The 144,179-nt window shown below is 42.5% G+C and overlaps 1 protein-coding gene and 1 non-coding gene across 2 annotated transcripts; both read left to right on the forward strand.

Moving 5' to 3' along the window:
- The first annotated feature begins 6,388 nt into the window (after positions 1–6,388).
- On the forward strand, positions 6,389–6,526 carry LOC114809343. The gene has a single exon (XR_003757130.1). It is a non-coding gene; the product is annotated as a small nucleolar RNA SNORA7 (small nucleolar RNA).
- A 14,347-nt stretch (positions 6,527–20,873) lies between these two features.
- EPM2A (EPM2A glucan phosphatase, laforin) lies at positions 20,874–103,045 on the forward strand. The gene is made up of 4 exons (XM_029058650.2): positions 20,874–21,237; positions 62,119–62,293; positions 95,001–95,242; positions 100,872–103,045. The coding sequence occupies exons 1-4, from the start codon at positions 20,892–20,894 to the stop codon at positions 101,147–101,149; spliced, it is 1,041 nt and encodes a 346-aa protein (XP_028914483.1). The 5' UTR covers positions 20,874–20,891; the 3' UTR covers positions 101,150–103,045.
- The last annotated feature ends 41,134 nt before the right edge of the window (positions 103,046–144,179 follow it).

Below are 144,179 nucleotides of genomic sequence, written 5' to 3' on the forward strand. Positions count from 1 at the left end.
GGGCCCTGGGGAGCTAATGTTATTCTTGGAGATGACCCTTGGAAGGTTACATGGTCTTTTCCCAGACCAAACAAGAAGTCAGCCCTGGAGTTGAACTGAGCTGGACACACGGATGAGGACTTCTACTGCAGTACCCTCTCTGCATTCACATAGCACTGAAACTGTATACATTTCTCTAGGACCTTGGCATGCCTGCTATTTTGTTTCAAGCATTAAATTCCTATTATCACTCCACCTCATTCCTTCTGCTCTTCTAGCAGTTCATTCATTCATTCAATTCTATTTATTGAGCACTTACTATGTGCAGAGCACTGTACTAAGGGTTTGGAAAGTACAATTTGGCAACAGATAGAGACAATCCCTACACAACAACGGGCTCACAGTGCTCTTCTGGCTCTTCCGTCTGCTGCTCCTTGCTGCTCTGCATCTCTGGAAGAGATCCTCTCTCTTCACAGGGACTGACAATCACTCTTCAAAACTACGGTTGAATAGCATGAAACCATTCCTTTTTTTTTAAGTTTGGAAGACTACTCTCAACTAGAGTGCTTTTCCTTCATTAATTTTAAAAGCTAGACCTTGTCAATCAATTAAAGAAGCTAATTTTGGGCAGGGAACATGTGTACCAGCTCCGCTGTACTCTGAAAAGCACTTAGTACAGTGCTCTCCATACAGTAAGTGCTCAGTAACTACCACTGATGATGATGAGGATGATGATTAGTGGCATTTGTTTAAACCTCAGGACTCTAGACCTCATTAAGGCCAAGCTGCCAATCTCCGACTTGATTTTCTAGTAAGCTAACAAAATCTTAGTCACCAGGAGTTTCTTGAAGTTATGTACCCTCACTTCTAACACCAGGAGTTGTGGGAGTCGTTTTCCTTTATCAGCTATATTTTGCAGAAGTCAAGCATACTACTGTAGCAGTTTCCTTTAAAAGTCAAATGAGATTCCCAAATGTTCAGTATCTGAATTTTTTGAGTCAATGCCAGTGAATATCACCCAGGGTTATTATAAATGTATATTTTTCTTCATTTAAATCCTTCTCTCTGCTGGCTGTAAAACAACTCTACAGTATATCTAGGCAGTGAGGAGGAAAGGGCATCTAGAAAATTTTAAATCTTCCTTTGAATGACTAAAGTGATGCCCAGGAAGATATGCATAAAATGAGTCTGAATAGCCATAATTCATTTTTTTGACACCAATGTAATGCATTCCTAGTCTCAGAAAGAGTGAAGTCACCATCAATGCCTGGCTTAAAGAAAGTCTTTCTTCCATAGCCAATTTTAATGCATTTCTAATTTTAAAACCTTGCCTTTTAATTTCAGTTTCAAAGGCCTTAATGCAATCTAATAAACCCAAATGTATTCCCCTAAATTGTTGTAAATGCAAATGTATGATTGCCTTACAGTTTCTAAGGCTTTCAGGATACTCTAATGGCTTCAAATTATTTTTTCAAAGTAGCTTCAGGAACAAACGGGAAAGGGACTGAGTCCAACCTGATTAACTAGTAACTACTCCAGGGCTTAGAACAGTGCTTGGAGCATAGTAAGCACTTAACACGTACCATAATAAATCAATAAAATAATAAATAACAAATGCAAAAAATGAAATCTTGCAAGATGATTATGACATTTATCCACCAAACCCCAAAACCCAAATCTAGAAGTGCCAATATCCAAGCTTTCAGGTTTGCTTGACAGTTGGATTTTGAAATTCACTAGAGCGTTATCTATCTGGTTTTAAATTCCATCAAATGTAGTTTTTTTCCTAATGGCCTGGAAAGATAAAGTGAAGATGTTTGGTAAAACTCTAGATAATTCTTGCCAAAGACATATATATTTTCTTGAAACTCCCTGTACGGGTAACCTTGGCACCATGAGCTTGTTGTGGGCAGGGAATGTGTCAATCAGTTTTTATATTGCACTTTCCCAAATGCTTAGTGTGGTGCTTTGCACACAGTAAGGACTTAATAAATATGATTGAATGAATGAATGAATACTTGCCCCATGGTCGGGCATTTGGAAAATTGCCAGTTACTTCTCACATCCTACATTGAATTTGTTGATTTAATTTGATATCTATTCAACATAAACACTTTTCTGCAAAGTAAAAAGCGGAGTTCAACTCTCAAAACCTCTTGAGGAAACTGAAGAATAATAATAATAAAATGGTATTTGTTAAGTGCTTACTGTGTGCCAGGTACTGTTCTAAGCGCTGGGGAAGATACAAACTAATCTGGTTGGACACAGTCCACGTTTCACGTGAGGCTCAGTCTTAATCCCCATTTTACAGATGAGGTAGCCAAGGCAAAGAGAAGCGAACTCACTTGCCCAAAGTCATACAGCAGACAAGTGGCAGAGCTAAGATTAGAACCCAGGTCCTCTGACTCCCAGGCCCGTGTTCTTCCCACTAGGTCCTGTTGCTTTGAGTTCCAAATCTTGGAAGCAGCAGTCATGTTCAGAGGGACCTGGGAAGAGAAAGTGATGATCCGGAGCAAGGGCAAGGTCAGAAATGGCCCTGGAGAAATATCTGAGGTCTGTAATTACTCGGTATACATTGGCAAAATGGTACATAGGATATTAGCACATTAGAATGCCCGACAGAGGAACATATGTGTCATCATGTGTGTCTCTGTATCTGGTAAATTTGTTGTGGGCAGGAAATGTTTCTGTTTATTGTTAATTAATTAATTAATGATGGTATTTGTTAAGCACTTACTATGTGTCAAGCACTGTTCTAAGCGCTGGTTAATCTGGTTGGATACAGTCCCTGTCCCCATGGGGCTCACAGTTTCAATCCTCATTTTACAGATGAGGGAACTGAAGCCCAGAGAAGTGAAGCAACTTGTCCAAAGGTCACACAGCTGACCAGGGGTGGAGCCGGGATTAGAACCCATGATCTTTTTACTCCCAGGCCTTGCTCTATCGACTACACTACACTGCAATCTCCCAGGCACTTATTACGATGCTCTGCACATAGTAAGCACTTAATAAATACAATTGAATAATTGAAAAATTTCAAAAACTGTGGCCACTCAGGCTCAGTGTGGGCAGTTTGCATCAGTTTCTAAGATTCTTGTAGTCTTGTGGAAAGTAGGGTTGCCAAATGGAAAGAGCACTGACCTGGGAGTCAGACGACCTGGGTTCTAATCCCAGCTCCACTATATTCCTCCTGTGTGACCTTGGGCAAGTCACTTAACCTTTTCGCATCTCAGTTCCCTTATCTTCAAGATGGGGATTCAATACCTGTTCTCCCTCCTACGTAGACTGTGAGTCCCAAGAGGAACCTGGTTATCTTGTATCTACCCGAGTACTTAGTAAAGTGCTTGGCACTGTAAGCACTTAACAAATGTTATTCTTACTATTATTGTTACTATTTTACTACAGTGCACAGGAATGGGAGCCAGAAGACTTAGGGCCTAATTTCAGCTCCGCCACTTGCCTGCTGTGGGACCTTGAGCAAAATACTCAACTTTTCTGTGCCTCAATTTCCTCATCTGTAAAATGGGAATAAAATATCTGTGGGACAGCTACTACGTCTGATCTGATGATCTTGTATTGACGCCAGTGTTTAGAACAATGTTGGACACACAGTAAGTGCTTAATAAATGCCACAATTATTTCAGTGTGTCTGTCTGTTTAAAGCCACCATTTTGACCCTCCCAGAAACATGTTTATATTAATGAGGAGATATTTAATAGACGGGCATGGAAGAGAGACTGCCAGTCCACCGTTAAAAGCAGCTTTTAAGCACACTGATGACATTTGATGAGAAAATAATTCATGCTTTAAATTTTACAAGAACTTGATATGTCTCCAGTGAAAGTATCGGGATATTCATATTTAACAGAACATGATGATATCAATATGATAGTGATAGATGGAATGAAAGCAGATGCACTTCTTCCCGTTTCACATTCTTCCCCTAGTTGCTTAGCAACTAAGGATTTCCTTCTTCTCTACACATTATAAATGACCATTTTGGATTCTGGATGGTTTCTAAAGTCAAAATCAGGAATACAGCCAACTAGATATTCAAGGACATGAACCAAGCATTGCCAATAAGAATTTAAGGAGGGTCATTTGTACATTCATTCATTCAATCATATTTATTGAGTGCTTACTGTGTGCAAAGCACTCTACTAAGTGCTTGGCAGAGTACAGTAGAACAATAAACAGACACATTCCCATCTCGCATGGTGCCTGGAGCAGTTACATAAAGTGCTGCTGGTGCTACCCAGGGTGCCAGCTATACCCAGAAGCCCCCCAGAAAGGTTGGTAATAGGGCAGGCAACAACAGAAGAAGAGAAAATAGAAACCACAAGAATATTCTCAGCATTAGTCAGATCTGGTAACCATAGATTGATTGATTGATCGATCATTTGGGAAAAAGCAGCTGGAAGAAAGGCCTATAGAAAGTGGAGTCAATTATTCAAATAAGTAACAAATAAATACCTAAAATTCATTCATTCAATAGTATTTATTTATTAGTGCCCTGTGAGTACATTCCAATGTACAATTTGGCAACAGATAGAGAAAATCCCTGCCCAATAACGGGCTCACAGTCTAAATGGGGGAGACAGACAGCCAAGCAAAACAGAATAAAGCAAAACAACATCATCAAGATAAATAGAATCATAGAGATATACACATCATTAACAAAATAAATAGGGTAATAAATAATATATACAAATATGCACAGTGCTGAGGGGAGGGGAAAGGAAAAGAGCAGAGGGCAGGAGTAGGGGGAATGGGGAGAGGAGGAGGAGCAGAGGGAAAGGAGGGCTCAGCCTGGGAAGGCCTCCTGGAGGAGGTGAGCGCTCAGTAGGGCTTTGATGAGGGGACGAGAGTTAGTTTGGTGGAGGTGAGGAGGGAGGGCATTCCAGGACAGTGGTGGGACATGGGCCAGGAGTTGACAGCGGGATAGGCGTGAATGTGGGACCGTGAGGAGGTGAGTGGCAGAGTGTACAGGGTGGGCAGTAGAAAGAGAGAAGGGAGGTGAAGTAGGAAGGGGCAAGGTGATGGAGAGCCTTGAAGCCAAGAGTGAGGAGTTTTTATTTCATGCGAATGTTGACAGGAAACCACTGGAGGTTTTTGAGGAGGGGAGTGACATGCCCAGAGCCTTTCTGCAGGAAGATGATCTGGGCAGTGGAATGAAGAATAGACTGGAGTGGGGAGAGACAGGAGGAAGGGAGATCAGAGAGAAGGCTGACACAATAATCCAGTTGGGATATTATGAGAGCTTGTACCAGCATGGTACAAAATGATACCTAAAATGATACTAAAGTGTTGAGGTGACTGTAGAGATGGTGGCTCAGTGGAAAGAGCCTGGGCTTCAGAGTCAGAGGTCATGGGTTTGACCCCCAGCTCTGCCACTTGTCAGCTGTGTGACTGTGGGCAAGTCACTTAACTTCTCTGTGCCTCAGTTACCTCATCTGTAAAATGGGGATTAACTGTGAGCCTCATTTGGGACAACCTGATTCCCCTGTATCTCCCCCAGCGCTTAGAACAGTGCTTGGCACATAGTAAGTGCTTAACTAATACCAAAATTATTATTAATAGATTAATCAGGGACTGCTTCACAGAGGAGGTGGCGTTTAGGCATAGATGGAACATGTTCTGCAAAACCAAAGGGAAGGTGGAAAGGCAAGGGCAGTTGGTTGGCAGTAGAAGAATTGGGTATTAGGAAAATTTAGGATATTTTCTAAGAAGGAGCAGAGCCCATGAACCAGAATGTAGTGGAAGAAAAAGTCAATTAAGTATGGAAGAAAAAGCCAATTAAGTATGAGGGAGTCAGATAATACAGTTTTGAAACTCATGGGAAGCAGCATGGCTTAGGGAAAAGAGCACAGGCCTGGGTGTCAGAATCAAATTCTGGCTCCACCATTTGCCTTCTGTGTGACCTTGGGCAAGTCGTTTAACTTCTCTGTAGTGCATTTTCCCTATCTGTAAAATGGGAATTAAATACCCATTTTCTTGCCCCCTTATACTTTGAGCCCTATGAGGGCTAGGGACTGCATCTGACCAGATTACCTTGTATCTACCACAGTGCTTGGCATAAAGTAAATCCTTAACAAATGTCACAATTATTTAATTAATTAATTGATCAATGGTCAGGAGTTTGTATATGCAGGAAGGAGTGAGAACTCATTGAAGGTTTTAAGGAGGAGAGTGATAGGTTCCATTCACAGGAAGAAATGGTGTCAGGGTCCCTATGGGTGTGGGAGAAGATAACATGGGTTCAGCAGGGCAGGGGGAGGCAATGTAGGAACTATGGAATGGAAAGGGTCAGAGGGAAGTGGCTTATAGGTGGCGAGAATTTGTATATGCTCAGAGCCTCTAGGGTTGACTATAGTAGCAATTCATCTTTCAGTTAAAGTAAGCTCATTGTCCTCTCTCAGGATCGCATCTGGTGAGTTTCCAGTACTCTACCAGTCTTGGCTTCAGGAGGGAGAGTTAAGCAGAAGCACAGTCATTCCATTCCTAGCTTGGCCAGTGGCTAGCGAATGGAAGGCAATCCGCTGTACATCAAAACTCACCTGTGCTGTGTAGCAGAGGCATGGAAGAGAGTCGAGGGAGGAGATTGAAGTTTACTGCGTGTAAGAAGGTAATGGTAAACCACTTCCTTATTTTTACCAAGAAAACTCTATGGATCCACTACCAGAACGACTGCAGATGGAAGTGGGGCATCCTGGAGAGATATATCCATGGATTCTCTATGGATCAGACAACTCAGCAGCATCAGACAAGACAAGACAAGCTCACTGTGGGTGGAGAACATGCTTACCAACTATTATAGTGTACTCTCCCAAGTGCTTAGTTCAGTGCACAGCACACAATAAGTATTCAATAAATATGATTGATTGAACTAAGAATGCTCTGAATATCTGGGAAGTGTCTGTCTCCAGTCAACCCCAACGAGGTTACTGGGATAATAATAATAATGATAGAATTCGTAAAATGTTTATTATGTGTCAAGTACTGTACTAAGTACTAGGGTGGTTTCAAGCAAATTTGGTTGGACACAGCCTCTGCCCTACATGGGGCTCCAGTCTCAATCCCCATTTTACAGATGAGGTAACTGAGGCACAGAGAAGAGAAGTGACTTGCCCAAAGTCACACAGTAGATGAGGTTGAGCCAGAATTGGAACCCAGGACCTTCTGACTCCCAGGCCCATGCCCTCCAAGCGACCATAACAGAGGATGAGTTGCTTGGTGATGTGGCCTTCGCATGAAGCAAAAACTCTTCACTCTTGGCTTCAGAGCTCTTCATCACCTTGCCCCCACCCACCTCACCTCTCTTCTTCCTTTCTAAGACCCACCCCATATATTCTGCTCCTCTGCCGCTAACCTCCTCACTGTGCCTTGTTCTCGCCTGTCCCACCGTCAACCCCTGGCCCAAGTCCTATCTCTGGCATGGAATGCCCTCCCTCCTCATATCCTCCAAACTAGCTCTGTTCCCCTCTTCTAAGCCCTATTTGAGAACTCACGTCCTCCAGGAGGCCTTCCCAGACTGAGCCCACCCCCCCTTTCCTCTGCTCCTCCTCCCCTCCACATCACCCCTATTCAATCTGTTGCTGAATTGTACTTTTCAAGTGAAATATTTCACTGATGTTTCCCCACTTCAGAATCCCTGGTTTAGGAATGTAAATAGATATAAGCCCTTTTGAAATGCTATCAATTCTTCCTATTTTTTAAATTTGGTAGAGTTAGAGGTATGTAGCCACAAACTAACTGGACTAACTGGTGTTAAAAATGAATAATCCCATTAAATGTTTTCATTCATTCTTTGAAATAATTATTGAATGAAATTATCTGTTCAATTATATTTCTCTTTTGCATATCACTATTTTTCTGGTTATTTAGTCTGGCAGGGCTTATATCAGAACTGACATATAAAAGGAGTGAATTCAATGTTTTGCTTGAAATAATAAATTACATCTCAATAAAAAGCATGTTCTTGCATAGAAAGCACCCATATTGAAAGCTTTATTTACAAAAAACAACCACATGATTAGTTAACTTTATATAATCCAAGTATCTGAAAGCCAAATTAATTACTAAAATGCCCAACAGGGGTTCCTGCTAGACCACTAGAATAGAACAGTGATGAGCAATTAGAGGAGCTTTTAGGGCTTGCGTTAATGTTCCTAGGAAACATCACATACAAATTCTTGCCAGGACTGCAAATGTTACCATCTCCTTGGTGCAAACTGGTACAACCTAATGAACAAAAACTCCTCACTCTTGGCTTCAAAGCTCTCCATCACCTTGCCCCCCTCCTACCTCACCTCTCTTCTCTCTTTCTACTGCCCTCCCCCTACACTCCACTCCTCTGCCGCTCACCTCCTCACGGTCCCCCGTTCGCACCTGTCCCGCTGTCGACCCCTGGCCCACATCCTACCACTGTCCTGGAATGCCCTCCCTCCTCACCTCCACCAAACTAACTCTCTTCCCCTCTTCAAAGCCCTACTGAGAGCTTACCTCCTCCAGGAGGCCTTCCCAGGCTGAGCCCCCCCCTTTCCCTCTGCTCCTCCTCCTCCTCTCCCCATTCCCCTACTCCCGCCCTCTGCTTTTCCCTTTCCCCTCCCCTCAGCACTGTGCATATTTGTATATATTATTTATTACCCTATTTATTTTGTTAATGATGTGTATATCTCTATGATTCTATTTGTCTTGATGATGTTGTTTTGTTTTGTTTTGTTTTGCTTCACTGTCTGTCTCCCCGGTTTAGACTGTGAGCCCGTTATTGGGCAGGGATTGTCTCTATCTGTTGCCGAATTGTATATTCCAAGCACTTAGTACAGTGCTCTGCACAGAGTAAGTGCTCAATAAATACTACTGAATGAATGAAAGAATCCCTCCCTGTGAGCCCCAAATGGAACAGATACTGTGCCTGTTCTGATTATCTTTGCTCAGGTTTGGCCCATCCACTCTTCCCTACATCCCTCCCCAGCCTTCTCATCTCAACCTCCAAAGGAGATAATAAATAATAATTGTGATATTAGTTAAGTGCTTACCATGTGCCATGGCAGGTATAGGATAATCAGATCATACACAATCTCTGACTCACAGTCTAAGGGAGAGGGAGAATATGTATTGAATCCCCATTTAACAGTTGAGGAAACTGAAGGAGAGAGAACTGAAGTAACTAGCCTAAGGTCAGGCATCAGGCAAGTGGTGAGGCACAGATTAGAACTCAGATCTCCTGATTCCCAGTTCTTTGCCCTATCCATTAGACCACATGCTTTCTTCAACAGTCTTAAGTGGTGCTGGCTGCTGATGCAGACACAACCCTAACTATGGAAGAGGACAGAGGAATATTTCTGTTTTGAATTATTAGATGATGCATTTTTTGGAAGATGGAGGTAGAGAAGACTTGTAACATCTTCTCCAAGAGGGCTTCCCCAATTACACCATTCCCCAATCACACTCACTCTCCCTACTGCATCATCTAGTCCTTGGCACATAGTAAGCACTTAACAAATACCATATTATTATTCTTATTATCTATGCACTTCAATCCGAGACCTTTGGACACTTGATATTCATCCCACCCCCTGCCCCACAGCACTTTAAATAATTATAATAATAATTATGATTTTTTTAAGCATTTACTATGTGCCAAGCACTGCTCTAAGTGCCGGGGTAGATACAAGGTAATCAGGTTGTCCCACATGGGGCTCACAGTCTTAATCCCCATTTTACAGATGAGGTAAATGAGGCATAGTGAAGTTAAGTGGCTTGCCCAAAGTCACACAGCAGACAAGTGGCAGAGCCGGGATTAGAACTCATGATCTCTGACCCCCAAACTAGTGCTCTTTCCAGTAAGCCACACTGTTCATAGAGAAGCTGCATGGTTTAGTGGACAAAGCTTGGGAGTCAGAAGGTCATGGGTCCTAATCCTGGCTCCTCCACTTGTCTGCTGTGTGACCTTGGGCAAGTCACTTAACTTCTCTGAACCTCAGTTACCTCATCTGTAAAATGGAGATTAAGACGGTGAACCCTATGTGGGACAGGGAGTGTATCCACTCTGATTAACATTGCTTGGCATATAGTAAGTGCTTAACAAGCACCATAATTATTATATTGTTAAATTATGTATTATAAATTACTTATTCATATTAATGTAAATCTCTCCTTCTAGACTTTAAGCTCATTATGGGCAGAGAAAGTGTCTGTTAATTATATTGTATTGTACTCTCCCAAGCACTTAGTACCATGCTCTGCACATAGTAAGTGCTCAGTAAATATAACTGATTGATCGAATTGCAATCTAGTTAGATGAGGCAGAAGAGATACTATGAGAAAATGTGAAAGTACAGCTTTATAGTAGTAGTAATAGTATTCATTCATTCTTTCAATTGTATTTATTGAGGGCTTTCTTTGTGCAGAGCATTGTACTAAGTGCTTGGGAAAGTTCACTACAAAAATAAACAGAAACATCCCCAGCCCACAACGAGTTTACAGTCTAGAGGAGGGGAGACAGATATTAATATAAATAAATACATTACAGATATGTACAGAAGTACTGTAGGGCTGGGCAGGGGGAAGAACAAAGGGAGTAAGTCAGGATGAGCAGAAGAGACTGGGAACAGAGGAAAGAGAGGCTTAGTCTGGTAAGGCCTCTTGGAGGAAATGTGCCTTCAATATGGCTTTGAAGGAGGGGAGAGTAATTGTTGGATTTGAGGAGGGAGGGTTTTCCAGGCCAGAGGCGTGACATGCATGAGGGGGTGGAGGCGAGATGGATGAGACAGAGGCACAGTGAGAAGGTTAGCATTAGAGGACCAAAGTGTGCGGACTGGGTTGTAGTCGGCAGTAGTGAAGTGAAGCAGGAGGGGGCAAAGTGACTGAGTGTTTTAAAGCCAATGGCGAGGAGTTTTTGTTTGATGCGGAGGCGGATGGGCAACGACTGGAGTTTCTTGAGGAGTGGGGAAACATGGTCTGAACGTTTTTGTAGAAAAATGAATAAGGCATCAGAGTGAAGTATGGACTGGAGTGGGGAGAGACAAGAGGCTGGGTGGTCAGCAAGGAGGCTGATGCAGTAATCCAGGCAGGATAGGATGAGTGACTGTATTAGCATGGTAGCAGTTTGGATGTAAAGGTCAGATTTTAGAGTCGTTGTGAAGGTGGGACTGACTGGATTTAGTGATGGATTGAATATGTGGGTTGAATGAGAGAGAGGACTAAAGGATAATGCCAAGGTTATGGGATTGTGAGACAGGTAGTGCCATCTACAGTGATGGGAAAGTCAGGAGGAGGACAGGGTTTAAGTGGGAAGATAAGGAGCTCTATTTTGGACATGTTAAGCTTTAGGTGATGGGAGGACATCCAAGTAGAGATGTCCTGCATTTCAAGAGAAAATGCGAGACTGGAGAGGCAAAGAGAGATCAGGGCTGGAGATGTAGATTTGTGTGTCATCCACATAGAGTTGGTAGTTAAAGCCATGGACCGAATAAGTTGTCCAAGGGAGTGGATGTATGGAGAAAAGAAGGGGACCCAGAACTGAATCTTGATCCCCACAGTTAGGGGGTGGGAGGCAGATTTGGAGCCCACAAAATAGACTGAGAATGAACATCCAGAAAGATAAGAGGAGAATCAGGAGGGGACAGAGTCAGTGAAGCCAAGGTTGGATAATGTTTCCAGGAGGAGGGGTTGGTACGCAGTGTCGAAGGCAGCTGAGAGGTCGAGGAGCATTTAGATGGAGTAGAGGCCGTTAGATTTGGCAAGACGGAGGTCATGGGTGACCTTTGAGAGGGCCGTTTCTGTGGAGTGAAGGGGATGGAAGCCAGATTGGAGGGAGTCAAGGAAAGAACTGGAGAAGAGAAATGTGAGACAGTGGGTGTAGACAACTCACTCTAGCAGTTTGAAGAGAAATGGTAGGAGGGAGATGCGGCAATATCTGGAGGGAATCGTGGGGTCAAGGGAGGGTCATGATCATACAGATAAATGTCTCTGAACACACACCCGGGGACATGCATTTTTATCAGATATATTTGAGTGCATGAACAGCATCAGGGTGAAATAAATAGGACTTTATGCACTAGTAGAGACATAAAACAGATCAAGACGCCATCAACCCATCTGGTTGGTGATTAGTAAATCAGTGTAATAAATTTAGCCATCAAATGGTGGTGCTCAATGAAGACTTTCATGGTTGCTAAGCGAAAGGGCAAACAGCAAGAAGAATTCAAGAGTAATACGGAGTAAACACAGTAGCAAAGCAAAGAGGAGATAATAAGCAGTGCGATCATGGGAAAGAGTTAGGTATGGCATTCATATATGGTCCTAAATATGTCTATTAAGAGTTTATAGAAGACAGGTGGTAGATAACCACTCAGTGAACCTAATAATTGCTTTTCTGAGGTGCCCTTCAGAAGTTTACAGTTTTCCATATTTTCCGCGGGTTTAGAATATTTAAGTTTACAAGCTTTTTAAAAAATTAGACCTTGACCACATTGTGGAAAAATTTGCTTAAGCAGACAAGGAAAAATTTGCCATGTCCAAAATTTGAGAAGGTCTTTGTGAATCCTTAAAATAGGATTGAATTTGGGTGGCTGAGATAGTTGGCAGAAGTCCTCTTTATTTTGACTAAAGTTCTGCAATATTTGACTTTATGGCTTGAATTTAATATACCATGGATATGATAGCAGTGTTGTGCTTACAAGTTAAATTTGTTTCCAAAATTGTACACCAAATATTGGACAAATTATTTCAAATTTTCTCAGGGCTTTGTTGACCCTGATAACCTATGATCTGTTGTATAAAAGTCACTGGTTTAATCTATTTTTTTTAGTGAGGCATAAATTGAGTCTTGTTCACAATATACTATTCAAAATAAATTTTAAAATTGCTAGTATATTTTATTCATGATAAACTCGTAATAATTGGTAGGCAACATTCAAAATACTACCTGCATCTTCAATGAGCCAACCCACAGACCCCAGGGCATCTTAAGGTGAGAAAAAGGAAATCTTGTTTTCTGCATGCTCCTACATGCTCCATATAGCGAAAAATCATAAAACAAATTAGTCTGATACTGGTATTAGCAATATCAGACTTCTTAGCCAGTAAATGTTAGGGAGAACTGTTTCCAATTTTGTTAGTATTTTTTTTTTTGTGGTGTTTGTTAAGTGCTTGCTATGTGCCAGGACACTGTTCTGAGTGCTGCGGTAAAGAGGCCAGATTCAATCCCTGTAATAATAATGTTGGTATTTGTATTTGTTAAGCGCTTACTATGTGCAGAGCACTGTTCTAAGCGCTGGGGTAGACACAGGGAAATCAGGTTGTCCCACATGGGGCTCACAGTCTTCATCCCCATTTTACAGATGAGGGAACTGAGGCACAGAGAAGTTAAGTGACTTGCCCACAGTCACACAGCTGACAAGTGGCAGAGCCGGGATTCGAACTCATGACCTCTGACTCCAAAGCCCGTGCTCTTTCCACTGAGCCACGCTGCTGTATGAAATGGGATTCTCAATCAAGTAGGAGGGACACCAGGTATTAAATCTCTATGTTGGAATTGAGGAGATTGAAGCACGGAGAATAGTAATAATAATAATTTTTATATAATTTTATCTAATTGTTATTATTATGGTACTTAAGCGCTTATTATGTGGCCAGCACTGTACAAAGCACTGGGATAGAGATGAGATAATCAGACTGGATATTGATGCTGTCCCTCTAAGTAGGAGGGAGGACAGGTATTTATTCTTTGAGCAAACAGGCCCAGAGAAGTTAAGGACTGGCTCAAAGTCACACAGCAGGGAAAAGGCAGAACCAGGCAGAGACAGAACCTAGGTCCTCTGACTCCCAGATCCATACTCTTTCCACTAACAATCAATCAATCAACTGTATGCAATGAGAGCTTACTGTGTGCAGAGCAGTGTACTAAGGGCTTGGGAGAGTATAATATAATAGAGCTGGTAGATACAAATAAATCTGTGACTCCTGCCCACAACGACCTTAGTGTTAGAGGGGGAGACAGACATTAATATAAATACATAAATTATGAATATGTACATAAGTTCTGTGGGGCTGAGGAAAGGGTGAATAAAGGGTGCAAATCCAAGTTCAAGGGTGATGGAGAAGGGAGTGGGAGCAGGGGACTTGAGGGCTTAATAAGGGAAGGCCTCTTGGAGGAGATGTGCTTTAAATAAGGGTTTGAAGGAGGGAAGAGTGTTCCAGGCCATAGGCAAGATAATAATAATAATAATGTTGGTATTTGTTAAGCGCTTACTATGTGCAGAGCACTGTTCTAAGTTCTGGGGTAGATACAGGGTAATCAGGTTGTCCCACAAGAGGCTCACAGTTAATCGCCATTTTACAGATGACGTAACTGAGGCACAGAGAAGCTAAGTGACTAGCCCACAGTCACACAGCTGCCAAGTGGCAGAGCCGGAATTCGAACCCATGACCTCTGACTCCCAAGCCTGGGCTCTTTCCACTGAGCCATGTTGCAGACAGGAGGTTGGTGCTGTGACAGACAAGATGGAGGTACAGTGAGTAAGTTAGCATTAGAGGAGTGAAGTGTGCAAGCTGGACTGTAGTAGACTGTAAGCTTGTAATGGGCAGGGATTGTGTAATAATTCTAATTCTGTAATAATGCATCAATAAGCATGGTGCAGTGGATGGACCACGGGCCTGGGGGTCAGAAGGTCATGGGTTCTAATCCCAGATCCACCACTTGTTTGCTGTGTGCGCTTGGTAAGTCAGTTCACTTCTCTTTGCCTCATCTGTAAAATGGGGATCGAGACTGTGAGCCCCACGTGGGACAGGGACTGTGTCCAACCTGATCTGCTTGTAGCCATCTTAGTGCTTAGGACTGTACCTGGAACATAATAAGTACTTAACAAATAGCACAATTATTATTATTAATCAACCAATCGATCAGTGGCATTTATTGAGTGCTGACTATGTGCACAGCACTGTTCTAAGTGCTTTGGAGAGTACACTACCAGAGAAGTCACCCCCATATTTCCTGGATCCACTGGAGTTCTGTTCTGCGAGGTTGAAGGTGACTCAGGGCTACTAGAACTGAATCAGAGGTTCCTTTATCTTCCCTCTTCCCAATCTGTAGGGGGTTTCAATTCGCAGAGAAGGAGCAACAAAAGACTGGGATTGCTCCGAACATGCATAAAATGCCTTGAATGTGAGAGCAGAATGTCTGAGCAAAGGGCCCCAAGATGCTTTTACTCGCAGTGAGAAGAAGCATGGCTGAGTGGATGGAGTACAAAGCCGGGAGTCAGAAGAGCTTGGCCACTTGTTTGCTGTGTGAACTTGGGCAAGTCACTTAGCTTCTCTGTGCCTCAGTTACCTCATCTGTAAAATGGGGATTAAGACTGTGAGCCTCATGTGGGACTAAATCCAACCTGATTATCTTGCATCTAACCTAGTGCTTAAAACAGTGGTTGGCACATAGTAAGTGCTTAATAAATACTATAAAAAAAGAGGCATGCCTGTCTGACCTCTGCCCTCCTGATGAGTCTGATTACTGCTATGCCTACGTCCATTCCTGTAGAGGAGCAGAGTGGCTGAGTGGAAAGAGTCCAGGCTTGAGAGCCAGAGATCATGGGTTCGAATCCAGGCTCTGCCACATGTTAGCTGTGTGACTGTGGGCAAGTCACTTAACTTCTCTGTGCCTCAATTACCTCATCTGTAAAATGGGGATTAACTGTGAGCCTCATGTGGGACAACCTGATGACCATGTATCTCCCCCAGTGCTTAGAACAGTGCTCTGCACATAGTAAGTGTTTAAGAAAACCAACATTATTATTAGAGGTTCTGGAGTAGGCAAGCCACTCACTTCAACTCAGCTTTAATGGACTACCCACATAGGGAAGATGGAGAATTACAGACTACTGAAGAAATTGCAATCTAATTAGATGAGGAATTCATTTCATTGCTCCTTATGTGTCAGTCTCCAGTCCTCCCACTACCTTCTATATTCATAGACTGAGACCCTTCCAGGGACAGGGTCCGTGTAATTCCCACCTGTATACTCTTTTGCAGTGCTTGGTACAGGGCTCTGCACAAAATGAGTGCTTAATAAATACTATTATGACTCAAGACAGTAAGCTTACTGTGGTTAGAACACATGTTTATGAAATCTGTTGTATTGTACTCTCCCAAGTGCTTTGTACAGCGCTCTGCACACAGTAAGCACTCAATCAATACTGTAGATTGATTGATTATTCATTCATTCATCCAATCTTATTTATTGAGCCCTTAATGTGTGCAGAGCAGTGTACTAAGCACTTGGAAAGTACAATTTGGCAACAATTACTACGACTACAATTACAACAGATTACTACAATCCTTGACTCCTCTCTGTCATTCAACTCATATATCCAATCCATCATCAAATCCTGTCAGTCCCACCTTCACAACATCGCTAAAATCCTCCCTTTCGTCTCCATCCAAAATGCCACCTCGTTAGTACAATCCTTCATCCTATCCCGCCTAGATTACTGCATCAACCTCCCTTCTGACCTCCCAACCTCCTTCCTCTCTCCACTCCAGTCTATACTTCACTCCTCTGCCCGGATTATCTTTCTACAGATATGTTCTGGGCAAGTCATCCCCCTCCTCAAAAATCTCCAGAGGTCACCTATCAACCTCCATATCAAACAAAAACTCCTCACTATTGACTTCAAAGCTCTCCATCTCCTTCTACAACCCAGCCTGCACACTCCCCTCCTAGGGTGCTAGCCTTCTCACTGGGCCTTGTTCTTGCCTGTCCAGCCACCAACCCATGGCCCATGTCCTGCTTCTGGCCTGGAATGCCCTCCCTCCTCAAATCTACCACACCATCACTCTCCTGCCCTACAAAGCCTTATTGAAGGCACGTCTCCTCCAAGAGGCCTTCCCTGACTAAGCCCCATTTTTCCTCGTCTTCCACTCCCTTCTGCATCACCCTGATTTGCTCCCTTTGCTTCTTCCCCTCCTCCCAGCCCCACTGCACTTGTGTACATATCTGTCATTTTATTCATTTGTACTGTTGTCTTTCTCCCCCTGGCTAGACTGTAAGCTCATTTTGGGCAGGGAATGTCACTATTTATTATTGTATTGTAATAATGATGATAATATGGTATTTGTTAAATTAATTAATTAATTAATTAATTAATAATGGTATTTGTTAAGTGCTTATTGTGTGCAAAGCACTGTTCTAATTTGTGGAGCGCTATGTGCCAAGCACTAGGGGTAAATATAAGGTCATCACGTTGTCCCACCTGGGGCTCACAGTCTTAATCCCCATTTTATAGATGAGGCAACTGAAGCACAGAGAAGTGAAGTGACTTGGCCAAAGTCACACAGCTGACAAGTGGAGGAGGCGGAATTAGAAACCACGATCTCCGACTTCCAAGCCCGTGCTCTATCCACAAAGCCACACTACTCTCCCAAGCACTTAGTAGAGTGCTCTGCACAGACTCAGTGCTCAATAAATACGAATGAATGAAATTAAAGAATAAATCCTGATGAGTGCTGGTAAAAATAGGAGTAATTTCATTTGGGGGGAGGGGAGAGTGGGAGTAAAAATATTTTATTGCCTCGGTAAATAGGAGCCCCCGTGTAAGGTTAAGTTTTTTAAAAAAATATTTGGGGGCAACTTTGCAATGAAGTGGAGGATCAGCCCTCTCAAAGGAGAAGAGGAATGTGAAGTTCTGCGTTGCAGTCTTGGGGTGACGGCTCGGAGGGTCCGCTCGGCTGGCCCGGGCCCGGTCGGGGGCAGGGAAGCACCCAAGGGCAGCGTGGCACAGTGGAAAGAGCCCGAGCTTGGGAGTCAGAGGTCATGGGTTCTAATCCAGACTCCGCCTCTTGTCAGCTGTGTGACTTTGGGCAAGTCACTCAACTTCTCTGTGCCTCAGTTCCCTCATCTGGAAAATGGGAATTAAGACTGTGAGCCTCACGTGGGACAACCTGATTACCCTGTATTTACCCCAGCGCTTAAAACAGTGCTGTGCACATAGTAAGCGCTTACAAATACTAACATTATTACTATTATTATAAGGGAAGCAGCGTGGCTCAGTGGAAAAAGCCCGGGCTTGGGAGTCAGAGGTCATGGGTTCCAATTCCAACTCCGCCGCTTGTCAGCTATATGACCTTGGGCAAGTCACTTCACTTCTCTGCGCCTCAGTGACCTCATCTGGAAAATGGGGATGAAGACTGTGAGCCTTGGATCGCCCCCAGCGCTTAGAACGGAGCTTCGCACATAGTAAGCGCTTAACAAATGCCATCATTGTCATTATTATAAGGGGGTGGGGGTCGGGGGGAGCAGGGGCCGAGGATGGGGGCTGGGGGTCGGGGGTCGGGGTCCGAGAATAATAACAATAATAATGTTGGTATTTTTTAAACGCTTATTATGTGCAGAGCACTGTTCTGAGCGCTGGGGGAGATACAGGGTCATCAGGTTGTCCCTCGTGAGGTTCACAGTTCATCCTCATTTTACAGATGAGGTAACTGAGGTCCAGAGAAGTGAAGTGACTCGCCCACTGTCACCCAGCTGACAAGGGGCAGAGCCGGGATTCGCACCCATGACCTCTGACTCCCAAGCTCGTGCTCTTTCGGCGGGCCCTGGGTCCGGGAGCCGAGGATAATAATAATAATAATAATAATAATAATGATGTTGGTATTTGTTAAGAGCTTACTAGGTGCAAAACACTGTCCTAAGCGCTGGGGGAGATACAGGGTCATCAGGTTGTCCCACGTGAGGCTCACGGTTAATCCCCATTTCACAGAGGAGGTCACTGAGGCCCAGAGAAGTGACTTGCCAGTCACCCAGCTGACAGAGGGCGGGGATTCGAACCCGTGACCTCTGACTCCCAAGCCCGGGCTCTTTCCACTGAGCCACGCTGCCCTTGGGAGGGAGGGACAAGGGGGCACCCGGGGTCTGGGCGAGGAGGGCAGTGAGGAGGTGCGGGGCGGTGCGGGGGCTGTGCGGGGGGCTGTGCCCACCCAGGCCGGGGAAGGACGGCCCTCGGCCAGACCCACCCCTGCCGCGCCTCCGGCCTGTCCCGGACACTCATCTAAGGCCGCGGGGTCCCCCCCCACCCGGGCCGGTCAGCTCTGGGCCCGGGGGTCCCGTCCCGACCGGTGAGGTCAGATCGCGGGGGTCCGGTCGGGTCAGGTCTGGTCCCGGGGGTCCGGTCCGGGTCGGTCCTAGGGGTCCGGTCAGGTCTAGTCCCGGGGGTCCGGTCAAGTCAGATCCCGGGGGTCCGGTCAGGTCTGGTCCTGGGGGTCCGACCAGGCCCGGTCGTGGGGGTCCGGTCAAGTCAGATCCCGGGAGTCCGGTCAGGTCTGGTCCTGGTGGTCCGGCCAGGCCCGGTCCTGGGGGTACGTTCAGGTCTGGTCCTGGTATTCCGGTCAGGCCCGGTCCCGGGAGTCCGGTCAGCTCTGGTCCCTTAAGTCCGATCAGGCCCGGTCCCGGAGGTCCGACCAGGCCCGGTCCTGGGGGTCCGGTCAGGTCTGGTCCCGGGGGTCCGGTCAGGTCAGATCCCGGGAGTCCGGTCAGGTCTGGTCCTGGGGGTCCGACCAGGCCCGGTCCTGGGGGTCCGGTCAGGTCAGATCCCGGGGGTCCGGTCAGGTCCTGGGGGTCCGGCCCGGTCACTGAGGTCCGACCAGGCCCGGTCCTGGGGGTCCGGTCAGGTCTGGTCCCGGTGGTCCGGCCCGATCCCGGTGGTCCGGTCAAGTCAGATCCCAGGGGTCCGGTCAGGTCTGGTCCTGGTGGTCCGGCCCGGCCCAGTCCGGAGGTCCGACCAGGCCCGGTCTTGGGGGTTCGGTCTGGTCTGGTCCTGGTGGTCCGACCAGGCCCGGTCCTGGGGGTCCGGTCAAGTCAGATCCCGGGGGTCCGGTCAGGTCTGGTCCTGGGGGTCCGGCCAGGCCCGGTCCTGGGGGTACGTTCAGGTCTGGTCCTGGTGTTCCGGTCAGGCCCGGTCCCGGGAGTCCGGTCAGCTCTGGTCCCTTAAGTCCGATCAGGCCCGGTCCCGGAGGTCCGACCAGGCCCGATCCAGTCCGTTTAGGTCTCAGGTCTGGTCCCGAGTGTCCGGTCCAGTCCGGCCCGGTCCTGGGGGTCCGCTCAAGTCAGATCCCGGGGGTCCGGTCAGGTCTGGTCCTGGTGGTCCGGCCCGGTCCCGGAGGTCCGGCCAGGCCCGGTCCTGGGGGTACGGTCAGGTCTGGTCCCTGAGGTCCCATCAGGCCCGGTCCAGTCCGGTTAGGTCTCAGGTCAGGTCCCGGGGGTCCGGTCCAGTCCGGCCCGGTCCTGGTGGTCCGGTCAGGTCTGGTCCCGGGGGTCCGGTCAGGTCTGGTCCTGGTGGTCTGGCCCGGCCGGGTCCCGGAGGTCCGACCAGGCCCGGCCCAGCCCGGTTAGGTCTCAGGTCCGGTCCCGGGGGTCCGGTCCAGTCCGGTTAGGTCTCAGGTCCGGTCCCGGGGGTCCGGTCCAGTCCGGTTAGGTCTCAGGTCAGGTCCCGGGGGTCCGGACAGGTCCGGTCCTGGTGGTCCAGTCAGGTCCGGTCCCGGGGGTCCGGTCCAGTCCGGTTAGGTCCATGTCAGGTCCCGGGGGTCCGGACAGGTCCGGTCCTGGTGCTCCAGTCAGGTCCGGTCCCGGGGGTCCGGTCCAGTCCGGTTAGGTCTCAGGTCAGGTCCCGGGGGTCCGGACAGGTCCGGTCCTGGTGGTCCAGTCAGGTCCGGTCCCGGGGGTCCGGTCCAGTCCGGTTAGGTCTCAGGTCAGGTCCTGGTGGTCCAGTCAGGTCCGGTCCCGGGGGTCCGGTCCAGTCCGGTTAGGTCTCAGGTCAGGTCCCGGGGGTCCGGACAGGTCCGGTCCTGGTGCTCCAGTCAGGCCCGGTCCCGGGGATCGGGACAGGTCAGGTCCCGGGGGTCCGGTCCGGTCCGTGGTGGGGATGCTGTTTCGGTTCGGGGTGGTGGTGTTGAGCCCGCGGTGCCGGGGCTGGCCGGAGCTGTGGGTGGTGGGGTCCCGGCCGGAGCTGGGCAGCTGGGAGCCGAGCGGGGCCGTGGCCCTGGAGCGGGCCGGGCCCGGGGCTGGGGCCGGGACGGGGGCCGGGCCCGGCCTGTGGCTCGGCGAGGTGCGGCTGGCCGCCGGACCCGATGACCCAGACCCCCTCCAGGACCGGGACCCGCAGCAGCAACAGCAGCAACAGCAGCAGCAGCAGCAGCAGCAGCAGGTGCACGACACTTTCTGGTACAAGTTCCTGAAACGCGAGCCCGGCGGAGACCTTACCTGGGAGGGTAATAACAACAGCAATTACATTCATTCATTCAATAGTATTTATTGAGCGCTTACTATGTGCAGAGCACTGTACTAAGCGCTTGGGATGAACAAGTCGGCAACAGATAGAGACAGTCCCTGCCGTTTGACCGGCTTACAGTCTAATCGAACAACGATCGTGGTGTTTCTTAAGCGCCTAATGTGTCAGCACCAAACGAAGGGTGGGGGGAGAGGCAAGCTAGTCGGGTTGGACCACATGGGGGTCCGGCTCCGCCACTTGCCAGCTGTGTGACCTTGGGCTAGTCACTTAACTTCTCTGGGCCTCAGTGGCCTCATCTGTAAAATGGGGATGAAGACTGTGCGCCTCCCGTGGGACGACCTGATTACCTGGTATGTACCCCAGCGCTTAGAACAGTGCTCAGCACATAGTAAGTGCTTAACATATGGAGAAGCAGCGTGGCTCAGTAGAAAGAGCACGGGCTTTGGAGTCAGGGCTCATGAGTTCGAATCCCAGCTCTGCCACTTGTCGGCTGTGTGACTGTGGGCAAGTCACTTAACTTCTCTGGGCCTCAGTTCCCTCATCTGTAAAATGGGGATTAAGACTGTGAGCCCCACTTGGGACAACCTGATTCCCCTATGTCTACCCCAGCGCTTAGAACAGTGCTCGGCACATAGTAAGCGCTTAACAAATACCAACTTTATTAACATATACCAACATTCTTCTTCTTCTTCTTCTTATTCTCTGGGCCTCAGTGACTTCATCTGTAAAATGGGGATGAAGACTGCGAGCCCCACGTGGGACAACCTAATTTCCTTATATCTACCCCAGCGGTTAGAACAGTGCTTGGCACATAGTGAGCACTTAAATGCCTACATGATTATTATTATTATTCTTATCCCCATTTTACAGATGGGGTAATTGAGGCACTGAAAAGGGAAGTGATTTGCCCAAGGTCACACAGGAGACAAGAGGCAGAGCCGGGACCTGTATTCAGGTCCTTCTGACTATAAGGTTCCTGCTATACCCACTAAGGCCCCCTAGACCGTGAACTCGTGGGCAGGGAAAGAGGTTGTGGGTTCTGATTCCGCTCTGCCACTTGTCAGCTGTGTGACCTTGGGCAAATCACTTAACTTCTCTGTGCCTCAGTTACCTCATCTATTAAATGGGATGAAGACTGTGAGCCCCACGTGGGACAACCTGATGACCCCGTATCTACCCCAGTACTTAGAACAGTACTTGGCACATAGTAAGCGCTTAATAAATACCAACATTATTATTATTATCATCCTTGTTGCCATATTGTACCTTCCCATGTGCTTAGAACAGTGTTCTGCACACAGTAAGCGCTCAGTAAATACGATTAAATTAACAAATGAATGATAGAAGAGGGGAACATCCCCTTGCAGAATGCTGTACCCCATGTTGGTCGGGACCCTCGGCTCTTTCCAAAGTTGCCCCCACTTCCAGGGTCTCCCACACACAGTTGTCCCTTACACAGCCCATTCCAAATGCTTGGGTCCATCGCTTGGTTGCTGCATCCCAGATGGCACTTTCCACCCAAAGATCCTTTCAGCTGTGTGACTGTGGGCAAGTCACTTCACTTCTCTGTGCCTCAGTTACCTCATCTGTAAAATGGGGATTAACTGTGAGCCTCATGTGGGACAACCTGATTACCCTGTATCTCCCCCAGCGCTTAGAACAGTGCTCTGCACACAGTAAGTGCTTAACAAATACCAACATTATTATTATTATCCTTCTGTTGCAGCCACAGTCCCCACCCATGCCTCACCCTCAAATACTTTCTGTACCCTAAAACTTCCTGCATGGTCTTCCTCCCCCCTCTGCCCCCGCCACCAGTTTTTTCATTCTGCACGTACCAGAGCCTTCCTTAAATCCCCTTTTCTCTGTGATTCAGTCTGTCCTTTGTCGGCCCCATCACAACAATAGCCAACTTGTGGGAGAAGCAGCGTGGCTCAGTGGAAAGAGCATGGGCTTTGGAGTCAGGGCTCATGAGTTCGAATCCCAGCTCGGCCACTTGTCGGCTGTGTGACTGTGGGCAAGTCACTTAACTTCTCTGTGCCTCAGTTCCCTCATCTGTAAAATGGGGATGAAGACTGTGAGCCCCACGTGGGACAACCTGATTCCCCTATGTCTACCCCAGCGCTTAGAACAGTGCTCGGCACATAGTAAGCGCTTAACAAATACCAACATTATTATTATTAACTTTGTACCTGTCACTCTGGTTTTCAGCTGGTCACTCCCCGCATATAGAACTGAAAGAGAACTGGACGATTCTATATGCAGTTTTGTTGTTTTGGCTCCAAACAGTCCTCTGCTCCACCACACAGACTCTAGAGCAAGTGGAAGGTTCAGGAGCAACAGAGCAGGAAGCAAGAGACCCACAGGATGGGATTGCACAAAATCCACATATTGTCCAGAGCGGCTTCTGTGACATCCTGTTATATCATGGGACTGTCCTAACCCTGTTGCCTCCTTGTCTGGAATTCTAAGGGCTTCTCCCACTTCTCCCTACCCTTTCCTCATCCACCTTCATCAGCTTGCCCTTCTTTTCAACAAGTCATTTAACTTCTCAGTGCCTCAGTTTCTTCATCTGTAAAATGGGGATTAAGACTGTGAAACCTACGTGGGACAGGGACTGCATCCAATCTGATTAATTCCTATCTATCCCAGCACTTAGTACAGTGTCTGGCACGTAGTAAGCACTTATCAAATACAATTAAAAACAAAACAGGTTGCTCTGTTTCTCAGCTTCACCTGACTGTCCCCATTCAATTATATGAACTGCTTAGAGAGCATAATCTGTATTTTTGCCTGGAGTACCATTCCATTAATCAGTGGTACATACTGAGCGCTTACTATGTGGAAGAAAAGTCCAGTGTCATACAGGCGGTAGACCCGATCCCTGGCCACAAGGTGCTTGTAGCACACAGGAGGAAACATTAAAATAAATTTCAGGAAGTGGAGATAGTAGAATCTCCAATCAACAACAACCAACCAATCTCCAAATACCAACATTATTATTATTATTATTATTAATAATCTTAGATGTTTATAAGTCCTGTGGGGCTGGGGTGAGTAACAAAATGCTAAAGGGGTACCCGACCAAGTGCTGAGGTGATGCAGAGGGGAGAGTGTGTAGGGGAAATGAGGGCTTAGTGAGGGAAGGCTCCTGGAGGAAATGGGATTTTAGGAGGGTTGTGAAGGTGGGGAGAGTGGTGGGTTGTCAGATATGAAGAGGGAGGGAGTTCCAGGCCAGAGAGAAGACATGGGCAAGGGATTAATTGGTGGTATTTGTTAAGCGCTTACTATGTGCAAAGCACTAGCTGCAGGAGAGATGAGATTGAGGTACAGAAAGTAGGTTGGCATTAGATAATTGAAGAGTGGCTTGTAATTCTCTTGTACTTTCCCAAGTGGTTAGTTCTCTGTACACAGTAAGTGCTCAATAAATATGACTGATTGGTTGCTCAGTATGGTGAGGTAGGAGGAAGAGAACTGATTGAGTGCTCATGGTAAAGCATGTTTGATGAGATGGGGAAACAGTAGAGGCTTTTGAGGAATGGAAAGCTTTGGACAGATTTATTTTTCAGAAAAAAAATGATTCAGGCAATAGGATGAAGTATGGACTGAAGTGGGCAGAGACAGGAGGTAGGGAGGTCTGAGGAGGTGAATGCTATAATCAGTCAATGATTTGCATTAAGCACTTACTGTGATCAGAGCACCATACCAAGTGCTTGGGAAAGTCAAAGGGGAGGGATAACAAGAGTTATCACATCTGCCCCCGAGGAGCTTACAGTCTACCCAGGAAGTGCTTGGGAGAGTACAATATAAGAATAAACAGACACATTCCCTGCCCATCTGTGTCCCAGGCACAGGTGGCTGCCATAAAATGTACACTAATAACTTTCACTGGTGGATTGAACTTAGGTTGAAAAGTTTCTGTCTTGTTCACAATTCCCCTCTCAGCAGAGAAAGTCACTAGAAGCACTCACTCGGGTAGTCACGGATGCCAATATTGGGAACCTTAACATGGATGATTAGCATCTTTTTATCAGAGTCTCAATTTGGCACTTTGGACAAATGAACCATCTTAGCACAAATTCTTAGAAAATAGAATAGTTTCCTTTACCTTAAGTATCGATTTTGCCTTAAGCAGTAGTCTGCTCTAAGAACTAAACTATGAGATGTTCATCTGACTTATTCAAGACTGTTCTTAGTCCAGTGACACAAAAAGGGTCCTGTTCATTCTGATGTCCGGACCTAATCATAATGCTAGTGATAGAGTGAGTTTTCTAGCACTAGATCTATTCTGAGGAAACTTTTCCTCAATCCTTGCCAGGTTAAACCTGGGAACAATCAGCTGCTGAGTTCTAGCTCAATACTGACTCTGTCTGACTTCTTTTTCCCCTTAAGATCAGATATTCCATCAGGTCTCTTTGTAGCTGAAGAAAAATTGTGGCAAAGCCTCCAACTGGCATATATTAAAAACTGCAATCTGCCACTGTAGACCCAGGGAATAGCAAAGAGATATAGAGAGCTTTTAGTGTGTTTGTAGCCAGATCTCCATAACACAGGGCCATCCTTAGCTTCCCAAATCTCAAAAGTAATTCCGTATGTCCCTGGACTATTCTAGCACAGGAAATGAAGTAGCAACTTATCTTGAGACCAACTACAGTCCGCCTTCTCTGCCCCCTCCGACTTCTATTGAGAGCATTCTCATGTTTTTCTATTCAAATTTTTTTTAATTTTAAACATTAATTTTTATACTCATTCGTTCTTCTAGGTTAACCTTTATTTGTTACCAAAAGCCTGTGCACCTCCTCTTAAATAATAAGTAGATACAAGATTACAGAATGTTATCAGTCAATTGTATTTACTGATCTTCTACCGTGTACAGAGCACCATACTAAGCTCTTGGGAGAGTACAATATAAGGATATATTCCCTATCCACAACGAGTAGAAGATAAACAATGATGAATGATTAAATCAAATTACATTATTTGATTTGTTAGTAATGATAAAAAGCAAGAAAAAAGCTTGGAGAGTGGTTTCTAAGTAATATATTCTTTAGGGCATGCCTTTGGGCGGGAACAGCTTTTGAGTTTATAATGTAACTTGACTGCAAGGAGTTCCTGATCTGTGGAATTGAAAATAAAGTCTATTTTGAGCCTAAAATAAACTTTACAATGTTCAGAAGCAAGTTTGTTGTAAAGATGCTAATAAATGCACTAAATTAAAAATAACCAATTAATCATAACATACCAAGTGGCCAAGTTGCTTTTTCCCAGGAGCCCTTACAGTGTAGTAGATAACCATAAGCCAGCTATTCTTGGTGCCATTCTTGGTTTCACTAATGATTCACTGGGATAGTCATAAAAATAGCGTACAGTGCTCTGCATATAGTAAGTGCTCAATAAATACTATTGAATCAATGAATGAAAAATAATAGTGGTCTCTGCTAAGCATTTACTATGAATGAGGCATTTTATTTTTGTAGAATCACTTAGTTACTTTTCTCAGTAGCTCAATTTATTCATGCCAAAACAGATGTGGTAATTTCTACATCATTCCTGACAAGGCATTGTGAGGATCAGTGTCTTACTTTCTAAAGTTTTTGACTTTCTCTACAGAAAGGTACTATGTGTATTCAAAGCTTTATTAGGCTATTCCCTAGAAATATTTGCAACTACCCTGTGTCAGTACTGAATCGAAGCTTTTTTTAAAAATGGTCAAGAATGAAGATTACAGAGCTTCTTCCCATTGTTATGCAGCATGTCTTCAACTCTGAATTCATGGGTCAGTCAATTCGATAACTATTTTATCAAACAGCAGTATTTACTGAGTACTTACTTTGGGCAGAGAGCTACACTACACGCCTAGGACTAGTACTGAGCTCCTTGCTCTGAAGGAACTTTGTTCTGCATTAGGACACATCCAACAAATATGGGCAATAGTTATGGGCAGAGGTTTTCCAAAGCTTGGCCCTCAGAAGCAGTTTGGGCTAGTGGGAAGAGCATGGGCCTGGGAATCAGAGGACCTGGGTTCTAATTCCCACTCCACCCCTTGTCTGCTATGGGACCTTAGGCAAGTCACGTAACTTCTCTGGGCCTCAGTTAAGTCATCTGTAAAATGGGGATTAAAACTGTAAGCTCTATGTGGGAGAGGGACTGAGTCCAACCTGATTATCTTTGATCTACCTCAGTGCTTAATACAGTGCCTGGCACATAGTAAGCATTTAACAAATACCATTAAAAATGCTTATCTAAAAAGATATCCATCAATCAATTGCAGTTATTGAGCACTTACTGCATGCAGAGCACTGTACTAAGCACTTGGGAGAGTACAGTATAACAAAGTTGGTAGACACATTTCCTGCCCACAAAGGGTTTACAGGTCTAGTTTCATGATCTTGGGAACAACTCATTAAATCTGAGAATGGAAGTGTTTTTGTTTTTGTCAGGATCTCTCTACTTCTTCAGATAGTTTGAAGAAATTCTGTTTCTGTCAGAGAGATCAAATATCCAGAAATAAATATAGTTAGTTTCAAAATTGTAATTTAAATGTACATTATTAAGAATATGACTGTTTCCCAAGAAAACTTTTTAAAAAAATAATTTAAAAGAATGATACGATTTATTCCAAGTGGTGATATGAAGTTGGGTTGTCTAGAAAACTCTCAAGTCCTGAAATTTTGGAATCAAAAGTTATTATCCTGTGTTTCACCACTCAAGTGCAATTGCTTTTAACTTGAGGAGAAAGAACTTGAGAAGAAGTCTTTTGAAAGTATGGAGAGTAATCTGCTAGAAGAGAAGAGATAGGATTTTGAGATGAGCATGAAATGAAGAATGTGATTATGGGGATTAGAAGATGTGAAGAGGAAGTTGTATAAGGGAAAGGTGGAGATCAGAGTGTTCAGTGAGAGGAGTGAACTTGACTAGTCCAGGAGATAGAAGATAAAGTGGGCATAAATAGAGAGAGATTGCTAAAGAGAGGCTTTTGACATTAAGTGGGAAAAGACTTCGTGACAAAATCAGAAAAGTGAACAAACATGGTTATTTCCCAATACCGCTCTGCTGTGTGACCTTGGGTAAACCACTTCACTTCTTTGTGCCTCATTTCCCTCATCTGTAAAATGGGGATTAATTCTGTGAGACCCATGTGGGATAACCTGGTTTCCTTGTAACTACCCCAGTGCTTAGAACAGTGCTTGGCACTTAGCACTTAACAAATACCATCATCATCATTATTATTATCACTGTTATTATTATTTCAACAATCTCATGATCAGCCCTGACCTCTTGGATTGACTACAGAAATATGATAAATTTTACTCCTTTGGGAGCAGCTGATGTCAATTTAGCATCTTCCAAAGGGCAATCAAATGTTATTTTATCTTCTCTCCTTTCCAGGCATCATAAATGGAAAAAAATGGTTTTTTCCTCCTCTCTCACTCCATAATAATAATGTTAGTATTTGTTAAGCGTGTACTATGTGCAGAGCACTGTTCTAAGTGCTGGGGTAGGTACGGGGTAAACATTGTCCCCCGTGAGGCTCACAGTCTTAATTCCCATTTTACAGATGAGGTCACTGAGGCACAGAGAAGTTAAGTGACTTGCCCACAGTCACACAGCTCTGCATTGTCCCCTGTGGTAAGTGTGAGCTCTGCTCTTCCCACAAATTCCCAAAGTCTTATGCCAGATTCAAAAATTTTAGGAACAAGCTTTGAAGCCCCTTGATTGGAGAAAAGGCAAACTTTGTGGAACCTGGGCCTGGCTCTGGCTGGTCTCCCCAAGGGCTGAAATTGACCAGATCTTTTTTATTAATGGTATTTATTAAGTGTTTACTATGCGCCAGGCACTATACTAAGAGCTGTGGTAGATACAGTCTAAGCAGGTTGGACACAGTCCCCCTCCCTCACAGTCTTAATCCCCATTTTATAGATGAGGTAACTGAGGCACAGATTAGTTAAGTGACTGGCCCAAGGTCACGCAGCAGACAAGTGGCTCATCTGGGATTAGAACCCAGGTCCTTTTGACTCCCAGACTGTGCTCTATCCTTTAGGCCAGGCTACTTCTTAGAAGGAGAGTTGGGATAAGCACTAACTACCCTTGGAGCTGTATGGGTCCACGGGTTCTAATCCCAGCTCTGCCGCTTGTCAGCTATGTGACTTTGGGCAAGTCACTTCGCTTCTCTAGTCACTTCACTAGTCTCCCCCGATTAGACTGTAAGCCCGTCAAAGGGCAGGGACTGTCTCTATCTGTTGCCGGATTGTTCATTCCAAGTGCTTAGTACAGTGCTCTGCACATAGTAAGCGCTCAATAAATACTATTGAATGAATGAATGAATTCTCTGAGCCTCAGTTCCCTCATCTGTAAAATGGGGATGAAGACTGTGAGCCCCAAATGGGACAACCTGCTCACCTTGTATCCCCCCCAGCACTTAGAACAGTGCTTGGCACATAGTAAGTGCTTAACAAATGCCATTATTATTATTATTACTGGGAAATGTGGTGATGGATTCTCCCATCTAGTGGCAGATTAATTAGGTGGGGTCTGGACCTTTTAAGTGGTAAACTCCCAGAAGATCTTGACATCATCCAGGAGAAAGCTTTGTGGTCAAATGGAAGGATAGTGTGGCCCTGAGAGTTAGGTGGCCTGGGTTCTAACCCGGCTCTGCCACTCTCCTCTCTGATCACAGTCAAATCACATTACTTCTCTGCGCCTCATTTTCCTCTTCTCTATAATTGGGATTCAGTAACTGTTATCCCTCTCCTTTAGACCGTGAGCCCCACGTAAGACAGAGACTATGTCCAATCTGATTAACTAGCGCTTAGTACAGTGCTTACCACGTAGTAAGTGCTTAACAAATATCATTCTTATCATCAATCCCAGGCAATAGGGCACACTGAATACATACTTTATTTGCTTGTGTATACCGTATGCCTATGTTACTATCTGTGAGGGAAGAAGGGAGTTGCATGAGTTGCCTACTGAGGGAAGATTTTGGTGGGGGCAGGTAGATTGAGGATGATTTCAAATCATCCTTTGTTTAAAGTTGTTGGAGAGGTAGGATAGCTCTGTTTAAATGAGGTAAAGGAAAGAACTTGATGGGTCTGAACAGAAACATTCAATCCATGTATCCCCACTCATTCATTCATTCATTCATTCATTCAATAGTATTTATTGAGTGTTTACTGTGTGCAGAGCACTGTACTAAGCGCTTGGAAAGTACAATTCAGCAATAGAGGCAATCCCTGCCCATAATAGGCTTACAGTCTAGAAGGGGGGAGACAGACATCAAAACAAGTAAACAGGCATCAATAGCATCAATATAAATAAATAGAATGATAGATATATACACATCAAAACAAGTAAGCAGGCATTTATATAAATAAAATTATAGATATGTACATAGCATCAATATAAATAGCATCAATATAAATAAATAGAATTATAGATATATACACATCAAAACAAGTAAGCAGGCATTTATATAAATAAAATTATAGATATGTACATATATACAAAAGTGATGTGGGGCGGGGGTAAAACAAAGGGAGCAAGTCAGGGTGATGGGGAGGGGAGAGGGAGCTGAGGGGCTTAGTCTGGGAAGGCCTCTTGAAGGAGGTGAACCTTCAGTAAGGCTTTGAAGGGGGGAAATGTGATTGTTTGGCAGATGTGAGGAGGGAGGGCATTCCAAACCAAGGGTAGGATGGGGGCCAGAGGTCGACAGCAGGACAGGCGAGAACGAAGCGCAGTGAGGAGGTTAGCACCAGAGGTGAGGTAGAAGGGGGCAAGGGGATGAAGAGCTTTGAAGCCAGTAGTGAGGAGTTTTTGCTTTATACAGAGGTTGACAGGCAACCACTGGAGATTTTTGAGGAGGTGGTGTGACATGCCCAGGGCGTTTTTGTAGAAAGATAGTCTGGGCAGCAGAGTGAAGTATAGTCTGAAGTGGGGAGAGAAAGAAGGTTGGAAGGTCAGAAGGGATGCTGATGCCCAGGACGTTTTTGTAGAAAGATAGTCTGGGCAGCAGAGTGAAGTATAGTCCGAAGTGGGGAGAGAAAGAAGGTTGGGAGGTCAGAAGGGATGCTGATGCAGTAATCCAGTCGGGATAGGATAAGTGATTGTACTAACGAGGTAGCGGTTTGGATGGAGAGGAAAGGGTGGATCTTGGCGATGGTGTGAAGGGGAGACCGGCAGGTTTTGGTGACAGATTGGATATATGGGGTGAATGAGAGAGCGGTGTCAAGGATGACACCAAGATTGCGGGCTTGTGAAACCGGAAGGATGATAATGCCGTCCACAGTCACCGGGAGGTCAGGGAGAGGACAGGGTTTGGGAGGGAAGATAAGGATCTCTGTCTTAGATATGTTGAGTTTTAGGTGGTGGGAGGAAATCCAAGTAGAGATGTCCTGAAGACGAGGAGGAAATGCGAGCCTGGAGGGAGGGAGAGAGAACAGGAAAGGAAATAGAGATCGGGGTATCTTCCATGTAGACATGATAGTTGAAGCTGTGGGAGCGAATGAGTTCACCAAGGAAATGAGTGTAGATGTAGAATAGAAGGGGATCAAGAACTGACCCTTGAGGAACCCCTAAAGTTAGGGGATGGGAAGCAGAAGAGGAGCCTGGAAAGGAGACTGAGAATGAATGGCCAGAGTTAAGAGGAGAGGATGGAGTCAGTGACTTCTGCCTCAAACAGAAGCTCCTTACCATTGGCTTTAAAGCACTCAATTCCCTTCTCCCTTCCTACCTTACCTCTCTGCTCTCCTATTACAACACAGACCGCACACTTTACTCCTCTAATGCTAACCTCCTCACTGTACCTTGATCTCCTCTATCTCACCACTGACCTCTCTCCCATATCCTGCCACTGTACTGGAATGCCATCTGACTTCATATCTGACAGACAATTACTCTCCCCACCTTCAAAACCTTATTGGAACGTATCACTCAATCAATAGTATTTATTGACCGCTTCCTATGTGCACTGTACTAAGCATTTGGGAAAGTACAGTACAGCAGAATTAGCAAACAAGTTCCCTGTCCATAATAAGCTTACAGTGTAGAGGGGAAGACAGATATTATGAACAAATAATTAATTTATAATATATAATTTAAAGATATGTACATAAGTGCTGTGAAGTTGGGGATGGGGCAAATATCAAATTTCCAAAGGTCACAGATCCAGTGCGTAGATGATGTAGAAAGAGAGCGAGCTGAAGAAAAGAGTGCTTAACTGGGGAAGGCCTCTTGGAGGAGATGTGACCTTAATAATGCTTTGAAGGTGGATAGAGTGGTGATCTGGCATATATGGAGTGGAGTGAGTTCCAGGCTAGGGGGAAGATGTGAGAAAGGTGTCAGTTGTGTGATTAATGAAATAGGGGCGCTGTGAGTAAGCTGGAACTAGAGGAGTGGAGTGTGCGGGCTGGGCTGTAGTAGGAGATCAGTGAGATGAGGTAGGATGGCACAAGCTGATTGAGTACTTGAGTGCTAAAGCCAATGGTAAGGAGTTTCTGTTTGATGTGGAGGTTGATGGGCAGCCATTGGAGGTTCCTAAGAAGTGGGGGGAGTTGGACTGAATGTTTTTTGTTGATAAATGATCCGTGCAGCAGAGTGAAGTATGGAATGGAGTGGGAAGAGACAGGAGGCAGGGAGGTCAGCAAGGAGGCAGGTGCAGTAATCAAGGTGGAAAAGAATAAGTGCTTAGATCAGGATGGTAGTAGCTTGGGTGGAGAGGAAAGGGCGGATATTAGCAATATCGTGAAGGTAAAACCGAAGGATTTGGTGACAGATTGAAGATCAAAATATTCTTTAAGAGCCTTTCCTATTACCTCATTTCCTCTTCTCCCACTCTCTTCTGTGTTACCCTTGAACTTGGATTTGCCCCCTTTTTTCACCCCTCTCTCAGCCCCACAGCAGCACTCATGTACATAGCCTTAATTTATTTTGTTTCCCCCTTTAGACTGTAAGTTCATTTTGGGCAGACTACGTGTCTATCAACTTTGTTGTATTGTGCTCTCCCAAGCACTTAGTGTAATGCTCTGCACACAGTAAGCGCTCAATAAATATGATTGATCGATTAGGCCACTATGGGGAGAGAGTATGCTAGGAGAAGCCTACAGGGTGAGAGATTCTGAGTCTTCATACTATTTTGGCTAGGTTCTGCTTCAATGAGCTGTTCCTATGTTCATTTGGAAAGGCTTATTTAAATGAGTAGTTCTATATTCAAGATAAGTTGGGTCTCCTCCAACTGATAATTGTCTCAATTTTCTACGCTGGCCAGGGAGGCTTGGCTATAAAGTTTCAGATCACTGGGTGCCCTGCACATCAGAAATATATGTATTAGAAGTATAATATATGTATTAGGTAAGAAGCTTAGCAGTTTGAATTTCCTGATTTATGTGTTCACAATATTCAATTGTAATGTCACATAATTGTGTATTTTTTTCTCTAAGCTTTTGCTCATTTAAAATTTAGGGGATTGAAGGGATTATTATGACAGGATTTACAATGTTAGGCAGCAAAAATTATGGTTAAACTTCCAAAATTTTTTATGGCATTTATTCAGTGCTTAATATGTACCAGGCACTGTATTAAGCACTGGGGTAGATACAAACTAATTCATTTATTCATTCAGTCGTATTTATTGAGCTCTTACTGTGTGCAGAGCGCGGTACTAAGCACTCAGAAGAGTGCAATAAAACAATAAACAGACACATTCCCTGCCCACAGTGAGCTTACAATATAATCAGGTTGGAGAACAGTGCTTTACAGGTAGTAAGCACTTAACAAATGCCATCATTATGATACAGTCCCTGTCTCCCACGGGTCTCACAGTCATAATCCTCATTTTACAGGTGAGGTAATTGAGGCAGAGAGAAGTTAAGTGACTTGCCCAAGGTCATATAACAGACAACTGGTGGGGTTAGGATTAGAACTCAGATCCTTCTGGCTCCCAGACCCGTGAACTATCCACTAGGTCACACTGCTTCTCTGTACTGTCATGTTGTACCCTGGCACTGCTATAGAGATCTAGGAAATACTACTTGCTCCTTTTGGTGGTTTTTTTACGTATTCAAAAATAGGTTCTTTTGACATTAAGATTTCTGTTTCAGGGTTGCATTTAAGCTAGTAGAATATGTAATCTTTTTCCCATTTACTAGCAAGACTGACATACCTCTCCACTCTGTTTAGTCTAGTCCAGTGTCTCACAACTATAGTGCTTGCATCGAGATTTGAGCAGGCTGCATTTGAAGGCTACACCATTATCTGCTTTTGAAAGTCACTGAATTCCATTCACCACTTTTAACAACCGAAAACTTCACATATTGGTCTCTGTTAATTTGACTTTGTTCGTTACCAGGGGACTTTTCTCTGGCTTAGATGAAATCTCTCCGCCTAGTTTTTCTCAGCATTTCAAGATCAGTTAATGCCTTATGGCGGAATTTGGGGGGAATTCATTTTAGAAAGCATTTCTTGCAAACGCCCAGGGAAGGCAGTGGAATTGAATCGCAGTCTTTCATGCGAAAAACTGCTTTTTGAATAGGCTGAAGCAGGGTGTTTATTGTTTAATCAATTTTCTGAATGGTGGAGTTAGGTTTTATTAGTGAAGTGATCCAGTTAGTGGAGAAAATTAGTAGTGGCAAACTACAATATTTTCTTTTAAAAAAAGCAGTTGTTTTGAATATATTAGTACTAAAAACAGATGTTTTGAATATATCAGTACTCTGCCTAGAACAAAGAGGCTTACTAATGCTTTTGAGAATTTTGTCATTAGGATGTTGTCAGACTTTCAACTCAAAGAATAAATTGAACATGTTTTGAAAAAATTAATTCATTTCAATAGTAGCCAACTAGTGACAATTTTTAAATTGGAAAGCAAATCAACTTTGGTGGAACAACTTTCTCTTGGGTCAAAGGGCAGGGCGTTCTTATATGGGAACTCCCACATTTAGGAGAAGGTCAGAAAAGGCCCTTAAGGCCTGGAGCTTTTGAACAGGGAATGTGTCTGTTTATCGTTATATTGTACTCACCCAAGCGCTTAGTACAGTGCTCTGAATGCAATTAAGTGCTCAATAAAAATGAATGACTGGGTGGAGGATGCTGAGAATTGAAACTTCAAGGTGGTCGAGAGCTGGCACACTGGCACCTCCCCCACCCCCCCCACCCCCAGTTAGATTGTTTTTTCTGGAGTAGGGAGTAGTTACAGTTAATATGAGAGAGAGGCTGAGGAGGATGAGGATAAGGTAGAATCAGCAAGGAGCAAGTCACTGGTGACCTTTGGGGAGAGAGAGTCATCTCAGTTGAATGATGGGGGCAGAAACTGGATTGCAGAAGGTCAAGAAGGGAGTTGGAGAAGAGGATGTAGGGGCAGCCGGTGTTTACAACCCTTTTGAGGGGTTTGGCCAGGGGCATGAAGAAGCAAGTTGGGGCAGTAGCTGGTAGGCACAGAGGAATCTTCGGGCTTTTTTTTAGAATAAGATGTATGTTTGAAGGTAGAAGGAAAGAGCTCATCAGAAGGTGAGTGATTGAAGATGGCAACCAGGGAGGAAGGCATTTGGGCCCATTTGTCTTGTAGAAGGAGAGAAGGGTTGGAATGAAGGCACAGGTTTCAAAAGCAGGTGCTTGAGAGCAGATGATGGTGGTGATGTGGGGGGTATTGGAGAACGTGGAGGAGCTCATGCCTGGTGGTTTTTATTGCATCAAAGTAGTGGCAAGGCCATCAGGGGCAAAAGAGGGTGAAGGTAGGGACCTTAAAGACTTCAGAAGGAAGTTAAGGATCTGTAATCGATCAGAAAGAGGTGAAGTAATGTTGCCAAGTGGAAGAGAAAGTGGGTTCAAATACCACCGATGATGATGGTGATGATGATAATAATTCTGTATCATCTGGAAGTGAGCCAGATTTTAGTGATGGGAGGAGGAGGAGGAGTGACTGGGCCAGGAAGAATTTGAAGTGACCAAAGTCTACCTAGTTGCAAGGTTTTCGCCACCAACATTCCACAACAGGAGAACAGGAGCAGAGGAAGCATGTGCTGGTGGTGATGTAGAGCTGAAGGTTGGTGGTGAGAGAAGGAGAGAGGGATGGGGGATGAAGGAATTGAGTTTCTTGGAGAGGGTGGAGTCGAAGGCATGGATTCATGCACCCAGAGAGGAGGATACCTAGTTTGTCCAAGTGGCAGGTAGGTATGGTCAAGAAATCAGTGGTCTCTGTGTGGGAGAGAGAAGGGTTTGGCACAGAGGGGAGATATGGGGAAAAGGCAGGTTAGGAGGTTGTGGTCAGAGAATGAGATTTCAATGTTGATATGGTTAGAAGTGGTACTGTGACTAGTGATGAGAGTCAATGGGTATCTTTGTTCTTGGATTTGTGCACTTGGCTAAGTCTTTGCAATTGGATCTGTGACCTTTGGGGCATTTGATTTTTGCCCCACAGCACTTATGTACAAATCTATAAATAATGTAATATAAATTATTTATTTATATTAATGTCTGCCTCCTCCTGTAGACTGGAAGCTCAGTGTGGGCAGGGAATGTGCCTACCAACTCTGTTGTATTGAACTCTCCCAAGCACTTAGTACAGTGCTCCGCACATAGTACTCCATAAATACCACTGATGATGATGGTGATGATGATGATGATGCTTCTGGCAGGGAGCCAGATTTTGGGAGATGATGATGATGATGATGATAGGAGAAGGAGGAGGAGTGACTGGGACAGGAAGAGGTCTCCCATGATGGAGGGGGATTCTTCAGACACATCTTGACACAAGGGGTGATGGCAGAGGATGGGTTGGATGGACGGCAGCTGATTAGGTGGGTTGCTAGGGATGGATGGTTTGGGACAGCAGCAAGAGAGGATCGTGGGGATGTGATGAGACATAGGGTGGGGTGTTGGGGATCATAGTGAAATCTCAAGTCCTGAGTGACCATAGTTTCTAGTCCCTGTACCCAGTGACCATGGCTTCTGGCCTTTGGCCCCAGGAGGCTCTGGATCCCCAGCTTTTTAAAGTTTGAAGGCATGTGCATTGGAGACAGTGATCAAGCAACCAATTGTATTTACTGAGTATTTACTGTGTGCAGAGCACTGTACTAAGGGTTTGGGAGAGTACCATAGCATAAACAGACAAAATCCCTCCTCTCAAGGAACTTCAATCTAATAGGGGAGCTGTCACCCAAATACATTATAGGTAGGGGGAAGCAATAGAGTTTAAAGATGTGTGCCAAAGTGCCATGGGGGTGAGGTGAGTAAGTGCTGAGGGAGTTTGGACTCAAGTACATAGGTGAGGCAGCGAGGAGAGAAATAGGGTAAGGAGTTGAGAGGTTAGTCAAGGAAGATTTCCTGGAGGGGATGCGATTTTAGTAGGGCTTTGAAGATGGGGAGAGTGATGATGGTCTGTCGGTTATGAAGCGGAAGGCGTTTCAGGCAGGAGGGAGGACATAAGCAAGGTGTAGATGGAGAGAGGGAGGCACGGTGAGTGGGCTGGAATTAGAAGAGCAAAGCATGTAGGCAGGATTGTAGTTGGGGAAGAAGCAGGAGAGGTAAGGGGAAGAGAGCTGATGGAGGGCCTTAAAGCTGTTGGTCAGGAGTTTCTTCTTGAGACAGAGGTGGATGGGAAACCAATAGAGGTCTTTGAGGAGTGGGGAGATGTGCGCAGAGCATGGGGAGAGGATGTCCTTTGAGGCCTCAGGGTGTCTGCAGCCTGCTGTCTGAGATGGGCGAGAAAGCAGAGAAAGGAGGTCCCTGAAGGCAAGTGCAGGGAGGAGCCCCTCCACAAGACTTTCAGGGCCTCAACAGCTGCAGATCCGGCGATGAAGGAGAAAATGCCAGGTTGGGTTCATGTGCCACACCACTTCAGGACTGGCATTCTAGCAAATTTAACCAGCCAAGCAAAGGATGATTCCTGCAACTGGTTGCTTTGGAAACAGTAGCTTGGGATTCCATCAGTTCAAATTATAGGTTTGTTATGGTCAGGGACTGTGTCCACTATTCTGTTGCATTGTACTCTCCCAAGTGCTTGTACGATACTCTGCACATAATAAGCACACAATAAATATCATTGATGATGATGCCCTAAAGTTTGTAAGCTCACTGTGGGTGGGGAATGTGTCTGCTATTTCTGTTGTACTCTTTCAAGTGCTCAGTACAGTACTCTGCACATAGTAAGCACTCAATAAATACTATTGATTGATTGACTGATTAATTGATTCAAAAGTGAATGGCTCTAGACCTCTGGAAAATCAAGACAACTGGACATCTTAACCTCTGGTGCACAAAACAAAAACAAAACAAAAACAAAACAAAAACAAACTCCCCATGCAGGAGAAGCCACAGCTAATCCTTTAATGATGCTTTCTTTCTTGACTGCACTTGAAAACAATGACGAGGCACTTAAACTTCAGGGGTGCTTCATTCATTAATCGTTTAAATGAAGGTTTCATTGTTACATATTGATTTGCAAGTGCTTTCACTTTTGAAGCCTGTGTCTTTGACAGATTCAAGAGTTTCAAAAAGGAGATGTTGATTCAGGAGGGGGCTCTTTTTGAAGTTTTTAGAAATAAAACTTCACAAACTATTTCACAGTTTCACAAACCCAGAAATCCCTCAGATCATCAATTTTTAACTTTTGGTATAAAGTCATATTTTTTAGAGTTGGGGTTTTCAAAATGACATCGATGGGTTACCGGGGAAATAAGGACTTTTATCACCTGGCTGGGAGTGGAACACTGTAAATGCCAAAATCCATTTATTTTGTAAATCATTTATTTTGTAAATTATTTATTCATCCATTGCCCAAGAGTGGCTAAGTTTCTCAGGTAATTGAAATTTTAAAGACCAACTGAGTCAAGGAGCTAGTTTGACTCTAATAGTTCTTATGGTCTTGGTTTTGTTTTTTTTTTCCCCCAAGTGGAAATTTCCCCCTAAACAGGAAAATGAGTACGGCTGTTACTTTCTATTTTAATAAGTAGATTTTTGGTAAAATAAAAAAAGAGATCTAAAATATTTTTACCTCTTAGATTTTAAAACTGGAATTTTGTAGTCTTACTGGATTGTGCAAGTTGTACTTTTTCAGTTTTGCTATTCTGACATTATATTTCCACAGGATGGCACTATTTCCTTTGATATGTTTTTTTTTAAAAAAAAAACCCAAACTACCCCCGAGGGATTTATTCACCATTTTAGGTGAAAGCATCTTTTGTAAAACAATTTTGGAAACCATAAACTTTTTTTCTTCCTGTTTTCAAAGTATTAGTAATGTGAGATCAGGAATCAATACTTGCCAATAACCAAAAAAACCCATTCATGGCAATTTATTATTCAACCATGTCTTCCTTGGAGAGAAGGGAACAAGGTAAATAGCTTTAAGCTTCCCGATGTTGGAAGGAAATGGTGTTGACAAACATAAATCAGAAACAGTTTGAAATCACACTTTCAACCCTACTCCTTGCCCTTCGCTAATGCATCAAAATGCAGTGATCCCCCTATACTTTTTTTGTTTCATAATATTGGTATGGCAGCATTTTATCTCCCCTATGCAGAGAGTCAGTTCTTAGCTCTCTTTATGCCATATTTGAGAACCAATTTATCACGGCTTTATATCAGTTTATTATATGACAGAATCGCAAAGAGGCTTTAACTCCACGGTGGGAGATAAATGAGGAAAAGTACATTTGTAAAGCTTGATGGATGATAGCTTCCTAAATATTATGTTGATAATGCAATTTTAATATAGCTGGTGCCTAGGTGTACTACAGACTCTTTGCCCTGAAGCATGGACAAGAACAGTGTCTTTAGGAGAACAGGGTTTTGCAGTATTTTATGTGTAAAACAATTATAAAATGTAGGGCTCTAACCATTCTGTTAATACAAATGAGAAAACAATTATTTTATTTTTTAAAATCTTAAATAAGAAGTGATGTGATTAATTGGGCAGCTAACAACCACGAGCTAAAGCTTGATGTGAAAGAGATATAACTTATTATGGAAATTGCTTGGATGTGGAAGATTTTCATTGCTGCCTGAAATCATTTTGTTAATTTTGGAAAAATAGACTGATTTTTAAATTAGTTAAAAAAGGGAGATTAAAGAAGAAGCCTTAGTGGGAGTCTTAGATCTTTCTTCTCCTGTGCTCCATCTGTCATATTTATTTCAACACCAATCCATTGATTGATCACCAAACTGCAATTTCCACTTGTAATGCAAAAAACCCCGCTCTATAATTATATGCTTCCAAGGAGCTTCTCCAAATTGCAATTCTTAATTAGTAGGAGTTTGGTGGACTCTGTGCAAACAGAAGACAACCATCCTTTTCATATTTTCATTTGGATAAACTCAGAGTAAGAGATGGAGTTTGGAGCTCAGTTTAACTTAGCCTTAAGGGACTCCACAGTTAGAGTGGGAGGCAGAGGAGGAGCCCGTGAAGGAGATTGAGAATGAGAGATCTTGAGAGATAGGAGGAGAACCAGGAGAGGACAGTGTCAGAGAAGATAATGTTTCGAGGAGAAGGGGGTAGTCCACAGTGTCAAAGGCAGCTGAGAGGTCAATGAGGATTAGGATGGAGGGTGTCTTCCTGTGTTAAAATATCTGACACTGTGTACTTCTAGAGTTCAGTACATTTTAAGAAAGATCAGTCATATTAATCAAGCATTTAGTTTGTGGTGAGCACTCTGCTTAGCACTTGAAAGCATACAGTAGAACTAGTAGACATGGTCCTTGCTCTCAAGAACCTTTTACAATATAATGGGGGCATCACATAAAAAATGATTTAGAGATAGGAGGAAGGAGATACTGGAAAGATGGAGCTTACAGTCTAGCTTATAATAATAATAATGATGATGGTATTTGTTAAGTACTTACTATGTGCCAGGCACTCTATTAAGCACTGGGATAGATACAAGCAAATCGAGCGGGATACAGTCCCTGTCCCATGTGGGACTCACAGTCTCAATCCCATTTTACAGATGAGGTCACTGAGGCCTAGAGAAGTAAAGCGACTTGCCCAAGGTCACACAGCAGACAAGTGGTGGATTTGGGATTAGAACGCATGACCTTTTGACTCCCAGGCCAAGGCTCTAACCACTATGCATGCTTCTCTTATATTTGATGAGGAGTGGGTGATTGGAGATCCTGTAGTGGGATTGAAGAGGACAGAAACTAGATTGTATGGGACCAAGAAGGGAATTGAGAGGACAAGAAGTGGAGATATCTACTGTATTTTTAGTCCCCAATAAATGTTGTTGTCACAATACCACTGGTCTAGCAGACGATTGTTTCCACTCATAAAACTAAGTTAAGGTTTTAGAACATGTTATGAAAGTATCAGGAGCACCGTTTGAACATGATATTCTTCTTGACAGAGAATTATCTCTAATTGGTATTTATAAATGTCCTTCAGGTTTGAAGATGAGATATTCTACTGGTGTGACTGAAAAGACATAGCTGTGAACGATAATCCCTAGGGAATCAAGTGTGCTTGAAGATTTCTCCTGAGTAATGAATTGTTGCAAGTGTTCCAATGTGTGCTGCTATTTTTGTTGCTCTCTCAGTTAGCAGTCATACTAAAAGCCCTCCTCCAAGAGACTCTCCATTTTTGATTGTAGCACAGTAGATTGTTTAGTTTTATGGTCTTCCAATTGTCTGTTGCTATATCACATAATTGAGATTTTTGTTTCATTGTGTCTTTAAGGGGTTTCTTTTGTCCACTCTTTATGGTTACACCATTTCAACTCACCATAATGCAATTGATAAAGCTCACAGATCTAATGGCACACCTGCCAAAATCCACAAACAAGGAGGGGTGTTCTGCTTAGATGCCCGCACAGGCTCGTTCTCAATGTGGAGATATAATGCATAATGATAAAAATGCCACAAGATTAAAAATAACATAATAATTCACCCCATTGCCTAACTCGCCCTAATTCTCTTCCCCTCTTCAAAGCCCTACTGAGAGCTCACCTCCTCCAAGAGGCCTTCCCAGACTGAACTTCCCCTTTTCCCTCTGCTCCCTCTGCTGCCTCTCTACCCCCCCACCTCTCCTCAGCTAAGCCGTCTCCCCCCCCACCCTTTCCCTCTGCTCCTCCCCCGTCCCTTTCCCTCCCCTCAGCACTGTGCTCATTTGTTCATTTGTATATATTTTTATTACCCTATTTATTTTGTTAATGAGATGTACATCACCTTGATTCTATTTATTGCTATTGTTTTAATGAGATGTATATCCCCTTGATTCCATTTATTGCTATTGTTTTTGTCTGTCTGTCTCCCCCAATTAGACTGTAAGCCCATCAGTGGGCAGGGACTGTCTCTCTCTGTTGCCAATTTGTACATTCCAAGCGCTTAGTGCAGTGCTCTGCACATAGTAAGTGCTCAATAAATACTATTGAATGAATGAATGAATGAATGAATGAATCTTGGCTCTGACAACTACTGCAAAGGTTTGGCTAACTTGAAAGCATCCCAAATAATGTACTGTAGTTCCTATTACAGAAATTTACTTAGCCACGCGCTATTACTATCTTAATCACTTATTGTGTACCAAGGATTGCATATAGTGTTTTGGGAATGAAAGGCATAATCTTCACACCCTAAGGGGGTTTGTAGTTTAATGGGGGAAACTGATTATATTTCCATTTATTTTTCTATTTCCTGCTGTTGTGTATAGAGTTAGCAGCATTTACCATTTCTGAAGGAGTTTTTTTTTCAATTAATGTTACCTTTAGGAGGGACCCAGGCCCTTGTGGGTAGGGAACATGTCTGCTAATTCTGTTTCATTGTTCTGCCCATGGTCAGCACTCAGTCAATGTGATTGATTAGGTAAAAAAATAAATAAAATCAGTATTTTTTACAACTTGACCATTGTCAATTGTTACTCACCATTGATTAGCAGACATTCTTACAATATTAAATAGAAATGATGACAAAGTGCTTTGAAACCTAAAGAGAAGTGCAATATGATAATATGATAACTGGTGTTTGCAAATTGTACATATTTTTTTATGATCAAGAAGCTAGTGAACCCCCACCTGCTAACTGCTTCATTGTTCTAGTCTGGTTCCCATCTTTTTTCATGTTACACTCATTCCCTTGGGAAGCTCATTCACTCCTGTGGTTTCAATTACCACTTCCAAGTGCGTGACTCTCTCTCTCTTTCCAGCCCCAATCTCCCTCCTTCTCTTTAATCTCAAATTTCCTCTTGCTTTCATGACTTTTCTACATGCAGATGTCACTGGCACCTCCAGCTTAGTGTGTCAAAACCTGAACTTCTCCTCTTGACTTTCAAACTCTCTCTTCTATGATATCAATTGACAATGTCATCATCCTCCCTGTTTCCCAAGACCTTAATCTTGACTTAATCCTTGACTCCTCTGTCTTTTTTTAAGTCCCAAATTCAGTCTGTGGCAAAATCCTGTCATTTTTATTTCATTTCCACTCAAACTGCTATCCCGCTCATCCTGGCACTTGTCATATCCTGGCCTGACTATTGCATCGCCCTCTTCACTAGTGTCTCCCATTTCCAGGCAATATTCTGCTGCACACATCTTCCCATTCCTCAAAAATTCTGAATGTTTTCTCATTCCTCTTGGTGTCAAGCAGACACATGACCATTCACTTTAAGACAGTCCACCATCTCTCTATCTCCCACCTATCCACTCTCCTTTCCACTACACCTCAGCTCACACTCTTTGTTCCTCTCAAGCTAACTTACCTCTTTATCCCATTTCTCCTGCCTGGAAACTCTCTAGTTCTTCAAATTTCACAAACAGCTCTCCTCATCTTTTAAAGTCTTTCTGAAATTACATCTTCTTTGAATGCCTTCCCAAATTAATCTCTACTCTTCCCAGGTTACTCCCTTAACTGTCACATCAGGATTTCTGTGTCACCTAAGGATTAGCGTTCTCTCAGTCCTTAGCACCCATACGTATGTTCCATCCCCTTTACTTAAGGTCTAACAAATGTACATATGCCTTGTTCTTTTTTTCCTCCTCCCTGTAAACAGTTTTAGTGTCTCTCCTAATTGTAGTATTTGTTCATTCAACCATTCATTCATTAAATCATATTTATTGAGCATTTACTGTGTGCAGAGCACTGCACTAAGCACTTGGGAGAGTACAACAATAGACACATTCCTTGCCCACAACAAGCTTACAGTCTAGAAGCACTTACTATTTCTCAAACACTGTACTAAGTGCTGGGGTGGATGTAAGATTATCAGGTCCCATATGGGGCTCACAGTCTAAACAGGAGAAAGAACAAGTAAGGGAACTGAGACACAGAGAAGTGAAGTGACTAGCTCAAGGTTGTGCAGCAAACAGATAGCAGAGTTGGGATTAGGACCCAGGTCTTCTGATTCCCAGACCCGTGCTCTTTCCACTAGGCCATGCTGCTTCAAGATTGTAAACTCCTCGTGGTCAGTGATCTTGTCTGTTCACTCCATTGTACTCTCCCAAGTGCTTAGTAGAGTACTCTTAACACAGTAAGTGCTCAATATGTACCGTTGTTTGATGAGCTGAGTCTTGCCTAGATGAAATGTGGACAGCCCATTTAATCACTGAAAGAAAACAAGACATTTTATTTTGAAATTGCCAGAAAGCATGTCACAGTGATAGCAGGGAGGTCATTATTAGTAGGCATTATAGGTCTGAGAGCTACATTTATTGAGCAGGTGAAGAGAATTACTCAAATGCGAGAGAACCATTTTCATTTTAATAATACTATATTCAGTTTCAACACTCCCTCTTGTCTCCTTCCTTATCCTCTCAGAGGTTGCAAATATGCTTGGCAGTAAAGAGCTGAGTCTCTAATGTGGGTCTTGGCAGAATCAGCAGCCAAAATTTTGCTGCATCTAAATTCCGATGAGGAATGTTCTCCTCTACTATACTGCCATGACGAACCAATCAATAGCAATTCAGACTTGGCTGGGTTGCAGTAGAGTCTACTACAAACCATCCAGGATTGAATTTCACTCAAAATATTAGACAGCAGGGAGACATCTATGGCAGGATCTAATGTATTAGAGAAGCAAACCTGAGCATTTCCTAGGAAACAGTGGAAGCTCAATTAATCATGGCTGATAATGGCATTGTTCAGCAACATACTATTTGGAGATTAAAATATAATCTGGACAAACTCTGAGAATTTATGTCTTTAAAGAATAAGGATGCTCTTTTTCAAATAATTTCATACTTTGATCTGTTTAAATCTCCTGTCATATTTAAACATTTTAATTCATTATAGTCTCTTTCTTGTTTGACACACAAACAAATCTTCTCTCAGTATTTGAGATCTTTAAAGAGTTATCAGAGAAACACATAATTTTAACCCAGCCTTCAAAATGATTGGGAACCTGCTCTTTTAGAAAGACTAGTCTAAACTATGTGTGTAATGTAGGACCCTAATTTAGCTCACATCCCTACTACCTAGGAATAATTCCGTACAGCTTTAAAACTAGGGCTCTTTTTATAAACAACTACCGAGATTGATGGTTGGAATTTAATTCTGAAGTCAACAAGTATTTAGTCCCCACAGAGGGCACACCACTTTGATAGGCACTTTGATTACATATTCAAGAATAGACTTGGTCCTTGCTTTGAAGAAGCTTATAATCTTTAAGACGTACAAATGATGGATAAGAACACAATCAACATTAATGTAAGTACTAAAAACATAAACAATGGCACAGTGGATCACATTAATGTTATTTTGTCCCTGAGACTGTGTATTGCTTAGAGAAATTAGGCCTTCTTTATGTCCATTCTTGTGTTAGGGACTTCATTTCTTATGTTTCTAGTGTTTCCATCTAATAGTGTGCCCTAATGGATAGAGAATAGGCCTGGGAGGCAGAGGACCTACATTCTTTCCTGGCTCGGCCACTTGCCTGCTGGGTGACTTGGGCACGTCACTTAACTTATCTGTGCCTCAGTTTCCTCATTTGTAAAATTGAGATTAAATCCTACTCCCTCCTACTTAGACTGTGAGCCCCTTATGGGACTGGGACTATGTCCCGCCTGCTTATTTTCTATCTACCTCAATGTTTAGTATAGTGCTTGATACATAGTAATCACTTAATAAATATAATAATAATAATAATAATGTTGGTATTTGTTAAATGCTTACTATGTGCCAAGCACTGTTCTAAGCCCTGGGGTAGATACAAGGTAATCAGATTGTCCCACATGGGGCTCACAGACTTAATCCCCATTTTACAAGTGAGGGAACCAGAGAAGTTAAGTGACTTGCCCAAGGTTACACAGCTGATAAGTGGCAGAGCTGAGAATAGAACCCATGTCTTTATTATCCTATCACCCATAATGTGTACACAAATCAACTTTTATTATGGCTATACATTAAAAACAGAATTAACACCTTTTAAACAAAAACAGGTAGCACAGAAACTGCAAGCCAATTGACCCTACTATCTATCAATCAAATCAATCAATCATTGAGTATTTACTGTGTTCAGTACACTGTATTAAGCACTTGGGAGAGTACAATGTAATAATAAACAGGCACATTCTCTGCCCACAATGAGCTTACAGTCTAGAGGGGGAGGCAGATATTAACGTAAATAAATAAATTATAATAATGTTGGCATTTGTTAAGCGCTTACTCTGTGCAGAGCACTGTTCTAAGCGCTGGGAGAGATACGGGTAATCAGGTTGTCCCACAGGAGGTTCACAGTTAATCCCCATTTTACAGATGAGGGAGCTGAGGCACAGAGAAATGAAGCGACTTGCCCACAGTCACACAGCTGCCAAGTGGCAGAGCCGGGATTCAAACCCATGACCTCTGACTCCCAAGCCCGTGCTCTTTTCACTGAGCCATGCTGCTTCTCTTAAATTATCCATAAGTACATAAATTGGCAGCCCTCGGTGGATGGGTGGTAAATAAAGGGAGCAAGTTAAGGTGATGCAGGAAGGACTAGTAATAGAGGAAATGAGGGCTTAGGCAGGGAAGGCTTTTTGGAGATGTGCCTTCAATAAGGCTTTGGAGCTTCGTGTAACTACACCCCAGCCTACACACTTTGCTCCTCTAATGCCAACCTACTCACTGTACCTCAATCTTGTCAATCTCACCATTGACCTCTCACCTACCCATCCTGCTTCTGTCCTGGAACTCCCTCCCTCTTTTTTATGGAAGTTGTTAAGCATTTATTACGTACAGTCACTCTATTAAGCGCTGGGGTAGATACAAGCTAATCAGGTTGAACACAGTCCAGATCCTACAGGGGGCTAACGGTCTTAATCCCCATTTTACAGATGAGATAACTGAGGCATAGAGAAGTTAAGTGACTTACTCAAGGTCACACAGCAGAAAAGAGGCAGAGTCAGGATTAGAATACATGTCCTCCTGAATCCCAGGGGCCAAGGCCATGCTGCTTCTCCTGTTCATATCTAATAAACAGTCCCTCTCCACACCTTCAAACCTTTATTAAAAGCACATTTCCAAGAGGCCTTCCCCAACTAAGTCCTAATTTCCTATCCTCTCACTCCCTTCTGTATTACCTTTGATCTTGGATTTGCACGCTTTATTCACCTCTCCGTCAACCCTACAGTAGCATTATCCATAATTTATTTATTTATTTATATTAATGTCTATAGCCCCCTCTAGACTATAAGCTAGTATAGCCTACTATAGTAGGCAGAGAATATATCTGCCACCTCTGTTTTACCGTCCTCTCTAGAATGCTTAGTTTAGTGTTCTGCCCACAGTAAGCACTCAACAAACACAGTTAATTAGTTGATTTTTAGCTTTCAGAGCTGAGTAATGCAGCAGTGTCACAATCCTATGTCTTCTGGTTCTCCTCCTTGCTCTCCCTCTCCCTTAAAAGAGGTCCAGGTTGCTTGGTTGAACCTCCACTCAGTGTGAAGTTTGACAGGGGAGGGAGCATTAATTTAGGCCTGGAAGCTTGTGTTGCTGGGATCTAGTCGTACAAGCAGTGTTACAAGCAGTGCTAGAAGATGGGATCTTGTTTCCAACTGCTGCACAGAGTTCTGAAAGCAAGGAGAGTCTGGATAATATGCAAATTGTCTGTGCTCACTGCACAAGTGAAATGGGCCATAATCATATGGCATAGGGTTGCATGGGCTTGATCGAGATACCTACTCAAACCTCTCTTGAACCTAGTGATATGTTCTACCTTCTCAATCTTCTGGCAAATCAGTCAGTCAGTCAGTTGTATTTATTGAGCATATACTGTGTGCAAAGCACTGTACTAAATTCTTGGGAAAGTTCAATATAACAATAAACAGACATATTCCCTGCCCACAACAAGCTTACAGTCTAGAGGATGAGCTTACAGTCATAAGGGAGATGAAGGAAAAGAAGTGTGTCATTGTAGTTATCCTGAACCTAACAGCTCTATATTTCACTGGTTTCCCCGAGGTCCTAGTGATGCGGGATTTGGTGAACAACCATTTCACGTTGACCCTGTTGAACTCTTCATGTTTTTGTTGATCCCTTCTCTGTCAACACCTTATCGATTGAAGGGTGCTGATCTCTTCAGATTGTCCTCATGTGGCAGCTATTCCATTCCCTGGCATTCTCCTCTGCATGCATTCATTCAGAACTTACTATGTGCAGAGCACTGTTATTAAGCACTTGGGAAAATATAATATAACAGTAAACAGTGACAGTCTTTGCCCACAAGAGACAGACATCAGTACAAATAAACAGACATCAATACAAGTAATAAAATTAAAGATATATACATGAAGGCTCTGGGGCTGGAAGGGAGGGAAGAGCAAAGGGAGCAAGTCAGGATGACACAGAAGGGAGTGGAAGATGAGGAAAAGTGGGGCTTAGTCTGAAAAGTCCTCTTGGAGGAGTTGTGCCTTCAATAAGGCTTTGAAGCGGGGGAGAATAATTGTCTGGCAGATTTGAGGAAGGAGGATATTCCAAGCCAGAGGCAGAACGTGGGTCAAGGGTGGGCAGCGAGATAGGTGAAATCGAGGGACAGTGAGAAATTTAGCACCAGAGGAACAAAGTATGTGGGCTGCATTGTAGAAGGAGAGAAGCGAGGTGAGATAGGAGGGGGCAAGATGAAGGAGTGCTTTAAATTCAATGGTGAGAAGTTTTTGTTTGATACAGAGGTGGATAGGCAACCACTGGAGATTTTTGAGGAGGGGGGTGACATGTACTGAATGTTTATGTAGAAAGATGATCCGGGCAGCAGAGTGAAGTATGGACTGGAGTGGGGAGAGGCAGGAGGTTGGGGGGTCAGAAAGGAGGCTGATGCAGTAATCTAGGCGGGTTAGGATGAGTGATTGTATTTATGTACACCTCTAGTAAGTCCAGTCTCTCACTGACTGACCAGAACTATCCACATTTCATGGCTTAATTACTGGCAAAACTATGCTTTTTGCATGTTTTCAAAATTGCTCCTGATAATGCCCAACAATTTGTTGACATTTTTAACTGCCACCACCCACTGATTCCAGTAATTTGAAAGAAACTGCCAACAATGGCTCGAAAATCTCTTTTCTGAGGCAAGAGCCTTAGAGCCTCTTATTATAGTTGTAATCAGGATTAATTTTTCCCTGGATGCATTATCGTACTCTAGCAAACATCAATTGCTTTTCTGCCCACCAACTCAGCTTTATGAAATATTTCTGCAGTTTATTCCCCAACAGCAGCATGGTATTTTACCATCTAGAAAAAAACATCTTTTACTACTACTTTTAAGTGGCAGAAACCAGGCTGGTTGAACATCAAGCTGTTCAAGTTTGGGATTTCTTAAGTTCTGGTTTGCCTTAAGATCTTCATGTCATTAGGCACCACGAAGATGTGCAGTCCTTTTCCCACATTTGGGATTGATCTCTGGTATTCGAGTGTGTATTGTGTGCAGAACACTGTACTAAACCCTTGGAAGAGTACAGTAGAAAAGGTAGATATGATCCCTGCCCTCCAGGAGTTTACACTCTGGTAGAGTTTACAATATATGGCAGAGTTTACAATTTAGCAGAGCTTCAGTTGTAAATCTTTCCACCAATCCTTGTGGGACACCAATACGTTTGCTCTTCCATCTAGAAAAGTGGTCATTTATGCCTACCTTTTGTTTCTTGTCTTTTAGCCAGTTTTACATTCTTTACAGAATACTCCTTCCTATCCCTTGATAATTCAATTTTTCAAAAAGCTTTCCATATGGAACCTTGTCAGTGGTCTTTGGAAAATGGAAACTTTTTTCTTGTGTTGTTTGTTAAGTGCTTATCCTGTGCCAAGCACTGTACTAAGCACTGGAGTAGATACAGGCCTACACAGTTCATGGCCCACATGGGGTTCACAGGTCATCATAAATCTTATCCCATTTTACAGATAAGGTAGGTAACTGAGGCCCAGAGAAGTTAGGTGATTTTCAGTTTAGAAGCAGCATGGCCTAGTGAAGACAGCCTGGGCCTGAGAGTCAGAAGTGCCCAAATTCTAATTCTGCCTCTGCCGATTGTCAAGTCACTTGTCTGTGTCAGTTCCCTCAACTGTAAAATGGGGATACCTGTTCTCCCTCCTGCTTAGACTGTAAGCCCCATGCAGAACAGGGACTGTGTCCGATCTAATTAATTTGTACCTACTCCAGTGTTTTGAACAGTGTTTGACATACAGTAAGCACTTACAGACTGTGAGCTCATTGTGGGCAGGGATTCTCCCTCTTTATTGCTGTATTGTACTTTCCCAAGCACTTAGTACAGTGCTCTGCGTACAGTAAGAGCTGAATAAATATGACAGAATGAAATAGCATAAAAAAAGAAAAATTGGCCTAAGGTCACACAGCAGGCAATTGGCAAAGTCAGGATTAGAACCCAGATCCTTCTGACTCCCAGGCCATATTACTTCTTTTAGCTGTTATTCTACTGGTTCCTCTTTCACCATATGTTACTCATCCCCCACAAAAAACTCCAGCAGATGAGTGGAATGAAATTTTATCATACAGAAACCATTTTGTGTCTTCTCCAACAGATTGTGCTAGTCTGACTCTAAACCATTTTGTGGATTCTGGGTGTTTACTATGTATCAAAATGAGAATCATTAGTCTATCAATCCTAGAATCATTTTTGGAGCTCTTTTTATCAACTGGGGGCAACATTAGCAATTTCTAAGCTTCCTAGCACAGTGATGAAGTTTAAATGGTAGGTTACACTTTTGACAGGACTTATACTTTGAATTCCTTCAGATCTCCCAGGCAGCAGCCATTTGATCAAGGTGATTTGTTTCAATCTAGGATATCAGTTTGATGTTTAATATACTTACTTCCCCTTACACTGAGTTGCTATGGCCCGTAATATAATAGATACCGCAGTCTTTATCCCCCTTAATTATGGCCAGAGTTTATTATTCTTATTCTAGATACCACTCTAAAAATAAGACCTTGGCTGTTTAGATGTTGTGGACTGTAAGCTCTTGGTAGACAGGGAAGGTGTCTACCAACAGTTGTTGTGTTGCTTTCTCCCATATGCTGTTGAGTAAATGCTCAATAAATACCATTGATTGATTGATTCAAATAGCTCATGTATGTATGATTACTCACCAAAAACTTTCTCAGAATACATCTGACCTTTTTTTAACACATTCTCTGCTGGGCATTCTCTGCTGGGCATTCACATTCACATTCTGTGAACAGTATTTGCAGGCTTAGTAGGAATACTGCTTCTGGATTTTACTATATAAGAGGGACTGTACTGATATCCATTATTTTAAGGCCTGTTCTGGACATGTAGCAACAAGGGAGCAGTTATCACAGGCCTAGGGAACCAATAGGTGAGTCTTAAAAGAACCTGATTCAAGGACATTCATAACCAAAATGATATACCAAGTGGACCTTTCCTACTCTCAGAGCATTGAACTCCACTATAACTTTTCCACAAGGGATATCTGAGGGTGTGAAATAGGAGGCCACAATGTATTATTTTTACTTATATAACTGCCTCACCTTTTTGTGTTATTTTTGCAACCTCAAAACAGGGGAGAGGGGTATTTGCTGAGAATTAAGTGTAGTAATTAAGGGAGCAGGAGAAAAATCAAGAGAAATAAAAAAGGAGGAGGGATGAAGGATGAAAAGGAAGAGAAAGGTAAGAGGGCACTTACTTTGATTGCACTCTCCCCAGTGCAGCAGAAATTGACTCTCAATGAGTTAGGGTACGGGAGGTGTGAGAAGACTTTTTTCCCTACTTAAAATTTGCTTGTAGAAAAGCTGGTTCCAGAACCAGGGCAAGGAATCCCACAGGAAAACTGTCACAGCAGAGCTCATCTTGGCTCTGACACCTCTGGTCCCCAAAGAGGCCTCCTTGGAATTTTCTGCCTCCTTCCCCTCACTTACACTGTTCCCTCAGCATAAAACTCCCTTCCAAACCCCAAATTCTGAACCCCCCTAAAATCCCACCTCCTCCAGAAAGGCTTACTTGATTAATTCCAGCACTCCAAGTCACATAAATCCATCAACCAATTTTAGCACATATAAATTTATTAATTCCCATCTTGAGCATTCACACCTAGGCTCATTCAATTGTATAGTCAATTATCTTTCTTAACTACTCTACTTATATATTTTTATATCTGTTTTCCCTATTGGAGGAGAATAAACTCTTGTGGTAAGTGAGCATATCACTTTGTTTTATACTTCCGAGGTGATTAGTATAGTGTAGTGCCCCAAGTGGGAGTGACTACTATTACTCTTAACTTTTACTACTACTTTTAGGTTGTCATTTTTATGTCTGTCTCACCCTTAAGATTGTGCACTTTTGGGGGGCAGGATTTACCTCATTTGTATTCCATCCTTTTCTTCTCTTGTATGTTCTCAACCCCCTAGATTTATTGATACTGATCCATCATAATGATTTTCTCAGCTAGGAAAGGATTTTTTTCCTTTTGATAATGTCATGTCTTCTACAATATAGTATGGGTATTTCTGCAACTTTCTGCCGCATTATCCAGAATTCCTGTTTGTCAAAAATTATTCCAGTGGGAAATTGGTTAGGAGAATGATGGTTAGAAAACTTATACAGTGTCTGGTTTTGGTCATACTGGATGAATTTAAGAAGGTTATGAAAGGTGAACATGTACTTGAAGCAGACAATTGTATTTTGACCTATTTCTTATGAGTAGCACTCATTATGTTTATTTGTTGTTAAGCGCTTTCCAGGTGTCAAATCCTGTTCTTAGTGCTGGGTGGGATATAAGTTAATTAAGTTAGAAACCCTCCCTGCCACACATGGGACTCACAGTCAAAATAGGAGGTTCTTCCTTCTTCCAAGTTTTGAATCCCCATTTTAGAGTTGGGAAAACTTTGGGACAGATAAATTGAATGATTTGCCCAAGGTCACACAGTAGGCCTGGATTAGAACCTGATCTTTGGGCTCTCAGGCTCATGCTTTTTCCACTAGGCCATCCTGCTTCCCACTGCTTTAGTTGGTCATGAGCATTTCAAGGCAAAACAATATGAACTGCTTAAAATGTGTTCCTAGTAACCAGTATATTTTAAATACTTTCAATTGGCTCCCTTTAAAATGTTAATGAAAGACTGCTATCTGAATTTCTACACTATCCTATTTAGTAGTAACAGTAAGAGTTGTTGTTCTTGTTGTTGAAACAATAATAATGATAATAATGGCACTTAAGTGCTTACTATGTGCAAAGCACTGTTCTAAGCACTGGGGAGGATACAAGGTGATCAGGTTGCCCCACGTGGGGCTCACAGTCTTAATCCCCATTTTACAGATGAGATAACCCGAGGGACACAGAAGTTGAGTGACTTGCCCAAAGTCACACAGCTGACAAGTGGCAGAGCTGGGATTTGTTAGGAGAATTTATTGCTTGAAATAACATTCCGGTATACAGCCTCTTGCTAAATCCAGAGGCCTCTATTCTCTACTCCTCTACTCCATCCCAATACTCCTATATCTCTGAGCTACCTTTGACACTGTGGACCACCCCCTTCTCCTTGAAACAGTATCTAACCTTGACTTCCCTACCACTGTCCTCTCCTGATTCTCCTCCTATATCTCTTGCCACTACTTTTCAGTCTCTTTTGCCAGTTCCTCCTTCCGTCACTGTGGGAGTCCTTTGAGGCTACATTCTGGATCCCCTTTTCTTCTCCATCTACACACACTCTCTTGGAGAACTCATCCGCTCCCACAGATTCAACTACCACCTCTATGCAGAAGATTCCCAAATCTACTGCTTCCTCCCCAACCTCTCTTTCTTTTCAACTTCAGGACATCTCTGCTTGGATTTATTGATTGATTGATATGTTCCCTGCCCATAATGAGCTTACAATCTAGAGGGGGTGACACATATTAATAATAAGTAAATAAATAACATATAATGTATAATTGGACTTTTGAATTGATTGATTAATATGTTCCCCGCCCATAATACAATCTAGAGGGGGAGACACATGTTAATATAAATAAATGATTTATAATCTTGTCTGCTCATCCTTCATAGCATCTCTTGACTCCATCCCTTCCTCTCCATAAAAACTGCTGTCAAGTTGGTTCAAGTACATATCATATTCTGCCTTGATTACTGCATCAACCTCCTTGCTCCTTAAAAATGTTCAAGGATTTCCTTTCCATCCCAGCAACAAGCAGAAACTCCTTATCATTGGCTTTAAGGAGCTCAGTCAGCTCCCCCTTCCCTACCTAACCTTGATAATCTCCCACTACAACTCAGCCTGCACACTTCGCTCTTTCAGTGCAAATGAGCTCTCTGTGCCTTGATTTTGCCTGTCTCATCGATGTCCTCTTTCTAGACTGAAACTCCCTCCTCCTTCATATCTGACAGTCCACCACTCTTCCCATCTTTGATGTTTTACTAAAGTCACACCTCCTTCATTAGGCCTTCCCAGACTACCACTTCATTTCCCCAACTAATTACCCTCCCTTCTTCATCACCTATGAACTTGAGAAGCAGTGTGATCTAGTGGAGAGTGCACAGACCTGGAAATCAGAAGGACCTGGGTTCTAATCCTGGCTCCACCACATGTCTGCTGTGTGACCTTGGGCAAATCACTTTACCTCACTTTGCCTCAGTTACCTTATCTGTAAGATGGGCATTAAGACTCTGAGCCTCAGATGGGACCTGGTCCAACCTGATTCTCTTTTATCTACGCCAGTGGTCAGAATAGTGTCTAGCATATAGTAAGTGCTTAACAAATGCAATATATACATGTGTATGTATATATATATATTTATAGTTTGTGTTATATATATATACATATATATGAATAAAATTGTATTGTACTCTTCCAAGCACTTATTACAGTACTCTGCAGTGCATACTGTAGTCCCTCTCTAGACTATAAGTTTGTCATGGGCAGGGAATGGGTCTACCGACTCTGTTATTTTGTGCTCCCCCAAGGGCTTAGTACAGTGAACTTGCACCAGAAGCACTCAATAAATATGATTGGTTGATTTATCTGCACATGGTAAATAGCCCTGAATAAATGACTGGTAGCGGTATTGGGTAGTGCATTGGTTGCAGTGTGCCGTGCTTAGCTCCTGAGAAGTACAGTAGAAAGGGCAGACGTATTTTTTCTAGCGGGGAAGATAGGCAAAAATATTTCAAAATAGAGTAATTAGCATAAATAATTGACTACATACATACAGAGTGCTAAGTGTGGTAAAAAATCACTAGAGAGGTGTTATAGAGGTCTGGTCAAATGATATGACTTGAGGTGTTGAGAATTAATCAGGGAAAGCTTGTTAGATGTATAGGGCTTTGAGCATAGGTCTTTCAGATTTGAGAGGGAAGGGAATTTCAGGTTGGAAGAACAACTTGAGTGAGGTAACAGAGGCAGGAGAGTCAAGAGTGAGGTGAAGTTAGGTTCATTTTGGGAGAAACCAAAGAGCAAGCTGGAAAATAGCAAATGAAGAGAGCAGAAAAGTAAAGTGGGGCTGTTTGGTAGTAGTCTTAAAACTGACTGTGAGGAATTATGGCTTGATGTGGAAAGAAATGAAAAGCATGGATGTTTTTGAGAATTGGAGAAATGTGAGCTGAGTGATCCTTCAAGAGGATGGATCAACTGCGTAACAGAGAATAGTATAGACAGGGAGACTAGCAAGGAGGCTAATGCAATAGTCTGGTTGTAAAATGACAGAATTTGGATAAAGCTAGTCCTTGTTTGGGTGGTAAAGAAGGGTCAGAGCTGGGAAATGTGTAGGAAGAATCACAAGGATTTGGTGGTAGATTGAAAGAGTTGAAAGGCAGTTAAGGGTTGAGATAAACTTGTTATGGACAAGGAACATGTCTGCTAATTCTGTTGTATAGTATTCTTCCAAGTTCTTATTCATTTATTCATTCAATAGTATTTATTGAGCACTTACTATCTACAGAGCACTGTACTAAGCGCTTGGAATGTACAATTCAGCAACAGATAGAGACAATCCGTGCCCAAAGATGAGCTCACAGACTAAACGGGGGAGACAGACAGCAAAGCAAAACAGAACAAAACAAAAAAAAGACAACAGCATCAAGATAAATAGAATCAAGGGGCTGTACACCTCATTAGCAAAATAGATAGGGTAATAAATAATATATACGAATGAGCACAGTGCTGAGGGGAGGGGAAGGGGAGGAGCAGAGGGTGAGGGGGAGGGAAGGAGAGAGGGAGAAGAGGGAAAGGGAGGGTCTCAGTCTGTTAAGGCCTCTTGGAGGAGGTGAGCTCTCAGTAGGGCTTTGAAGAGGGGAAGAGAGTTAGTTTGGAGGACGTGAGGAGGGAGGGTATTCCAGGACAGCGGTAGGACGTGGGCCAGGCGTCAACAGTGAGATAGGCGTGAATGGGGGGGACAGTGAGGAGGTGAGCAGCAGAGAAGCGGAGCGTGTGGGGTGGGCAGTAGAAAGAGAGAAGGGAGGAGAGGAAGGAGGGGGAAAGGTGATGGAGAGCTTTGAAACCAAGAGTGAGGAGTTTTTGCTTCATGCAAAGGTTGATATGCAACCACTGGAGGTTTTTGAGGAGGGGAGTGACATGCCCAGAACATTTCTGTAGGAAGGTGATCCGGACAGCAGAATGAAGAATAGACTGGAGTGGGGAGAGACATGAGGAAGGGAGATCAGAGACGAGGCTGACACAATAATCCAGTCGGGGTATTATGAGAGCTTGCACCAGCATGATAGCCGTTTGGATGGAGAAGAAAAGGTGGATCTTGGCAATATTGTAAAGGTGAGACGGATTGGATGTATAGGGTGAATGAGAGACCTGAGTCAAGGATGACACCAAGGTTGCAGGCCTGTGAGATGGGAAGGATGGTCGTGCCGTCCACAGTGACAGGGAAGTCAGGGAGAGGACAGGGTTTGGGAGGGAAGATAAGGAGCTCAGTTTTGGACATGTTGAGTTTCAGGTGGTGGGCAGACATCCAGGTGGAGACGTCCTGGAGGCAGGAAGAGATACAAGCCTGGAGGGAGGAGGAGAAAACAGGGGAGATGTAGATTTGGGTGTCATATGCATAGAGATGATAGTTGAAGCTGTGGGAGCAAATGAGTTCACCAAGGGAGTGAGTATAGATGGAGAACAGAAGAGGGCCAAGGACTGACGGTTGAGGAACCCCTACAGTTAGTGGATGGGAGGGGGAGGAGGAGCCCACTAAGGAGATCGAGAATGAATGGCCAGAAAGATAAGAGGAGAACCAGGAGAGGACGGAGTCCGTGAAGTCAAAGTGAGATAAGGTATGGAGGAGAAGGGAATGGACAACAGTGTTAAAGGCAGCTGAAGGGTCGAGGAGGATTAGGATAGAGTAGGAGCCATTGGATTTGGCAAGAAGGAAGTCATGGGTCACCTTTGAGAGAGCAGTCTCTGTGGAGTGGAGGGGAAGGAAGCCAGATTGGAGGGAGTCCAGGAGAGAGTTGGAGTTGAGGAATTCAAGGCGGCGAGTGTAGACGACTCATTCTAGGAGTTTGGAAAGGAAGGATAGGAGGGAGATAGGGTGATAACTGGAAGGGGAAGTGGGGTCAAGGAGGGATTTTTTAGGATTGGGGAGACATGGGCATGTTTGAAGGCAGAGGGGAAGAAGCCATTGGAAAGTGAGTGGTTAAAGGCAGAAGTTAGGGAGGGGAAGAGGGAAGGGGCGATAGTTTTTATAAGGTGAGCGGGAATGGGGTCTGAAGCACAGGTAGAGGGGGTGGCACTTAAGAGAGGGAGGAGAGCTCCTCTAAGGATACTGCAGGGAAGGATGGGAAAGTAGGGGAGGGGCTTGGGAGTGGGGGGGATGGAGAAGGGGGAGGGGTGACTTTGGGGAGCTCAGACCTGATAGTGTTTTTTTTCGTGATGAAGTAGGTGGCCAGATGGTTGAGGGTGAGGGATGGCTTAGTACAATGTTCTGCACACAGTAAGCTCTCATTAAATACCATTGATTGAGGTTGACACCAAGGTTATGGGCTTCTGAGACAGGAAGGAGGCTGGTGTTTTGACAGTGAAAGGAAAGGAGGAGGAAGAGTGGGTTTAGGAAGGAAGATATTTACTTCTGTTTTAGATATGATGTGAAGTGTGTGCAGAACATCCAAATAGAGGAAATAGCCAAAATGAATGCAGATTTAACAGTGAGGTTTTCTTGCCTGTTGAAGAAAAAATTATTAGGATGTGTCATTAAGGAAACCTCTCTATTAAACTTTTCACGGAGCCATTGACATTTACAGGTGATAATACTTAAAAAGCAGCAGAAGAACATTTTGAAACTGTAAATCATAAACAGATTCATGTTTCCCATTATGTAAAACTCTTCAAATAAATATATTTTTAATCTGCACTCAGAATCTTTCTGTGTAACAGATAGCAGAAGTATCTTGAATCAAAAAGAAGTTGAATGCTGAGTACCTCTAAAGTGTTTTATAACTGCTATTCTTCCAAGCAGAAATAGGAAATCTTGATTTCAGGCTTGGACAGGCCAGTTAAGGGAATTTATTTCATGATTGTAGAAAGTTATTAGGTTCTAATAGTCTCTCCTTGCCTAGTGAAATACTGTGCAGTGCGGGGATTTGCTCTCAGATATATATATATATATATTACATATTATAGAATACTTCTTAATCCAAAATAAAGAGAATGATAATAATTGCAATTAAAAATCAGTATGAAATTATAGAATTTTTTGAGTTAAATACTGTAGAATACTCTTCAATCCAAAATAAAGGGAACAATAATAATTGCAATTGCAATTAGATTATTTACCAAAGTACAGAATTCTCTGAGTTCAGTGGTCCTAATTACATAAATGTTTTCCACATCTACTCACTAATTTCTCCACTTTTGTCATAATGAACCAGCTTTTCTGGGGAGTGGGAGCGGGGATATGTTAGGCCCTAAGAGGGTTACCTTCATATCTTGTCTTCAAGATATCTCTACCTGGATGTCCTCCTGTCACCTCAAACTTAACATATCCAAAACAGAACTTCTTATCTTCCCACCCAAACCCCATTCTCCCCGTGACTTTCCCATCACTGTAGAAGGCACCATCATCCTTCCTGTCTTACAGGCTCCTAACCTTGGTGTTATTCTTGTCTCTTCTCTCTCATTCAACCCACATATTCAATCCATCACTAAATCCTCTCGATTCCACCTTCACAGCATCGCTAAATTCCGTCCTTCCTTCTCCACCCAAATTGCTATCTCATTAATACAATCATTCATCCTATCCCACCTGGATTACTGCATCAGCTTCCTTGCTGACCTCCCAGCCTCCTGTCTCTCTCCACTCCAGTCCATACTTCACTCTGCTCCCCAGATCATTTTTCTACAAAAATGTTCTGGACACGTCACCTTGCTCCTCAAAAAACTCAAGTGGTTCCCATTCACCTTTGCATCAAACAGAAACTCTTTATCTAAAGCACTCAATCAGATTGCCCTACCTCTACCTTGACACAAGATTTCCTACTACAACCCAGCCTGAACACTTTGCTCTTCTAACTAACTGTACCTCAGTCTCGTCTCTCTCACTGCTGACCCTTTGCCCATATCCTCCCTCTTGCCTGGAACTCCGTCCCCCTTCTTTTGACAGACCACCACTCTCCCCACCTTCAAAGCCTTATTGAAATCATATCTTCATGAGATGTTCTAATCAATCAACCAACCGTATTTATTGAGCACTTACTGTGTGCAGAGCACTGTACTGAGTCCTTGGGAGAGTACAGTGTAACAGATTTGGCAGACACATTTCCTGCCCACAATGAGCTAACAGTCTAGAATATATGATTTGATCCTTGAGGGCAGGAATCATGTCAACTAACAATTTTATTCTTCTAAATGCTTATTATAGTGTTCTGATAAAGTAAATGCTCAAAATATTACTCATTGATCAAAACTTTTACTTACCCAAAATAAAGTGTTGTTTACCTCTTCATATATTAACCAGCAAGAGCAGGACACCAGTGTCCTCATCTCTCCTACTCCCTTTCCCTTCTCTGTTGTCTATGCACTTTGATCTGAACACTTTCTCCCTCTACTCCCGCTACCACCTCCCCTTTACCTCTCCGCAGCTAAACCCTCTTTTCCCCCTTTCCCTCTGCTCCTCCACCTCTCCCTTCCCATCCCCACAGCATTGTACTCGTCCACTCAACTGTATATATTTCCATTACCCTATTTATTTTGTTAATGAATTGTACATTGCCTTGATTCTATTTAGTTGCCATTGTTTTTACGAGATGTTCTTCCCCTTGACTCTATTTATTGCCATTGTTCTCGTCTGTCCGTCTCCCCCGATTAGACTGTAAGCCCGTCAAACGGCAGGGACTGTCTCTATCTGTTGCCGACTTGTTCATTCCAAGCGCTTAGTACAGTGTCTGCACATAGTAAGCGCTCAATAAATACTAATGAATGAATGAATTTTAAATTCTTGACAATAATAATAATAATAATAATTATGGTATTTGTTAAGCACTTACTACATGCTAAGGTCTGTTCTAAGTACTGGGGTAGATACAAAGTAATCAGGTTGTTCCATGTGGGGTTCACAGTCTAAATCCCCATTTCACAGATGAGGTAACTGAGGCACAGAGAAGTTAAGTGACTTGCCCAAGGTCACACAGCAGACCAAGTAGCGGAGTTGGGATTAGAACCCATGTCCTCTGACTCTCAAGCCTGAGCTCTTGCCATTAGGCCATGCTGCTTCCATAGACCATGCCCCAACCCTCAGCCCCACGGCCCTTTATGTACATATCCATAATTTAATGTCTGTCTCCCCATCTAGACTCTAAGCTCCTTGTGGGCCGGAAACATCTCCACTAACTCTTTTGTATTTTACTCTCCCAACTGCTTAGTACAGTGTGCTGCCCACGAGAAGTGTTCAAAAACTACCACTGATGAATTGCTTATGATGTCTGGGCAGTGAAATAATGATAAATCACCATTTGGCAGAAGTCATCTGAGGCCGCCCAAGCCTAGAGCACTTCTCTAGGATGTCCCTTGGTCCCCACCCCTCTTTCTCTAGAACTTTTGTGTTCCCATCCAAGCTCCTTGTAAAAACAGACACTGCTTCTGAGCCATGACATTCTATAGCAGGAGTCTAACCCAGAGAGAGTTCTCGTAAAAATACCAAACATAAAGCCATCCAGTGTCTATATGAATTGGACAGGGCTCAGGCCAGCTGAAACTTGGACAATTCAGAATAAAAATGTATGAAGGACCACCCTAAGCATGCCCTGAATAGCACTCTTGAGACCTGAAGGAACGAGTAGGTCTTGCCAAGCTTGTACCCTACTGGAGCAAAGCCCCCTGCTTCAGATGTCTCTCTGTGCTAATTTGTCATGTGAGCTACCTTGTGCTAGTGTTGTTTGTGAGGGGCTTTTTGGGTGGTCTAAATATATTGTATGTGCAGCTTTGGTATTTCTTTCCAGCTCAATCTTGCATTTTCATCAGTTCATTTGAGCCTGTTAAAGTATGAACAAATTTTAGTGTCAGTAATATGTCTTCTCATTCCAGGCAATGGACCTCACCATGATCGCTGCTGTACTTTCAATGAAAAAAATGTGGTGGATGGTGTGTATTGTGTCCCAATAGGACACTGGATCGAGGCTTCGGGACACACTGATGAGATGAAGCATACAACTTGCTTCTATTTCAATATCGCAAGCCACCAAACCATGCATTATTCAAGGTAAAAGCAGTTATGTTTTTACAGCAAGTAAAGAGGTTGAAAAGTAAGCAGGTTTGGAAGCAAAAATGTTTACTGGGTGACTGTATGGGGGATGGATGATTTATAAGCTTGATGCCTGCATCCTTCCTGCGTCGCCCATGCACTTGGATCTCTATGTGATAGAGATAGAAGTCTCTAAATCTCTAAATCTCTAAAAAAGTGAAGCACTTCAGCCTCACAGCACTTAGGTACCTATCCAAAGTTTACTTTAATGTCTGTCTCCCTCTCTAGACTCTCAGCTCCCTGCAGGCAGGGAACAGGTCTAGCCACTTGGTGCTCTGCACACAACAAGCATGGCTTAATCGATAGAGTATGGACCTGGGAGTCAGAAGGACCTCGGTTCTGATCCTGTCTCTGCCACCTGTCTGTCGGGTGACCTTGAGCAAGTCACTGAACTTCTCTGTGCCTCAGTTACCTCATCTTTAAAATGTTAATAAAACTTGCGAGCCCCATGGGGGACATGGGTGCTGTCCAACTTGATTATCTTATATTTACCCCTGTGCTTAGTACAGTGCCTAGGCAGAGTAAACTCTTAACAAATAACATATAAATAAATAAATGCTCAATAAATGTAATTGATTGATTGATGGCAGAAAATTGAAGGGATATGGATTGGAAACAACAAAAATTGGGTGATCTCATTATTCCTACTCCCCCCCACCCAACTTGTCCTCTACAAGCACTTAATCATTAATGTAGTTTAAAACTCAGTATTTAAATCTTCATCATTCTTGAGAGATTCGAAAGGGGCATTATTTCTCACTGTTGGAAGTTTCTGATCTCCTGGAGCTGCAAGATGATTTAATTTTGAGTAGTGATATTCTGTATTACATTTTGACTGTGGGCTAATACTATTTGCTATTTATTTGTTTAGCTTAGAAAAATACTTTTTAGAATCAAATACAGCACAGCATTTTAATATGTGTAAATACAGAAACAACTGTAAAATGCATTTACAAAATCTCCTGAAGCAGAAACTGGATGACAGAGGCCCCTTAAGAATGCACATTGAACAAGCGAAAGTTCCAGGATGTAGTGTGCCATTAGAAAATAATATCAAAATAGATGGCAAATGCTCTAGTGTTCAACTGTTATAAAGGAACTTAAATCTCCTGTTGTGATTGCCCAAGGGCTAGACTTCAGTGCTTGAGTTTAATTATTATTTATTCATTTATTTATTTGGGAAGCAGTGTGGCATAGTGGATAAAGCACAGGCCTGGGAGTCAGAAGGTCATGTGTTCTAATCCCGGCTCCACCACTTGTCTGCTGTGTGATTTGGGCAAGTCACTTAACTTCTCTGTGCCTCAGTTACCTCATCTGTAAAATGGGGATTGAGACTGTGACCCCCACTTGGAGCACAGACTGTGTCCAACTCGATTTACTTGTCTCCACCCCAGCACTTAGTACAGTGCCTGGCACACAGTAAACACTTAACAAATACCATTATCATTATTGTTATTATTAATAATTATTATGTATGTGCAGGAATGATTTAATGTTGATTTTGTTCTGTGTTTCACAGTAAGCAGTGCTTAAGATTATGTGTGTTCAAATCTACATAGCACTGTAGGGATAAGTCTGTAAGTTTATAAAGGCAGCACTTACAGACTAATGGGAGTTATGCATGCTTTCTCACCCCCCCTATTTATTTATTCCCCCAAATAAAATAACTCCATAGCATTATATCTGCAATAAATAACATGTTCGGAATAGAGCTTGTGCTGTAAACAGCTAGAAGCAGCGTGGTTTAGTGGATAGAGCAGAAGAAGCATGGCTCAGTGGAAAGAGCAGAGGCTTGGGAGTCAGAGGTTGTGAGTTTTATTCTTGGCTCCACCACTTGTTAGCTTTGTGACTTTGGGAAAATACTTAACTTCTCTGTGCCTCAGTTACCTCATCTGTAAAATGGGGATTAAGACTGTGAGCCTCACGTGGGACAACCTGATTACCTTATATCTCCCCAGCGCTTAGAATAGTGTTTGGCACATAGTAAGCACTTAACAAATACCATCATTATTATTCTTTTAGATTGTGAGCCCATTGTTGGGCAGGGACTGTCTCTATCTGTTGCTGAATTGTACATTCCAAGCACTTAGTACAGTGCTCTGCACATAGTAAGCACTCAATAAATACGATTGACGGAATAGAGCACAGGTCTGGGACTCATAAGATCATGGGTTCTAATCCCAGCTCTACCAGTTGTCTGCTGTGCAACCTTGGGCAAGACACTTCACTACTCTGGGCCTCAGTTACCTTATCTGTAAAATGGGGATTGAGACTATGGGAAAGAGACTGTGTCCAACACGATTTGTTTGTATCCACCCCAGAGCGCTTAGTACAGTGGCTGGCACATGACATTTAACAAATATCACAATTATTATTGTTATTATTGTTTAATTCCCCTGACATTGGACAAGTCCAGTGTGCACTTCAGTGAAGGAGCCCATTATTTGGCTGTGTTTGTTGGGTCCGTTCTTTAACAGATCCAGTAAAGCAGCAGATTCCCTGCAGCTGCTATTTATTTTAGCACATCAATCCAACAGCCTTTAAGAAAGCTTAAAAGTGCTAAGCTCTTGAAATCAAACCAAGCTAGATGTGGAAACTAGCCAGCTGAAGTGAACAGAAGGGAATACAACTCATTAGTGTTAGCCTGAAAACTTCTTTCTTCATTCATCTTGCCAAGGAAAGGTGAGCAAAGGTAGCTTGAGCCTAGCATCAGAGCTACTGAATGGTGTTCTCATGACATCAAACCTTTGTGTCTTTAGGTCACATTAACAATTCCAGATGTTCCAAAGTAGCCGCAAAGAAGAAATTGGATTCATTGGCATATTGATGGAATGGAAATTATTAAAGAAGAACCAAATCTGGAAATTGAATCAATTAATCAATAATCAATGGTTTATTAAGCACTTACTATGTGCAGAGTACTATATTGAACCTTTGGGAGAGTATAGTGCAGTGGAGTTGGTAGACACATTTCCAGCCTACAACAAGCTTACAGTCTAGAGGGGAAGTTAGAATGTGTGTAGATCTGACATAATCAATGATAATTTTGTCGCAGGAGAATGAACGTTCAATATTGAGATGTATAGGGAAAATTTAATGATACTTTAACAGTTAGAGTTTTAAGATTACTGAATTTAAAAAAGGGAAAAATTGACAACCTGATGCCAATTAAAAACACCCAGAGTTGTAAAATGGAGTGATTTATATAAATATGAGACTCTGTATGTCACATGTCTAATGACATGTTTTACAACTTACCTCCTAAGGCAGGTTTATCATTTGTAAGTTATTTTAGTGTGGAAAGGGAAGCAGTAAATTTACTTTCTTATTTCTGAGCATGTTTTATCCACAACAGAACACCTAAAGATTGGTTGTAAGTGCTCAGAAAGGAGAAATTATAGAACCTGACATCACATTTTCCAAAGTGAATAACCAATAAATACATCAAAAGAGAAGAGCCCTTTAAATAATGAAAGGAGAAGCAATCAAGAGAGATGTTTTGCAATGGAATCTGCTAAAATGAGATGATATGGCCTTCCTCCCAATTTTGAGGAAGTCACTACCAGTCAAGCCAGGAAATTACAATGTCCAGGCACTTGAATCGGATGGCATATCATTCAGAGAACTATAAGCATGGAGTCTTAATGTTATGATCACTAGCACAGATTTTCTTCCCCAACATATGGTACCCTGAAGAAAGTCCACATGACTCAATAATGTCACCATCATAATCATCCTCAAGGAAAAAGTTTAAATATAGAATAATAATGTTAATAATGTTGGTATTTGTTAAGCGCTTACTATGTGCCAAGCACTGTTCTAAGCGCTGGGGTAGAATAGAAGGAGACTCAGAACTGAGCCTTGAGGAACTCCCACCATTAAGGTGCGGGAGGCAGAGGAGGAGACTGAGAATAAATGTCCAGAGAGATAGGAGGACAGCCAAGAGAAGACAGTGTCAGTGAAACCAAGGTTGGATAATGTTTCCAAGAGAAGGGGCTGATTGACAGTATCCAAGGCAGCTGAGTGGTCAAGGATGATTAGGATGGGGTAGAGGCCTTTGTATTTGGCAAGAAGCAGATCACTGAGGGGGCATTTTCTGTGGAGTGAAGGGGGCAGAAGCCAGATTGGAGAAAGTCAAGGAGATAACTGGAGGAGAGGAACTGGAAGCAGTAGGTGTAGAAGAAGCAGCGTGGCTCAGTGGAAAGAGGCCGGGCTTGGGAGTCAGAGGTCATGGGTTCGAATCCCAGCTCTACTATTCGTCAGCTGTGTGACTGTGGGCAAGCCACTTCACTTCTCTGGCCCTCAGTGACCTCATCTGTAAAATGGGGATGAAGACTGTGAGCCCCACATGGGACAACCTGATGACTCTGTATCTCCCCCAGCGCTTAGAACAGTGCTCTGCACATAGTAAGTGCTTAACAAATACCAACATTATTATTAAAACTTTCTCTAGGAGTATGGAGAGAAAAGATAGGAGAGAGATGGGGTGGAAACTGGAGACACTTCTGGGTTCAAGGGAGGGATTTTTTAAGATAAGAGAGTCATGAGCATGTTTGAAAACAGTGAGGAAGAAGCCACTGAAGAGTGAGCAGTTGAAGATGGCCATCAGGGAGAGAGGAAGGGGGGGCAAGGCTTTGATAAGGTGTGAAGGGATGAGGTCAGAGGCACAGGTGGAGGCGTGCATTTTGAGAGGAGGCAGGAGATCTAATTTTGAGATAATGCTGTGAAAGATGGGAGAGTGGAAGAAGGGGCAGGAGGAAGGAGGGACTGAGGAGGAGAAGGGGAGATTCCTTCCAGTTGTACCTTTCTGTCAAATTTCCCACCTCTATCCCCACACTCATGCTCTTCCACCAGTCTGGAACTCCTCCCTCCAATCCCTCCATCCAACAAACTACAATTCTCCAAACCTTCAAAGTCCTCATAAATTCCCATCACCTACAACAAGCCTTCTCTGATCAACTCTCAACAACCAAAATCACATTAACCTTAAAACTCACCTCCTCCAAGAGGCCTTCCCAGACTGAGCTCCTCTTCTCCCTCTACTCCCTCTACCACCCCCCCCCTTTACCTCTCCACAGCTAAACCCTCTTTTCCCCCTTTCCCTCTGCTCCTCCACCTCTCCCTTCCCATCCCCACAGCACTGTACTCGTCCACTCAACTGTATATATTTCCATTACCCTATTTATTTTGTTAATGAAATGTACATCACCTTGATTCTATTTAGTTGCCATTGTTTTTACGAGATGTTCTTCCCCTTGACTCTATTTATTGCCATTGTTCTTGTCTGTCCATCTCCCCCGATTAGACTGTAAGCCCGTCAAACGGCAGGGACTGTCTCTATCTGTTGCCGACTTGTTCATTACAAGCGCTTAGTCCAGTGCTCTGCACATAGTAAGCGCTCAATAAATACTATTGAATTAATGAATGAATGAACATTAACCACCTCTAGCACTTATGTATTTATTTATATCCTTGCTCAACATCTATGATACATAGATGCATTGTATGCAATTTATGCATATTGACCTATTTGGGAATATTTTCATGTCTGTCTCCCCCATTAGAGTATCAGCATCTAATGTTAGATTGGAGGCAGGGAACATGTCTCAGAGTTCTTGTCTACTTTCCCAAGTGTTTAGTACAGTGGATTGCACCCAGTGGACATTTAATAAGTATCCTTACTACTACTCCAGGGTCTTACTATTCATTTGTTTACTCAGATTTCTTTAAAAATTATAGTTTTAACTGAAGTTCCTCTGATCAATGAATGTGGAAGAGATTTATAGGTATGTAGAGGGTGAAAATCAAGCCCAATGTGAATACTGTTACACAAAGTTAATTCTTGTGACATATTTTCTAGCCCTGCTGTTGTTTTTGTGAAAAGATCATGACTCTGGGAACCAAGAGATCTAGGTTCTATGAGTCAATCATATTTATTAAGCACTGTGTGCAGAGCACTGTACTATGTGTTTGGGAGAGTACAATATAACAGAGTTGGTAATAATAATAATAATGTTGGTATTTGTTAAGCGCTTACTATGTGCCGAGCACTGTTCTAAGCGCTGGGGTAGACATAGGGGAATCAGGTTGTCCCACGTGGGGCTCACAGTCTTAATCCCCATTTTACAGATGAGGGAAATGAGGCACAGAGAAGTGAAGTGACTTGCCCACAGTCACACAGCCGACAAGTGGCAGAGCTGGGATTCGAACTCATGAGTCCTGATTCCAGGGCCCGTGCTCTTTCCACTGAGCCACGCTGCTTCTCTAATAGAATGGTAGACACATTCCCTGCCCAAAAGGAACTTACACTCTAGAAGTCACCACTTCCGTGACTACTCCTTTTCATTCGAGAATACGTGTTTCTTACTGATCTTGGAATTCTGAGAGTGGACTCTGCAGGTCCTAGAGTCAGTGAGGTTGGCTACTCTAATATTGAAGAAAATCTTACAACATCCATTTTCAAGAGTGCCAGGTGAAAACAGGTGCCAGAGGCTTTAGAATGCTTTCTCTATTCCAATATTAACTTTAAGAGATGCCCTAGGAGAATTTGTTTAGCTATCTACAGGGAGATTTTATTTATTTTATGGGTTAATTAAAGTGCGACTGATTTTTAATGAAGAAAATGTATACACATGTAAAACTTATTAACTGGCTTCAGTATGTATAATGAATGCCATAAAGCATTAGAAGTAATGGACATGGCAGAGGAGATTGTGTGTACATTTACTGAGGTTTTACATTCACTTCAAATTCAGGATTTTGTTGGAGCTTTAACAGTAGAAAAATCACCTATTAGTCTGTGCCTAAATGTATATGCTTTATTAAATCAGAAGAATAGCCATTGTCCAGCAGTTGATCAGATTTATTATGTACTATGGTATCAGTGAGGTACAAAATATTGTCCCAGGGCTGTAGTTATAATGTGAAATTTTCTTCTTATCATATACATTCCCAAGGAAGTGGTTGAATAAATAAAGTAAGCTGAGGTTAAAACAATTTTAACAGGAATGAAACCTACATGAAGAAATTTTCAAGCTGTGGCATCCATTTAAACAATGTTCTTTATTACATATTGGGACAGGATTTTGTGACATTTTATTTTCATCATAAATATTGTAGATATACAGGATTCAGTTACATTGGCTTAGTATTCAGACTATAGAGTCCTAAGTAATAAGTACTTTTGTATCTTGTTTAGGATGAATCATGGAGTGCCTTCATTATATCAGCTAGTTGCAACAAAGACAACTTCTCAGTTTTTTTACAATTCAAGATATTCCTTCCCAAACTTAAATGGGGTAGATCTAAGGAGAAATGCTATTTCAAATTTGATCATGACAGTATTTCAAGTTAATATTTTTGAAGTTAAATGAGGAAGAAAGATTATAGTTAATCATCCGACTGTTGCTTTCAGTGCTTCCACATATTTTTATGGCTAAAATAATCAATTGTTAGTATTTATTGAGTCCTTAGTGGGTGCAGAGCGCTATACTAAATGCTATGGAGAGTACAGTACAATCAAGATAGTAGACAGGATCCCTACCCACAAGGAACTTTACATCTAGAAAGGGAGACAAACATTAAAATTCATTACAGATAGGAAATAGTAGAGTATAAGAATATGTACATAAGTGCTGGGGGTGGGGTGTCAAAGGGGTACACACCCAAGTCCATAGGTCATGCAGAGGGAAGGGTGATTGGGGTGGGGAAATGAGGAGGTAGTCAGGGAAAGCCTCTTAGAGGAGATAGATGCTTTAACAGTGGGAAACATCTGTTGAAGTCAGTGCTGAATTATGATAATAATGGTAATGATAATAATGGCATTTGTTAAGTGCTTATTAGGTAGGTATCACAAACTATTCTAAGCACTAGAGTAGTTACAAGTTAATCAGGTTGGACATAGTCCCTTTCCCACATGGGACTAATAGTCTAAAAGCTGAGGGAGGAGGATTGAATCCCCATTTTACAGATGAGGAAACTGAAGCACAGAAATGTTAAGTGATTCACCCACGATCACGTAGCAAGCAATTGGCAGAGCTGGGATTAGAACCCAGGCCCACTGACTTTCAGGCCCATGCTCTTTCCACTAGGCCACACTCCTTCTCATTGGAAGCAACTGGGTAGAACTGGAAGCTCATGAAGAGCTGAGGTGACTGTTGGGGAATAAAATAGTCTTTGGGATCTGAAAGAGTGGTATCTGGGAATGAGAGATGTTGGAGAGCTGTAAAAGAAAATAGAGACAAAACTGCCCTGCCATCCTTGCTCTATGAATGCTCAAGATCTAGTCAGCCTTGCTCTGTAGCCCTTCCATTCCTCCACAGCATTGACCCTCTGAGCCAGAGCTGGCACAGTCGGTGAGTCAGAATTGTAAATGTAATTATTCTAGAGTGTGGCTAATGTGCTAAGGTCTTTATTAAAATGTCACTGTGGTCCTGATGAAATATAGCACTGGGGACTGGCATAATGAGAAGAAAAGGAAAATTCCTCTCCATGCCTCATGGTGTCATCTATTAAGATGGAATCAAATAAACCCTTTATGAAACATGAGAAGGAGCGTGGCTCAGTGGAAAGAGCACGGGCTTGGGAGTCAGGGCTCATGGGTTCTAATCCCGGCCCTGCCGCTTTTCAGCTGTGTGACTTTGGGCAAGTCACTTAGCATCTCTGTGCCTCAGTGACCTCATCTGTAAAATGGGGATTAAGACTGTGAGCCCCACGTGGGACAACCTAATCACCTTGTATCCCCCCAGCACTCAGAAGAGTGCTTTACACATAGTAAGCGCTTATCAAATGCCATCATCATCATGTTCATCATGAAATAGCTTTTAAATAGAAGATATAGCATTCAGCTTGAGCCTCAGTGAGATTAGACCCTCTTTCAATGCTTTCATCAAATGCCTTGCAGTTTCCAATTAAAGTTGCTCACAGAGGTGCCAGCTGAACTTCCTCCTGGATACAGGAGAAGTGACTCCCTCTGGCCCTGCTGCTGTTCTCCTCTTTGTCCATGCTTACTTTATGTTGGAGGGAGAAATTTTTGGCAGCCTGGGAGAGACAGGAATATCCAGGCCCTCCTATCAATCATAACAGTGCATAGTATTTACTTAGTGCCTATTAAGTGCAGGGCACTGAACTAAGTGCCAGAGAAAGTGCAATAGGAGTAGATGACCCTACTCCCTGACCTCAAAGAGAGGGATCAGTTAGCTTACGGGAGAGAAAGATGCTTACCCAGCAGAGAACTCTCCTCCAGGATACCCCAAATTGTCCCCACTTGCCTGTCTGGTCATCTCTTTAGCAGCCCTCAGCATTCCAATCTATAAATTTTTCAATCATTTTTGTTCTATTTTTGTTTCTATCATACCTGTGGGTTTACTCTGGTACCTGCTACCTGCTGCATCTTTGTCATTTGGGTTACCTTGAGGGCAGGGCCCATGACTTTTATCTCTGCTATGGCCTAGTGGACAGAGCACAGAACTGGGATTAGGAGACCTGGTTTCTAATCCTGGCTGTGCCACTTCCTTGCTGTGTAACCTTGACCCAGTCATTTAATTTCTCTGTGCTTCAGTTACTCATCTGTAAAATGGGGATTTTCTGCTTGTTCTCCCTCCTTCTTAGACTGTGGGACTGGGATTCTGTCCAGCCCAATTATTACATATGTCCCCCAGCTTGTGGCACATAGTAAACACTTAACAGATAACTCAATTATTGTTACTATTATTATTGTTACTCCTTTACTCCCATTCTTGTCTAAACTCTCAAGCGGGTTGTACACACCCACTGCCTTCTCCTCTCCAACACGTTACAATCTGGTTTCTACCTTCTTCACTCCCCTGAGACTGTTCCATCCAAAGTGAGCCTTTTGTTTTTGCCAAATCTCATGGACTGTTCTATTTCACCTAGATCTCTTGGCTGCCTTTAACATTGCAGGCCCCTTCTCCTCTTAGAAACACTATCTGTTAGTAAACTGAAAATTGAATAAAAGTTGGGAGGCAGCTTGGCCTAGTGGAAAAAGTACTGGAACTCAGAGGACTTGGATTCTAACCCTGGCTCTGCCAATTGTTTGCTCTGTGATTTCTGGGAAGTCATTTAAACTTCTCTGCGATTCAGTTACCTCTTCTGTGAAAAATGGGAATTCAGTCCTCCTCCCTCAGCTTTTAGACTGTGAGCCCCATGTGGGACTGGGTACAACCTTATTATTTTGTGTCTACCCCAGTGCTTAAGTACAGTGCTTGGCATACAGTAAGTGCTTAACAAGTACCATTTTAAAAAGGGGTGGTAGGTGATCTGCAAGTGGAGGGAGGAGAGGGAGATGCTGTGTGGTATGAAGTGGGAGGTGATCTGCAGGGCAGACCGAAGGGAACGAATTGGGGTGGTCTCAGGAAGGAGTTGGTCAACAGGATGGAGGGAGAAGAAGAAGGTGATAGGTGTCCTGGTGGCAGATGTCCCACTTAGCCTTCAGTACTGTGGCCAGTGTAATGGTGAGCTCCTCTCAGCTGTGAGCTTCTTGAGGGTTCATGTCTTCTAACTTTATTGTACTCTCCCAAGCACCTAATCAGTGCTTGGAACACAATTAAACGTTCAATAAATGCTACTGATTTCAATGACTACCAGTCAGTGTTAACATTAATACTAAGGATAATGATAATAATAATACAGCTAATAATAATTATGATTTTTTAAGCACTTACTGCATGCCAAATACTGTACCAAAAATTGAGGTAGATACAAGTTAATTAGGTTGGACAGCCTCTGTCCCACGTGAGGCTCACAGTCTAAAGGGGAGGGAGAACAGGTATTTAATCCTCATTTTTACAGATGAGGAAATCGAGGCACAGAGAAGTTAAGTGACTTACTCAAAGTTACACACAGTCATGATTGTGATAGCAAAGTTGTTCTGTTGGGCTTTGATTAATACAGAATTGTGTAGCCCGGAAAGGCAATAAGGAATAAAATAATAACCACAGGTGAATTTTTGATTGGCCAAGAAAAAGAGTGCTTATTGGAAATTTTTTTAAGCTGCTCTAAATATGAAGCTTAATGGAAAAACTTTCACTATCAGTCCCCTCTATTCTCTTTCCACTGATGTTTTATGAGCTTATGCTGCAAAACATATAGGAGCCCACCCTGGCAATGCTCCCATTCCTAAGTACTGATGCATGAAGTTCTGCTTCCCAATGCCAGAGAAGTCACAACTCATTTACTAGCTGGCTTCGCAGGCAGTCTGAGTTCCTTGCATTTGTAATTAGTTCTAATTCAAAACAAACTTGAATGCTGCTTTACACACAGCAAATCATTAATGCCAACCTGTGAAAATGCCAAAATCCTGATTTGATTATTTTGGTATTATTAATACGATGTGGTAATGGGCAATCTGCTTTAATGATTGAATACCAAGATTAACCCTTCCAGAAATGAGGGCCTAGACACTCTACCCTTTTTGGAAAAAACCTGGCTTTAACTTTGCCTTACCAGTCATGAATTGCTCAGTAATAAAAATAGTTACAAAAGTGAGTTGTAGTAAAAGCTCTCATTTTGGATTTCTTTTATTAGCAGATAGAATGATAAATAAAAAGATCACACTTAAGATAACAAAGATCATAAAAAAGAACCACATTTAAAAATTATAGCCTTATTATATGGTTATACTCTTCAAAGGCCAAACAAACTACCACCTTGATTTTTCTGGGGGTCTTAAACTTTTAAAAGTAAACAACTTGTGACCTGTATCGCATCATCATCAAAAGCCAAAAATAATTAACCCTAATAATACCATGGATACTTAGAATTTTAGCTAATGTATAACATTGTCAAACTCACAGAATGACAGTGCTTACAGTTCATGATAATTTTGTCTTTGTTAGTTACATTTTAGGTATCTCAAAATAAAATGGAAGAAAATCACCATTTATGAAAATGGCATTAAGGTGAAGAAATGGCCAAGGTGAAGAAAAAAACACATTTTTGTTGTATCACAGATAAATTTTCATCTCCTAAGTTTAGTGTTTTAACATAGATTGAAGATCATTGAGTTTTAATTTAGGGTTTTAATTGGGATTTGATACAAATAACTAGGTCCATGTATAGATGGACCTCTAATTGGTATGCATATAGACAGCTGTAATTGGCAGTGAGTTTTTAATGTCTACTCTGTGCACTGTATTTGAACAACTTCAGCTCCTATTTTAGGACCTATCTGATTTCTTGGGAGCTGAATTAGAAAATGAATTGATGTTTTCACACACTGAATCAGCCTCCTCACTGACTTCCCTACCTCCTTTCTCTCTCCACTCCCGTCAATATTTCACTCTGTTACTGAGGCCATTTTTCTAAAAAAAAAACAGTTCGTATCTCCCCATCCCTCAAGAACCTCCAGCGGTTTCTTATATACCTCCACATCAAATAAATATTCCTTAACACCGGCTTTAAAGCAGCATGGCACAGTGGATAGAACACAGGCCTGGGAACTGTGAACAGAAGAACTTGGGTTCTAATCCCGGCTTTGCCATTTGTCTGCTCTGTGACCTTGGGTAAGTCACTTCACTTCTTTGGGTCTCAGTTACTTCATCTGTAAAATGGGAATTGAGGCCATGAGCCCCACAGGGGGATAGGGACTGTGTCCAGCCCAATTTGCTTGTATCTACCCCAGTGCTTATTACAGTTCCTGGAACATAGTAAGCACTTAACAAATATCATGATAATTATTGTTATTATCATTATCATTACTAAAGCACTCAATCAGTTCTCCCCCTTTTATTTTACCTTGTTGATTTCAAACAACAACCTAGCCCACACAGTTCTTTCTTTAAACACCAACCTACTCACTGCATCTCAATCTCGTCTATCTTATCACCAACCCCTTACCCACATCCTCCGTCTGCCTAAGAACTTTCTCCCACATCATATATGACAAATGATCACTCTCCTCACCTTCAAAGCCTTATTAAAATCACATGTCCTCCAAGAGGCCTTCCCCAACTAAACCCTCATTTCTGCTACATCTGTGCACTCAATTTCTTTCCTTAAGCACTTGATAATCACCCCACTCTCAGCCCCACAACAGTTATGTACACATCTGTAATTTTTTTTTAATGTCTGTCTCCCCTTCTAGACTACAAGTCCCTTGAGGGCAGGGAACCTCTCTGCTAACTCTGTTATACTGTACTCCACTAAGTGCTTAGTGCAGTGGTCTGTACACAGTGACTGCTTGTTAATTACCATTGATTGGTTGATTGTTTGATTTATACTTGTGCAGGTGAGAAAAAGGAACCAAGGGACAGAAGAGGTGGACTAGGCGGTAAAGAATATGAGAAGAGGGATGAAGGAAATGGTGACTGAGGGAGATTGAGGGTAGTTGTGGTCTGAGAATTGAAACTAGGGAAGTCAAACTCAGAGGAAGAAGAACATGAAAAAAATGGAAATAGAAACACTGTAAGGGAGAGCTGGGAACCAGATTAAAAGAGGATGATGCAGAGAAGCACAAGTGATAGAGGGAGCATGGGTGCCAACTTGGCATTTTAAGTGCAGTAGTAGAAAGGGGGCAGAGATTTTAGGGTGGTTGTGAGAGGGTAGGCTTCAGGTGAGCCTGGTCATGTTCTGCAGTCATGTTGGAAGATGCAACAAGAGGTATGGATGCGGCTATCTTTCTGATTTTCACTAGCTCTATCTTGGTTACTTTTGGATATATGGCTAAATGCTTATTTTAAAGGCAGCTTACTACCCAGTGAGGATGTTTTGAGGATAAACGTCATAGTAAGTGAAAATGAGTTAGGTTCTTTGGAGGAAAGGTGAATGAGAGTTTTATAGTCTTGATATCATCCATGCACTTGTGTTCTGCAATCCAGTGGGTGCTCAATAAGTATGGTTTTACAAATCATAAAAGGATCAAGAATGCTTCCTAAAAGCATTACACATCTTTTGTCAAGAAATCAAGCTAAATCCAGTCTGTTGTCCATCAAAAGAAAAGGTGGCCAAGTACAATGGCAGTTTCCAGCTCCAAACATTTCTTTATTTAATGATATTTCTCAAGCAGTTACTATGTGCCAGGCACTGTACTAAGCGCTGGGGTATATACAAGCTAATCAGGTTAGACACAGTTCATGTCCCATGTGGGGCTCAAATGATATTCCCATTTTACAGATGAGGTAACTGAGGCACAGAGAAGTGAAGTGATTTGCCCAGTGTCACACAGCAGACAAATGGCAAAGCTGGGATTAGAACCCAAATTCTTCTGACTCCCAGGACTGTGCTCTATATACTTGGTCATGCTGCTTCTCTCTGAACAGAGGTTCATGGGCATTGATTTTACTTGAAAGTAGAAACAACAATACAAGCAAAAATGTGCCAATAATTCCACTCTCATCTATTAAATTTAAATTCCATAACCCAGAAAAAGTTAGAGCATAAAAACATACACCTGAGAAGGACTTGTAATCATAATGAAGTCAGTCGAGAGGCTAAAATGATCAGTAGTAGAAATGATATTTATTAGGTGGTATTGTGTGCAAAACAATGCATCTAACAGTACAGCTTATCCTGTCCCTCAGTATTTGGACAGATTTCTTTGGATTTTTTTTTTGCCTCTTTTTGTCTGTAAAGTATTGCTGCCTTACCTTGACTAGAACTCAAATTTAGGCCTTATTTTACAAAAAAAACCCAAACCCCAGCCCCCAGAGATTGCTGGGTAAATTAAACAATACGTTAGCTTGGCACTTTGTATTTTCCTTCTGTAGAAATGCATCTTACTAAGCAAAGTCCTTTTACACTGATGGAAACAGGTGTTCCTTTTTGGTTGCCAAGTCAGCTCCCTTGTGAGAATCACAGATAAGTAGTCCAAATTACATATAAGAAGAAGATTTGCGAAAGTTTAATTCCTTTACATCAGGGTTCCTCAAATAATGAAGAGAAAAGAACACTGGAAGCAAATTGTAGTCTATTGAATCATTGCCATTTTAAAGAACTGATTTGGAATTCCTTCCTTAAAACAAACTGTATAAGTTTGGTGGTAAATTAGACGTAGTTTCTAAACACTCAATTATATTTCTCTTAATTCTGTATTTTGACTGAGAAAAGCAGACTTGGTCTTTTTAACTTTAGAAACAAAGTAACAAAGTTTGCAGCTGTCAGTCTGAAAATTCTCCCTTTCTCTCTATATACATATCCATGTATGTATATGTATATATATGCAAATATATATTTAATTCCACAACTTCCTAGAGTTCTATTCAAGATGAATAGAGCCCCTGCCCCCTGCCCCTCCTCACCACCCCTCTCCCAAACTCTTAATTTTCTTTTCTTTTTTTGGATTTTGATACAATCACCCCTCTTGGTATATGTGAAGAAACAGTATGGTGTAGTATGAAGAGCCTGGGAGTGGCCATTAGGAGACCCGAGTTCCAGGACAAGCTCTACTACCTGCCTGCTGCATGACCATGAGCAAGATATTAACTTCTCTGTGCCTCAGTTTCCTCATCTGTAAAGTAGACTGTGAGCCTATGTGGGATTGGGACCATATCCAATCTGATTATATCTTAAATCAGTGCTTGGCAGTTAGTAGGCATCTAGTAAATATCAGCATTATTATTATTTGTGTGGGAGTGATTGAAAAAACTGAAGAATTTCTTCCCCACAAACTACATGTTTAGATTATTCCTTTTTGTGTGGTGGCTGCCACCATTACAGACATGGCACTGGTTTTGGTTATACCTCAAACACACAATCTGCCCAAATATAGAGTTGTCCTTCAAGAAGACCCTCCTTATGATGAAGTTCACCTATGAGTGTGTGTGTGTGGCTGAAAAGGCCCATGTGGGATTCACAGTCCTGGCTACACTGGGCACACACTGAAGTTCTCCCTTGTTGCGTTGTCTAGTTCACTGTGGGCAAGGAATGTGACTTTTTATTGTTGTACTTTCCCAAGAGCTTAGTACAGTGTTCTACACACAGTAAAATGCTTAATAAATATGATAATGAATGAATGTAATATTTGCAGCACGTGCTGCTGTTTTCTCTTTTGCATCCTTGCTTCTCCTTCCATATGAAGCTTTTGCTCAAAGAGAACGACTCCTTTCTTTATGGTTGGAGCAACTGACTCTCAGTTTTCACCTGGGAAACAGTACTGTCAGAGGCTTTGTTTTACCATGTCCTTAAAACACTTCCTCTGCCCTCCTTGTTTTAGGTTTCCCAATTTCAGTTCTCCAAGCATCAGCTATTTGATTATCTTCCTGTTGCCCGTTCTCCTCCACTAGCCTGCTCAGTGCTGCTGTGCTAAACTGAGCATAGCTTTGATGCTAAGAGACTGACTGTATTCCAGAATCCGATTGTTCATGATCTTGCCTTTCCATTTAGTATATAGTGTGGCCTGTGAGTGACCCTAGTAGAATTGTTAAAACTGCAGAAGCAGCGTGGCTTAGCATGGCCTTGGGAGTCAGAGGTCTTGGGTTCTAATCCTGGCTCTGCCATTTATCAGCTGTGTGACCTTGGACATGTCATTTAACTTCTCTGTGCCTCAGTTACCTCATCTGTAAAATGGGGATTAAGACTGTGAGCCCCAAGTAGGGCAACCCGATTACCTTTCATCTCCCCTAGCGCTTAGAACAGTGTTTGGCCCATAGTAAGCGCTAAACAAATACCATTATTATTATTCTTATTACCAGTCATGGTCCAGGTCTCACAGCCATAGAAAAGGTTAGACAACACCACAGTTCTGCAGACTTTTAGTTTAGTCTGGAGACTGATTGCACACTGCCCACCACACTTTGTTTAATGACCTCCTAAAGGATGTTTTGGCTTTCTTGATTCACTTTTCTACTTTCTGGTCTATCACTGGGTCACTGATTAGGTGTTGCAGATCTGTTGTAATAGATTTCTATGACAGTTTTTGGTTGTATGTTTTGCTCATCTAGGGTAGGATGAGATATCCCCTTGGTTTTCTTTAGAATTGTAGTCAGGCCACAATTCCTGGCTGATTCAGTTAAACAGTTTGCAATTAATAATAATAATGTTGGTATTTGTTAAGCGCTTACTATGTTCAGAGCACTGTTCTAAGCGCTGGGGTAAATACAGGGTAATCAGGTTGTCCACATGAGGCTCGCAGTTAATGCCCATTTTACAGATGAGGTAACTGAGGCACAGAGAAGTTAAGTGACTTGCCCACAGTCACACAGATGACAAGTGGCAGAGCTGGGAGTCGAACTCATGACCTCTGACTCCGAAGCCCAGGCTCTTTCCACTGAGCCACGGTCTGTCTTGGGTGTGGGCCTCTATGGCACAGTCATCTGGATACAGTAGTGCTTTAATGACTGTTTTTAGGATTTTGGGGTCATATCCAGAGTCTGTTGAGTTGGAAGGAGTTTCCCAGAAATGTGAAAGCATACTTTAATGCCTGCATCCAGGTCCCATTGCAGCATGACTGCATAGAATAAGTTGGACAGGACTGGGCCCGTGATGCATTGGAGAAGGAATGTAGCCTAGAGCATGGTCTGGGAGTCAGAGGACCTGGGTTCTAATCCCAGGTCTGACACCTGCCTGCTGAGTAACATTGGGCAAGTCACTTAACTTCTCTGTGCCTCAGTTACCTCATCTGTAAAATAGACATAAAGTGTCAGTTTCCCCTTCCTCTTAGACTGTGAGCCCAATGTGGGTTAAGGACTGTATCCGATCTGACCACATTACATTTACCCCAGCACTTAATGCACTCCTTGTCACATAGTAGTAAGCACTTAAGAAATACCATTAGAAATATTAGTAATAATATTAATTATCATTAATATCTCTTCATTTCTTCATTGGTTATGGCCAATGCATCAGACAGGGAGCTCCAAGCTCTGACCTGGCCAGACATGTTGTCATGAAGCAGTTTCAGAATCTGAATGAACTTTCCAGGGCAGCCAAATTTGCTTAGTAATTTCCAGGTATTAAAAGCTGATGGTACGAATTGCTTTAGCAAGAGGTATGAAAAGTGTGTAGAATTTCTGGGGTCATTCTTATGAATGTACCTCAACAAGAAATTGTAGACTTTGTCACTAAGATTGACATGAAAATCTCTAGAGCTACTGCAGCAACTTGTTTGCCCATCACTTAATTGATGTTCTGTTCTTTCCTGTTTTGGCATCATGATTTCCCACATTCAGTGCTCACACAAATATGTTGATGGAAGCCACTGTATTAAAGCAGGGCAAAGTGAATCAACCCATGAGCTCAATGAGCGGATCCATGCAACTCCAGAATTTCAGTTCTGTCTCTTATTTTCACATCATCAGATCTCAATTTAGATTCCTTTTGTAAACACAAATCTTAATCAACTAAAATATTGATCAAACTGAAGACTTTTTCTTATGTTTGTTATATCTTAGGAATATGAGTGAATTCAAATATCTATTAATGCTACGAGAGATGCATATCTTTTAAGATCAGTAAGTACTACATTAGTGATCTTGTTTAGGCCAGTGACTCCTGGATCATTCCTGGGCTAATTAGGTGGTTTGTGGATTATCCAGATTCCTGACTTTTCCTGTTTTTCCTCCTGGACATTTTCACTGCTCATTAGCATCTCTAATGATGAGTGGAAAGGGTGAATCACAGATCTGTCAATATTACTAATGTTAGCTTCTTATCTATGTTGCTATTTACAAGCAACTCTGGTAAATGGTTTGGGGAAGTGAGATACTAAAAGAGGCTTCGGTTTTATTTGTTTCATTCATGCTTCCCTGCAACCACAGAATTGAGAGGTGATTATTCGGCTGTAATTACAGGAGGACAAAATCATTTTGGATAGAAAAAGATTGATGTAGTCATGTTTCCCCTCCATCATCTCAACTCTTCCTCTCCGTGCCAGTGTAATTGCACCCTCTCAGGCACCAATGGCCAATCATCAAGTCCAATGGGCTGTACCCCAGCCTAATATTCCTCTACCTCTTGGCTGCTTCTCCATGGACTATTCCCTACTGTCTGACCCTGGGTTTTCCCACAGAGACCTTCTCCTACCTCCCTGACAGATAATTGTGGTATTTGTTAAGCGCTTACTATGTGCCAGACACTGTACAAAGTGCTGGGGTGGATACAAGGAAATCGGATTGGATACAGTCCCTGACCCATGTGGGACTCTCAGTCTTAATCCCCATTCTACAGATAAGATAACTGAGGCACAGAGAAGTGAAGTGACTTGCCCAAGCCGTGGACAAGCAGTGGAGCAAGGATTAGAACCCATGATATTTTTTAAGTCTCATTCACTGGTTTATCTCCCACCATTGATCTCCCATTGTGACTGTTACCCAAGCTTTGTGCAACAGGATCTAGAACTGTTTTTGCTGCACATATGATGTCTTTGAAAGATCCTCTACTTTCCATTTCTCCCAGGTCCTCTCCCAGGTCCATTTCTCTAGCCCAGATTCTCTCCTGCTAAACAGCTTTGGATTTCCTTTTACCTCCAGGAGATCTCCACTTCTATGTTCTGCCAGCACCTCAAACCTATGTGTCTTGAACTGAGCTTCTCATCTTTCCCCATCCATCCGTCACTTCTCAGTTTCCTCATCCCATCAACACCACCACCATTCTCTCCATCCTCAAAGCCTCTGACTTTGGGGCTGTCCTTGATTCCTCACTGACTTTTTGCTCACTAAACCTGCTAGTTTTCTATTGATAATATTTCCCGAATCTGTCCCTTCCTCTAATAATAATAATAGTACTTATTATTATTATGCTATTCTTCATTATCCCCTGTGATGATGATGATGTTGGTATTTTTTAAGTGCTTACTATGTGCAGAGCACTGTTCTAAGCGCTGGGGCAGATACAGGGTCATCAGGTTGCCCTAGGTGGGGCTCACAGTTTTAATCCCCATTTTACAGTTGAGGTAACTGAGGCACAGAGAAGTTAAGTGACTTGCCCACAGTCACACAGCTGACAAGTGGCAGAGCTGAGATTTGAACTCATGACCGCTGACTCCCAAACCTGGGCTCTTTCCACTGAGCCACACCCTATGATGTGCCAAGCATTGTACTATGCCCTGGAACACATACAGGGCAATTAGGTCAGACCCAGTCCCTTTCTAATGGGGTGGGAAACCAAGTATTTAATCCCGATTTTACAGATGAGGAAACGGAGGCCCTGAGAAATTAAGTGACTTGCCCATGGTCACAGAGCAGTCAAGTGGAGAGACTGGGTTTAGAATCCAAGACCTCTGACACTGGCCTGTGTTCTTTACACTAGATCACACTCTTCTCTCCAACCAAGCAGTTATCCCTTTGGTTTAAGCTCTCAATGTTTCAAAAATATACTACTGATTTAGCCTCCTTACTAGTCTTTCTATCTGCAACCTCTCCCCTACCCCCAGTTTAGTCTATATTCATTGCAGCTGTTAGAATCATCTTCCTAAAACATCATTCGGCACATTTAGCACAACTCCAGACTGTGAGCTCGTTGTAGGCAGGAGTGTGTCTGTTGTTCTATTGTACTCTCCCAAGCGCTTAGTAGAAGGCTTTGCACACAGTAAGCACTCAATAAATTCGATTGAATAATGAATGAAAATGAAAATTTAGTGCATAGCAACCAGTGAAAAGCTGAGGCTAAAATTGGATGTAGGAACCCAGCTTTGGACTTGATATTTCCTCCTGAGATTGCTCGGGAACCTGATCCACAGAAGAAAAAGGACTTAAGAGGACAGGTGAGAGTAGCAAGGACAGGGTAGTTAGGATCTTATGCATCTATTTATGGATTGGTTTGAGGTTCTATTTCAGGAAAAAGTAATCTTGACCTGAGGATATGAAGTGAAACAGGCTGAATCAGTAGAGCATACCCACTCTAGGAAACTGCTCATTCATCAATGTATGGATTTATCAGAAACTAAATGGAAAATGGACTGAATGTTACTGAACACTTTGAAAAAATGCCTTTGCATTTAGCTGATCCTGGCAGAGCCAAAATACACCAAAGGAAGTCAAAGCACTTGCTTCATTGAGTAGGCAGAATCACTGGATAGTTCAGGTCCCTCAGAATTGGCTTTGACCTAAATCATCAGATGGAATAATGATAATAATAATTATTATGGTATTTGCTAAGCGTTTACTATGTGCCAAGCACTGTTCTAACTGCTGGGATAGATACAGGGTAATCAGGTTGTCCACATGGGGCTCACACTTTTAACCCCCGTTTTATAGATGAGGTGACTGGGCTCAGAGAAGTTAAGTGACTTGCCGAAGGTCACAAAGCAGACAAGTGGCAACGACGGAATTAGAACCCACGTCTTCTGACTCCCAAACCTGTGCTCTTTCCATTAAGCCATGCTGCTTATCAGAATTCAATTTTTGCCTGATGTGTTTCGAATAATTTATACCAAGGAATATTTTAGGCTTTTTTATCCATGTAACTTGCATGCACAGTCTGTAGCTTGCAGCACTTCTTGATTCTTTTCATTTGAGAAATGGAGTGAGTTCATGGAACTCATAATGTGCTGCACAAAGAGTGGAGCCTTTGAACTGAAAATTAATTTGAATAGAAATAGTCCTTTAATAAAGAAAATAAAGTTAAAGTTGATCACTTCTCTAATTTGAGTGCTGCCTCTGAACAGTTGTTTAGCATTTACTCTGGACCACATTAAACCTTACCATTTCCTGAGGATTTTGTTGTAAGCAGCTTAATGCTGGACCCTAGAGGGCAACCTTTCAGCAGAAGGAGCTGTAGGTTCTAATGAAACTCTTGCTTCTTGAAAGTGGATTTTCATGTTTCTCTTACATTCACACTAATGGAATCTAAAGTACAATACTGATAGATTTGTTTTTCTTTCTGTGTGATTTAAAAATGAGCATGTTTCAATTTGCATTGTCCCCAAAATACTGAATAGTCAAGCAGCATGGCAGTTACAGTCCTGTAAACATGTAGGGATTTAAGGGAAAGTCTGAATAGATATGCAGAAATCTGTTCAAACTCATCGTGTCACTTCTATGCTCCAGATATGTGGCCATGAGCCCTGCTGTTGGTCTGCTCTGGGAGTGCTGCTCTGGGAATTGGGGAGCATGAACTCTAATCCTGGTTCTGCCTGCCTGGGCTATGTAACCTCAACACGCCCTCAGCCTCCCAACCACTGGACCGCCATGCTGCCTCCCTGGTAACCTGTGCTAGGCCCCTTCATGTCATGCCGGAGCCTCGTGCCGTCATGCTTTGCATCCATGAGGCAGATGACATGAACTGAGGGCAGCACAAAACACTGGGAAGACTTCACTCATTGCTGAAGCCCTGGTGATCTCACTATGGATGTGACTGATGGACTCGGAGCCTTGAGGAACCTGAAACCCTACTCCTATAGCCACACTACTTTCCTGATACTCTGTTTTTATTTTGTGTACTTATACTTGGCATATGTGGTCCTAGTGGGTTTTTTCAAATTCATTCATTCAATCGTATTTGTTGCCCTCTTACTGTGTTTAGAGCACTGTACTAAGCACTTGGAAAGCAGAATTCTGATTTTTGTTTCATCTGTCCTTATCAATCAGGATCATTGAGCACTTACTATATGCAGAGCACTGTACTTACTGCTTTCATTCATTCAATAGTATTTATTGAGCACTGTGTGCAAAATACTGTACTAAGCGCTTGGGGGAGTATAGTATAACAATAAACAGACACATACCCTGCCCACAATTAGCTTGAGTTTAGAGGGAGCTAACAGTCTAGAGGGAGTACACTACAACTGAATTAGCAGACATGTTCCCTTACATGTCTTATGTCTCCTTAGACTGTGAGCCCCTTGTCTAATTTTCATCTGGTTAGTCTTTCCCAGAGTTTAGAAGAGTGGTTTGCACAGAGTAACTGCTTAGTACAGGGCTTAGTACAGTGCTCTGCATACAGTAAGCACTTAATAAATGCGAGTGAATGAATAAACACTATTACTGCTATTACTACTATTATGCCATCAGTAGGAAAGGTTTCTGATAGAAGAATTACCTAGGGCATTCTGAGAGGTAGACAGGCCCAGATTATCTGTGACTGAGGACGCTACTGAAGTAACCCTCGGCTGGCTATTGGTGCAGTGACACAGTTTTACCATGAGTCACTGGTCATTTGGGGTGTACATGGGTTCTGCACATGCAACACCTTCACCAATGTGCTGCATCCCTGACTGCCTACTCTCCAGTTGCACTCTGAACTCGAGCCAGAGCACAGCTGGCAGGGACGAGACAGTACGAGTGGGGCTGCACAAATAACTGTGGCTAGAATTAATTCCTACTCCGGTTCTGGGCCCTGAAGTGTTAGGGAGCCAAGTCTGGTCTGTCATTCTCAATCAACCAGTAATATTCATTGTGTGCCTTCTGTCTACAGATCATGACACTGACCATTTGGGAGAGTTCAATCGAATTAGTAGGTGTGAACCTTCCTCTCTAGGAGTTTACGGTCTAGCAGGGGAATCAGACACTAAGATGAATTATTGATAGGAGGAAGTAGGAGATAGAAATATATATTATAGAGATGAGTCTCCATCAATCATCACTATCCTCTATGGGGAGAGGGCTGGAATTCCATTTTTGTTAATCCTCAATCTCAGAATAGCTGCCTTTAATATGATTGTGTTTGTGTACACATAAAGAATGGTCTTTTGTCTTCAAAGATAATGTTGTTGTTTGTAAGATCCTATCTATGTGTGTCTGTGTGACTTTAAAGACCAGTGTGTGACAGACACACTGTGATGGCATTGTTTTCACTTAAGGATAGATCTTCTTTGTGTTAATGGGTTTGTCCCATAGAACGCCTATCTAGCCTATGAACCTACCTCTTGATATCCCAGTCTTTGCAAGGTGTTTGCTCAAGGAAGGACAGCAATCATCTCCCTTCCCTGATGACCACACATCAGGCTGATTCATCTGTTATAGTCTTTCAACAATCCACTGTTATGTCACAATGAGGCTATGCTTCACTATGTAATTCATTTATCTGCTCTGCTGGCTTTTTGTTTAATACTATTTGTTAAGCACTAACTATGTGCCAGTCACTAAGTAATGGGGTAAATATGAGGTAATCAAGTTGGACACAGTCCATGTCCCACATGGGACTTATATTCTAAATCCCCAATTTATAGATGAGGTAACTGAGGCAGTGAGAAGTGAAGTGACTTGCCCAAGGTCATACAGCAGACAAATGGTGGAAATTGTATTAATAATAATAATGATGTTGGTATTTGTTAAGCACTTACTATGTGTAGAGCACTGTTCTAAGTGCTGGGGTAGATACAGGATAATCAGTTGTCCCATGTGATGCTCACAGTCTTAATCCCCATTTTACAGATGAGGTAACTGAGGCACAGAGAAATTAGATGTCTTGCCCACAGTCACACAGCTGATAAGTGGCAGAGCCGGGATTCAAACCCATAACCTCTGATTCCCAAGCCCGTGCTCTTTCCACTGAGCCATGGTCCTTCTGACTCGCAGGCATCTGCTCTATCCACCAGACCACGCAGCTGGCTTGTGTCTGTCTTTAGTTTACTGTAAAACAGCTGTTTGGGTATCCAGTTGCTGTCCATTCTTCTCTCACGTCCAAGCCAGCAGAGCTGTCTTGCTTTGAGTGTTGCTTCCATTTGATGCATTGAAAATGACACTGAAAATTATTCTACTGGGAAAAAAAAAACCTGGTTTCAGGTTCCACACCCCCAGTGAGTGTTTCTTTTACTCTCCTCCTCTAGACTGTAAACTCGCTGTGGGCAGGGAATGTGACTGTTTATTGTTGTGTTGTACTCCCCAAGCAGTACAGTGCTCTACACACAGTAAGTGCTCAATAACTACAATTGAATGAATGACTAACCAAATGATTAGTCTTATTTCTTATCCCTCTCTCCTTAATTAAAGGGAGAAAGGTAAACTACATTTTCCTTTCCTATTTTGCCATCCCATGGCCATTAGAAATAGACAGTCTTCTGTACTCCTGTCATTTTATTTAGAGTGTTTGTTGATCTTCTAGACTATATGCTTGTTGTGAGCAGGGAATGTGCCTACTAACTCTGATTCTATTGTACTGTCCTAAGTACTTAGTACAATGCTCTGCACAGAGTAAGCACTCAATAAATACCACTGATGATGATGATAATGATGCTCATTTTGCTCTATGCTCCTTGAGCTACTCAGGAGTCCATAGATGCTCCTTGGATTGAATGTTTATATAGGTCAGATGGGTGGCTGATCAGAGGACATCAGCTGGTCTCAGTTGAAGGACTATTTCTGACAAAGTGAACATAGTCCTGTAATCTCAAGATTTGCCTAGTTGGAACCACAAATCCAAATTCACGTCAGCAAATTACACCATTTTTTGTTTGCAGTAGAGGAGAAGAGCTTATTAATGCAATTGATCCAATTCTTGGTTTAAGTTGTTAGAGGTAGGTGGAGAAAGAGACAGAAAAAGGAATATATCAATTAACAGTATTTTTTGGGCGCTTCCTGTGTACAAAGCACTATATTAAGTGCTTGGGAGAGTGCAATACAACAGAGTTGGTAGACACACTCCCTTCCCCAAAAAAGCTTGCAGTCTAAAGGGAGAGGTGATGCTATAATAATAATGAGAGTGATAATAATAATGATGGTATTAAGCAATTACTTTGTTCCAAATACTGCGCTAAGTACTGGGGTAGATACTTGACAGTTAGATTGTATTCAGTCTCTGTCTGCATGGAGGTCACAGCCTGAGAGAAGAACAGACATTTTATCACCATGAATGACTCAAGAGGAGATTTTGATAACCTAAAAGCACTTGTTTGGATAATAAGGAGAGAGCTGATTACTATTCAGAAAGCATTTCATGAATTACATTGGGCCTACTATATCATCTAGCACTAAGGGAGGGAAAGACATCATCAGGCTAATCTAGTATATTAATAAGGAGCACTCAAACTGTCTAATTAAAGCAGAATCTAATGAGCTGTGTCTATCCAAACACCCTCTGCACACTTACATAGTGACATAATAGAATCCGCTATCAATAGCCCTGAACTGACAATCTTTGTGATGCAGTAGTCATCTAATAAATATGTCCCTTGTAGGTCTACCATTCATTCTTCATTCATTCAGTCATATTTACTGAGCACTTACTGTGTGCACAGCACTGCACTAAGCACTGTGGAGAGTACAATACAGCAATAAGCAGGCATATTTCCTGTCCACAACAAGCTTACAGTCTAATCAAGTCTGGGAGAAGCCCATCTCCTGTAAAAATACAAATCAGTAGTCATTTCATAACCATGGTTCAAGCAAGCCATCTAAATTCTAGGATTTCTGATGTGATGAAGTCACAAGGAGCCCCTTCAACTCTTTTTGAGACCCATTTTCTCCTACCCTGGGAAGGGCATAGCAAGAAGAGAGAAAACCTTCCCTTCATTCCCCACGGAAATTTTCTGAGGCTTGTTGGACTTGTGCTTGGCTGTGTTCCACGAAAGAATATTGTGTTCCTGTGTTGCCCCTGGGTTCCATGAAGGCTTAGTGCTGTTTTGAGCTACAACCTGTTTAGCAGGTGGAGTCCTTCATGATGTCTTAACAAGTGACTGCTTTATCTTGGTGCCTCATTCACTGCCTAGGTGGCTGAAACTATGGTCTAAGGACAAGGGGGTGTAGCTGGGGAAGAAGGAGGTGGAGTATTTGGTGCCCACTGCTCCTCCTCAGTCACCCCCATTTCCCTCCCCTCCCACCCTCTCCCTACAGCATCTCTCTCCCCTTCCCAGGAGAAGCAGCCACAAAACAACCCCCAAGTTGGGGAAGATGGAGGGTGGGAAATTTGTGAGCCTGGCTCCCCCACTCCTGGAGACATCCTTCTGTCCCACTTCCAGGGAGCACAGACAAGGAACAGACACAACCACCAAGGAGCCAGATCTGCTGCAACTTTAGTTTTTGTTCCTGCTCCTGCTCATCACCTGGGCAGCTGCAGGTTGTGTAGTGGGTGTGGGCATAGCAGCAACGACAGACCCACCGGGGGGATTGGGGATTTTGCATTGGCAGCAGCTGTAGCAGGGTAATGGAGATGAGGAATGATACTAATTTTGATTTTTCTGAGATATTTTCTCTCTTCCTCACTCTCTCTCTGGTCATAACTCCTAGGTTGTTGGTTTTTTTTTTAAGCACAGAAATATCAGCCCTCACACTTTGGTTTTTCTTCCTTCTTTTCCTCTCTTGCCATAGACTCCTTACTCATATCCTCTCTCCTGCCTGGAACTCCTTACTCTCCCCTTCATATCAGACAGACCACTAATCTCTCTATTTTCAAAACCCTATTAAAATCATATCTTCTCAAGAAGTCCCGTGAGGCAGTCAGCAGCCTGAACCCCTTTCCTGAGGCAAAAATCATAATTCTCTGCCTACCTGCCTCCACTCCAGAGTCATTCAATTATATTTCTTTCATTCTTATTTATTGAGCTCTTACTGTGTGCAGAGCACATGGGAGAGTACAGTATAACAACAAATAGACACATTCCCATATAACGATAAACAGGCACATTCCCTGCCCACCTTGAATTTACACCCATACTCAAGAATGGCTGGCCGTCACAAATGACCAACTTCCCACTGGCTTTTTACCCTGTCTAATGTTGATCAGTTAGGATCTCAGCATGCAAGGCTCCTACTGTCCAAATGTATAGGAATTGTACAAGATCTCTTCCCAAGAGCTCTCCGAGGGAGGCATGATCTTTTGCGAGTTGGAAAAAATAGGCCCAGAGAGGTGAAATGATTTGCTGTCAGTCACCCACCATATCAACTGGGGACCTGTATTTTCTTATCCAATCAGTCAGTGGTATTGAGCACTTATTGTGTGCAGAACACTGTACTAAGCTTTGGGAGAGCACAGTATGAAAGAGTAGGTATAGACGATACCTGTCCACCAGGATTTTGCAGACTAGATGGGGAGAGGGACATTAAAATACGTTTCAGAAGGATATGTACGTAAGTGGTAAATTAGGCTTTTGCCCTAGGCCTGACACTAGGGGTGGTGGGATGTCTTCCCTATCCCTGCCAACATCTTCACCTGCATTGGGCAGGCAGGACAAGTGCTGGGGACAATGAAGACCGCAGCACCAGCAGCAAAAGTGGTTGAAGAGGAAGCACTCACCCTCCTCCCCTTCCTTTTGCCCCTGCTTTTACTCCTGGGGGCACTAGGGAGAGATGCAAGGAGGAGTGCAGTGGATAGAGCCCAGGGCTGGGATTCAGGGGACCTGGATTCTAATCCTGGCTAAACCATTGGCCTGCTCTTTGACCTTGGCCAAGTCATTTAACTTCTTTATATCTCAGTGTTCTCAGGGTAACAAGACAATTGACAAAAGAATCACTGAGTTTCATATAAAAGCACTTTCATTTTAACTACTTAGTTATGTTGATATGTGTTGGGAAATGTTTGTAATTTTATTTTTCAAGGAGATTATGTAGTTAACTCTGTATAAAGCTGATCAACTAACTTTATAATAAAGTAAGAAGTCATTGTGTGAAAGACAGCTGATGCCAGGAGTTATTAGCTTAACTGATAAAAATCAGATTGCATAGTTAGTGCAAAAATAACTCTTAAATTTGTTTCTCATTTGCCATATTATATCCTCAGTATTGATGAAAAAAGTAAGGCTTGTGAAAGACACCGTATGTTAAAATGAAAATGTTCAAATGGGTGATTTTTGTCTTATTTTGTCTCAATGTAGGAACAACTATTTGTAGAAACCAGAGTTGGCTTAAAATAGAAACCAAGTTCAGAACTGAGACTGGATGGTCAAAATAATGAACAGCTCTGAAAAAAATGGAGTAATTTCATTCATACTGATTTCATTCATCCAATTTGCAGCCATCCTCTTTAGTGTCTAGGACAGTGCTCAACATATTTGTAGGCAGGGAATGTGCCTGTTTATTGTTGTGTTGTACTCTCCCAAGCTCTTAGTACAGTGCTTTGCACACAGTAAGCACTCAAAAAATACAAATGAAAGAATGAATAGTGGGAATTTCGTAAAAAAAACTAGTGATTGACTCGCTTCAGAGAGGCATGAAAAACATAATCTAAAGAAGGGTGGCTGCCTGTGTAATTAAGTGCACTAGAATTGGTTGAGAAGAAAATGATGAAATACAAATCAGGGAAACTATGGATGGAATATTTTCTAACAATCACAGATGAGTGAATGAAATTCAGACACTTGATTTTTTTAAGGGAGGGTGGAGGGGGAGCAAGGAGACACTAAGGACTCAGATGAATCATTGCCCCACACAGTCTGCTCATCTCTAATGAAGTCCCCCACACACCCAACTTACCAACACCTAGAAAATAAATGAATTTACCAGCAGAGGCAGGTTCTTCCATGGCCATTTTTGAAAAAGGGAGAAGAGCATAATTTAAGTAAAATTCTCTTCCCTTCCTCCACCCACCCCACCTTCAGTTCTTTCCAGTTGGTGTGAGGCATCTCAAAGCCGTCCTCTGCAAGGGAATTTTTCTTCTGGCTCAATAAGCACCTAGTTGACATTTATCGACAATTTATAAGGCTTGCTTAAAGTTTGATTCTTCCAATGTCTGTGCTACTCCCTGACTGTGTCTATATTTTAATTCCTTAAGATAATTGCAGCTGTATAATACAGCATCACTTCAGTGAATACACTTGTACCCTCCAGTCATGAAAGACAACACAGCTGGAAGCACTGAAGGAAGGGGCGAGGACTGTTACCAAGATAATGGGCTATCATCCCCGCTCTAGGCTTTTATGTGTTCTTAATTTTGGCCATTGCCTGCATCAGATTGCTTCATATGGCTGACATATGATGCAAAGAAGGTGGTCACTCTATACTCTCCCAAGGGCTTACTATAGTGCTCTGCATATAGCAAACGCTCAATAAATACCACTGATTGATTGACTGATACCTTCTGCAGGAAGCAATCAGAGGACATGGCTCATTAGTGGGCCATAAATTGACACCTTCCGTTGGGTGCAGGAAGACCAGATGGGAAACCCAGGCATATCAAATGTACCTTAGGCAATTAGTACCCCCTGGCTAATCTCCCACCTCCTCTCCTACCCCCAGCTCCCTAGAGAATCATTTAGCTGCATTTTCAGAAGCTTGTCTTTCTAATGCTGTCGAGTCATTTCCAACCCATAGCGATGCCATGGGCACATCTCTCCCAGGAGGCCCCACCTCCATCAGCAGTCATTCTGGTAGTGTATCTGTGGAGTTTTCTTAGTAAAAATATAGACGTGGTTTGCCATTGACTCCTTCTGCACAGTAAACTTGAGTCTCTGTCCTCGACTCTCTCCCATGCCGCTGCTGCCCAGCACAGATGAGTTGTGACTTGTAGCAGATTGCCTTCCACTCACTACCCACTGCCCAAGCTAGGAATGGAATGGATATTTATTTATTCTTTCAATCATATATATTGAGTGCTTACTTTGTGCAGACTACTGATCAAGCTTGGATATGCCTCTGCTTGACTCTCCCTCCCATAGTCAAGACTGGTAGAGTACTAGAAACTCTCCAGGTGCAACCCTGAGAGGGGTTTCAGATGCTTTATGACGAAGAAAATCTCTTCTACACACTGAAATTGAGAATTGAGGACTTAGGGGTCAGAGAGGAGAGGGGTGGCATACAAAGCCAAGAGACCTTACCTCTGTATTGCCATAACTCTGATCGCCCTAGGTCAGTGATGAATTATTTATGCTGAAACATACTTGTATCAGAAGCTGAATGTCTGGTCCAATGATGAATACAGCAATCCTAGTTTTTGGCATTCTCTGCCCCGAGGGTAACTATGTCCACATGAGGTCTCTGCTGACCTTTGCTCAGACACTTTCATGTCGGGCATGAGGTTCCTGAGTTCAAGGGAACCAAAGGGTCTGGTCATATCATTATATCATTTTGTAAAGAAAACCAAGACCTTGTGCTGGCTTGAATGTGAATTTTTAATGACAACATTCAAATAATAATGATGCCATTTGTTAAGCACTTACTGTATGTCAAGCACTGTGCTAAGCGCTGGGATAGATACAGTAGCATCAGGTCATCCCACTTGGGAATCACAGTCTTGATCCCATTTTACAGATGAGGTAACTGAGGCAGAGAGAAGTGAAGTGACTTGCCCAAAATCACACAGCTGACAAATGCCAGAGTTAGGATTAGAATCCATGACCTCTGCCTCCTAACCCCAGGCTCTTTCCACTAAGCCATGCTATCATGCTGCTGCAATTAAGGGTAAATATTTTTAAAATTAAAAAAAATTCAAAATGAATGATTTAAGAAATAAAGTCTAAATTTTTCCAAATATAACAAAAAATTTTGTGTAATCATCTATCTATGTATGTGTGCACACACGCATGCGCACACACACACACACACGCGCACACACACACACACACACACATACCCCTTGTACTCAAAGTTGGGGTGATTATATAGTCTAAAGTGAAGTCTTGTTGGGAAACATTTTCCTTCCTTCTGGCCACTTCCTGCTTTCTCTTACCAGGCTATAGTATTTCTTGGTTGCTTTTTAAAGTCCCCAAAGGCAGAGCTTGGACATAAATAGAATGTTGTGGAAAGTTTCAGTAACTAGCCAGGGTACTAGGAAACCCACATTTCTGAGACTGTCACAACTATTGTTCAGCATGTGAGCAGTCTAATAAACACTATATGAAGGGCTATATGAATGGATTCAGGCAATTTAAGATTATCAAAAGATTCAAACTCAACAGGATTCAAGCACTTTGATCTTTATGTAATCAGATTTTGGAAGATAAAAGCATAAGCTGGCAATTACATGTCTCCTCTGCAGGGTCAGTGCTCCCTTCATGAGAGTGGCCACCAATAGCCCGTGCAGATACTGGACACCCCTTAAATGACTCTTGAAGAACAAACATATGTCATATTGTGACCATTATGCTGGTTCCCCAGAACAGCAGAAAACCAGACTGTTTCGTACGAAACCAGCCAGATGACCCCCCTATCCTTCATCCATTCAAGAAGAAAGTCAGAGAGGGATGAGCCAGATTGGCTCAAACTTTTCTCCTAAAAGAAGCCTCGTCTCCCAGAGGATTCTGGTAAATGTCATTTGGCTCAATTTTGGGCTATGTACCAGATTTTTGAGGAGGAAATTAAAGATTATTTTTGTCAGCAGTGATTGTGACCTGATAGATTGATCTGTGTGAATTATGAATTAGGAAGATGATAAGGAGGAGGGAGGGGTCATTAATCACTGAGTGTCTAATGTAAGTAGCGCTTCAGAGAGTACAATAGAACCAAGAGGCACAGTCTCAAGGACTGTCTTACCCTTCTCTTCCTTTTCCCCTCTTTTACTCCTCCTTTTTCTTCTTTTTCTCCCATTTCTCTTATTACTAAACTTAATTCTTCTGTGACCTTGAGTAACAGCCCCTCCCCTTTTTCAGTTGGAAAAAATATCCAAAAATATGGAGCAATTTTACAAATAAAAGCAGAATTCCTAGGAGAATGAGTTGAATAAATAGGCATCCTATTTAATTTTCAGTGCCTTTAATAGAACAATGGTGTTTATTGAACATTTACTATGTGCCCAGAACTGAACTAAGTAGATAGACACAATTACTGCCTCTTGGAGCATACGATCCAACTCTAATTCAACCTGCAGTAGTAGTTTGAACAATTCCGCACCTGGCCTTTTGCCAACACATACCCTACAGCACACCGTATAGAAACAATTCAAATATTTTTATATCATTTCTCAATCTCAGAATTCTCCCGAACATCTGGTTGGGAAGCTGCCCTCGGCAGGTCGAGCATGTAACCATCAAGCTGAAACATGAGTTGGGGATAACAGCTGTGATGAACTTCCAGACTGAATGGGACATTGTTCAGAATTCATCAGGCTGCAACCGCTATCCGGAACCCATGACCCCCGAGACCATGATCAGGCTGTATAAGGAAGAAGGCCTGGCCTATATATGGATGCCTACACCAGATATGTGTACAGAAGGTAAGGAGGAAAGTGGGATGTTCAGCTGATTCTTGCTCTCAATACTTTAAGTCCATATTCAAAGGAGACATCATTAGAGGTGCAATTCACCTATGAGTAGGCATGACTGTTATGTTCTCTTTAGATTTTTTTGCTAAATGCATATTTCAAAAATTTGGGTAAAATGTGTGCATTTTTGAGAAATGGTTCTAGGTTGGAATTTTGGTGGTGCATATGGCTTATAGGAATCTATGGTTCGGCCTTAGAATTCAGGTGCAATTGCTGGTAGTTGACAGGTAGACACTTAAATGGTTCATCAATGTCAATAATGACTGACTATGACCTTCGTTCATACCTCAGATGATGACAGACATTTTCACGAAAATAACAGTGATAAAGACCTATCTTCCTCTTACCTTTCTATTTTTCTTACATTTCTATTCCGTCGGGAATGAAAAATGGAGCGAGTGTATCTATCTGCTTCAGGCAAAGTTTAAAATCAGGTATTCATCACTGAGGAAATTTTCTTACTTTGTGCAGAGCATTTATGAAGCTCTTGGGAGAATACCACAGAGTTGGTAGACATGTTCCCCACCCACAACAAGCTGACAATCAAGATGGGGATTCACTAGAGTGGTAGCTAAAAGGTTTTTAATGCATTAACTCTAAGCAATAAGTATAGATTTAAGTACCTATGATTTTCCTATTTTGGACTCTGCCTGAAAAATAAAGCCTTATTAAGAATATAAGACAGTAAACAATGCTTTTGGATGAGATACATGGACTATCCATTAATGGTGTGATCTGCCTGCTTCACATCGTGGAAACACAATTCTTGGAGGAACAGTTTGTGGACTGATGCCCACCTGATGCCTTCTTGATGCCCACCCTGATCTCCTCCAACATCGCTTTCCTTTCCATCTACTGAACTTTTCTTCTAATAGTCTTTTGCCTAGATCCTGCATGAACCTACTGAGATTTTTAGCTTGCACAATTTCCCATGATAAGACTTCCCTATGCTTCCCACCTGCTCTGTGAAATACTTCTTTGTCTTTGTTTTGGCCTTTCCACCCTGAAGCTTCAGTCTTGTACCCTCGCCTTGACACTGTGGGATTGGTACAGTGCCCCAACACTTAGTACAGTGCCTGGCACATAGTAGTGCTTAAATATTATTATTATTATTCTTATTATTTAGTAAGCAACAATACTTTGGGTACCCTGACTTCCTCTTAGGGTCTGGAAGACTGTGGGATGAGGAACATCATGGTCTAGTGGAAAGTACATGGGCCTGGGAGTCAGAGGACCTGGGTTCTAATCCCGATCTGCCACTGGCCGGCTACATGACCTTGGGCAAGTCACTTAACTTCTCTGGACCTCAGTTTTCTCAACTGTAAAATAGGAATTCAATACCAGTTCTCCCTCTTGCCTAGACTTTGAGTCCCACATGGGACAGAGATTGTGGCCAACCTGATTATCCTGTTTCTACTTAAAGTGCTTAACAAATATAATATTAATGATAATAATAATAATAAAAAACCTTTAGCAGCACATCTCCCCTCATGTTTACCAGCTGATCCCCCAGCTGGCTTCAGATTGACCTCTTGCTTGCTGATTCCACGTAAACAAGCAAAAAGCTGGTCAGAGTCAGTCTCTGCTCAGGGCAGCCCATAGGCATTGTCCTCCCAAGATTTTCCAGTTTATGCCAGAGGGCCAGTTGGCCCCACCAAATCCTTTGTAAATTTGGTGCTAAGCAAACTATCACTTGAATGAATTCCTTAATCATAACTGTTATTATAAGAATTTTGGCATTTGTTAAGCATTTATTAAGTGCCAAGCACTGAACTAAGCACAGGGATCGATTCAGTTCAACCAGATTGGATGCAGTCTAAGAGTCTAAGTGGGAAGGAGAACAGGTATTGAATCCCCAATTTACAGATGAGGAAACTGAAGCACAGAGAAGATAAGTGATTTACCCAATATCAACAGCAGGCAAGTGGTGGAACTGAGATTAGCACCCAGGTCTCCTTAGACCTGTGATCCTTGTTCTTGGTCACCCCATTTCTCCCTCAAACAGGTTCTTGGTCCTGAAGGCTCAGGATTGAGGCCTGACTGCATCTCTCAATTGAAGACTCCATCATCAGCATCATCAATTTTGAAAACTTCAACATTTTCCTTCCGTCGTCTTCATCTTTTCAGACAGAAGAGTCCAAATCTCTTCCAGAATAGCAATTAAATATTCTAGGATTGCAACATTATGCATTCAGATTGGCACCCTCATCAATCCCGAGTGCCTGGCCATATTTTTCTTACCTATCTCTGCCTTGACCCAGGGCTCAGAAAAGACACCCCACCTCCTAGCACCCTGTAACTTTTGATCTCTACCACCAAAGTTCTGTGGTATCCCAATATGAAATGGGGGAGTACCCTCCCAACTATCTCCCAGAAGGCAGAAGTCCTGAAGCCATCTCTCCTTTATGGGTTTGTAATTCCCATTTTACAGATGAGGAAAATGAGGCACAGAGATGTGAAGTGACTTTCCCAAGGTCACACAGCCTATAGGTGGTAACTGGATTAGAACCCAGGTCCTCTGTCTTCAAGGCCCGAACTCTGTAATTGAAGGGCCGATGAACAGTCCTGCATCTAAGAAACAGGCTTTCATAAAGAAGCATTGCATCTGTCTTGGCCCAGTGAACATATGGCTGAATTCAGCAGCTTGTTTTTACAACCTTAGAGAAAAGTCCTCTTAAAGTGTTTTGAATTAGCAGGAAAATACTTTTGGATAAAAATGAAGGTGTTTTATGCTGTTAGGTAAGATTGCCATTTGTAAAAGTCATAGTCAAGTTAAAATTGTTTGCTCTATCAGTAGATATTCCTTTCAGTTTGTCTTGTGCAGGCATCACTGTTTAAATTTTTCCTGGCATATGCTATTCAGCTTAAGAACAAAACATCCGTCTACCTCGTATTTACTTGAAAGTCTTTTCTTGAAACTTTATTTCACTGGGTCCTAGGGGAAACATTTCTGTCTTTCTTTGGCTCTTCAAATGGTCCAGCAAGATTTTGGAATTGCCATATCTGTGTATACATTTCAGTAAGTCCTATTCTACTGTCTATTTTAGTATTTCCCTGGCAGTCACAAAAATGACCATTAAAATTGTATATAAAGATGACACAAGCCTCAGGAGATCGTGCGTTATTTGCTAGGAAATTTTGCTTTCCCAATTGAGGCTGAAACAACAAAATGAAATATGAATTACATACTCATCTCCCCTTTCTGTGGCTCTAGAGAGGGCAGCAGTGCACACTCTGGAGGTCAGGAGAGGAAGGCAACAACCTTCCACCCCTCTTTTATTCTCCATTTGAGAATATCCTGAAGATGGAGGGGTTTCCAGAGGATAGCCAGCATACTGTTTCCCCAGGATCCTTCGTTGCCCCTTTGGAGCCAGAATACTGGGTTGGGTGACCTGATCCCATGATGGCATTGTTTGATTTCTCTTTCCATTCTTCTTCCATACAAGGAAATGATGGAATCATATTGGTTTATTTGCAGGGAGAAGACAGAACATAATTTGTGCCTGAATCATGTCCCAGCATCTGAGCCTAGAGCTTCAGAACTTGGCTAGGGATAGCTGCTAAGGGACTATTCATTCATTCACTCATTCAATCGTATTTATTGAGCACTTACTGTGCGCAAAGCACCATACTAAGATCTTGGGAGAGTACAACATAAGAACAAACAGATACATTCCTGCAGCAGTAGTGATAATAATAATAATAATGATGGTAATAATAATATTAGGTGCTTACTATGTGCAAAGCACTCCTCTAAGTGCTGGGGGGATACAAGGTAATCAAATTTTCCCAAGTGGGGCTCACAGTTTTAATCCCCATTTTACAGATGAGGTCACTGAGGCACAGATAAATTAAGTGACTTGCCTAAAGTCACACAGCTGGCAAGGGGTGGAGCAGGGATTAGAACCCATGACCTCTGACTCCCAAGCCCGGGCTCTTTCCACTGAGCCACATTTCTTCTCTAGTAGTAGTAGTATAAAGGTATTTATTAAATGCTTACTGGGTGTGGAGCACTGAACTGAACATTGATGAAGGTCTATGATCAGTAGTTATTGGTCCCCAGAAGCTACTTTGATGTGGAATTAGAAGATTTTCAGATCCTCTAACTGTAAGTGTCCCAGACAGGATGAGAAGAGCCAATTAATCAATCCATCAATCATACTCATTGAGCGCTTACTATATGCAGAGCATTGTGCTAAGCTCTTGGGTTAGTACAGAAAGCAATGTTGAGGGATACATTACCCTCCTCCTCCCTTCCAACCCCTCTGATTACATTTGCACAAATGTCCCCACATAGGATTGAAACAGACTGTTCACTTTCCTCACAAGGGGCCAAATTAGGGGTCTTGTGAATAAAAAGATATGAGTAACAGATATGGTGACAAGAACTAGTCAGGCGGTAAGACATTGAAGGCACAAACAGTTGTCCTTAGCCTGTGGTCTTCCATATGGGTTTCCGAAAGTAGGAATTGTTAATAATGCATGACTTTTTCAGCCCTCCCTCCTCCACCCTTTCCTGCCTCCCCCTCCATATGCACGCACACAATCCCACTGTCACAGTGTCATCCTAAAAGAAGGCAAAAGATTTAAAATTTTTAGCACACAATAATGCTCCCCCGTCCCCACATACATATTGTGGAATATGAAGATTGATTTTATATTTTTCAAACCTACAACTCCCACACACATATAGTGGAATATGTAGATTGGATCCCATGAATTACATGGAGGAGAAGAGTCACTTTCTATATAACTGTCTTAGTTTAGCTTCAAAATATCAATTGAATAAACTTCATTAATCAGTATGGATGTGTGTTAAAACAACTTTTCATTAGTTTGGTGGTTTGACAACATAAGAGTTTCTGTTTTGCAGTTATCCAGATATTTGGGGACAGAGAATTTACTTAACAACATCAACTGATTTTATCAGACGTTGTGTCTGCTTTATCCATTCCAGTTTTATAAATTTAAATGAACACATGCTTCACCTCATAAATTGACCTCTTTAAATTGTGCGTCCTGATTCTGTCAAGTGTTCTAAATTGAATGAAAAAAATGAAGCATGCGGAATCAAATGTTCCCCCTCCTTCTTGGGAGATCATCCACGGAGGACTGGGAAGTGGGTTGACTTAGTCATAAAATGGATGCTGAGAAATGACCTGTGAAATCATTTAAACTGCTACCTAGATTACAGCTGCCACATCAGAGAGCTGTCATCTTTATCAGAAAGCCATCGCATCCCCTTTGATCTGTCTGTCACTTTCTGTCCAATGTAGCTACACCAACTCTGAAATAACTTCATGGAGCTGTGTTGGACAGAGAGGCAGGTAAAAAAAAAAGAAAGTCCTCTGGGGACAGTTGATGGATGTTTCCCACCTGGTCTAGGCCAAAATGTGATTAAAAAGAAAATAAAAAAACAAACTTACAAACTTCCCTCTTTTCCTCCAAAAAAGGGAAACAAGCCACGGTGCATAGATCTCACCCTGAGTGGCACTTTGATTTTGTTGAACACCGAAAGAGTTATTTCTGTGATGTGAGGTTTTGTTATTCATGTGAATGTGCTTCGATTTCTCAACCGCAGGTAGAGTACAAATGTTGCCTCAGGCTGTCCACCTCCTGCTCGGGCTACTGAGGAATGGACACACTGTCTATGTTCACTGCAATGCTGGGGTCGGCAGATCAACCGCTGCTGTGTGTGGCTGGCTGAAGTACGTTAAGGGCTGGAATGTGAGGAAGGTGCAGTACTTCGTGATGACCAAAAGACCCGCTGTATATATTGACGAAGAAGCATTGGATCGTGCAGAAGAAGATTTTTATCAGAAATTTGGGAAGGTTCATACTTCTCTCTGCTGTTTCTAGATGAAGTTTTACCTTCACACACCTCTCCATAAAGAAACAATAATGAAGAGTCTACCTGCATGAGGGAAGGTTTTATTTTGTGATTTGTGATTTTTGCTTTTAGAATAGATTGGTTTGGGGATGCTTTACAAAAGAACTAGTGAGAAAAGCCAAAGGGCCCTGGCCCAGGCAGTTCTAAAGCACAGAGATTGATCACATTGGTGTGAGGAGGGAAAGGAGTGACTTCCATGTCCCTGTTCAATAAAACCTTGGAGGCTGAACTTCATTGTGGTATGGGTCTCAACCACTTTCCATACAGGAAGGAAGAAATTAGTTATGCAGATGGTGTCTTCTGAAAGCGAGCTGTTGATGTCCTGAAATAGGCTAAATCATCCCAAAAGCTTTGGGCCTGCTGGTGCTGGCTGGGCTATTTTGGAAGGGCTCAGGCTCAGGCTCAGGCTTGGGGCCCAGGCTTTGCACCAGCCCCTACAGTTTAGCAGAGTAGCATTCTGAACAGTTCCACAAGGTGCTTAGAACTGTTTTCTGACCTTTTAGGTGCCTGAAAACCTGCCTGGTCTTTCCACGGGGCCATTTGAGGCCCCATCCTGGATTCCAAGCACTTTATCAGATCCCTCCTTGACTATTACATCTGCCTCCTCACTGATCTCCATGCCTCCTCTCTCCCCATCCAGTCCAAACTTCAATCTGCTGCCCAGATCATTTTTCAAAAATGTTCAGTCTACATCTCCCCACTTCTGAAGAACCTGTAATGGTTGCCCATTCACCTCCACATAAAACAGAAATTCCTTACCATCAGATTTAAAACACACAATCACCTTTCTCCATCCTGTCTTACCTCACTGTTTTCCTATACAGCCCAGCCCTCTCCCAAGTGCTTAGAACAGTGCTGTGCACACAGTAAGTGCTCAGTAGAAACCATTCATTGATTGATTTGTAGATTTTTGATGACAAGAACACCTAAGGTTCTGGGGTCCCAGCCTCTTGCTCACCTGCAGAACCTTGCATTAACGTCAGGCAGTCTCAGCAGGAGAGTGGGAGGGAGTGGTGATAGCAGCACTGTTCACTTAATTTATCACACACTCTTACACTCTTCCTCTGCTATCAGCAGTCTGGTACTATTCCCATGCCACACCTTCTTCCCCTGCCCCCCCCCCCCCCCCCCCCCCCGAGGGAAATTGGATTGAGCATTGCCTTCCATTTTCCTGGCCCTCAGTGGAGAGGGAGACCAGATTCACGCCCAGGTAGATCTAGGAATGTAGGCTGCCCATCCTGAGGACACCATTTGTCACCCATGTCACTTTCTGTCATGACCTCTAGTACCCAACATGATAAAGAATGCTTCTGCTAGCTGTCTGGGGGCAAGCACATCACATCAGCTTCACATGGGTTGAGAGGACATGAGATAGCATGGACAGATGGCAGTGGGCTGTCTGAGGATCCATAGACTTCCCAGATTACATCTGCAGTAAAGACCATGTGTTCAATAGGATCCACTCCTTGCCTAGACGATGGGCGGAACTCCTTGCCTAGACGATGGGCAGAATGCAAAGGAGTCTTGTTAAAGGGGGAAACTTTCTGCATGGAAACCACCTGAGGTTACTTGCTGGAGACCAAGACCTGTTAGCATTTCAGTCACACAAGAGTTGGAAATCAACAGCTTTCAAAATGTTTGATGTATATTGTCTTTATCACTAGAAAATCTATATTACGTGACAAAAGCTTGCCTATTTATGATGCTCTCCTTAACCTTTTTTCCATTTCTTCTAATTTGTGAAGGGAAGGCAAGGCTAATTAAAAGTGCATTACATTATTCCATTATCTTCAATGCATAATGTGTATCATGCAGTTTGAAACCAGATTAGCAGGTGTGTTGCTAATAAAATCATTTTAATGGCATTCTGTTCAAACCTTTGCTTTTTTACAGAAAAGTGACTGATTCTATCTGAAATTCACAGGAGCAGGCTGCTTAATTCAAAATGGGGACAATCAGTTGAGTTATAATTGTTTATTCCTTATCACCCCCATTCCATCATTAGCTGATCAAAATATTGGTGGCATGGATAAAAGAAGTCAAACGTGAGGGTACAGCAAAGAGCAAGGAGAGACATATAGTAACTCAATTTGACAAAACCAGAGCAGAAATTGTTCTTGGAGCGACTTGGCAAAGTGATGAAATTAATTTTTTTGGTTAGGCTGAACTCCAAAAAAAAAGGAAAATCAAAGGATAGAGCAAGGTAAGATAGATGCTATTTTAATAGTCTTGGTTTCTCCAAGGCTTGAAAGATTACAGCAAAGAAACCCATATAGATGCTGCTGGCCATCCTCAAAGGGAATTTTGAACAGTTACAGAAGGGACTCTCATTCAGTTACTGTGTTGAAGTGGGTTCAGAGAGCTCCCCAAGGCACTCCTACTACCTGCACCATTGAGAATATTATCAGAGTGTTAATGGACAGTGGCAAAGACCAAAGAAAATCAAAGGAAGGAGCAGGAGGTGAGGTAGAAGAGGAGATTCCTTAGAAGTAGAATCTCAGAGCATGTGGGAAACATGGCTCATTTGTGTTCTATCTCATCATACATTAGGATAGAGCTTTGTGACAGGATTGAAATAGAAACCATAGGAATTCACTAGGATTTACACCCTTTATTCACCACCTCCTCAGCCCCACAGCACTGATGATCATATCTGTAATTTATTTATATTAATTGTATGTTTCCCCCTCTAAACTGTAAACGCACTGTAGACAAGGAACATGCCTACCGATTCAGTTATGTTGTATTCTCCCAAGAACTAAGTATAGTGATCTGCACACAGTAGCACTCAATAAATATGACTGATTGATTGATTGATAGAATTCAATGAAAGAAAGTTTGATATAGTGAGTTTGCTTCTTGTCCTGTATCTCAATGCATAGGATGCCTTGCTGTGGGTGTGCTGGCTAGAAAGAATTCTCCTTCATTCCTGGAAGCCTCCTGCTATTGCCTAGCTATATTCATTTTAGCTTATCTGGGGATAAGGCAAAGGAACTTTGGAAGCCACAGGCTTCCTTGGCTTTGTTCTCCTGGCTACCAAATATCCATATCAGCAAGAATTCCTCACACCAAAGACAGGCTGCTTCTTGGAGGTAGTTTTTGGCATCCAAGCAATTGCCCATGAGCACTGCAGGAAGGTTTGTTCCAGGGAAGGAAGAGGATGGGAGGAGATGAGAAGATGGACAAGATGAAGAAGGATGTGGTTAACAGGCCAAGAGGTCCAGCAGATGGGCAACAAGGAGAGATGATGGGAGATTGGAATACTGAGGGGAAAAACAAAGAGGATGTGGGAGACTGAAATAATAATAATAATAATGTTGGTATTTGTTAAGCGCTTCTTATGTGCCAAGCACTGTTCTAAGCTCTGGGGTAGACACAGGGGAATCAGGTTGTCCCACGTGGGGCTCACAGTCTTAATCCCCATTTTACAGATGAGGTAACTGAGGCACCGAGGAGTTAAATGACTTGCCCAAAGTCACACAGCTGACAAGTGGCTGAGCCGGGATTCGAACCCATGACCTCTGACTCCAAAGCCCGTGCTCTTTCCACTGAGCCACTCTGCTTCTCAAAGGTTAACCAAAGGAGTTTGGGCTAAAAAATATGGGAGGATTGATGGAGAATTGGGTTGGGGTGGGAGAAAGTTAGGAGTGAGGAACAATGAGAAAAGGATGAATAATGATAAGGCTTGGGGTATTTGTCAGCAGCTTAATATGAGCTAAGCACTATACAAAGTGCTGAGTTAGATTAGTATATGTCCCATATGGAGTATAAGTGCTCAGTGCAGTGCTCTGCGCATAGTAAGTGCTCAGTCAATATGATTGATTCATGATATGACAGGGAGAAAGAACTGGTATTTAATCACCATTTTACAGATGAGAAAACTGAATAAGTTAAGTGATTTGCCCAAGGTCAGACAGCAAGCAAGAGGCAGTGCTGGGTTTAGACTCAATCACTCAGTCAGTTTATTTATTGAGTGCTTACTTTGTGCAGAGCAATGTACTAAACACTTGGGAGAGTACAATGTAACAGAATTGATAGACACGTTTCTTGTCCACAAAGAGTTTACAGTCTAAAGAGGGGAGTCACACATTTATATAAACAAATGAATTATGTATATGTACAGAAGTGCTGTGGGGCTGAGGGCGGCGTTAATAAATGGTGCAAATCCAAGTGGAAGGGCAATGCAGAAGGGAGTGGGAGACAGCAAATGAGGGCCTAGTCAGGAAATGCCTCTTGGAGGAGATGTGCCTTCAATAAGGCTTTGAAGGTAGGAAGAGTGATCATCTGTCAGATATGAAGAGGGTAGATGTTCCAGGCCAGAGGCAGGTCATGGGAAAGAGATCGGTGGCAAGACAGAAGAGATCCATTTGCAGTGAGTAAAGTGGCATCAGAGGAGTGGAGAGTGGGCTGGGTTGTAGTAGGAAAGCAGTGAAGTAAGATAGGAGGGGCCAGGGTGTTTGAGTGCTTCAAAGCCACTAGTAAGTTTCTGTTTGATGTGGAGGTGGATGGACAACCACTGGAAGTTCTTGAGGAGTGGACTGAATATTTTTATAGAAAAATGACCTGGGCAGCAGAGTCAAATATGGCAAGGAGGCCAATGCAGTAATCAAACGGGTTAGGATAAGTACTTGGATAAGTGAGTGGAAACAATTTGGATGTAAAAGACAGATTTGCCCCATGTTGTGAAGTTTGAACCAACAGGATTTAGTGACAGATTGAATATGTGAGTTGAATGAGAAAGATGAGTTTAGGATAATGCCAAGATTATGGGCTTATGAAGCTGGAAGGATGGTGGTGCTATATACAGTGACTAGAAAATCAGAGGGAGGACAGAGTTTGGGTAGGAAGATAAGAAGTTATACTTTGGACATGTTAAATTGGAAGTGTCAGTGGGATGTCCAAGTTGAGGTATTCTGAAGGCAGGAGGAATCACAAGACTGCAGAGAAGAAGAGTGATTCGGGCTGGAGATATAGACTTGGGAATCAACCCCACAGAGAGAGTAGTGGAAGCCATGGGCAGCAATGAGTTCTCCAACTAAGAGGGTGTAGATGGAGAATAGAAGGGGGCCCAAAACTGAACTGTAAGGGACTCCCACAGTTAGGGAATGTGAGGCAGAGGAGGAGCCCACCAAAAAGACTGAGAATGAATTACCAGAAGGTAGGTGGAAAATCAGGAGAGAACAATATCAGTGAAACCAAGGTTGGATAATGTTTCCAGGAGAGGAGGGCATTCAACAGTGTTGAAGGAAGCTGAGTGGTTGAGGAGGAGTAGAATAGAGTAGAGGCAATTGTATTTGGCAAGAAGGAGATCATTTGACAAGAAGAAGATCATAGAATTCACTTGTTCCATGCTATTTCCAGTAAGTCGTGTGAAGGATGAAGAATAAATGAGTTTGGCAGGCAGGAAGTTGGATAAGAAGGAGTACTTTAAAAAAAAATCAACACCCAGGTTCCTGGAAGAGAAATGAGAAGAATGAGAGACAGCAGGATAAAAATAATAAAAGTGATAATGATAATGTAATAATAATAAAAATAATAGCAATAGTAATTGTGGTATTTGTTAAATGCTTACTCTGTGTCAGGTACCATTCTAAGCTCTGGGGAAGGTACAAGTTATTCAGGATGGACACAGTCCCTATCCCGTATGTGGCTCACAGTCCCAGTAGGAGGAAGAAAAGATACTGAGTCTCTATTTAACAGATGAGGCAACTGAGGCAGAGTAAAGTGAAGTGACTTGTCCAAGGCCATACAGTAGTCATGTGGTGGAGCAGAATTAGTAGCTGGGTCTACTGACTCCCATGCCCAAGCGCCTTCCATTAGGCACACTGCTCCCACACACCCAAGCAGATGCTATGCAGTGAGCTGAAATAGGTTCGCTCTAAGGAAGAGTGTAGAAGAAGCACTTTAAAATCATAATTGATGACTTTATATATCAGTGATATTTATTGAATGCTTAGTCTGTGCAGAGCACTCTCTAAGCACTGGAGAGAGTGAATAGACCTGATCCCTGTTCTCAAGTAGCTTAATTCCCAGGGGATTGCTAGGAGACAGGTGTGTCAGGCTGAACAATCTGGGGTACCATGATGGATCTTTTAAATCAGACCCTTCAAGAAGATTGTCATGCTAAAAATGAACATTGAAACTGACCCCACATGCAGCTCAAAGGCACGAGCCCAGCATGGGCAATTTGTAGGTGTGCACAGGGTGAAGGGTTTGTCAGTCAGCATCCTGGATTTTCAGCAACTCCTGCAGTTCAAATTCAATCAATCAGTGGTATTTATTCAATCAATTAATGGGATTTATTGAGTGTTCATTCATTCATTCGATAGTATTTATTGAGCGCTTACTATGTGCAGAGCACTGTACTAAGCGCTTGGGATGAACAAGTCGGCAACAGATAGAGACAGTCCCTGCCGTTTGACGGGCTTACGGTCTAATCGGGGGAGACGGACAGACAAGAACAATGGCAATAAATAGAGTCAAGGGGAAGAACATCTCGTAAAAAACAATGGCAACTAAACAGAATCAAGGCGATGTACAATTCATTAACAAAATAAATAGGGTAACGAAAATATATACAGTTGAGTGGATGAGTACAGTGCTGTGGGGATGGGAAGGGAGAGGTGGAGGAGCAGAGGAAAAAGGGGAAAAAGAAGGTTTAGCTGCGGAGAGGTAAAGGGGGGATGGCAGAGGGAGTAGAGGGAGAAGAGGAGCTCAGTCTGGGAACGCCTCTTGAAGGAGGTGAGTTTTAAGTAGGGTTTTGAAAAGGGAAAGAGAATCAGTTTGGCGGAGGTGAGGAGGGAGGGCATTCCAGGACCGTGGGAGGACGTGACCCGGGGGTCGACGGCGGGATAGGCGAGACCGAGGGACGGTGAGGAGGTGGGCGGCAGAGGAGCGGAGCGTGCGGGGTGGGTGGTAGAAAGAGAGAAGGGAGGAGAGGTAGGAAGGGGCAAAGTGATGGAGATCCTTGAAGCCTAGAGTGAGGAGTTTTTGTTTGGAGTGGAGGTTGATAGGCAACCACTGGAGTTGTTTAAGAAGGGGAATGACATGCCCAGATCATTTCTACAGGAAGATGAGCCGGGCAGCGGAGTGAAGAATAGACTGGAGCGGGGAGAGAGAGGAGGAAGGGAGGTCAGAGAGAAGGCTGACACAGTAGTCTAGCCGGGATATAACGAGAGCCCGTAGCAGTAAGGTAGCCGTTTGGGTGGAGAGGAAGGGGCGGATCTTGGCAATATTGTAGAGGTGAAACTGGCAGGTCTTGGTAACGGATAGGATGTGTGGGGTGAACGAGAGAGACGAGTCAAGGATGACACCGAGATTGCGGGCCCGAGAGACGGGAAGGATGGTCGTGCCATCCACGGTGATAGAGAAGTCTGGGAGAGGACGGGGTTTGGGAGGGAAGATGAGGAGCTCAGTCTTGCTCATGTTGAGTTTTAGGTGGCGGACTGACATCCAGGTGGAGATGTCCTGGAGGCAAGAGGAGATGCGAGCCTGAAGGGAGGGGGAGAGGACAGGGGTGGAGATGTAGATCTGCGTGTCATCTGCGTAGAGATGGTAGTCGAAGCCGTGAGAGCAAATGAGTTCACCGAGGGAGTGAGTGTAAATGGAGAACAGAAGAGGGCCAAGAACTGACCCTTGAGGAACTCCAACAGTTAAAGGATGGGAGGGGGAGGAGGCTCCAGCGAAGGAGACCGAGAATGACCGGCCAGAGAGGTAAGAGGAGAACCAGGAGAGGACAGAGTCCATGAAGCCAAGGTGAGATAAGGTATGGAGGAGGAGGGGATGGTCGACAGTGTCAAAGGCAGCAGAGAGGTCAAGGAGGATTAGAATGGAGTAGGAGCCATTAGTGCTTACCATGAGCACAGCACTGTACTGAGCACTTGGGATAGTGCAATACAACAGTGTTGTTAGATATGTTCCCTGCTCATGAGACCTTACAGTCTAGAGAGGGAGACAGATATTCATATAAAGGAATAATTTATTTTAAATAATTTATAGCTATATACAAAAGAGCTGTGGGACTGAGAATGGAACAAATACCAAATTCACAAATTCAAAAACACCTTTAAACCTCACTGATAGGAGGGAAATCCTGCCCCTGTAAGAAAGCTCCATGTTCAAGTTATAGGCTGCCCAGAGCCCCCAGCTGTGCCTCATGAAGGCTAATTACAATGGGAATATAATTCAGCTGATGTTAAGGAGAAAGGAAAGACACTGGGAGAGGCACGTTTGGGTGTTAGATCATTCTTACTCCTAAAGAGGCTCTGAGGTTGGAGAATTGAGTTTGGGCTTGCCCTGCAAGAAGAGGAATGGTGTTTGCCTAGCTGCTCCAAGACCAGGTAAGATAATATACCTATAAAGAGTTTTGCTTAATAGAAATAGTAGAAGAACATAAGGAAGGGTGTCACTAGTCTGTTGAAAGTCATGGAGGTTTCATCTCTGAGCTGGGGGAATCAAGGAAAAGAGACTTTACAAGTTTTAATGGGCTTCAATGTCATGTACAGCTTTCTCTTAACTTGCCTTTTGGAACAATAATTCTTCTTTGCTACCTTGTATATGAAATGAGAATTGACTATTATAGACAACTCTTAGTTGGGTTTAGTAGGGACACAGGTAATTGACACCCACATACCCATTTTAGCCACTGGCCTTCAAACTATCCCCAGCAAACCTTTTAACAGGGCTGCTAACAAAAATCCCTTTTCTCTACCCATCTTTGGCCCCCACCTTATGGACTGTCAATGAGCAGTGAAACAAGCTACAGATAGGTAGCCAAGGAAAATAACCAACAAAGGACCCATCTCACAAAGTGAAGTCTTATTCTTTGAATGATCAATTGGCTGGTCTACCTTCTAAATATTATTATTAAATAGAAATTTTAAATGATTTGGGGTGATAGCTACTTCTGTTCAACAGCATAAGCCTGAGTTTAATTCTCTAATAACTTAGAAGCATATTGTACTAATTGACTTGAGCTTTTAGATAGAAAGGGTGAAATATTTTTTCCTGGGAATGTTTCTTTATAGTCTCCTACCATGGGTCCTAAAAGGCTCCTTGGCATTTAATTAAATTCCTTGTACTCTTTTCCCCTACCTCACAGATATTGAAAACAATTTGATTGATGTGAAAATGATGTATAAATGCAGTTTTTCAGCTAACTGTAACATTTTTCAAGCTTCAAAGCTAGTTTTTCTTCATATCTATCCCCATAACGACTTTGCTATTTCTGACTTCACTTTGCACATAATCAGGGCTGGGTATTCCTACGGAAAGAATTCCTCTATGTTGTTCTATGCAGGTCTTAAACATACTGAGTTCCCCTTTGGTATGCCTAGTGTCATCAAGCAATGTGGCTTAGTGGAAAGAGCATGGGCTTGGAAGTCAGAAGACATGGGTTCTAATTCCAGCTCTGTCATCTGTCTGTGTGACCTTGGGCAAGCCACTTTAACTTCTTTGTGTCTCAGTTACCTCATCTGTAAAATAGGGATTAAGACTGTGAGCCCCATGTGGGACAATCTGATTACCTTGTATCTACCCCAGTGCTTAGAACAGAGCTTGGCACATAGTGAGTGCTTAACAAATACCATTATCATTATTCAATCATTTTGAGCTCTATACTAAGCACTTGGGAGAGTACATTACAACAATATACACATTTCATTAAGGAATAAACATGTCTGGAACTCTAAAAAGCAAAGCTCTGGACATTAGCCTAGACAGGAACTTGCCCTCCCCTCCAACTCTTGGAACAGAGGCTATGTGCCCTGAGACACCCCCGTGCTGTTTCCCATAGAATTTAAGGGTGGCTGAAGACTGAAGAGACTGGAGAAGTGAGAATCACCTGTGCTGAGTTATTCTGGAAAGGGTTGGACTTATCATGGCATCCCTGGTCCAGCCTCAGCCCCCTGACTCTACAGCCCTAGGGGGTAGGGGTCACCAGCAGCAGTGATGAGGTCCACCTCATGGGAGCCATGGGGGGGAAAAGATACAAAAATCATTTTTCTATAAAAGAGGATGAGGGGGAGGTGTAAGCCTGGGTGCAGGAAAGAATCCAGGAAATCAGTGAGAGGCTAGCTAGGAAGTAGTGGGTGAAACCACTCTGGTTAACTTCAGACAGAGACCCAAATTTCTGACCTGATTACCTTGTAGCTAACCCAGTGCTTAGTACTATGCTTTGAACATAGTGCTTAAATATTAAAGAAAGTCATTTCAAGTGGCTTCTGCCTGGCTGGTTTGTAGCCCCAAGAAGAGTTTTTTATATTTTTGAATATTCTGCTTGTTAGTACTCTTTAGTGCTCAAATAGTTGGTTTTGATGCTATGGGTATATGGATTTTTAATTTTTATTTTATGTTGGTAAAATGTCCACCAGGGAAGTTAGAATATTATTAGCCTATATACTTACCATATGGCAAGCATTGTTCTAAGCACTAGGGCAGATACAAGATAATTAAGTCAGACATGCCCTGTCCCACATGGGGTTCAGTCATACATAGAAATTGAATCCTCACTTTTTTTTTTTTTCTTACACTTGAGGAAACTGAGGGCCAGAAGGTCATACAGTAAACAATTGACAGAGATGCAATTAAAACTCAGGTCCTCTGCCTCCCAGGCCCGTGTTTTTTCCACTAGGCCATGCTATTTCTCTAACGATACCCAGTTTCTCTCCACATCCCCTAGTACCAACAGTCTTTACTTATTGATACAAGTTCAGGCAGTACTATCCTACTCCTGTAGAATCATAGCTGGCTGCTTGCAACTCAAGACAGGGCACCCTGTGGGCCTCTCTTTTCCTGCTCCCCTGTTTCTCCCCCCCCGCCCCATTCCCCCTGCTACTACTGCAAGAAGGTATCAACCTTTAGACAGACCACTTGCTTTCCGTAATTCTTCTGCTTGGTTTAGTTATTTATGTTGCTTCCCCTTTTCACAAATACTGACAAACTTGAGGAAGAAGCCCTTCATGGTGTCAGAATTTGGAAATCTTTAGGATACAGAACCATTGTGTGAGTATTTGAAGTCAAGCCCTTTCCTGCTCCTATGAACCTTTGAAAACTTTAGGGTGGCCAAACAGCAAGGAAAAGGCTTTTTCTATTATTTCTTCCTTCCTCCTTATACTAGGTCTCCCATAGTTCATGATGATTCAGACAGTAAATTCCATCCTGTAGACTGTAAGCTCCTTATGGGTAGGGATCATGTCTACCAACTCTTATACTTTCCCAAGTGTTCAGTACAGTCTCCTGCTCAGATAGTCAAATGGGCTATATTAGTTTCAAATCTGCATTGGGTGTGTGTGTGTGTGTGTGTGAGGTGGCTTGCTTGCATTACTGAATGGTAGTATGATACCTTGATTTAGTAGGTGTTAAAGTTTGAAGTATTTTTTTTGAGAAGTAAGGAACAGCAACAGTATAGAACTGGCAGAATTTGTAGCTGGGTGTGGCCAGGGTTGTCTGCTTCCTCTGACCCTGACCACCTTCAGCTGTGGGACAATGGGAGCTCCTCAGCCGAGAGGTCCTTAGATCTGTGAAATTGTCACTTGGCATACCTGGGTGGAACTGGCTTTAGATATAGTTTTCCATTTTTTAAACAAAGTCTAGAAGCAATTTAAGCAAATCTGTCTGCTAGCAATTTGTGTTGAAAACTAACTCCTGCAAAATCTTTTTTTGTCTGAGTATTATGACTTGTTTAACATGAGGTTAAAATTTTAAATACCTTGATACAGGATGCAATAACATTTACAGCTATGGGGGAAAATTCCACTCAATTTTTTTGTTTTGTTTTCCTCCCCTCCCCCCCACCCCAGCCTTGACATACACACTTCACATTACCCCATATCCTGGTTCTTGACTTCTTTTCCTTGTGGCCCAGAGTCTGCTACATAATTCCCTGCATGCATCTGGTTTCATTACTTAGATCATGTATAAAACTGTATCCAGCCAGAAAACTTTGCATGACTATATAACAGGAAATGCCAGCTAGCACTCAATTTGGGTCAAAGCATCTTTTCATTGACCACTTAAAATTTACCCTACCTTCTCCCCACCATCATCTGTAAAACAGTATTCAGTAATTATTCTCCTTCTAACTGTGAGCCCCATGTGGGATAGGGGCTATCAGACCTGATCATCCTATACCTACTGCAATGCTTGGCATATAGTAAGTACTTAACAAATATCACATTTATTTATGTAACTTTGTCTCTCATACCTCCCTCCCTCTGGTCTATCCCCTCTCCAGTCTATACTTCACTCTCTTGCCTGAATCACTTTATAAAACATTATTTTGCACATCCTCTCATCAAAATTCACTAGTTTTCCTATTCTCCTCTGCATCAAACTGATTGATTCCTCTCTGCATCAAGAAGAAACTCCTGTCAGTTGGCTATGAGGCCTTCAATCAGCTCTCCCCACTACTTATCCTTGCTCCTTTCTCACTAGAACCCATCTTACATTCTCTGTACCTCGAAGGAAAATGTATTCACTGTGCCTCACTCTTAGCTAACTTGCTACCAACTTCCTGCTCACTAACTCCTTCCTCCTTCATATCAAATAGACTTTCACAACTCATCTAGAAGACTTGTTCATCTCCATTCTATTTCCTATCTACTGTCACTCCAGCCCTTCCTCATCACCTAAATACTTGAATATTCACTATCTCCCCTGCCTCAAGGCCTGGATATAAAAGTCATGAATAGTCTTTAATGGCTGACTGGCAGCCTACTTGCTTGCCACCACTGATATCACTGCTTCCACTCCCTCCCCTATCCTGGGAAAACCTGTGGCCCTGAGAGGCTGGGGTTTCTGACCTTTCAGGAATACTCTTTCTTAAATAATAATAAAAAAAACCTTTGGCACTGGTGTCCATGGTGTTGAATGGATTGTTGATTACTTACTGGGCTTTTCAGTCAAAGCCACATGAATGGGTGAGAACTCGCCATCAGTAGCATAATAAATATCCTAATAAGAAGCCGATGGGAAGAAGGTATTTCTTTCAACCCCCCTGAGCCCTGTTCCTCCACCCCTCATGGTAGGGTTGGCCCAACTGCCTAACCTCTTTGAACACAGGCTGGAGTGGCCGAGCCCAACCTCCCTGGGATGACCAGCCCTCGTGTACAACCCCCTAGGAAGAGTGTATTTATGGGTCTGCCTACTCTTCACCCTTAGAAGCCCTGGCATCAGAGAATATCCCAAATTACAAGTGCTTACCACAAATGCACACTCTAGAAACATCATTCAGGGCACATGATGTCCAGGGGTTGCTACAAGAGACAGTCTTGGTGGGTTAACACCCAGGAGCTCTCCAGAACTTCAGATGCCACTGCAAATGACAGAGAAGCAGCATAGTCTAGTGGATAGAGCCCAGACCTGGTAGTCAAAAGGACTTGGGTTCTAATCCTGACTCTGCCACTTGTTTGTGTGAGCTTGGGCAAATCATTTAACTCAGTTAACTCATCTGTAAAAATGGGGATTAAAACTGTGAGCCTTATGTGGGACAGAGTCTGTGTCCAACCCGATTAGCTTGCATCTACCCCAGCACTTAGAACCGTGCTTGGCACATAGTAAGTAGTTAACAAACAACACTGTTATCATCATTATTATTATTAGAATGGGGAGCAGAGTCCCGCAGCTGTACTTGGAGAAGCAGCATGGCTCAGTGGAAAGAGCATGGGCTTTGGAGTCAGGGCTCATGAGTTCGAATCCCAGCTCTGCCACTTGTCGGCTGTGTGACTGTGGGCAAGTCACTTAACTTCTCTGTGCCTCAGTTCCCTCATCTGTAAAATGGGGATTAAGACCGTGAGCCCCACGTGGGACAACCTGATTTCCCTATGTCTACCCCAGCGCTTAGAACAGTGCTCGGCACATAGTAAGCGCTTAACAAATACCAACATTATTATTACTTAGGGTATGCCAGTTCAGAGTTCCTATTGTGGCCTATTTTTAATACATTTAACCATCCATCCAGTGAGAAAAAAAATCACTCCTTGCCCTTTCAGTGGTCAACATATGTCTCTTTTTTTTTTTTTTTTGTCCCCTCCCCTATATATGATCCTACACCCTTTGTGGCTGGGCACCAATTTGGGCTTCTGCCCTTATTGCTTTTGGAAGGAATTTTAAGGAGTTTAGGCCCCATATGTGGTTATTCTGTCCTACGTCTTGGTGTATTGGGTAGGGTTGGCTAATGTTGGCTATTATTAGTCTCCTGAGCAGTAGCAATCTTTCCCAGAATTCTCTGCTTGGTACCTTTTTTTTTTTAATGTAAAGAAGGATAGTGGTCAAGTTGTTTGAGATTACTTTGTAGTTGATCATTATGAAGTTGGATGTTTAAATGGGCAGTAACTTCTCCATTTCAGCCACCATAATATCTTAAGCACTTACAAGCAGCTATATGGTAAATGGCCAGTAATAATGAATTATGGTTGGTCATAGGTAAATAATGTGTTTCGAAGTTCCTGGGCCACTTGCTGTTTATCAAAGTGAAAGGACAAGTTGGCATTTTTAAAAATGTTTTGTCAAAACTTTGTTCCCTGTAAAAGAACAAATATCAATTACTTCATTCTTGCCACTACATCAAAAATAATTGTAGTAGCTAAATTGTCTATGTAGATGGAAATGCTTGAGTGACTTTAATTCAATGCGGGGAATGAAATTTTCTAATCTGCAGTTCTTGAATATCCATAGTAATTGATCAATAAAACTTAGATAAACTTAATTTTAGCTACTTAGTTTCCAGACACTTGGCCTATAATTGCTAGTGAATGACAACTTTTGACTGATTTGAGTTTCACAAAATCTCCTTTTATTCTTCCTTTTGTTAGCATGCTCCACAGAAGACCAGTGAAATGGCCAAATGACTGTAGTAGTACTAGTTATTAAGCACTTACTGTGTACCCAGCAGTGTACTAAATGCTGGGAGAGAATAGGCATATCAGAAGTAGACATGATCCCTGTCTCTTTGGAGATCTCAATTAAGGAAGGTGCTCAATTTTCCCATTCCCTGCCACACCAAAGTTAAGTTTCAAGAATTCAACTCCAAATTGCTTGGCCTGACCAGATATCATACACAATTCTCACTTAGAAAGTTTTGATTTAAAGAATAAATCTCACTGAACCTGAATGATAGCTACACACATGTGTAACACACTTAGAAAGCATGAGAAGCAGCATGGCCTAATGGATAGAGCCTGGACTTGGGTTCTAATTCCAGCTCCACTGCTTGTCTGCTGCGTGACCTTGGGAAAGTCACTTCAATTCTTTGTACCTCAGTTCCCTCATCTGAAAAATGGGGATTAAACTATGAGCCCCAGGTGGGACATGGACTGTATCCAACCTGATTTTTCTGGTGTCTATCCCAGTGTTTAGTACAGTGTCTGGCACAGTAAGCATTTAACAAATTTTTTTTAAAAAAATGAATTTGTTCATTTCATTCATTTATATTTATTGAGAGATTAATCTTCAATGTGATGAGCAAAGTTAGATGAGGTCAATTGTTTGGTTGATCCCTATTCCTTTGAAAATTGCGTGGAACTAGTATTTAGTCAAATCAGAGAAACTACAGATAAGGCCCATGAATTAGACACATCAAAATTTAACAGCCCATATACTATGCAGCACTGAGTCTAAATAGTAAATACCATAGACTGAGTCCTATTTTCTTTTTTCTCCTCCAGTGTTCAATGGGGATGAAAACTAAAATAGTACAGGATTCCTGTTATCTGAACATCTTGGGCAAGGATGACTCAAATGAATGATCTTTTTATCCTGTTTTTACCTGTTCTCAATATTTCCATCTCCAACAATACTTTCCTTCTGATTATCTGGAGCAGCCCCATGTGGGACAGATATTACATCCATCATGACTAAGTTTATACCTACCTCAAAACTTAAAACAAGGCTCAACCAATACCATACTAAGGCACCGGGGGGAATATTCTTATTCTGCTTACAATGTTGAACCTCACAGATATCTTCAACTGCTTTTAAACTTGATGTCCCCCTAAAAATCAGCACTCCTTCCATACCATCAGTTGTCTAAAACTTTGTTCTTATTTTTCATTTCTTTGAAACCCGAGCAGGCTCAATACAAGTTTAACACTTTTCCTTTTCCAAAGCCAAAATGTTTTAAGGGATATCTGAGAAGAATACCAAGACATCCACAACAACAATTATAACAAAGGCTAAAAAAGAGGTTTATGCTTAATAAATGAAATGACTGAAGAACTGTCAAGTGAATGACAACCTGCATCCATATATCACTTTTAAATGTGAACCTATTGTTGGATAGGGATTGTCTATATCTGTTGCCAAACTGTACTTTTTCAAGTGCTTAGTACAGTGCTCTGCACACACCAAGTGCTCAATAAATACAACTGAATGAACGAAATGTGGAAATAAAGAAGTAACTCCCTTCTCTCATCTCTGGAATAAAATGTGATGGGCATCTCACTGCCCACTCCTCTCATTAATATGCTATTTGGTAGGGGCAAAAGAGATTACACAGTAATGACTGCTACAGTGACTTCCCACAATAATTGGGTGGACTGTCCTCCAGACTGCAAACTCCTTGTGGACAGAAAACCTGCCCTTCCAAGTGAATTCCCTTTTTATTGATGGGGAAACTGAGGCACAGTGAAATGAATTAACCCAGGTGACCCAGAGGAGAAAAGGTGGGCCTGAGATTAGAATCCACATCTCCTGATGCCTAGGTCCACATTCTTTCCACTAGGTCTATGTGTGACAAAGTACTTAACAAATACCATAAAAGGAAAAACAAAAACCAGAAACACGATATTGTAGTGTTTCCTGTGGCAGCAGAGGATTAAAAAAACCTATTTCCTCCTGTTGAGTGTGAGCCCCAAGTGGGTCAGGGACTGTGTCCAACCTGATGGTCTTCTATCCACCCCAGGCCTTAAAACAGTGCCTGCCACAATAGTAAGTGCTTAACAAATCCCATTTAAAAAAAACACAAAAAACTTGTATTTTCCTCAGGATTTAAAACATTAACACCTCATGAGTGCTTAACAACTACCTAATAAACTGATTTCTTCTTAAATTAGGAAATCAAAAAACCAATGGACAATCTGAATAATAATTGCCTTGGTAGGGCTCTGTGGGCTGAACACAGGGTGGGAGGAAGTCAAGGTGACACAGAAGTAAAGCTTTTGCCATTACCCCAATCAAACCCAGCAGAATGGAATTGACTTCATTAGGGGATGAACCATCATAATCATCCAACTAATCATCCCTATTATGTTGTTTTTTATGTGCTTGCTATGTGTCATATTGTGTTTAAAATAATCTCCTTGAATAGATCCCAGACCAATGAGTTTGCACCAGTTTATTTTGCAAATAATTATCCTGCATTAGTCCATCCTGGGTCATATTACCAACATCAGTTTATACATTCATTCATTCGATAGTATTTATTGAGTGCTTACTATGTGCAGAGCACTGTACTAAGTGCTTGGAATGAACAAGTCGGCAACAGGTAGAGACAGTCCCTGCCGTTTGACGGGCTTACAGTCTAATCGGGGGAGACGGACAGACAAGAACAATGGCAATAAATAGAGTCAAGGGGAAGAACATCTCCTAAAAACAATGGCAACTAAATAGAATTGAGGCGATGTACATTTCATTAACAAAATAAATAGGGTAATGAAAATATATACAGTTGAGCGGACGAGTACAGAGCTGAGGGGATGGGAAGGGAGAGGGGGAGGAGCAGAGGGAAAGGGGGGAAAAGAGGGTTTAGCTGCGGAGAGGTGAAGGGGGGGTGGTAGAGGGAGAAGAGGAGCTCAGTCTGGGAAGGCCTCTTGGAGGAGGTGAGTTTTAAGTAGGGTTTTCAAGAGGGGAAGAGAATCAGTTTGGCGGAGGTGAGGAGGGAGGGCGTTCCAGGACCGAGGGAGGACGTGACCCAGGGGTCGACGGCGGGATAGGCGAGACTGAGGGACGGTGAGGAGGTGGGCGGCAGAGGAGCGGAGCGTGCGGGGTGGGCGGTAGAAAGAGAGAAGGGAGGAGAGGTAGGAAGGGGCAAGGTGATGGAGAGCCTTGAAGCCTAGAGTGAGGAGTTTTTGTTTGGAGCAGAGGTTGATAGGCAACCACTGGAGTTGTTTAAGAAGGGGAGTGACATGCCCAGATCATTTCTGCAGGAAGATGAGCCGGGCAGCGGAGTGAAGAATAGACCGGAGCGGGGAGAGAGAGGAGGAAGGGAGGTCAGAGAGAAGGCTGACACAGTAGTCTAGCCGGGATATAACGAGAGCCCGTAGCAGTAAGGTAGCCGTTTGGGTGGAGAGGAAAAGGCGGATCTTGGCGATATTGTAAAGGTGAAACTGGCAGGTCTCGGTAACGGATAGAACGTGTGGGGTGAATGAGAGAGACGAGTCAAGGATGACACCGAGATTGCGGGCCTGAGAGATGGGAAGGATGGTCGTGCCATCCACGGTGATAGAGAAGTCTGGGAGAGGACCGGGTTTGGGAGGGAAGATGAGGAGCTCAGTCTTGCTCATGTTGAGTTTTAGGTGGCGGGCCGACATCCAGGTGGAGACGTCCTGGAGGCAGGAGGAGATGCGAGCCTGAAGGGAGGGGGAGAGGACAGGGGTGGAGATGTAGATCTGCGTGTCATCTGCATAGAGATGGTAGTCAAAGCCGTGAGAGCGAATGAGTTCACCAAGAGAGTGAGTGTAAATGGAGAACAGAAGAGGGCCAAGAACTGACCCTTGAGGAACTCCAACAGTTAAAGGATGGGAGGGGGAGGAGGCGCCAGCGAAGGAGACCGAGAATGACCGAGTCCCAGTTAGATTATCCTGTTTCAGTTTATTGTGGGTCAGATTAGCCTGCATCAGTTTATCTGGGAACAGATTAACCTACATCACTTCATCCCAAATTAGATTCATCTGCATCAGTTCATCCTGATTTAATTTAGCTTGTATCAATGTATTCCACAACAGATTAGCCTGCTACAGTTTATCCCTATTTAGTTTAGACTCTGTTAGTTTACTGGGGGGTGGGGAGTGTCAAATTACCTTATTGGGGATCAATACGTTTTATTATTGGGGATCAAATTAGTCAGATTCACTTTATCCTGGGTCAGATTAGCCTTATTCCCAAAACCAGATTCTTTCCTTGAGGCCTATATTTGACGCTCCGTAAGCACGTAACAGTTACCACAAACTAGAGGGAGAGAGATAAATTAAATTACACATATGTACATAAGTGTAGTGGGGGTGAGACATTGGCTTCCCAGGCCTCTTCCCTTTGGTCACATAGCAGGAGTTCTGCTTTCCACATCCATTGCTCATGGATAATGCTTAACATGGACTCCAATTTCTTCTGGCTCTGGGGCTTTTCCTTCTTTCCTAGCAAACAATTTATCAGTGGTAGGTAGTGAGCACTTACTGTGTGCAGAGCACTATCCTAAACACTTAGGAGAAAACAATGGAGTTGGTAGACTTGGCCCCTGCCCAAGAGCTTACAATCCTAGCCTTCTATTCCTTACCCCAAATGGTCCCTTGTTCATAATAATTTGTGGTATTTCTTAGCTTTTCCTATATGCCGGGCACTTTATTAAGCACTGGGGGGGTTATAGGCAAAGGGGGTTGGACACAGTCTTGGCTGTCACTAGATGAGTGACTGACAGCCCATGCACAATCCCTCTGGAAAGAAACCTGGGAAAGGAGTAGTCATGGTGTTCTAGAAACCTCTGGGTCTATCATGAGTGTATATCGAGATAATAGTAATGATTACAATAATTATGGTATTAAGCTCTCACTAAGTGTCAACCACTTTTCCGAGATCTGGAGTAGATTAAAGATAATAAAGTCCCACACATGGGGCTTATAGTGTAAGGAGGGAGAACAGGTATTCATTTAATCATATTTATTGAGTGCTTACTTTGTACAAAGCACTATACTAACTGCTTGAGGGAATAATGTTGGTATTTAAGTGCTTACTATGTGCAGAGCACTGTTCTAAGTGCTGGGGTAGATACAGGGTAATCAGGTTGTCCCACTTGAGGCTCACAGTTAATCCCCATTTTACAGATGAGGTAACTGAGGCACAGAGAAGTTAAGTGACTTGCCCACAGTTACACAGCTGACAAGTGGCAGAGCCGGGAGTCGAACCCATGACCTCTGACTCTGAAGCCCAGGCTCTTTCCACTGAGCCACGCTGCTTCCCCTAAGAGAATATAACAATAAATAGATACATTCCCTTCCCACAAGGAACTCACAGTCTAGAAGGGGTAATACCTAAATTATAGATATATAAATAAGTGCTGTGGGGATGGAGATGAATGAAGGGAGCAAGTCAGGGCAAAGCAGGTGGGAGTGGATTGAATCCCCATTTTGTTGATGAGGGAACTGAGGCACAGTAAAGTGACTTGACCAAGGTCACACAGCAGGTTTATAGTGGAGCCAGCATTAGAATCCAGGTCCTCTGACTCCCAGGCCTGGATTCTTTCTGCTAGGCCATACTGCATATTGTAAGTATATAGGATGTTCACGGTTAGACTTTTGCTTAAGTCACTTGTACTGATTTATATTAATGTCTGTCTCCCCATCTAGATTGTAAATTCATTTTGGCCAGGGAATGTGGCTACCAACTCTTTTGTATCTGTCCCATGTGCTTAGTACAGTTCTCTGTACACAGTAAGCAGTTAAATAGCACTGATCGCAGAGTGTGCTAGTGAAAATAGAATTACGTGAAGCCAAAGCACAAAGACAGGCTGAGGTGGATTTGATTTTGGAGAAGTGAATGGCATATAATCAGTGCACTTTCTACTAATTCTACATTAGGTATTAGCAGCCATTCTGAACCCAAGTAAGGGTTCAGGAAGTGATTGCATCTGGGGTACTGAGAGGGAGAGGTAGGGACTGACACCAGCCCCACCCTAGAGAAGCCAGGTGTTCTCCACCTCCCAGTCACCAGTGCAATGCTGGAATGAGCAAACAGAAGCTGGTAGTGGAGAGGGGAGAGGGGCTTTGGCATGGTCATATAGGTAATAATAATAATCATGGTATTTGTTAAGCACTTACTATGTGCCTAGCACTGTTCCAAGGACTGAGGTAGATACAAGGTAATCAGGTTGTCCCATGTAGGGTTCACTGCCTTAATCCCCATTTTTCAGATAAGGTAACCGAGGCATAGAGAAGTGAAATGACTTCTCCAAGATCACACAGCAGACATGTGGCAGATCTGGATTGGAATCCATATCCTCTGACTCCTGAGCCCATGCTCTTGCCACTAGGCCATATTGAGTGCTTAGTGTTTATAGAGCACTCTACTAAGCACTTGGGAGAATGAGCTATAACAGTTGGTAGACAGATTCCCTGCCCATAGTGATTTTACAGTCTAGAGGGTGAGCAAACATTAAATAAATTAAATTATGGATACGTACCCTTAAGTGTTATGGGGCTGGGGTGTGTGAATAAAGGGTGCAAATTGAATTGCAAGGATGATGCACAAGAGAAAATGAAGGCTTAGTTGGGGAAGGCCCCTTGGAGGAGATGTGTTTTTGATAAGGCTTTAAAGGTGGAGAGAGTGACTATCAGATATGAAAAAGGAGGGTAGATGAGATCAAGGTACAGTAAGTAAATTGGCATTAGAGGAGTACAATTGGTGGAATGGGTGGTAGTAAGAAAACAATGCAGTAAAGTAGTAGGGCACGAGGTGATTGAGTGCTAAAATTCTATGGTAAGGGATTTCTATTTGATGTGGAGGTGGATGGGCAACCATTGGAGATTGATGATGCAGCAGCTGGCACCAACTGGCATTGATGCCTCAGCTGTGGGGCAAGGCTAGAATGCAAAAAGTGGCTTAATGTATCACTCTTTGGCACATATTCTGCTGGCCAATCTTGTTCCATGAATGTAACAAATTTAGCAAGAATATCAACAACTACTAAAGCTGATAGTGAGCATAACTTCAATGAAGCAGATCATGTTTAGAGGGGGAATCCAGATCAAAACTGGTTTTAAAGAAAAATGGTAGAAACTAAAAATCTTAAGAAAAAAATTTAACTTTTGTTAAGCACTGGAATACATACAAGATAATGAGGTTGTCCCATGTGGGGCTCACAGTCTTAATCCTCATTTTACAGAAGTGAAGTGACTTGCCCAAAGTCACACACCCGATAAATGACGAAGCCGGGATTGGAACCCACATCCTCTGACTCCCAAGCCTGTGCTCTTTCCACTAAGCCATACTTCTTCTCTATAGAAAAGAGCTATAAGAAGAGCTATAAGAAGAGCTATGAAGCTCCAACCCAAGTATTCAATCATTCTGATATCCATAATTATTCTGAAAATGCTTTGCTTAATAACTTGGAAGTCAAAATTTGCTAGAGGGCTGGGCCAAGATGGGTTAGATTACTGTGCCAGACCAAGATAGATGCTTCTTGCCCAGGACTGAGTGCAGCGCTTGGCAAATAGCACATAATGAGTGCTTAACAAATACCACCATTATTGAGAAGCAGCATGGCCTATTGAATGGAAGGGACCTGGGAGTCAAAGGACCTGGTTTCTAATCTGACTCTGCCGTTGGTCTGCTGTGTGACCTTGGGCAAATCATTTAACTTCTTTGTGCCTCAGTTACCTCCTCTGTAAAATGGAGATATAGGCTATGAGCACTACGCCCTCCCTCCTCACCTCCGCCAAACTGATTCTCTTTCCCTCTTCAAAACCCTACTTAAAACTCACCTCCTCCAAAAGGCGTTCCCAGACTGAGCTCCTCTTCTCCCTCTACTCCCTCTGCCATCCCCCCTTTACCTCTCCGCAGCTAAACCCTCTTTTTCCCCTTTTCCCTCTGCTCCTCCACCTCTCCCTTCCCATCCCCACAGCACTGTACTCGTCCACTCAACTGTATATATTTTCGTTACCCTATTTATTTTGTTAATGAATTGTACATCGCCTTGATTCTATTTAGTTGCCATTGTTTTTAGGAGATGTTCTTCCCCTTGACTCTATTTATTGCCATTGTTCTTGTCTGTCCGTCTCCCCCGATTAGACTGTAAGCCCATCAAACGGCAGGGACTGTCTCTACCTGTTGCCGACTTGTTCATCCCAAGCGCTTAGTACAATGCTCTGCACATAGTAAGCGCTCAATAAATACTATTGAATGAATGAATGAATATATATGAACAAGAATCGACTCCAACTAGATTAGCTTGTACAGTGCCCGACAAATAGTAAGTGCTTAACAAAGACATAAATATTATTATTACTGGGCTAGAAGGCTGCATTTAGCTAATCTACATGGCTGGTCTCAGTCAGGCCAGGGCTGACCTGGGCTAGCCTGCATCAAGTTTAGCAGTTGTACTTGGTTGGGTTAGATGACTGGCCTGATTTGAACTGGATGGCTGGGCTGGGTTAGACATCTTGATTAAATTGAGTTGGATGATTGAGTTGGATAGCTGAGCAGCTGGGATTGGCCAGAGGGCTGGGCAACTGGGATTGGCTAGAGGGCTGGGCTACATAGATGCTCTGGACTGTAAGGTTTGGCTGGGCTAGTTGGTCGGGGGGCTATGCCAGACAGCAAGCTGTATTATTGATGAGGCTCCTATTTTTCTTGCATTAAGTAGTAGAGACTTCCAATCATTTTTGTTTTGGCTAAACCCAAAGAAGTCTAGCTGTTTGGCTAATCAATTCACCAAGAGAAAGAAGTGAAAGTAAATGCAGTAGCGCAGTAAAAGAAAATCCTTTCATAAAGAATGTAGAAGGAATTGGACAGCCCAAAATAGTTCCTGCAGACATAACACTGATTAAATCTTTCTCCTTAATCTATCTTGACTTCTTTGTGCTCATTTTCCTCATCTGTAAAAATGGGGATTCAATAATTTCTCCCCTTAGTTTCTGAGCCCCATGTGCCACAAGGATCTCGACTGAACTATGTACCTTGGCACTTAATACAGTGTTTGGCACAAGACAAAGGCTTAACAAATATGTCAATTTTAATTTCTAGTATACAAATGGCTTAGAACCATAATCTCTAGGAGGATAAGAGCATCACAATTTACCTCAAGGTCAGTCAGCCTTGGAGGAAGAATGAGAATTTAGATTTCAGCAGTCAGAAAGTAAGGAGACTTGCTTTCCATTTGGTAAGGAGAAGTTTTTAATTTGTAGGGTCCTTGGAGTTTCACTCACAGATTGGTGTCTGCCTGCTTCATATGAAGACAATTTCTTCAGAGATATCCTCTTTTACCAATTTGATAATACCTTGAATGGCTTTCATAGATTCTGATCTGTGCCAGACACACTCTTTCGGTGTATTTATTGAGCACTTTTTGTGAGCATAGCACTGTACTAGCACTTGAGAGAGTACAATAAAGAGTTGGTAGATATTTCTTGCCCAACAGGAGCTTGGGGCTGAGGGTGTGGTGAATATCAAGTGTTTCAAGGGTACAGAGCCAAGTACAAGGGGTGATGCAGAAGGAAAAGGAAATAAGGAAAAAGAGACATATTCCCTACCCACAATGAATTTATGGTCTGGAGTCTGTCATAAATAAAGAGGGAAGGAGTTCCAGGACAAAGGGAGGGTGTGGGCCAGGGGTCGGCTGTGAGACTGAAGTGCAAGGAGTAAATTGGCATTAAAAAAGCAAAGTGTGTGGGCTGATTTGTAGTAGGAAATGAATGAGGTATTTGCAACTTCACCCAGGAGTTCTCAGCTATGTTACTGCTGGGAAGAGATGTACATGAATAAAATTTGGGTCTCTGGAGGAAGCCATTTCATCTTTCAAGTGAATAGACTTTTCAATTGACACAGTCTGGTAATCTCAATGTAATAGATTAAGAAGGTTTAATTAATCCAATTCCAGTTATTTGAGCATACTCTCCTCGGTTGTCAAGGCTCCAGCTCTATCATATTTTTCTCTTGCCTAATGCTACCACCCCATAAACAGTTTCTGGGTTAATTGCCATAAGTATTGGCTGGGCTGTTTAACAAAAATTGTTCATAATTTACTTTATACTATTTCTCTTCCAAATTCACCTTTGTTTTCACTTTTTCTAAAGTTGTCTCCATTTGAACGCCCACCCCCTTCTCCTGCCCACCCTCCCCCAAAAAGTGATCTTGAGTTGGTAGTCATGCTTCCTTCCCACAACAATTTTACAGCCTAGATGGGGAGAAGGACATTAACATAATTTATGGATATGTACATAAGTGCTGTGGGGCTGAGGGTGGAGTGAATATCAAGTGATCAAAGATCACAGACCCAAGTGCACAGAAGGTAGAAGGAGTTGGGGAGAGGAGGGCTTAATCTGGGCTGACCTCTTGGAGGAAAGGTGACTTTAAGGGTTTGAAGGTTTGAAAGTGGTGATCTGGCATATATGGAGTGGAAGGGAGTTCAAGGCTAGAGGAATGATTGGAAAAAGGGGTTGGTGCTGATCTAGATGAGATTGGGGCACAGGGAGCAAGTTGGCTCACCCACACTGAGTGCTATTTTACTTTCAGGGTGATATAGGCCCAAGGAAGATTCTGGCTTAGAAAAGAAGTACAGTGAAAGTTTTGCAACTGCTACTAGATGTAAATGCTAAGATATTAAGTTAAAGAAATCAATCAGACAATGGTATTTAATGTATTCTTACTATATGCAGAGCACTGTACTAAGCACTTGGGAGAATAGAATATAGTAGAGTTGGCAGACATGTTCCCTGTCTACAACTGGTTTACATTATAGGGGTGTATGGATAATTGGCTCTGTGTGCCAATAACTAGTAGGGCTTCAATACATAATTGATAAAAGGATGAAGTCATTTTATATTACATAAGAAATGTCAATTTTATTCTGAACTTGTAAAAAATTCCAGATGAACTCAGTTGCCCTAGAATGTGGGGAGGAGATTTTTTGACAAGCCTCACAGTAAGGAAGAGTTGCACTGTAGTTCACATGTACACAATCACTTCTTCTGACATCATACCTTTGTTCTATCTGCATCAGAAGAACATTCATTAATTCCCCAAGTCTAAACAAAACATATTGAGAAAACAGGCATTACAAAAGAACTGCAAGAATATCTATACATCCATAGGTAATTCCTAGAAGCAGCATAACCTAGTGGAAAGCACACAGGTTTGGGAATCAGGAGACCTGGGTTCTAATCCTGGCTCTGCCACTTGCTTGCTCTGTGACCTTGGGCAAATAGCTTAATTTTCTTTGCCTCAGTTTCCTCATCTATAAAATGGGAGTGAAATATCCACTCTCTCTCTTAAACTGTAAGCCCTATTTGGAACAGGACCTGTACCTGACCTGATTGTTTTGAATCTACCATGAGAGAGTGAGAAAAGAGAGAATGGTTTTTAAGGAAACTTAGAAGCATGCCCATTTCTATTTAGGCTACTGGAGGGAGCTTGAGTGAATGAATAAATTTGTCAGTCAGTGGTATTTGAGTGCTTACTGTGTGCAGAGCACTGTCCTTGGAAAAATATATCAATCAATGGTACTTACTGAGTGCCTACTATGTTCAAAACAATACAACCAAGTTAGCAGACACTTTTCCTGCCCATACAAGCTTACAGTTTAGAGGGGGACAGAGAAATTAAACATAATTATGGATATATACATGAAAGCTGTTGGGCTGAGGGTGATAGAATATCAAGTGATTAAAGGGCATGGATTTAAGTGCAAGGGTGACACAGAAGGGAGAGGGAGTAGGGAAAGAACACTTGGTAAGGGAAGACCACTGGGAGATGTGATATTAATAAGGCTCTGAAGGTATGGAGAGTTCCAGGCCACAAGGAGGATGTAGGCCAGGGCCAGGGACCAGTTAGATGAGATCAAGGTACAGTGAGGAGATTGGTATTAGAGGAGCCAAATGTGCAAAATAATCAGTAGTAGGAAATCAAAGAGGTAAGATAGGTGCCAAACTTAGTACTTTAAAGCTGATGGTAAGGAGTTTTTCTGATGCAAGTGGAGGTTCTTGAGAATTTGGGAGATTTGGATTGATTTTTTTTTTTTTTTTTAAGAAAAGTGATCCTGGCTGTGACATATGGACTGAGTGGAAAGAGACAGGAGTTCGAGAGGCCAATAAGGAGGTTGATGCAGTAGTGAAGACAGGTTAGGATAAGTCCTTGAATCAGCATAGTAACAGTTTGGATGGAGAGGAAAGAATGGATTTTAGTGATTCTCTGAGGACAGGATTTGGTGACAGATTGAATACGTGGGTTGAATGAGAGAGATGTTCAAGGATAATGCCAAGGTTATGGGCTTGTGAGATGAGGAGGATGTATAGGTTTAAAGAGATAGGAAAGAAAGAAAAGCACAAGCAGCATGGCCTAGTGGAAGGGACATAAAACTAGGAGTTAAACCTGGGTTCTAGTTCCAGTTCTGCCACTTATCTGCTGTGTGACCTTGGGCCAGTCACTTAAGTTCCCTGTGCCTCAGTTACTGCAATTGTAAAAAGGAGATAAGACTGAGCCCCATATGGAATTATTTTCTATCTACCCCAGCACTTAGTACAGTGTCTGCCATATAGTAAGCACTTTTTAAAATGGTATTTATTAAGCACTTGCTATGTGCTAAGCATACTTTTTACCATATAAAAAAGAGCATTCTTAAATTACTGAGTAGACATGATCACAGTAATACTAATAGTAATTATGGCATTTATTAAGTGCTTACTATGTTCCAGGCACTGTATTAAGTGCTAGGGTGGATACAAGCAAATTGGGCTGGGCACAGTCCCTATCCCACTTGGGGGGGCGGTCACAGTCTCAATCTATATTTTACAGGTAACTGAGGCACAGACAAGTGAAGTAACTTGCTCAAGGTCACAAAGCAGGCAAGTGTTAGAACCCATGACCTTCTGACTCCCAGGCTCATTCTCTAAGCACTATACCATGGAAAATATTTTAAAAATCAGACTTTCATTCTTAAAACAAGGAAACTAATAACACTATCAATGACAGGCATATGACTCTTTTCAAGGTGAGACTTGAAGAGGCTTTAATATTGATAGGTGATTCATCAGATAAAGGGAATTATAATACTGGGTCTAAGGTGATTGGAATGACATGACAGTGAATTAGTTTAAAGAAAATCCTGCTCATTTTACTGAAAAAATTGAGAGTACATTGAGATATGGAAATTATGATGCTTAACCACCTTATAAAGCATTGGAACTATTTACATACTCAATTTAGGTGAGGAAACCTATGCCACATGCATTCACCATAGAAGGAAGAGGAAATTCTCTTAGACACTCATTCTAGGGGAATCTAGGTCATGATAATATTGTTATTATTTGGAAAATTAATTTTTTTACATTTTCTAAAAAAACTTTGTAACAGTATATTATTTTGATTGTGCAAATGAGTGTGCCAAATTATATTAATGGACTGAGGAAGTGAGAAGATTGACTGGGGATTAAATGGGGATTGACTGAGCCTCACATGGGACAGGAACTGTGTCCAACCTGATTAGCTTGTCTATCCCAGTGCTTAGTACAGTGCCTCCTGATGTGTAGAAAGTGCTTAACAAATGTCATTAAAAAAGAGAGAGTTGAGCTGTTGCATTTTGAATGAACTTTACTGTATACTTAATTGTCAGGCTGTGTTTGTTTATGTAGTGAAAGGAATTCTGGCAGAATTACTGTTCAAAGAGGTCCTGTTAAATAGTTTATTTCTCTAAGGAGCATTTTAACTGAAATCTCTTTGACCTGTTTACGCTATGAATGCTGGCTCAGTCTCTGAATCACCCAGGCACCTGGATCCCAGCAGCTCCAAATCCCCTGAGCTGCTCCAGGACTCTGGATGCTCTGAGGTATGGGCTTCCTGAACTCTAATGCAGGGCAGGGGTTCCAGACCTAAGTCTGGGGGTTGCCTCAGACCTCCCAGTTGATGTCTGCTCAATGTGGATCCATTCTTGTGCTCAGGCCCTCTGTGCCCTGGAAGTGAGTTCTGGTGTGTTGTACATAGCCCAGAGACTTGTGCTGGCTGTTCTGGGCTGGAGGTCAGCCTGCCACCTAAACAGCTACCATCCTGACTCTCAGTTCAGCCCCAGATGTGCTCGCCACGCTCTCAGGACCACACTGTAGTCAGGAGAATGGCTAACCTCCCTTCTTCTGCAAGGTGGAGAGATCAGAATGAGCCCCATCTCTCTGGAGTGACCCTGGCCCAGGTTTCCCCCTGCTTATTTGGATGGGGAAAAAGACTTCATTATGGCTCCACTATGGGTTGGCACATTTTGCTCCAAGAGGTTAACTCTGGTGAAATCCTTCCAGAGGACGATAAATGGGCAGTTTATAATGGTTACTGCTCAATTGGCTTATAGTTTGAACTATTTACACTGTCCATCTTCCAAGCAGGAAGTAGTGCCAGGTAAGAAGGAGTCAGGACCTGAGGGTAGGGTTTCCTCCAAAACCAAAGTGTTTGTGAGTGAAGGGAGAGTTGCACACCCAATATGTACTGGTGGACCCAGGGGGCAGAGAAAAGGCCAAAAGAGCATGTGCACATTCCCAGTTTCCATCACTGGACAAGGGAACAATAATAATAATGGCATTTATGTGCTTATGTGCCAGACATACTAAGCGCTAGGGTGGGTACAAGCAAATAGAGTTGGACACAGTCCCTTTCCCATAGGTGGCTCACAGTCTCAATCCCCATGTTACAGATGAGGTCAGTGAAACCCAGATAAGTGAAGTGACTTGCCCAAGGCCACACAGCAGACAAGTGGCAGAGTTGGGATCTGACTCCCTGGGCTGTGGTCTATCCACTATTGCCAATAGAGAGAAGACATTCCCGGATAGGGGATAGCAAGGTCATTTTGGCAGTTGGGGAGCAAAATCTATCTCCTCCCTCATCAGCTGGTGCTTCAGAGCAGAGGAACCAGGAAAGCACCTGGGATCCCTTGCCTAATCCTGAGAAGTGCTGTGTCCACTGCAGTTGTACTGGAGGCATATGGGAGGAGGGCCCAGGCCTGCATCAGATTTCATCATAGGACTGACAGGGGCAAGTGGCACCATGTTGAATTGTATTTCAACCTTTTAGACTCAGGACTGTTAGCACTGATTAGATGCTCAGAAAAATTCATCATCTAAATGCCTCATCTGCAAATCACACCCCTCTAATGATTCCTTCTCTGTCCTCAGTGTCTTTATGGATGTGGCAAAGGCAGGTGGAATAGTTTCAAAATAAATAAAAACATCTGCAGGAATCAATCATTTATTGAGTGCTTATTGTGCACAAAGCACTGTAATAAGCTCTTGAGTACAATATAACAGATACATTCCCTGCCCACAATGAGCTTACAGATTTTAGAGAATTAAAATAAAAACAAATTTAAACACACTAAAACATTTAATTCATGCACTTTGTTCTCCCTTAGAGTTCTTTTTATTGCTAAGGGTTTTTTATGGTATGTAAGTGCTTGTTTTGTGCTGAGCACTGTACTAAGCACTGGGGGAGATAAAAGTTAATCAGGTTGGACACAGTCCAAGTCCCACATGGGGATCACAGTATTAATCTCTATTTTACAGGTGAGGTAACAGGCACAGAAAAGTTAAGTGATTTTTCCCAAGGTCACACAGCAGACAAGTAGCAGAGGTGGCATTAGAACCCAGGTCCTTCTGACTGCCAGGACCATGCTCTATGCTCTAGCCACTAGGCAGTGCTTCTTCTCTTAGGCTTTTCTTTGGGGACTTTGGATCTGGTTAACCTCTTAATTAGTTCTGTAAAAATAGAATGAAAATGAGACAGTGAAGGGAAATATGATTTCCTTTAGGTCATAATGTAAAGCAAATTAATGACTTTCCAGGATCCAAATATGGACTAACAGTTTTATGGTAATAATCAGTATCTATCTTTACCCAGTGCTTAGAACAGTGCTTGCCACATAGTAAGCGCTTAACAAATACCATAATTATATATGGAAGTAAGTGTAAGTATGTACCTGACAAAATATGAATTTAAATTTAATCTCCTAAAATTATACATACAGAAAATATTGTCCTGTCCCAAAACTTTCCGGCATTAATTGAATGCTCACCTCAGTCCACACACCCACTTCAACTTACCAGACTGAAGCAATTTTGATGTTTGCTAGTTCCAGCACCCAACTCACAGAGCAGGTGGACAGCTGGTTGTCTATGCCCAATGCTTCCCAGCACAACACTCCGCCTACATTACTTCAAGTTTCCTTTGAGGTCATAAAGTACTGTAGTATTTTGCCCCAACTTCAATTCCACAGCATTTATATACATACCTTTAAGTTGTTATAAATTATGTATCTTTATCTGTCTCTCCCTCTAGACTGTAAGCTCACTATGGGCAGGAAATGTCTGCTAACTCTGCAATGTATTCTCCCAAGTGCTCAGTACAGTGATCTGCACATAGTAAGTGCTCAAATACCATTGATTGACTAGAGCAACACCATCCTGATTTTCAAGTAAACAACAAGAACTACTCTCCCTAAAGGCCTGATAAATGCAAAGTATGAAAAAAAATGAATCAAGAAAAAAACCCCAGTATGGGGAGGAAAAAAATTAGGAACATAGGCATTCAATTGACTGGGAACCTCCATGTCTACACCCTAAAAGTTTTGGGGGGGGTTGTATTATTTCAGACATGTCATATGAGCAAATACAAATTTTCATTTGCTGATTGGCTGAATTTCATGTTTAGTCTGACCAGGTAATTTGCCAATAATCTACTTCAAGGTTTGAATTTCACATATTAGGTGGTGATTTTATGGATAATTAATCAACTGATTTCCTGGACAACTGCACTTCCCTCTCACTGGGCAATGTTGCCCAGCAATCAATCACTCATTATTTGGTTTGCTAGCAGAATAAAAGTCTAGGGACACCAGAGGCTTACTTACCTTAGAATCACTGTTCATTTCAAAGGAGCAGGTGCTTCAGTGGGAAAAAAACTCCACCACTATAAATCCAGTTTTAGATTTAAGCTTCCAGAGAGAGTTGAATCTATTCAACGTGCTCCAGAATTTTCCTATAAGATAAAGTTCCTTCCACTAGATTGTAAACCTCAGCAGCAGGGATTGTGTCTGCCAACTATTGTAAAATTCTTTCCTAAGCACTTTGGACAATGCTCCATACACAGTACATACTCTGTAATGAAAATAAACACCAACTCCCATCTTGGTGCTTCAGAAACCAAGGTGCAACTAGTGAGAATAATAGAGCAGGAAGGGCTCCAGGAAGCTGCTTCCTGTTTTTGATACCCTTGAGGTTCGCTTTCAGAGAAAACTTACTGTTTCTTCTGCATGAAGAAACTTCTGCTCTATAAGGAGTGATGCAGCTAAAGACTGATGCAGTTGGGACTGGTCAAGGGGAGAAGGAGGTAAATGAGTGGAAAGTAGGGGCAATATAGGCTTTTTATGACATTTGTTAAGCATTTACTATGTTTTAGGCACTGTCCTAAGTACTGGAGTAGATAAAATCTAAACAGCATGAAAGCAGTCTAATGTTCTATGGGTCTCAATTTTAATCCCATTTTACAGATAAGCAGCAGCATGGCCTAGTGGATAGAGCAAAGGACTGGGAGTCAGGACCTTGATTCTAATCCTGGCTCTGCCACTTGTCTGCTGTGTGACCTTGGACAAGTCTCTTCCCTTCCATGTGCCTCAGTTCTCTCACCTGTAAAATGGGGATTAAGCCTGTGAGCCCCAAGCAGGACATGAACTATATCTAAACTGATTACCTTGCATTTATTCCAGTACTTAGAACATTACCTGGGACATAGTTCTTAACAAATACCATATTTAAAAAAAAAATGGTAATCGAGGCACAGAGAAGTTGCAGTTCCCAAGGTTACACAACAGACCAGTGCTGGAACTGGGATTAGGACCCAGGTCCTCTGATTCCCAGGGCTGTGCTTTAGCTTGTAGGTCATGCTGCTTTAGTTTTGTGAGTTTTGATGTTTTTGAAAGTCTTTGTGATTGAACCATCATAAATGAATATTCCAACCTGACTCTGCCACCAGCTCCCATGCTTCCCACTGGGTTGAATCAGAGACCCTGAGTCTCAGAGCACCAGGCATTTAGCTGTAGAATGAAATAACACCTGTTCCTGGCAGTCTAGACTTCCTGGTGAAGGAAAAATGTTATTACTAACTGAGAAATTGCTCATACAGGACTGTTCTTGACAGGGCATAGAAATACAGAGGAACTGCTTTAGACCTTAATACTTTGAGGATAGGCAAAGAGTGTGACTTGGAAAAAGAATCTTCTAATTTCTTCTGGGGTACTGTTGGGTACCCTACCCCAAACAGAAATGGAGCCATGAGTCTGACAAAACTTTTGATCTGACTAGCTTGCCCAGAGGATATTCCAGCTCATGAAAATCCCATGAAGTTAGGAGGAATAGTAAGTTACTGAGCTCTGCTACATAAGTAATGCTAATCAGTGGTAAAATGATTGAAATTAAGAAATTTAAAGCAGGAAGGCACTGCCAGAACTATAAGGAGCCCAGATAGGATAATAAAGTCTGTCTCCTGAATCAGTTAGTTTCAGCACCTCCATGATGCTTGGGGTCACCAGGCTTCTGAGCCATCATTAAGCCTCTTTGACCCCATAATCAGAAATCTGAGACACTGGCTGAAACAATCCTCTGGCTCTCCATTTTCTTGTCTTACATGTCTCCATCTTTTGGGAGACCCCTGAGATGTGCCCAGTGAAGACTGCCATAACAAGAGAGCAGATTCTACCCCAGAACCCAGGATCTCAGTGCCCTAAATGGGGTTTGTAGGTGAACAGAGGAAGGGAAAACAGCAGGCTCAGCAGTTCTCTGGCAACAAGGGTGTCCTATTCACCTGTTCGTGACACTCCTCTTAGTGACACTCTAGCCCACCCCTCCACCCATCCAGAAGAAGGTGGTGGGGCAGGAGTGTGCATAATTAGGATCTGACATATGGCCATCCCTTATGTCTAATAGGTCTCTTCCTTTCTGCAGGATCTGAACTCCTGGGAAAGTAACCTGTAATTATTTTCTTTCCTGAATACAGCCCTGAAATCAAAAGCATGCATTTTCTGTAATCCTAATATTAACAGCATCAAGATATGGGTATTAGTGTGTTTATTTGAAAAACTGGAAAGTGAAAAATTGTCTTGTCATCAGCATTTTCCTGAATAATAATAATTTTAGTATTAGGACTTAGCAGTAATTTTTTTTAATGTGGACTCATGGTAGATAATATTCATAATGAATCTGCATTAAAATCATTTCAATGCATAATTAGGTTGCAAAAAACTTATATTGCAAAAGGAATTATTTTTAGCTTTTTCTGTCATCCAATTACATATTTTTACTGCTCTAACCAGACTTCCATAACTTGCAAAGTACAGTGCTCACCATATAGACTGTCATCTCTCTTTTCATTCAAGTAAGTGGATGTAGTAAAATAGTACTTGGAGGAACAAAAATTTCTGTGGGGGTTGCTGTTATAAAATTGGCCACAATACACCCACTCCATTTTAATTCCTTTTTAAAATTATAGCTTTAGGTGTGGTCTTGAAGGCTAATTCAGTGTGCAACATACAAACTGTATTTCAATCAAGTTTAATTCCAGCACCACCTAGGTGGGGAAACACTCGGCCCCCCCCAAAAAAAAACTTCAATGCACCACATCATTTTAACATCCATCTCTGTTTATTTGCATGCTAGAATGTTATACTTTACTAAATATTTAAATCTCAAGTGCTTAATATCTTAGAGAAAAATTGTGAAGTGTATGAAAAAATCATATCAACTGAAAAAATAAACGTTCACTAGTAACTTGCTATTATCTGGGCCCAGTAGAACGGATTAAAATTCCATCAGGAGTAAAAAGTCTGACAGGATGATTCAGTCTGCCATCATTTCTCCATCTGTAAAATAGGAAGTAAGGGCAGATAACAAAATAAGTTGCAGCTAGGGGAAATGGGGTTTAAGAATATGAACATAAGTGCTCTGGGGGTGGAACGAGTATTAGAGTCCTTAAGGAATATATAGCCTAGTGCAAAATTGAGGCAGAGAGGAGGATTGGTAGGGGGAAATGAAGGCTTGATCAAGCAAGGCCTTTTGGAGATGTGATTTCCAGGAGGGTTTTGGACATGAGGAGATTGTGTACTGAACTATGAGTTTGGGAAATGAGAGTACTTTGTCAGTCTCTTACAACAGACTGAGACTCATGTGGAACAAGGGACTATGTGATTGTCTTATGCCTACCCCAGCACTTAGCACAGTAGTTGGTACATAGTAAGCATTTAAGAAATACCATTTTCATCATCAGACAAGGTCCCTATCCACAATAACTGTTAAAGAATGAGCAGTCCATAGTAGATTACTCAATGTTCAGTGTGTTAGCATGAAGAAGGAGATTAAGGAGGAAAGCCATTGCATTGTCTCTCCCATCTTTTTTTTCTTTATTTAATGGCACTAAGTGCTTACTATGTCTCAAGCATTGTACTAAGCACTGGGGTACATACAAGATAATCAGGTAGGTCACGGTCCCTGTCCCACACAGGGCTCATAATCTTAGTTTCCATCTTACAAATGAGGTTACAAAGGCACAGAGATGTTAAGTGAGTTACCCAAGGTCATACAGCAGACAACTGACAGAGCAGGGGTTAGAACCCAAGTCCTCTGGTTCCCAGGCTTGTGCTCTGAACACTAAGCTGCACTGTTCCTCTATGCTGCCAGAAAGGATTCTGGGCTGGATTGAACATTAGTTTAAGTGATGGCATTTTTGAGGTTTCTATTGGGAATTCCATGTAGGTTGAAATAATGTATTGGGCATTGGGGTGGATGAGGGTGTAGATGTATGAAAATATATATCCTTAAATACTGGTTATTACTTAGAGATGCATTAATCTTTTAGGCCTTTTAATGACTGGGAAAAATATTTTCTTTTATGCATAGATGGGACTGGGATATTTTTTATCCTAAGCAAAGTCCACTAACCAAGATGCAATGTAATCCATTTTGGATTTTCCATTCTATTACATCCCTTCTTTCCTCCAGCCATTCATTCTGATTTTCAGCCCCCAGTGTGATATCAGCTTTGCAAATAGTTTTCAAAAATCATTGGGCTTTCCAGGAAAGCTAAACCCAGGGGCTAACAAGGAAGGCAAGGGCATCACTAGCCCTCTGGCCAATGCCTGATCTGGTCACCTTCAGTCCACCTGTTACTACTCATGGTGTGGGGACTAAATGTATTAGTAGTTCTCCAAATCATTAATCTCTGAAATCTATTGGTGGACCAAGGGATTTTCCCACACCTCTAGTGTCAGAAGACACAGTAAGAGCCAGAAGATGACAATTCATTGAGTCATTTGTAGCTGAGGGCCTACTATGTGGCTACTTGGGAGAGTAAAGTTAAAAAAAAAGCAGCCCCTGATCTCAAAAAGTTTATAATCTGTTTATAGTTGAAGTCAAGAAGTTAAATCAGCTGTTCTTTGAGAAACAAACCAGCCACTGCATGCTTTGCAGAAAAAAAAATCAGATTTAGCTACTTACAGATCTATTCAGGTTCTGTGGACAGCCACTGCTACTGTTCCTCCAGCTCCAATCTCCGGCACCTCCAATAGTTCCATAGCATTCTCTGGTTAGGAATGACTTTAGCCAGCTCCTCTGCATCCATTCTTCCAGCTGTTTGCAAGTCCTCAACAGGGGTACTAACTTCTCATTGTTATTCAGGGATAACAAGGGGCAGGGCTTCAAAGAGCTAACAGGTCAGAAGGCCATAACTTTGAGACTTCTCAGCCCTGACTGTAAAGGCTCATTTCTCTCCAGAGACTGGGACTAAGCAAAGCTAGGACTCCAGTTTAAAGAGGTGGGAGGCCATCGCCCCCAATCAGAGGATTTCTATGAGCCCCAGTCATACCCTACCAGGCCTGAGCATGTCCAGAACTGCCTCCTCAGACCCTCACCTGACCTGTCTGATAAGAATCCCTACTCCAAACCACCACTTAACTTCTCAGGGATGTTAGCACACATCACTTATCTGACAGATATTTAGACACTGGATATTGTTTGGAAAGGGGGCTTTGGTTTTCCATTCATTCACTAGAAGGGTGAACAAATCAGCTGGCTCCAGGAAACTCATCTACATTTGGAATTTTGATTTTCTCCATTTCACTTCCAAATGGATTTACCTTGCAACTTAGCACTAGCCTCACTGCTAAGTTGCTCACTGCCCTTTGAGAACAAACCAAACCATTTCAACATCAGCAGGGAGTTATAAGTGGATATTGGGGAAGCAGGTGTTCTCTGTAATTCCTCTCAGACACTGTTTTGCCCTTCTCTGCCTGCTTGAAAGTTAACTTTGATTGAATCAGAATGGCATTCTCACTGATCACCTTCAGAAAGTGTGAAACACAAAAATAAAGGTTAAGATGCAACAATCCCACCAATCTCTCTTTGTGACTGTTTTAAATTGTTTTAGGTGGCAGGGGAGATTAAGAATGGCCTTTGTTTTGTTTATGTTGGTGAGAGGAGGGGAGAGAGATGAATTCTTTTCATTTTCTTCTTGATTTTTGGTCACACAAGTACATCTCAAGAGCTCTAACTTGTGAAGAAGGCTGAGGTTTATTGTTAAAGAACATTTAATATAACTTTGTACCACTTCACATCAAGCTTACCACCTTCACTTCCCTATAAGCCATAATGAATCAATTTACTTTTAGTAAGTACCAAATAATACAGAAAATAATTCACCAGAGTCCAAAAGCCTTTTACCTCCTCAGTAAGTACATTTTTATAATGGGAAGAAGGGGGAAAGTTACATGATACTGAAGTTGTCATCACCAAATGATGGATTTAGTAATATATTAAAGAGTCACATGAAGTAGCTGTTAAGGTAAGAAAGCAGTTTTCTGAATTAGGATGGAGTTCCGCTATTATTTTTGCCTCAATTACACAAACTCCTCACTTACCTCCACCAATCTCCTCATTCCTATTCCTTGTAACCATATGATTTGTTGCTACAAAGTTTTAGTAACAGTAGTGATGCATGAGGAAATAGAAGTTACCAAACTTAATCTCTTGGTCTTTATCTTACTTGATTTAGGCACCTAGAATTTACCAACCTGTTGAAATCATTCACTTCAGTGTTAAGAACAGCACTTAGAACAGAGCTCTGCTCATAATAAGCACTCAAATACCACTGATTGATTGATTTTAACTTAAAGGCCTGGAGCTAGCTGGGTCTTCTGTGCAGTGTTTTCCCTGAAGTCTCAGTTGCTGGTCCCCCTCCATTCTCAATCCACAGTCGGTTTTAGAAAGTTCATCCACTCTAATGGTTTCAGCTATCAGCTCCCCTAGCTTCTCTCCTCTGCAGTCTCGCACTCTTTGTACCTTTAGGACATCTCTTCATGGGCATACCTCTGGTACCTTAAAGGACATAATGATAATGATAATTATGGTATTTAAGTACTTTATGCCAAGCACTGTTTGAAGCTTTACAAGGTGATCAGGTTGTCCCAAGTGGGGCTCACAGTCTTAATCCCCATTTTCCAGATGAGGTAACTGAGACACAGAGAAGTTAAGTGGCCCGTCCAGGGTCATACAGCAGACGTGGTGGAGACAGAGTTAGAACCCATATCCTTTGACTCCCAAGCCTGGGCTCTTTCCACTAAGCCACACTGTTTCTCTACTTCCCTCCAACCAACTTTCCCATCCTTATTATCCCCATCTCAAATCCTAGTATTATATTGGACTCCCCCTTATCTTGTCATTTCTTCTTTCAGAATATGTCCCTTTCTGTCCATCCCAACTACCACTAGGCTAGTCCAAGCATTTGTCATATCCTGACCCAACAACTGCATCAGCCTCCCTGTAACTCATCCATATTTCATTCTGTTGCCCAGATATTTATGGTTCCCTAACCCTCACAAACATCCAGTGATTACCCACCCATCTCTGCATTGAGCAGATATTCCTAATGCCAATTAACTTTCTCCCCTTTACTTATCTTTACTCTTCTCAATCCCCTCTGCATGCTTTGTTCTTAATAGTATTTAAGCACTTTGTATCAAGCACTGTACTAAACCCTAGGGGAGATACAAGGTAATCAGTTGGATACAATCCCTGGCCCCCATTTTAAGGGGGAGGGAGAACAGGTATTCAATCCCCATTTTACAGATGAGAAAACTGAGGCACAAGGAACCTAGGTAACTCACCCAAGGTCACAGCAGGTAACTGGCATATCTGAGATGAGAACCCAGGGCCCCTGGCTTCCAGGCACTTGATTTTCCACTAGGTCACACTGCTTCTACAAGCTATTACTCATTCACTGGACCTCATTCTTTCTCTCTCTCTCTCTTTGTTGCCTCCTATCTCTTACTCAGTATCTCCCTTCTGCCTAGAATTTCCTCCCCCATCACATTTGGCAGGCCACACTTCTCCCCATCTACCTCTTCAGCAAGTCTGTGTTACCTTAACATTGGATTCATGCTCACTTCCTGCTTTTGCACTCATGTACATATCTTTTAGAATCCATATCCCCTGTAAGACTGTATACCTGTTGAGGGCAGAAATTTTTTCTAACATTATTGTACTTCCCCTCTGCTCACCCCGAGGGCTTAGTATAGTGGTCAGCACAAAGTAAGCTCTCAAATTCTATTGATTGATACTTTTAATAATCTTAGTTTTCCCTTTATCACTATTCAAAGGCAATAAGCTACTTATAATATTTTCTGAGATTTATCACCTTACCTTTCTTCTCCCAAAACACCCTGAGCTAAGTGGGTTGAAGAAAGTGTCACTGCTAGAGAAATGAAATGTTTCTTTCAAACTACAGATTAATTTAGGTGATAGAACCAACCTTGGAGAAGCAGCATGGTGTAGTGTATTGAGCATGGGCCTTGTCTTCTGTGTGTCCTTGGGCAAGTCACTTCACTTCTCTATGCCTGTGACCTCACCTGTAAAATGGGTATTTGAGATTGTGAACTCCAAATGGGAGAGGGACTGTGTCCAACCCCATTTGCTTATATCCACCCCATGCTTGATATAGTGCCTGGCACATAGTAAGCACTTAACAAATGCAATTACTATTATTAGAACACTCACTACAGTCATATTGCTGAGAAGTCAAGGACTGGCCAGGCTTGAAAGTCTAGAATTAAGAGTAACTCCAGTTGGAGAAGTGGTGGGAAGCTGAGCAGAAGGGGCAGGTGGGAGTTTAGTACATGTGCTAAAGGAGGGGAATGAGAAGCAGCATGGTCTAGTGGAAAGAGCATGGGCCTGTGCATCAGAAGACATGGGTTCTGATCCTAGCTCAGCCACTTGTATGCTGTGTCATTTTGGGCAAGTCAGTTAATTTATCAGTGCCTCAATTACCTCATCTGTAAAATGGAATTAAGATTGTGAGCTCTATACTTAAATGTCATAAAAAATGTGAATGACATGTACAGCAGGAAAAAAAATCTAGAACTCATAATGGTCCATAAATTGAGTATGAACAAGCAAAAATGCTTAAAAAGCAGACATGATGAAGTGATCTCTAGTGGAGCATGTACGAATCATGCGATTGTTTTCCACTTATATTCAGGGTAATTACACCCTCCTAAGAAAGTGTTCCTAGTTCTAAGAGTCATAATTAGAGAGGGACTTGGAGAAGATTTAGAGAAGAGTCACAAAGTGAAGTAAAGGGTTAGAAAATAAATCCTAGGAGGAAGACTTGAAGGTACTAGGAGTGCTTATGCCAGAGAAAAGAAAGCTGAGAAGGGGCAGTTGTATGAAGAGCCATTAAGAGGAAAACTCAGCAGCTGTTCTGTCTCTTTCGACTATTCTAGAACAAAAGGAAACCTAGTCAGTTCTGCATGTTTTAGTATATAAGATCCCTGGGGTTAGGAATGTGACGCTGCTTTAATCTGTATTTCCCAAGTGCCTAGTACAATACTCCTCACCAAGTGGGTGCTTGATAAATGCCATTATTATTCATTCAATCATATTAAGTGCTTACTGTGTGCTGAGCACTGTACTAAGTGCTTGAGAAAGTACAATACAACAATGAACAGTGACATTCCCTGCCCGAAGCAAGCTCACAATATAGAGTGGGAGAGACAGACATTAGTAAAAATAAAATAAAATTACAGCCATATACGTAAGTGCTGTGGGGCTGGGAGGGTGGGGAAGAGCAAAGGGAGCAAGTCAGGGTGATGCAAAGGGAGTGGGAGATGAGGAAAAGCGGGGCTTAGTTTGGGTTTAGACTTAACACAGACTAGTTGGGAAATGAATATCTTGATGGAAATCTTGAACTAATTTGCTTCCCTGCTTTCTGTTCAGGGTCACTTTTTCCCTCAATTGTAGCCATATGTGAAGGCTGAATGTTTATATTTTTTAATGATAATGGGGAAATAGAGCCTGTTAGCTATTCAAAGCTATGAAATTCATCGGTAAAGTTTAAAAATTTAAAAGTTAGTCTTGCAAAAATGCATTACAATATTTAATGTCATGTAATTGTAGTGGAATTAAAATAATTCAACAGCTCAAAATGATGTGACTTCATTCAGTTTCCATTACAATCACTAATGGACTTAAGCCTGGTGGCAGTGAGTCAGTTACAGATCAGGTGGCTTTGAATAGCTGGTTAGGCAGGATAATTATGCGGCATTAGCTAAATCAGGTAAAAAGTTTTGCTAAAAATCTCAGCAACAGCAGTATACCATAGTCACATGGGCCATACTCAACCTCTAGGCTGTAGATTGGATGCCCCTGTGTTATCTATTTACTCCTTCTCTGCAGTTTATTTCCCCTTGTCCTTACTTCCAACACTAAGCCACCTCCCAACTCAGGAGTAGCAGCAACATTTCTGAGATCTCACTTGGTGTGGTACACTGTACTAAGTTTTTGGAAAGTAAAGAACAGAGACATGATTTCTGACCACAAGAAGTTGACACTCTAATGGTATTTAATCCCTTACTAATGTGCCAGTCACTGTACTAACCTGCTTAGATACAATATAATCAGGTTGCACACAGTCCGTATCCCACATGGGACTCTTTGCTTTAATCCCCATTTTACAGTTAAGGCATTGTAAAAGTCAGTGACTTGCCTGTGGTCATTCAGCAGACAAGAGGCAGAGTCAAGATTTGAACCCAGGTCCTCTAATTCCCAGGCCTGAGCTGTTTCTCACTTTAATATGGGAGACAAATACTTGCAACTATAGTAGGTAAGAGTGCAGGCATGAAGATATGAGGATGTAAATAAGTTAATAGATGTTGGAGTTGGCAGGAGGGTTGATAAGGCTCAGGTTGTTGGAAAATTAATCAGGAAAAACTTGGTGGAGAATGTGGGATTTCATTCTATTCATGAAGCTGTTTGAAGCTATCATAACCTTTCCAAAGAAGAAACTTTTCAACAAATATGTTTAAGGGTAGTTCAGGTAAATTCTAATCCATTCTGAAACAGGTGTATTTCCACTAACTGTGTCAATTATCTGCATCTCAAACATCCTACATTTCTACAGTTGGTCTGACTCAAAATGAACTGGATGACCTTAATCTTCAGAACATGGAACTAGCCGTTCACATGAACTGCAAATGGTAGCTTGTTCATGGCCCATGCTAATTAATAATAATAATAATAATGTTGGTATTTGTTAAGCACTTACTATGTGCAGAGCACTGTTCTAAGTGCTGGGTAGATACAGGGTAATCAGGTTGTCCCACATGAGGCTCACAGTCAATCCCCATTTTACAGATGAGGTAACTGAGGCACAGAGAAGTGAAGTGACTTGCCCACAGTTACACAGCTGACAAGTGGCAGAGCTGGGATTCGAACCCATGACCTCTGACTCCCAAACCCGTGCTCTTTCCACTGAGCTATGCTGCTTCCTGAATAGTTGGGTAATAAAAGCCCAACTTTTAAAAATTCAAGATCCAGATAATTTAGAAATGTACATTGTTTGGTAATAAGTATGCCCTCCCCAGAAACCTCTAGGGCATTTCAGGATTAGAAAGATTGGAGTTTCTGGATGGCGCTAGTATTTAAACATTTATTATGTGCCAGGCATTGTGCTAAGTGCTGCAGTAGATAAAAAAGAAAATAATCAGATTGGACACACTGCCCGTCCTACACGGGA

Source organism: Ornithorhynchus anatinus, chromosome 2, assembly GCF_004115215.2.
Source record: "Ornithorhynchus anatinus isolate Pmale09 chromosome 2, mOrnAna1.pri.v4, whole genome shotgun sequence".
Taxonomy (NCBI): domain Eukaryota; kingdom Metazoa; phylum Chordata; class Mammalia; order Monotremata; family Ornithorhynchidae; genus Ornithorhynchus; species Ornithorhynchus anatinus.

What these genes read in the sequence shown, in the direction of transcription:
- EPM2A (XM_029058650.2), top strand. Translation starts at nt 20,892, where the DNA reads ATGCTGTTTCGGTTCGGGGTGGTGGTGTTGAGCCCGCGGTGCCGGGGC. An exon ending in CGGAGACCTTACCTGGGAGG is followed by an intron (nt 21,238 to 62,118) that starts GTAATAACAACA and finishes TTCTCATTCCAG; the next exon opens with GCAATGGACCTCACCATGAT. An exon ending in CAAACCATGCATTATTCAAG is followed by an intron (nt 62,294 to 95,000) that starts GTAAAAGCAGTT and finishes TCTCAATCTCAG; the next exon opens with AATTCTCCCGAACATCTGGT.